Below are 144179 nucleotides of genomic sequence, written 5' to 3'. Positions count from 1 at the left end.
GATTTGAAGGGAGAGGAACTAGACTTCACCTCTTGACAGGGAAATGGCAAGACCACGATGTAAAAGAACATGGCGGGTGGCAATATCATTGTGGCCCTCTATGGAAAATACAGCTTGCCACTTCCCAACCCTACCCCCATCCTAACAAAGTAAACCTGGCCCGGATGTGCCCGAGGAGCGCTGAGGTAACTGTGGTGGCCCCCTTAGCCCGCACGCTTATGCTCTTCCCTCTTCCCCATTTTCACTTTATTTTCCTACTCCCCTCTCTTCCTCTCCCCTATCAGTTGGCTAAACTCACAAGGACTCCCACTGAACCTTTCTTAGTCCCCTCCTCCCCAACTCTCCCCACATACCTTCAGGCTCTTTGTCCTCTGAGTGACAGATTATTGGAACACCTAGGGCCAAATCAGGTCAGGCCCAGAAGGATCTTGGCTAATCCCACGTGCACTTTACAGATGAGGAAGTTGAGGCCTAGAGAGGAAAGGGACTTTCCCAAGGTCCTACTTCAAGTAAGTAGCAGAGTTCTGGCTAGCGCAGCACAAAATACAGCCTCCAATGGGTCTTAAAGAATGTCAACACTTGCTTTCCACTTTGGACTTCCTGAAACTAAAGCCACTCGTTTCTGTTTCACGTTCATTGCCTCACCATCACAATGTCCTTTTGGCCTCTTGGTTCAGGAGCGAAATCAATGCTGGCAGGCTTCTGTGCCCAGAGAGGCCTGTCCCAGCCCTGCCCTGGGTCTCAGCCTTCAGAGATGGATGGGGGGAGGGGGGAACACAGATACGGCAAGTTGGGATCCATATAACCAGCCCCCCTCCAACCACCTCCTTGTACCCCAGACACAAGTAGCTTCCTTTGATCCCAAAGTCCAAGAATTCTCTGAATTCAAGAATCAACTAGCAGCCAGTTTTGAAATTTTCTGGGCATCCAGCATTTAACTTAGGGTGGTGATGACTGAAGTCAGGCTGAGGATAAATTGGAGGTGATGTAAAACAAGAAGACACAACTCTTAAGGCCAGGTCCAAGAGACAACAACTCTGTTACATTAAAGTCTATTTCCTCTGTTCACTTCAAACAAGTGGACTATGGGGCCCAGAGTAGGGATCCCAGGCTGGACTGTCAGACATCCCATAGCATCAGCAGCTGGATCTCCTATTTTTTTGGCCGTGCCTCAAGGCATGTGGGATCCTAGTTCCCCAGCCAGGGACTGAACACTTGCCCCCTGCAGTGGAAGCACAGAGTCCCAACCACTGGACCGCCAGGGAATTCCCAGCAGCTTGATCTTGAGGGAAGAGCAAGGGCTGGAGAAAAAGCAGGCGGCTGGCACATTGCTCTGGGATCTGAACAGTAATGATGTGGAGAACAGCCTGCTGAGAAGCCTCTCAGAACTCTTTGTAATCCACCAGCCCAGTGCTTTCGGCCACAGAGAGCAGTTCTGCAAGTCGGTGATAAGCTGAGAGTGGGACACAGGTGTGCTGTCAGGGAAGTCACCTTAGGCCAACAGTGAGAGTCCCCAAGGCTGTCTGAGTGCCCGGGACAGAGGGAGAAGTGGCATCTGTGGAGGACTCTGTTGAGAAGAAGGAATTGAAGTAATTCTTTTCAATTGGTACAGCCTGTAACCTCCTTTAGGGGAGTGGCCATGTCTTATTGTTTCTGAGTTCCCAGGTGCAGCACACATATTAGAGGCTCCATAAATGTTTGTTATAAAGACCTACAGTCACCAGTCCATCCATCATTCTCCTGCATCCAGGCACAACGGTGACCTTCCACGGTCCCTGCTCCCCTCCTTCCAGCAGCCCTCTGCCAGCTCTAAGTGATGGGAGGCCCAGGACATGGAGAGAGACCATTAATAATGTTCAGTCCCTTCTTGCTCGTAATGCCAGGTCCTCCCCAGGGGCCCTCTATTGGGAGTGGTAGAAACAAGTCACAAAGGGTCCCATGCCTTTCTTTCTTGCTGGGGTCCCTTTCTCCAGCCAAACGAACGCAGGAGCCATTGCTTTTCCTTCATACTTCATACTCCCCTGCTGGAGGGAGGAAAAAGAAAAGGAACCATCATCAGTTAACAGTGTTATTTCCTAGCCTGTGGTTGGCCAGAGCCCATGCCTGGCCCTTGCCCACACAGTCTGCTGCTGTGACTGCATCAGCTTGAGTAGAAATTTTATGAGCAGCTGCCACACTGGGCACAGGGCCAAGAAATTAGCAGCCCACCCCGTGTTTCTCTCCAAGTTCTGCAATCTTTTTCACTGCATCTTATTTGGGGCTGCCGCATATGACAATGTTTGTATCGACTGAGTCCTTCCTCTCAGACAGCTGCTGTTCTAAGACCTCTATAGGGATTATTGTGTTTAGTTCTTTCTCCACAGCTCTATGAAGTAGGCAATGTTATTCCCATTTTACAGATGAAGAAGCTGAGGCACACATGAGTTCACATAACTTACCCAAGATCCCCAGGGGTGGAGCCAGGATTAAATCCCAAGGGGTCTGACACCGAAGTCCACACTCCTGACCCCACCATGGGCTGACTCCACGGAGTGCATGGCCTTAGAAGGTATCAGACCCTGCGCTATGGAGAGTGGCCAGCCTACAGCCAGCAGTCAATAAACTCCATGGCTTAGAGACATGTGTGGTACTTAGGACGGTGGGTACTGCACCAGGTGCCAGCCTCCCCCGGCTGTGAGGGCCACTCCACCTCCCTCTGCTCCTCTGCCAGGCAGCACCCTTCACTCAGGTTCGAGTGTCATGGCCACCGGGGAAATGAGTGGTATTTGCAGACGGGGTAGCTTGCTCCTTCTTCTGGAAAAACAACCCAAAGTCCTGTCCTGCTGTCATCTGTCTCATCTGCAACCACTTTAAAATCTGTCATCTGCGCTTTCAGGCTGTGACACCTCAGAGACCCAAGGGATGACTTTCCAGACCCCAGCAAGAAACCCCGGTCTAACACCCGCCTGGCGAGAGAGGATGGAAATGGCTCCTGGGAAACCCACCTGGCCACACGCTCTCTAGGACTTGCTAGATAACAAATGTCCACCGTGTGCCATCCTAACTGGCCATGCAGTGCTCGCCACCAACTTGCCTCTACTTACCCACCCACTCTTGCTCCTTCTTCCCTCTTCCCTTTGTCCCCGCCCCATGGGCTGTCTCCATCTCCACTGAAAGGCTCTGTCTCACTGGGACCTTCCACATCTGCTCTCACCCCTTCCCCCAGCTTCGCTCCCTTCTGACTTTTACTCAGATCTGAGGATGCCTCCTTCCACCGGCCCACGCTGAGGACCTGCAGGCCAAGGGGACAACGGAACCTCCTGCCTACAAGTCAGGGCTGCCGCGCTCTCTCTGGGGATGACGCTGCCTCCCTCATCACCTCCCTGGGGCACAAAAGCTGAGTCTTTTTGCGTTAATTCCCTGGGTTGCTTTCCGCGGCATGCTAATTTATGCAAACTGAACGCAAATGAGTAGAGAAAGCTATGTGACCCTGGATTTACTGGAAATCAGCAGCTCCCCTGACGGGAAGACAGGGAAATTCTGGAATCTACTTCCCAAGAGAAATTTAAAAATAGAGTGGCCTCCAGTTGGGGCTTGGGGAGGGATGTGGCTGGAAGTCATTCGGAGAAAGAAACACAGTCTGGGTTCCCTGTCATTAGTAAGTGATCCAGCAAAAGTCAGAGGAAGAGAAAGCATCTGGCCGCCAAGCCTTCCCCCCTTCTCCTCTCCTGGCCCTGAGCTCTGGTTCAGCCCCATGCCCTGCCAAAACCTCCCAACGGGGTACACAGTGGAGGGCAGAGCACCCAGGGCATTACTGCATCTCTGAAACAAGGCATTATTTATGTCCTACTCTCCATGACAACACTCTGCTATTCTCCTCTCTTCTTGCATCTCCTACATCGACCCCCTTCTACTTGTCCTCATTGGGTACGGCTGGTCAAGTGAACAGAATGTTCTGCAACCTGGCCAGACTGGTCAGGCAGCAGTCTGGATGTTCCAATAAAGAAGACCTCAGAGGATAGCTCTGGGGAAGGTCAACTCAGGCACAAAGCCTTAGGCACCTCATTTGCAGGAGGACCATTCCAAGAAAGGACAGGAGAGGAGAAGGTGTCCCCAGAAGCAACAGCTTCCGTTCTTCTGCCCCTAGGCTGGGAGGTGCTGAGTAACTCCAAAAGGTAGAAACTGAAGTTTTCTTAAAGATTTCAAGAGAAGAAACTGTTTTTTCCAAAATCTTTCCAACAGACTACTAAGCGTCATCGGAATGTTTTTACTTATATTAACAAAATTACTTGGTGCTGCCATGGAAGTCATTTTCTTCTGGTTCTTTCCTCCAGGTAACTAGAGTACAGATGCTTCTGGTTTTTAAGGTAATACTCCAGCAAATCCTTAACACATGTCATGAAAAGACCTTAAGACAAACTCCCCCAAGATTCAGGGACTGCCTCACTGCTTCGCTGAAAGGAGATGATTCAAACTGAACCCTCCACTCCAGGGGACAGGAGCTGTGTTCTCATCTGTGTTCCCCTAACTCGGTAGAAACTTTGTTGAAGGCCAAAACTTTCAACTAGTCAGTATTTGGGGCTACTCAGAGGAAAGAAAATATGCTCTTCCATATATTTAAAAGGGAAGGGCACACTGTGTATCAAGCATGTTATATATATTATATCTTTTAAGTCTTACAACTATCCCAATAGATGTGAATCATTCCCATTGTACAGATGAAGAAACTAAGGCTATGAGTTAAAGGCATTTGCCCAAGGTCACAGAGCTGATGAATGGGTCTGGCAGAACCTTCTACTGCTCATTAGTATCCATTTTCTCCTTTTCTTTCTAGGCACATCTTAAACTGTATTTCCTGGTCCTCTTGCTATTAGGCTGACCGCATTACTGAATTCTGCCAGTGAAATAGGGACAGAAGTGATTTTGCCACTTCCGGTCCTAGTGCATAAAAACTTTGGTCCATCATGCCCTTTCCCATCACTATCTGGATGACCCAGGGCACCAGGAAGCCATAAAGATGGGAGGAGCTTGCTCCCTGAGTGACTACATGGAACAGAGCACCCTTCACCTTGTCCTCTGCTCCCTGCTCTGGACTGTGACTTGGATGAGGTAAACCTTCACCGTGTTAATCCACTAAGAGTTTAGTTTGTCCTGACAGCATGGTGAAGGCAGGATCTAAAACCAAATCCATCAGACTCTAAAGACCATCCTCTCTCATTAAGACATATTGCCACAAATACGGCAGAAATATAAAAGCCATCTATAAAATATTATTTAATCCCACAGTTCACCTCTCTCCCACCATGCCTCTCCCACAAAAAAGAATTAGATTCCTAAAGATTTTAGAGGAAACTGGGTAAACAAAAACATAAAATCAAGCAAGCAATCGACAAATATTTGTTGACTGCACACTTCCTGCCAAGCATAGACAAATCTGCTTTTGTTGTCACCTTGAGGTCATGAACTCTGCCCTTTGCTCTCCCGGATGGGAGGGAAGCAGAGGACAAGGTGGGAGGCAAGCCTATACCTGTTCTTTTCAGCAATGAGATTCTCCTTGGTTCTCCCAGTGTGTTAATGAGCTACCTGGGGAGTGTCTGATTTTATGTTTGAGAAGAACAGACTTTCGATCTGAAAAACATTTTTTAAATTTAAAATACATTGGGACTTCCCTGATGGTCCAGTGGTTAAGACTCCACACTTCCACTGCAGGGGGTGCGGGTTTGATCCCTGGTCAGGGAACTAAGATCCCACATGCGTGAACACAATAAAAACACTGAGCATTAAAAAAAAGGAATGTAACTACATATTCAAAGGAGATTTTTTAATTCTTTTAAAAATAAAATAAAATACATTATTTTCCTGAAATTTTACAGATGGGCAGATTGAGACTCAGAGAAGCTTAGAAACAGCCCCAGACCACAGTGACAGAAGTTAAATTTGAACTCAGCTTTGTCTGATTCCAAAGTCCTTGCTCATTGCACTATGCCAGTGTTTCTTAAACTGGGCTGCTCTTCAGAATCACCAGGGGAATAGTTAAAACACAGATTCCTGGGCTTGGCGCCAAACTTCCAAATCACTGACCTTGGGCACGTCTCACCAATCTCTCTTCGCACACACCCCAGGCCTGAGTGAAGACCAGCCAAGTTTGGGATCCACTTCTCTGCATCTCACAGTGGGAAAGCTAAGAGGGTACATGGATGCCAAGGGAGTGGAGGGGAAGAGAACAGAAGGGGGCCTTCTATGGCCTTGTCCAGGGCTGGCCCTGCTCACAGTTGAGATCCTGGCCATGAGACCCAGAGGGCAATTAACGAAAGCAAGAAAAGGCCTTTTGACTCAGCTGTTTTCCTTACATCTCTGCTGTGCGAAGAGGGTATCATGCCTGTGGAATTCTGCTGCATCCACAGGCATCTCCAGACCTATTTCTTAAATTTGCCAGGAATGAAGAAAGAAGAGTCTGCCAAGGTTCAGAATATGCTAGTCATTTTCCTGATTCAGTAAAACCGCCTTGATTTAGTGTTCATTGCTTCCAAGCCTGTGCTCTCTGAGAGGTGGCTGGGATGAAACTGACTGCCACACTATCTTGGAAGCCAATTCATGAAGAATGGAGACAAAACCGGCAGGAGGGTACTGCTTAGCCGTGAGGAACTGAATGGTTACTTGAAGAAACATTTTAGCATATCTGTATATATCAAGAGGCACTACAGGAGCTCTGCTGGGGAACAGTAATGACTGCTGCCATTAACTGAGAGCTTAGTTTGTACATAGGTTGACCCTATAATTTATCATCCAAACTGAGCAATTGTGAAAGTGAAAGTTGGGAGAGCTATTAGTAATTTCACCAGGACAAGGGTAAACCAGAATATCCCAAGCAAACTGGGATGTATGATCACTCTATCCAAAACTCTGAGCCAAATGGGTTTCAAATTCACACTTTTAAAAGATTTTACAGGTAATACTGTACTTGCGTGTGTACCACACACACATACAAATACCCTAGAGGGATCCAGGGCAGCACCTCATGATCAAACATTATATTTCTGCAGCAAATATATGAATATTCACAAGAGGGATAAACAGACACTTCAGGTCAAATTTTGCCAGCCAATGATTTCTGAAAAATACTTGTTTTCAGAAAATTTTTTTTCAAATTGTGGCAAGGGCTTGTGGACCTGTACCAAGAGCTTTAAGTACTTTCCATAGTGTGGCAGAGATGCTAGCTGTGCCACTTTAAAGCTCCTCCCCTTCTTTGATAGTAGGTAAGTGCGCCCATGGTCGTCTGGAATAAAGACTACACTTCCCAGTGTTCCTTGAAGCTAGGTGTGGTCATGTGACTGAGCTGTGGCCAATGAGATTTGTAAGTGGAAAGATGTGATCAGGACAACCCACAAGTACAGGTACAGAAGTACCTGTTGTTGACAGAGGGCATCCATTCTGATTAATTGAAATCCATGTTGTAAATACTTGGAAAATTACTTCTGGTGTGCAAAAACTTCTAGGAAGTCTCTTTAGAGAGATGGGTATCCTCTTCTTCCCCCCCTCCCCCACTCCTTCCTCCTGGCTGGAGCGTGGACATGATGGTTGGACCTTGAGCATCCACATCACTTTGACCACAAAGCTGAGGGCCACAGCTTCTGATGAACCAGAAAGCTGGTAGGGTCTTGGGTCTGGATAACTCCCCTGGATGGCCTACCTCTGGACTTTTTATGTGAGAAAATAAAACCGTTTTGATTTACGGCACAATTCATTTGTATTTTCTGTTACTCACAAAGGAACCTGTATTCTAGGATTTGCTCTTGGCCACGCCTCAAACTCTCAGATGGTGATCATGTTTATTTCTCATTCAAAGGCCTGCAAGTGGGCTGCGGTGGCTCTGCTTCAGACCGTGGGTCGTGTTCACATCTGCTCCACGCGTCTCTGAATTCTGAGACTAGTGGACGCTCAGGACGTGTTCTGTGTGTCAGGGTGAAGCTCAACCACACGAGCACATTTACAGCTTCTGCTAATGTTATGCTCCATTCCTTTGGCCAAAACAAGTCACAGGACAGCCCAACATCAAGGGGAGGGGATGAGGATAAAGGGAACACCTGCAGGTGATCATCTACAGAACTGATACACGTGTGATCCCGTCCTACTGCCGCACCTGCACCAGGGGCTTCCAGGCATCACCCCTAGCACTGCCGCGAGCCAGCCACTTCTCCTAATCACTTCCCATCATTCCTGGTATGCTGCCCTTCCTGCCCCTAACCCCCAGAGGGCACTACCAAGGGGAGGGCCACAGGACAAGATGTCCTTCTGTTTGGTGTCCCGTCTCTGTGCTCTCCTCAAGACCACACACCAGGCTACGCCAGCGCACCTCAGAGAGAGGTTACGCGGGGGGCCCTCCTACCTCACATCTGTGTCTGTCTCCCAGGGGCCTCCTTCTTCCGAACCTCCTCCGAGAGTTTCCACCCTGTGTTGTGCTTAGCCCCTGCCCCACAACCACGGACAGCAAGGGGACTTCTGGAAACGTCCTCAGGAAACTAAGGAAGTGCATTTCCCACAAACTTCTCCTCGGGCCTTACTGTGCAACCCCAGGTCCCACCCCCACCAAACAATAGCTGTTTGAGGAAAAGTTTAAGTAAATTAGCCTCAGGCACACCCGAGAGCCTGAAAAACAATATCGAGAGAAGCTGGGGGGAGGGGGTGGATGCTGGGTGTGTTGCCCACTCAGCCAGTAGGGAGCTGGGTTTGAGGGAAGAATGGATGGGCAGATTTTGCCACTAACTGGTGGTGTGACCGCCGGCAACCCCTTTTCCAGGCCTCCATGTCTTTCTTTGTTAAAAGAGAAAGGCATTTAAGGTGTCTTCCAGTTCTGACAGGTTGTGACCCATTCAGGGCCATGGTCTAAGGTCACAAAAACTGTCCCCAGCAGAGGGATCCATCGGCACTGACTACAGTATGATGACACCCCTGGGTGCTGTAGCAGCTCTGGCCTCAGGGCTCACCACTCCCTGCCTTAAGGTCCAGCAACTCTAAACTACCTTTAGTTTCCAGCACACACCTGGTGACTTTTCACCTCCAGGCTCTTGCTCGCGCAGTCCCCTCGCCCTGCGATACCACTGTCTCTTGCTCTCCTGTCCCCCCACCCCACCTTTCCCGGCCAATGCCTCCTCATCCTTTGCAATTCAGCTTCATCCCCACCCAGGTTCAGTGCTCCTCCACATGGCTCCTGTAACCCTTCATCATTGCACTCACCACTATCTGCTTGTGTAACTGTCCTGCCCTACTAGACTCTGAGCTTCTTGAGGGCAGAGACCATGTCATACATTTTCTTTCATGATCGTTATCTTTCATAGCACCTGACACATGACAAATGAGCGATCTATGATTGACGAATGAATGGACGAATGAACGAACGAACTGGGAACGAAAAAAGCTGGAAGGAATGTCATCCACGGATGGTAAAGGCTACCTTCAGCTTCCCACCCCTTCTATTTGCTACACACATCGTATCTGTAGTCCAGGGAAATCACGCTAAATCAACCAGAGGTGGCCTTTAAGCCAGGAAAAAGAGATCGCCAAGGGAAGAAGCACTGTGTCTGACTGGAGGGAAATAAACGCCTTGCCTTAATGATGGTGGGGGAGAGAGTGAGTTTGGGGTGCGAGGTCTGGGAGGGGCAGGACAGTCAGGAAAGGAGTCTTTGAAGAAAGCAGGCCTTTATGGGATCATTGAGAAGGCTGGGTTTGGTGGGCAGATGGAAACTGAGCTGTCACACATCCATGGCTGCACCTGGGCAAGGAGGAGGCTCTGAGGAGGAAAATCTGAGTGTGTGAGAGGTATGTGAGGGCAGAGTGAGAACTTCAGCTGGGTTCCTGAGTCACAGAGGAATCCAGGTGGCAGAAAGAGGGTGGGCTCCCCTTCTCCCCTCTCTCACTCCTCTTTGGCTGTGCAGGGTTGCCTCAGGCCTGGTGATGTGAGCACGGGGGTCAATCCCTCCCGTTTAGCTCCTGGTAAGAGACTTTGCGATGGTCCCTCAGGAGGCTACTTAGTGGGCCTGATAAGCGGCGGGGCGGGGGGCGGGGTTTAAAGAAGATGATTAAAATTGCATAGTGATTAGATATGAATATTCTAGTCAGGAGTTTTATTGATAAGAGAATATTTCTTTTTAGATGATGTGACAACCACCATTGTTGTTTCTCTGCCAAGGTTGAGTGTGCACCGGGAGGAAAGATATTAAATATCTGAAGCGTCTAAATTGTAGTGGATGTAGAAAAGGACATTTGACGTGCCCTAAGCTGACGATCCCCACCCCCGTGGGCCCCCAAGAAGAGGGGACCTCGTCTGTCCCTAAGCGTAAGCATGAATGGAACCGTGAAGCCTCCCGCAAAGAGGTCACTTAGCAGCAATTAAAATACAGGCCATTACCTCAGCACAGTCTCCGTGGCTTCGTCCTCTCCAGAAGCAGGAACAGCCGGCACAAAATTCTCAAGGCTGACTGGACGGTCACCATGACCCAATTTCGCTTCAACGCACATCGCAGGAGGCCGGCGCCGACTGGCGGCACTGCCCACGCACACGGTTTGTGCTGTGTGCGCAGGTGCGAGTGTGCGCATGCGCCGGTGGAGTGTACGCATGCGCTGGTGCGAGTGTGCGCATGCACATCACTAGCTGTTCGAACTCTTGCCGCATGTTTTCCACCATTCCAGACCCAGGTCTCCGCATTCAGGGCTGATGAAAGAGGGCTGTGTAAACTCGTATTCAATTCATTTTAATGGAAGGTCCTGCGGATGACCAGAAATTTTGCCTCAATTCAATAGAACTTGTAAAATGCAAGAACACCTGCTTCTCTCCGCCTAATCAACTCAACCCATCGCCAAGTCACTGGAGATGTAACCTGGGCCCCTCAGGAGCCTCTGCACCTATCAGTGTCTTACCTGGGCGGCAGCCAGGGCTGCAGAAAAGACCCAAGGGAGAAGCAGCTGCAGTTAAGGCCCTGAGATCAAACTCCTCCCCAGTCCAACTTCCTCAGAGATGATGTTCCTTCTAATGTTTGTTGTTTGTTTTAACCATATTCTTCTAATTCCTTGAAGTTGCGAACAGCTAACCACACTGCCAACTTGGCTGACATAAACAGATATTAGTGTTGTAAATAAATTGAACTTACCCAACAGTTAATAAGACTTGCAAAATGATGTGGAGCATATAGTCTTTATTTTGTTTCCTGGTAATTAATCATGGTGGAAATAAATAAGTCCAACCACTGCTTCCAAGGACTACATCTCCCAAGCCACAGGCTTCACAGAGGCTTTTCTGATTCCTGGATATTAGCTGTGCTGTCTGGCTTTGTGTTGGCTGTACAGCCTCCAGCTCCTCTTTCCTATTGGATGAGAATCTCCAAGGATAAGGTCTTGGTAAGTGGCTCCTTTGGAGACTAAACAGGCCAGGTGCTCCTCTCTGCACCCAGCTGTCCATGTCATAGGCCTGAACCCCAGCCTGATTCAATATGATACTGCTGCCAAGACTTGAACAAGTGATGCAAAGCACAGAGGCACTAGAATTCTTTCCCAGTGATGAGGGGTCTGTACCAGGCCATTCTGGCTGAAAAGCATTTATTTCAAAAGCTCCTGCTATTTTCTGCCTATTTCCTCCAGGCACCACCCTATATTTTCCTCCCAATAAATTCCCTTTTTGGTTACAACAACCAGACACTGTTACTTTCTCCTGAAAGCATTCCCCCTGTAACCCACCAAACAGCTGCTCCAAACCTTTCTTGCTAACAGAATCCCAAGTTTTCAATTGTTCATACATCCATCAGGACCAAGTAGATGTATCATGATTGGTCCGTCCCATCCCTTTGTCCAGTGATTGGTTTAAGATTGGACCTGTGACCCAGTTCTGACCAGAGACCCAAAAAGAAGCTACTAGAGCTCTGAGAAAGATTTTCCTCACTGATTGCACCCTTACCGCTTTTCTTCCTACTTGAGAAGCTGCTACATGAGAATGGAAGCTTGGAGCCACTGCAGCCATCTTGCCACCATGAGGGAAGACAGTGGCAGCCGTGAAGAAGGCAGAGAGAGAAGGTGGAAGAGCCTGAGTCCTCGATGATCTCTCAGAGATTCCACACCAATCCTGGGATCACCTCCCTCTGATCTGCAGGTTTGCTGTGATGAATCAGCCCGATCATTTAGTTCTTTATTCCAAGTGATTTGTTATTTGCAGCTGAAACATCCTGATATACTGATTCATTAAATTTCACTGTTTTCCAAAATAATTACTCACACATTCTTGTAGCTAGAAGAGAAGCTGGCAGATCAACTAGCTTTGAGTCACTTTGTGATAGAAGAACCTGAGGCAGATGTAGAGACAGAACCAAAAGAAGAAGCTTGGCCTCCTGGGTCTTGCCCCATAGCAGATTCCCCAACACCCTGAGGAGACTGAGCATCCTGCGCAGGGCAATGGTGAGGAACAAGGGGTCAGAGCCTGGATCCTGGCATCTGAGAGTCATGGGAAAAGGGGCGAAAAAGAAGGGCAGAGTGGACTAAGCTTGAGCAGGGCTGTGGCCAGAGACACCTGAAACACCAGAGCCTGAGGAAGGGAAAGATGTGTGTCCAGCTCTTTCTGTCAGGGTTCATACACACACACGCACATACACTCACAGACACACATACACTCACAGGCACCCATGCACACACACACTCACAGGCACCCATGCATACACATACACACAAACATTCACAGGCACCCGTACACACACACATACTCACAGGCACCCATGCATACACACACACCACACACACCACACACACACACACCACACCCCTTCACCCTGGGCTCCACTTCCCAGCTCCTGGAGCCCAGGGATCTCTTGTTTCTCCACTGGCCTGGCAATGAGGTCCTCTTCCTCTCACGGATGGGTACTCTTTGTGGTTTCTGGTTGGTTTCATGCCCTGTATGTTGCTCTACTTCACAATTTTTCTTACAGCTGTGCTTGAACCAAAGAGAGCTTGAGGAAAGGCTAGAAATTAACTTGTGTACATACTATCTGCAAAGCTGCAAAAGAGTGAACCAAGCCTAGCAGGAATGTCAGCCATGGATAGCAGCCAGCGGGCTGAAATGCCAGTGTGCTGTGATTTCTTCACAGGCTTCCGAAAGACCCCTACACCCCACTCAAAATCATACTTCCTTTGCATGGGAAATCAGTGCTGAAATTCCACAATTAGAGATACAGTGTAAATATTTCTGGGATGCAAAATGCCCCACAGAACTCTTCAAGGTGGATGACTTTTTTTTTTTACGATCCTTTCAAGAGGGCAGACATTGAGAGGCTTATGAGTGGGGTGATGGTTAATTTTATGAGTCAACTTGGCTCAGCCACAGGATGCCCAGATATCTGATCAAACATTATTCCGGGTGTTTCTGTGAGGGTGTTTTTGAATGAGTTTAACATTTTAATTGGTAGACTTTCAGCAAACCAGATTGCCCTTCATAATGTGGGTGGGCCTCATCCAATCAGTTGAAGGCCTGAATAGAGCAAATGACCAGCCTCTCTCAAGTAAGAGAGAATTCTCCAACTGACTGCCTTCGGATTTCATCTGCAACATTGGCTTATCCTGATTCTACAGCAGATGGCCTTCAGACTGGATCTAGCATTGGTGCTCCTGGGTCTTCAGCCTACCAGCTCAGCAGATTTCTGAGTTGCCAGCTTTCATAATTGCATGAGCCAATTCATGTATATATACATACATTCTATATATAAATCTGTTCCTCTGGAGAACCTTGACTGAGTAGACCAGTGTATTGGTGGGTTGAGGGTAGCATCAAAAGATTCCTTTTTTTTTTACCTAGGATAGTCTCTACAATCTGTTCTGCTGACAGAGCATACCCTGGGGAGCAAGAGGGTGGTGGGGACAGTGATGTCCCATCCAAGGGGAAGAGTTGAGAGAGGGAAAGGGCAGGGAGGAGGGTGGTGGGATGCATCAGGCAATAGTGTGGAGGACCTGAACCGTCAGGGTGAGGAGTGTGTAGTTACATTAGTAGTGGCCACTGGGGAGTCACTGGAGGTTCCTGAGGAAGAGAGTGTCATAATCCAGAAGCTAAATCTGGTGGCTCTGTGGAGAGGGATTGAACAGGAGCACTGATGTCAGAAAGCCCAGGGAAAACATAACGAAAGGCTGAACTTGGGCACGAGGAGATGGTAGAAAGTTCACGCAAGGAAGGAACAGAATAGAATCCAGGTGACCAGACCACCAAGGACATGTAGGAGGAATGCTAACTCCAGTAAGGGAACTAGAAAGTGAGGCCAGGGAGCTGGTTTGTGGGGAAGAAATACTGAGTGTACGGTACTTGTAGGCTGTCCAAGTAGAGATATTATTGGAATTATCATTGACTGACACATATTAAGAACATACTCTCTTCTGGGTACCATGTTAAGCCCTTCACACTCTTTATCTCATTTAATCCTCACAGCATCCCGTTGGGTAGATATTATTATCCCCCTTTTACAGATGAGGAAACTGAGACTGTGAGAAGTTAAGTACTTCCCAAGTTCCCACAGCTAGTAAGAGCCCAGGCTCGTTACTCCAAAGCTCCCAACCACCTCTAGGCTCTGGCAATTGGACAAGAGGTTAGAAGCTAGTCCACAGCCACAGAGATGACGGTGGGGAGGGTCTTAGGAATGTCCTGGGACCTCCAGGAAATTTGGAGGAGGAAAGGGAGAGAAGAACTAGTCTTTATCGAATACACGTAGACAAGTCACTTCACTGTCACCATCCATCAGTTAGCCTTTAATCAGACCTCAATTCAGCAGGATTTGAATGGGGTTTGGAGTTGGTATTGATGTCCCACTACAGCTCACTAGCCACAGTGCCGTTACCTGAATGTGAAAGAGATCCCTTGCTCCTTCCACTTTCCAACTCAAATTCCCAACTTCTTTTTCTTTTCTAATCAATACTTCTTTTCTGGTTGTGAGTGATGGGCAGAACTTTGAAGCAAAATCTGGACAGCAGATGCAGAGGTGGAGCCAGGGTCGGGGGAGCAATTTTGGCAGTCACTGTACTTTTCAGTTATTCCTCTGGAGCTTCAGAGGTAGTCTGGGATGGAGAGGCATTGAAGAGACAAGAGGGTAGACAGGATGGCCAGAGGAAGACGGGAGATGCTGGAGACAGAGAAACAGGGAAGGAAGGCTCGAGGGAGCTGGGGCCAAGGAAGCATTTACCCTTTCTCCGTCCTCACTTTTATCCCCCAGTATCCCCACACTGGGCTTCTTGACTCCCTTTTCGTCTTCTAAAAGAAAAAAAACTCAAGAAAACAAACTGAAATCAAGTTGATCTCCTCCTCTTCCAAGCCAGTTCTATGGCAGCAGCTGTCAGTGGTACCTTCTCTTGGTCCCCCGGGCACTATCTTCCATGCTTCCTCCATCCCCATCCCACATCTCTTCAGGAGGCAAGTTCAGCGCAATTAACCTCAAAAACTTCTCCTTCATCAGGCCTTTTCTGTGACCCCATGAGAAAGGGGGTGAGCCTCAGGAGCCTGGAGGGAAGCTCTGACTCATCCACCCCCCGCCAATCAGAGTCTGATGAGGAGAGGGGGGGATGGGTGGGAGGTCACACACCTTCAGTCATTCCCCCTTCAAGTCTATCTTCCTCACCCAGGCCTGTGCTCCCAGGGCCCAGCACATTCTGGGTTCCTGACTAGTGTTTACAGAATGAATAAATATAAATGAAGGAACATGAAACAAAAGGTGCCGGGCTTCCCTGGTGGCGCAGTGGTTGAGAGTCCTCCTGCTGATGCAGGGGACGCGGGTTCGTGCCCCTGTCTGGGAACATCCCACATGCCACGGAGCGTTTGGGCCCGTGAGCCATGGCCGCTGAGCCTGCGCGTCAGGAGCCTGTGCTCCACAGCGGGAGAGGCCACAGCAATGAGAGGCCCGCGTACCGCGGAAAAAAAAAAAAAAAAGAAATGCACATTCTTGAGCCTCACCCCAGACATACTGATTCAGAAACTCCGGGTGGGGCCCAGTGACTAGTACTTTAATAAGTTCTCTGGTGATGCTAATACATACTAAATGCAGTGTACTAAGTGTTTTACATGAATACCTCCTTTAATTCCACAAAGCCTAAGGAATTGGGAGCTGAGATGTCTGACTTACAGATGAGAAACAGGGGTTTGGAGAAGTTAGTGACTCGCCCCAGGTCTTCACCTGGCAAGTGAACTCTGGGTCTGTGGGATTCCTTGCATTATTGCCTCCCCCTCACTACTGCAGTGCCTCTCAGAAGTGGGATGTGTTTGTTCCCAGAGGGCTTCCCTCAGGCAGACGTGGGAGGCAGAAGTAAATGGTGAAGATGGAGCATTCCCCTGGGCTGGTGAACAGATTAGCCAGCTGTTCCTATGTGGTTTGCAAGACCAACTGGACTGTTATCTTTTATGAAAATAGGGAAATATTTAGCCCTGGGGCTATCCCACTATTAAGCTGGCACTAAGAAGGCATTCCTAGTGGTTTGCGATGCACCCAGAACACCTGCCATCTGCCAAGCATGAGTCTCAGCGGCACTGAGACCTGTTGGGGTGACTGAGGATTATGGCACCATCAATGACACATTGAGCTCCTACCGCTTGCAGGAACTGTTCTAGAGGCTTTGCAATTTATCTTCCACCAGGTATTATTATGCCCCTTTAACAGATGAGAAAACTGAGGCCCCAAGAAGCTCAGGGACGAAAGCTCATAAGCAAGGGAAGCAGGGCTCTGGCCTGCCCAGCTCTAATGATCATTCCTTCCAATATGCTACGCTCTGAGAACCCAGTTCTCAGAGCCAGGCAAATCTGGTTCCGGCCTCGGCAGGCAGGCCCACTTTCTCTCTCGGCTCCCTGCCCCCAGAAGACAGCTACCTGAAACCCACCAGTACAGGTGGGTAGAGCGCGGGATACCTGAGCCAGAGGAGCCCCAGAGGCACCTGTCAGCGGCCACACGATGGCGCTGTGGTTCAGGAGACTCCGGGTCCTGCCTGACACCGTCTCCGAGGACCGAGGGTCAGGACCCGGGACCCTTGCGGGACGGGACCCACCAGGATAAGAGAGCTGCCTCGCGAAGGACTCGACCCCGAGGGGGTTAGAAAGACGCTGTTGAGGACGCTCTCCCACGCCCACCCAACCGGAATCCCTCTCCCCTCCATCCTCCTTCCCGGCTGTGACACGGAGGCCGCATCAGGGAGCGCAGGATCCAGAGACAAGCCTGGGACTTCTCAGCGACACGCAGGCAGCCCCCAGGAGAGCTGCTTCTCCCTCCCGGCCCTCCCTTCCTCTTTCCCCCTCAGCTCCTCCCCTGCCCAGCCAGCCAGTCCCAGCCCACTGCTCTCTCACTTTATAATTTTTTTATAATTGAAATACAGTTGATTTAAAATATCGTGTTTGTTTCAGGTGTACAGCAAAGTGATTCATATATATATATTGAATTATTACAAGATATTGAATATATAATTTAAAAGCATGCTCACAAGTTGAGGATTTTAAATATGGCAAAACTAAACATCAAAAATGATCTCTCGACTGTTAAGGCATGCTCCTACTTTAAAACTCAGCCGTTGAATTTCCCTCTCTATATCAAAAATAAGTAACAAAAATAGGAGTCAGAGTCTTGCGCCTTCTGTCACCTCTCATTCCCAGAGTCCTTTCCCATCTCTTAAGAAAAACACGCTTGGGGGAGTGGAATTTTGAGTTCAAATCCTGGGTCTACCATTAAAAATCATGTGACACCAAGCGAATCCTTTAATCTCCTTGAGCCTCACTTTTCTCATCAATGAAATGAGAATAATACTAGTAACCACCTTACGGGTTGTTGGAAAAACTAAATATATATAAACCATTTAGAATAGCGCTCTGACACATAGGAAGCGCTCAATAAATGTTACCATTACTATTTCTTTTCCTCTGATACACTGTGCACATCAGTCATTTGGCATTGAATGCAGACAGCCTCGTGCTTTTGGTTGACTCTTCATATAGGATGTCCCAAGGCCAGAGGGCTGTCTTATATATCTCTGTGTGCTCCAAAGCGCCCAGCACAGGCCCTCTCCTGGTGCATGATAATTAGAGTGGGTCACAGTGGTCACCGCAAACCACAGCCTCCAGCTACAATTCTGCATCCACGTTGTCTTCTCCAGGTGGTGGGTTCGTACACGGATCTGCTGATGCAATTGCTGAGCGCTCCCCTTCTCTGCTGTGGGATGCATGGTGCCCAGTTTTGAGTGATGAGAGCCTTTTACTCTCCTCTAGGCAGGAAGCCCCTCCTGCTTCCTGGGGCTGGGGGGATGTCTAGAGCGGGTGAGCGGTAGTGCCAAACTTGTTTAGTTTCCACTTAGGATTGGAGATACTGTGTGCTCCATATAAAGGCCTGCTTGGGCAGAGAGGAAGAAGCTGCCTCTAGACCCTTAGCCAGATTAAGACAGTGTGGAACACTTACCTCTGCTGGGCATGACCACACAGGTTAACAAGTCAGGTTGTAGATGTTTGTTTCTGGAGTTCTTTGTGGCTTCCGTTTATATTTTTCCTGACTTCTCCATCTCTAGGAGTCATGGTCAGGTCTTTCTTTAACATCTATCTCTGTCTTACACTAACCAGTGCTTGGCAAAAGCCCTTGCTAGCAATGCATGATCACTCCATGTGTATTGACTAACTTTTTGACAAATTGGCTCTGGAAGGGCTCAACCCAACTGGATCTCGAGCAGATCTTTTTTTTTTTTTGCGGTACAAGGGCCTCTCACCGTTGTGGCCTCTCCTGTTGCAGAACAGAGGCTCCGGATGCGCAGGCTCAGCGGCCATGGCTCACAGGCCCAGCCGCTCCGTGGCATGTGGGATCCTCCCGGACCGGGGCACGAACCCATGTCCCCTGCATCGGCAGGCGGACTCTCAACCACTGCGCCACCAGGGAAGCCCTTGAGCAGACCTTTTTAAAAGCTGCGATCCAACTGATTAGATTCCATTAGTGGACCCTGCTGAAGCTATTCACAGATCACTCAGCTGTCAATAAAATCTAACGGCATATGCAAATGAGGTGTTGGAGGTGTGAGCGCGACCTGGGGTGGAAATGGCTTCTAGTTCATCTAGGAAGTCTTCCTGGTTATTGGGGTAGGGGATAAAGCTGTAAGTAAAATGGACGCAGTTTGACAAAGTGAGAGGAGAGTGTGGTTTGAGGCCATAGCCCACCCTTTCCTGGTTCAGGTCCTCACTTGAGTCATTCCAGAGTTCCCCTGCCAGCCCCTGGGAACGTTCCAGTGTATGACATCTCTCAGGAAGCTAGCTGAGTTTCCTGGAAAACATCATCCACAGAGAGCCAATCCACCACCTCCACCCCCTAAATCTTTCTTAGAAATCCTGTCAGCAGCTAGAAATGAATGGAATAGAGGTGGAGGATTAAGCGATAGCCAAATAGTGGGTTTGGGGTGCCGTGCTTACTAGTTTCTTGTCAGGGCCCCTCGATGGCATCTACTCTCTGGGGCAGGACACATTCAAATGAGAAATGTGAGTGGAGCCCAGGGGAAGGATGTCTGAGGGGCTCTTGGACGCTCTGAGCTTCTCGCTCAGCTGGTGGAGTGGGGCTGTCACAGCCAGGAGCTCTCTGAAATCCTCGCCTTCCTGTTTCCCTCTTGGGACTTTGAGAGGGAAATCTAAACCGTGTGTCTCTGATGCATTTACTGTGAACTCATCAAGTTGGTGCTTGGCAAGAGTGCTTGGATGTCTCAGAAAGGGCTTTTGGTTTGGTTTCATTTGTTTTCTGTGGTGCTTTTCCTTTGAAATAGGAAGTCTGTTTTTGCCAAGAGTACAATGAAACACTAGATTTGAGGTTGGATCAGAGCACAAGAAGAAATTAAGATTTTATCCTTTGTGCTTCCCAATTTTTAACTGTGCAAAACAAGTAATAGGTAACGTTTAATTTTGCAAATTGGGTCCTATTATTATCCTCATTTTACGAATGAGAAAACTAAACCCAGAGAAGTTAAGTAAATTGCCCAGTCCACATAGCTAGCGAGGAGTAGCCTTATATACCTGCTGAGTGCCAAGGCCCCACAGAATTTTGGGAGGCTTAAAAAAATGCTTCAGTTTTTTTTCATCAGAAGAAAAACATTAATTTTAGGTCTGAAGATGTTTTAATATATGATATTAATATATTTGACTTATACCAACACGGCTGTAAAAGTTTGAATTATTTTAGAAGCTGGCACTGTGTTAGGTACCAGGCAGAATTAGAGCATAACGGTGGCAGTTACTTGGTGCCACTGCCCTCGTGTAGGCTGACCATTGAGTGCAAAGTGACTCAGACACCACGTTATCCCCTCCCTGGGGGAGCCAGGCCCACATCCTAACTCAGAGCAGCCTGGGCTTGGCACAGTGTTACAAGGTTTGGACTAGGTAGGTTACAAGAGGCTTCATGGAGTTGGGAGTTGAGAAGAAAGAGGGTTAAACGTGAAAGGAGGGAGACCGGAAAGGGGAGGCATTTTGAGGAATGGGGAATTCACTGGTATGGGGGAGACAGAGGCAGCTGATATAGATGTTGTGTCAGTTATCAGTTAAAACTCTGTTCCAACGTGACTTTTGAATTTTTTTCTTGTACATTTCACATCAAGGACCCACGTTTGGGCTTCCCTGGTGTTGCAGTGGTTGAGAGTCCGCCTGCCGATGCAGGGGACACGGGTTTCGTGCCCCGATCTGGGAAGATCCCACATGCCGTGGAGCGGCTGGGCCCGTGAGCCATGGCCGCTGAGCCTGCGCGTCTGGAGCCTGTGCTCTGCAACGGGAGAGGCCACAGCAGTGAGAGGCCCTTGTACCGCAAAAAAAAAAAAAAAAGATCCACGTTTAACTGTGACATTCCATCACAGTTAATATTTAAGACCAAATTGTTACTTAAACTCACAATGATTATCTTTTATAATAGAAGAGTAAATAAGACTTGTTTTTGTTCGCAGTTCTTTTCCGTAGATACTAGTGAATTCTTTAGCATTTCATTCTTCAGCATTCCACCAATAGTTCGCAAATTGTCCAAAAGGTCATAAGAAACCATCTCACTTCCTTATTTTTTGCATCAAAATGACATACTAAATATTGCAGCATGTTGTCCATGGAGCAGACTGGTGGCTTACAAACAGGGCTCCCCAGAGCTAAGGCTTGGTAAGGATGCCTCAGGAAAAAGGGAACGGCCAGGGCCTGGGTGCTCGGGGTCCTTCTCCTGCTTTAACTGAGCAAGATATATATAGATATATAGAGATAGATAGATAGATATGTACGTATATACGTATATATATACATATATATATCATTTTATTTTTTATTGCACTTCACTTTATTGTGCTTCACAGATGTTGTGTTTTTTGCAAACTGAAGGTTTGTGGCAACCCGGCATCAAGCAAGTCTATTGGTGCCATTTTTCCAATAGCATTTGCTCGCTTCATGTCTCTGTGTCACATTTTGGTAATTCTTGTAGTATTTCAAACTTTTTTGTTATTATTATGCTATGGTGATCTGTGATCAGTGATCTTTGATGTTACTATTGTAATTATCTTGGCACATTTTAGTGATAAAATATTTTTAATAAATTTTTATTCTCTCTGTCTGTCTGTCTCTGTCTCTGTCTCTGTCTCTCTCTCTCTCTCTCTCTATATATATATATATATATATTTTTTTTTTTTTTTTCGGTACACGGGCCTTTCACTGTTGTGACCTCTCCCGTTGCGGAGCACAGGCTCCGGACACGCAGGCTCAGCGGCCATGGCTCACGGGCCCAGCCGCTCCGTGGCATGTGGGATCTTCCCGGACCAGGGCTCGAACCCGTGTTCCCTGCATTGGCAGGCGGATTCTTTAACCACTGCGCCACCAGGGAAGCCCCTTATATATTTTTAATACATTTTTTTAAACATAATGCTTTGGCTTAATAGACTGCAGTACAGTGTAAACATAACTTTTATATACACTGGGGACCCCCCAAAATTGTGAGACTCGATTTATTGCAATATTCACCTTATTGTGGTGATCTGGAACCGAGCCCACAATACCCGAGGTATATATAATATATGTAGAGCCTCTATGAAATATTGCATTTTTGAAAAAGGATTTCTCGGGGGCTTCCATGGTGGCACAGTGGTTAAGAATCCGCCTGCCAATGCAGGGGACACGGGTTCGAGCCCTGGTCCAGGAAGATCCCACATGCTGTGGAGCAACTAAGCCCGTGCGCCACAACTTCTGAAGCCCGAGCTCCTAGACCCCGTGCTCCGCAACAAGAGAAGCCACCACAATGAGAAGCCTGCGCACCACACCAAAGAATAGCCCCCGCTCGCCTCAACTAGAGAAAGCCTGCGAGCAGCAGCGAAGACTCAATGCAGCCAAAAATTTAAAAAAAATTTTTAAAGAAAGGATTTCTCTGGACTTCCCTGGCAGTCCAGTGGTTAAGACTTTGCCTTCCAATGCAGGGGGGGGGGTGGGTTTGATCCCTGGTCGGGGAGCTAAGATCCCACATGCCTCATGGCCAAAAAACCAAAACATAAAGCAGAAGTAATATTGTAACAAATTCAATAAAGACTATAAAAATGGTCCACATCAAAAAAAGAGGGGGGGCAGGGATTTCTCTGAAAAAAACATGTTTGAAAATCACTGCTGTAAAAACTTCAAGAAAGGTAAACGAGAACTCCAGGAACAAGTTTATTTATTTATACTCTGCGTATTCCAAGAGCAACCTAAAGTGACTTACAAGACTAGATATGACACAACAAGCGTTTTTTGCTTGTTTGTTTGTTTTGTTTAAGTAAAGAAGGAACAGGAAAGAGGGAAAAATAGTGGTCGGAAAAGTCAGATGTTGCCATGGTAAGGTTTAGGCACCAGTGTCTGGGCTGAGGGGCTGCTGACGGGTTGGGAAGCAGAGGCTGCAGCTGGTGGGCGTGGTGCCCCAGAAGGGTCATGTAGACACAGCCATTCTCCACCTGTAAGAGGAGATGACACCTTGGGCAGGGCCCCGAGCTCCTTATGGATGCTCCTAGAAAATTCGTTAGAGTTCTTTAAAGGAACTTTACGACCTAGGACAAGCACATCCTCCTCCCTCCTGGTAACCAGCCTTATCCTCCCCTTCCCTGGCAACCCACAGACCAGGGTGAAGGCAGGGCTCTGCCTGCCCACCTGGGTGTCTTCAGTCCTCTTCCACAACCCCCCCCCTCACACTACTATACACATGCCAGCCACCTCCCAAAAAATTATCGGAGAGGGACAAAACCCAGAACGTCATACCCAAGGATCTCTGCTAAATAAGAATAGCAGGGGCTTCCCTGGTGAACCAGTGGGTAAGACTCCACGCTCCCAATGCAAGGGACCGGGGTTCGATCTCTGGTCGGGGAACTTGATCCCACATGCATGCCGCAACAAAGATCCCGACGCAGTGCAGCCAAAATAAATAAATAAATATTAAAAAAAAAAAAAAAGAATAACAAACACTTCGGTGTGTTGATTCCATGCCAGACACTGTTCTGACCCCTTGGTATGTGTTAACTCCTCTGAGTCTCACAACAACACTGATTATCTCCATCTGACAGATCAAGAAACAGGGATGCAGCGAGGTGAAGGTCGCTTTCCCAAGGGGATGTGAATGGAGACAGTGGTGACCTTTGAACCCGGTTTGGCCCTATGCTCGTAACTACTCACCATGCAACCTCTCAGTCTGCCAACCCGTCCCAGCCAGCTGGCTTGGGGGTAGAAAGCAAGTGATGCTCTCTGTCCCTGAGGCTGCAGTTCCGAGGTTTACCCTCAAGTGGACCTCTCAGCCTCATTCTGTTCTATCCTGTTTGGTGGCCACAGATGGCACTTTGCCCTCTGTCCAGCCGTTCACTGGTGCTGTAGATTCCAAGGAAAACCCAAGGTTTGAGGGAGTGAGGGAGCTCAGGGCAGGCCTTCCTCACAGTGGAAGGCTAAATATGAAAGACAGTATCGTGGTTGGTCCGCGGTTCCATCCTATTGACAATAATAATTGTGACAGATGCCACTGACAGCAGATGCTGCTCCAAACATTTTATATGCATTCTGTCATTTAATCCTCAAAGCAACTGAGCTAGTAGGTGTTACTGTTTCACTGTGGGATGCGGGGATGGGGGTGGAAATTAAAGCCTAGAGAGGTTAAGTAACTCCCTAGAGGACACAGCTAATCCCCCTCTGCTTCCCCCTACCCTCTAGGGGTAGGGGTGCAGCACCTCTGCTATCTCCATGGTCACCACCCCGTGCCCTTGTGCTTCCTAAACCCATTTGCACAGAAGTTCCTTCATGATTTCTCAGGATCTTTCTTTGCTTCTCTTCCTGCCTCAGACTGTCAGTTCCTCAAAAACCAGGGCTGTATTTACCAGTTCTCTTTATGGCCTTTTCTCTCCAATGCCAAGGGCCCCACGTGAAGCTTTTCATAAGGTGGACCCTAGTGAGACGCTCCAGCTTCATGGCTACCACTGCATTAGCAGCTGGCACCGCTGGTAGAAATGCACAAATTAGGAAACAGCCAAAAATCTGGTCATCACTCCAAAGAACTCTTCACTTGCATAGATATGCATAAAGCATGTGTCTGTCTAAACCTTTCAGAAAAATGCCTACCCATGAGTGTCTAAGACCCAACCATGTAAATCATGATGCAAATGAGGCAGCAGCCACGGGGCTGGTTGCCAGTCCACAGAGCCAATTGCCTCCGCTCATACCCAGAGATACCAGAATACTGGCAGGAAAACCCCACTCCTGCAAGCTCATCCCTGCCCTGATGACTCAGAGATAACCATGCAGCAGTTTACTTGGCAGCCTCTCAAAGCAGCCTCTTAGCTTCCCTGCCAATCCTCCTGCATCCCCACCCCGACCTGGCACAGGCGGGGAGAGTTGGTCACAGAAGAGCTGTTTCTGGCTGTCCTTGCAGGTCAGCAACAGTGACTGCCCACGCTTGCTCAGGAAAACACATTCATGTAACACTGAGTAATCCCTGGGCAAGCAGGGGCAATAGAAGGAAACAGGTGTGAGCCTGGCTTAGGTTTGGGGAAAGCATCATTAACTTGAACAGTGCACAGATTTTGTGACAACGTAGTGATGGGACCAGAGTTTACTTTTGTACAGTGAGGAAACTAATTTCTTAGCCAACGAATCCAATTCTTCGTTCATTTATTCAATGCATAGTTAAGAACACACTCGAGGAGGGTTAGAAAACGCCCTACAAATGGCCAAGAAAAAAAAATGGATAAGAGAATCCGTCATAGCACCCTGGCCTATGGGTGAGAATCAGGCATTTTCAAGCTGTTTCGAAGGCCTCACGTGTAGCAGGAAAACAGACCTGTGACTCTTAGTGCTTCCCTCTTTGCTGCAACAGATTCACAGGACCCTCTTTTTTAGCCCTCTGTCACTCCAGTCCGTGATAATACATATCCTTGAAAGAAATAAAAGTCCTTGTGCTTTACAATATTTAAATAATTTATGTTTAATTTTATTTATTTTTTAGGATGTATCTTTTTAAAATATTTACTTATTTATAATATTTATATTTACTTATTTATATATCTTTGGCTGCGTCGGGTCTTAGTTGCAGCACACGGGAAATTTTGTTACAGCGTGTGGACGTCTCTCTAGTTGTGGCGTGCAGGCTCCAGAGCACGTGGGCTCTGTAGTTGCAACACGCGGTCTCACTAGTTGTGGCCTGCGGGCTTAGTTGCCCCGCGGCACGTGGGATCTTTAGTTCCCCAATCAGGGATCGAACCTGCATCCCCTGAATTGGAAGGCAGGTTCTCAACCACTGGACCACCAGGGAAGTCCCAATAATTTATTTTTAATTCTGATTGCTCTCTGTACCTATGAGATGACCCCAAAGAATGACTTTTTAAAAATCGCTTTGGCTTTGGAATGTACTAAGTCTTTGCCACTCAAAGTTTGGTCCACAGACTAGCAGCATTGGCATCACATGGGAGCTTGTTAGAAATGCAGACTTTCATCGTCCAGATATCCTGGGTCAGGGTCTGCGGTTCAGCAAGATCCTCTGATGCTTCCAATACAAATTAAAGTTTGAGAAGCACCTTGTTGGATATTATCTTCATGGGCAGTGACTTTCCTTGCAGAATTTTGCTTTGCTCCCAAGGATGCTAACAGGGGCTGGTCTTCTCTGAGCATATGCCTTGTTCTGGGGACAGCCAGGCCTGGGCATAGTTGAGGGTGGGAAGAGCAGAGAGAGAACAACCCAAGGACTGCAAGGACAGATCACGTAGGGAGTGTGTGCATGTCATGACCTTGGCAACTGGCCTCTAGATCAAGAGGGGCAATGAGGGGGAAGAAGCCCAGAAAGCAGGCTCTCCCGGGAGGGCAGCAGTGGGGTGAGAGGAAGCACCTGTCTTGATGCAGGTGGTAGGAAGGAAGAGAGAAGCCCTTCAGGCTCAGCACAGTGACCCACGGGGTCTCTATTTCAGCCCAGCCCACAGGGTAGGTTGCCTAGGGGCCGAAGAATGGTCAAAGGCAAGGAGCCAGGCTGAGAACTGGACCCAGACCTAATCCAGATGTCCTGGCCTGACTTGTGCTGAGAATATGAGAGAAACAGGTTGTGATTCCTGGGCAAAGAGGTAAAAGCTGGCCTTGCCTCCAGCTGACAGACCAGAGGAAGCCAGTGGGAGGGGGCGGGGGGTGTAGATGGCACTGACTTAGCGTCAAGCGCTGCATGGGAAAACTTGTGTAATTTTCTCTGGAAAAATCCTGAGCCCACAGGATGAGCACAGGCAGGAGCCACCCCACTTTATACCCTTAAGAGATTGTTCTAGTATTTCTTTCCTCCTCAGTGCTTCCTAGACAGAAGTCAGACCCCAGACTGCAGGGACATATACTGAGCCCTTCGAGTTACCTATTGAATAAAGTCTTTCTTGACCTTAAGGAATGGAGGAAGCCCTCCCAAATCCCTTCACAATCTCTTCCCTCTCCACCCTTTTATATCCTCAGTGTAGCTGAGAGGTTTCAATGATCATGTGACAAGCTCTCAGCTACTTTTGTGGTAAATTTTGCTTACAGGCTAGCACTTCCTTTGGAATGTAGCATCTACTGTAAGTTGATAGCTGAGTCAAAACTTTAACATTATATCTTGTGGTATGTGAAACAGAAAAAAAACAAAACTGGGAAAACCCTAACTGTTTACCAATATTGGTTCAGTGCACTGTAGAATACATGCAGTGGTTAAAAAGAACAAGGCCTGTTTCGATGTGTGAACATGAGATGGTATCCAAGCTGTATTATGGGGAAAAGCAAGCACCTTGTATTGTCTTAGTTATGTCTAAAAGGAGAGGGAAAGATGCTCACATCTTGTCTTTATGTGCATAGAATATTTCTGGATGTACATACTAGAAACTGGATTGTCCACTACTTCTAAGTTAGGGGCCTTAAAGGTCAGAGTTCAGGGGAAGAGTTAGCTCTTACTGTGTAGGGTGTCTCTGAATTTTTTTTTTTTTTACTGTAAGTATATATTACATTTTTAATTCCCAAAGGATTATAGAGTCATTTAAAATGGTGATTATGAAAATTAATGAAGCAATATGGAAAACTTTATGATGTAACTTTCAATGAAAAAAGCAAGATTCAAACTTATAAAAATTAACTTTATTGAAGTATATACACAAAAACGCACCCATTTTAAGTATACTTTTGGATGAATTTTGACAAATTTATACACCCATGTAATCAAGTTACAGAACATTCCATCGTTCCCCAAAGTTTCTTTGCCCCATCTCATTCAATCTTGACCTGCAATCAGTACTGTCTCTAGAAATTAGATTTGGCTTTTCCAGAGTTTCGTATAAATGGAATCACACAGTGTGTACCCTTTTTGTGTCTGGGCCTTTTGGGCTCAGCATAATGTTTGTATCCATCCTCCTCTTCTTCCTCAGTAAATCCTGGGCGATGTACCTAGCTAAAAGATTACACCTCCCAGCGTTCCTTGCAACTAGATGTGGTCATATGATAAAACGATGGCCAAAGAAACATAACTAGAAGGGTCATGTGGGACTTCTGGAAGGCTCTGTAAAAGTGAGAGGCAGACAACCTTTTTCTTTTCTTCCCCTTTCTCTTGCTGATGGCCTAGAATATGGACCCGGTGAATGGGGCTCCAGCAGCCATCTTGGAATGTGAAGTGACCCTCAGGATAACCAGGAAATGAGCCTAGGTCTCTGATGACACAGTGGAGCTGCCATACCAGCTTGACTCCCTTCCTTTCAGACTGCTTTTAAATGAGAAAATATATATATCTTGTTTAAGTGCAAATATTTGGGGTTTTCCAATTATTTGTAGTTGAAACTAATGCTACTTACTCCATAAGCCTTCTAGCACTACCTGATGTTTTTAAATTATGTATATGTTTGATTTAAAAATAAATTTTAATTAAAAAATAAGCTTTTATATCAAAATCTGGCAAAAACAGTTCAAGAAAAACATCACAGACCAATATCGCTCATAAACATAGCCACAAAAATTTTTGACAAAATTTTGGCCAATTGAATCCAGCAATATGTAAAAATAATGCACCATGACCAAATGGGGTTTCCCAGGAATGAATGGTCAACTCAGCATCCAAAAAACAATCAGTGTACTTGACCACATTAACAGAATAAAGGATTGAAAATCAAGTAATCAGCTCAATAGATGCAGAAAAAGCATTTGAAAAAAAACCAATAATCCTTCACGATAAAAATGCCCAGAAAACTAAAAATAGAAGTGAACTTCTTAAACTTGACAAAAGGCAATTCTGAAATAAAACTACAGCTAACAACATACTTTACAGTGAAAGAATGAATGATTTCCCCTGAGAGAGGGAAAAATGAAAAGATAACTGCTCTTAACCCATCTATTAAATACTATGCTGGAGCATTTAGCTAATACATAAAGCAAGAAAATGAAATAAAAGGCACACAGTTTGGGGCTTCCCTGGTGGCGCAGTGGTTGAGAGTCCGCCTGCCGATGCAGGGGACACTGGTTCGTGCCCCGGTCCACGAAGATTCCACATGCTGCAGAGCGGCTGGGCCCGTGAGCCATGGCCGCTGAGCCTGTGTGTCCAGAGCCTGTCATCCGCAACGGGAGAGGCCACAACAATGAGAGGCCCGCGTACCGCAAAAAAAAAAAAAAAAAAAATGCACACAGTTTGGAAAGGAAAAAGTAAAACTTTCTTTACAGGCAGCAAATTGTCTACATAGAAAATTCCAAGAAATCCTTGAAAAAAACAAACAAAAAACACGTAAACTAGAATTAGTAAGTGAATTTAGCAAGGTGAAAGGATACATGATCAACACACAAAAACCAATACACCAGAACAAACAACTGGAAAATTATAATCTTACAAATCCCATTGACAATAACATCAGAAAGCGTCAAATATTTAGGGATAAATTTAATGGAAGATGTGCAAGACGTCTACAGTGAATTTTTATAATACATTGTATAAGCTGAGAGAAATTTAAAATATTTAAATAAAAGACTAGATAATATCACCTGCATGGATTAGAAGATTTAAGACTATCAAATGTCAATTCTCCCCAAATTGATCTATAAATTTAATGCAACCCAATTTGAAGACAACTGTGGTTTCTAGACATTGACAAGATAACTCTAAATTTATATGAAACTTTAAAAATAATACAGTAAATCTAAAATTGAATAAAATAAGATCAATGCTGTAACAGAGGCACATATGAGATTCTACAACAGCACAGAGGAAGGAAGAATAGCTCTGATTAGGTAACCCAGGGGAGGCTCCTCAAAGGAGGTACCATTTGAACGGGGAGTTGAAAGACGACCGAGGACTTACCAGGTGGGCATTGATTTACTTAGGCTTTGCTGATCATAAAAAACTACAACTCATCTCACTTAGTCAGGTAAGGGGGGTGCATGTGGAACTGTCCAGGAGAGAAGTCTCATAGAAATCTTTGGTGATGACTTCCCTGGTGGCGCAGTGGTTAAGAATCCGCCTGCCAATGCAGGGAACACGGGTTCGATCCCTGGTCTGGGAAAATCTCACATGCCGTGGAGCAACTAAGCCCATGAGCCACAAATAGTGAGCCCACGTGCCACAACTACTGAAGCCCACCCGCCCTAGAACCCGCGTGCTGCAACTACTGAAGCATGCACATCTAGAGCCCGTGCTCTGCAACAAGAGAAGCCAACGCCATGAGAAGTCTGCACACCACAAAGAAGGGCAGCCCCTGCTCGTCACAACTAGAGAAACACTGTGCGCAGCAAAAGAGACCCAACACAGCCAAAAAAAGAAAAAAAGAAAAAGAAAAGAAATCTTTGGTGAGACCTCATGGTTTCTGGGCTCGGAGGGAAGTTCTGGATCTGAGGTTCCTTCCTGACCTTAGCAGCCAGAACCCCTAAATATTTAATGTAGTCTTATGTCTGTGTCTATCTTTTCTTGCCTCCTCCTACCTTTTGCTTTATTCTCTGTACTTTCAGGTATGAAACTAGAAGGATAGGTTAGAAACAGATGGTGAAAGGCCTTGTTTGGACACACAGGTTCATTTTTATCATTGTAGCCTCTGAAGATTTTTTTTAACGTCTTTATTGGAGTATAATTGCTTTACAATGTTGTGTTCGTTTCTGCTGTATAACAAAGTGAATCATCTATACATATACATATATCCCCATATCCCCTCCCTCTTGTGTCTCCCTCCCTCCCACCTTCCCTATCCCACCCCTCTAGGTGGTCACAGAGCACCGAGCTGATCTCCCTGTGCTATGCGGCTGCTTCCCACTAGCTATCTATTTTACATTTGGTAGTGTATATATGTCCATGCCACTCTCTCACTTCATCCCAGCTCACCCTTCCCCCTCCCCATGTCCTCAAGTCCATTTTCTACATCTGCGTCTTTACTCCTGTCCTGTCCCTAGGTTCTTCAGAACCATTTTTTTTTTTAGATTCCATATACATGTGTTAGCATACGGTATTTGTTTTTCTCTTTCTGACTTACTTCACTCTGTATGACAGACTCTGGATCCATCCACCTCACTACAAATAACTCAATTTTGTTTCTTTGTAGTCTCTGAAGATTTTTAAGCAAGAGAAAGAAATGATCAGGCTTGGCTTTTAGACAGATAGTTCTGTTGGTGTGGAGAAGCTAGAGACAGGCAGACCAAGGAGGAAGGTATCTGAAGGTCAAAACCAAAGGAACTCAGTGAACACAGAGACTGGGTAGTAGCAAAATACATCCTACCCTGATAAAAAATTTTACATCCCCTTAGGGGGATGAGGGGATCCCCCTCATCCCCCTAAGGGGATGGGAGAGGGAGAGTTAAATCATCTGCATTTTGAAAAAACTCTCCAGTTGATCCTGCTTGAAAACTACTGGTCCAAACAAAGTGACACCCATGGGGGTAGAGAAACAAGAACGGATGGAAGATAGATTTGGAGACCAACTGGACTTGGTGAAAGAAGTCCAGTTAACATTGCAGCCTCCGGCTCAGGAAACTGAGTGGATAATAGTTTCCTTTTCCAGGACTTGGGAAATGAAGAGCCAAGTATGTTGATATATGGGAGTCGAGGGTGAGAGAGGTTGAGCGAAGAATTATATCTACATGTCCCATAGAGAGCTCAAGAATTCAGTCCCACTAAGTGTGCCCAGCAGGCAGAGAGCTGGAGATAGACTGACTCCAGCCAGTCCTTTAGTTGTTCCCCCACAGGGCAGACCCTGCTGGCAAGAAAGGTGTTATCTGGGCATTAATTAGTTGGACAGATGCTGAGTCATAGGGCTCTGAGCAAGCACAAAGCAATTTTCTCCATGGTTTTGGGGGTGATGGTGGTGTTCTTTAGCATGGATTTGTTGGTTGCTAGCCAACTGGCCCTTGGTTTAGAATGCTGGAACAAATTTGACCAACATCTCAATCACGTTCCTGGATGCCACTCTATGGAAGAGCTTTTAATGAAAGGACAATTTAGAGGGATGTGGGCAGGATTAAGGGAACCTTAAGATGCTGAGGCACCCAAAGGACATCAACAATAGAGAGCTGTTACCACATCTAGGCCCGAGAGGGCAGAAGGAAAGGCTGGGACCCAGTGGAGGAGGGGGCTGTCACTCCAGGAGTAGCTATTGTCACAGAGGAATGTGGCACTGCCAGATCTGAGGTTCCAAATCAGGGAGAGACGGTCAAGAAACATCCCAGCCAACCTCTTCCACCTTTCACCCCCCAGTCTCCTACTGGTGCCTCCCATTGGCTAATGTCAATTAGAAACCAGCCAACAGGGGAGCAGGGGCTGGAGTATGTAAGGGTCAGCTTTGTGGACTCGGAGTGAGGCAGAGAGGGGTGAAAAACGGCTCAGGTGTGTGGCAGAAAGCAAGATACACCAACACAACCACGTCCTCCAATGCAGCCTGTGCAAGGCAGTGGCATGGGTAATTCTGTAGAATGGCAGGAAAATCACACCCCAGGATATCAAGATACATGGATCCCTGACAGTCCTGGCCCTGCCACACACCAGCCGTCCTCAAGGGCACGTGGTTGGCATCTGGGGCTTCAACTGCTTCAGCTGTTAAAAGGAGTAGGCTGGACCACATGACCTTCATAGCCTTCCAACATGGGGTCCCTTGGCTCTCTCACCAGCACAGACTGAGCTCCACCACACACTCCCTACTCCCAGGGCTCCGCCCCATGCAGATAGGGTGCCAGGCCTGCAAAGGACAGCCCCGGGGAATCCTGGGACTGGCCAGCATCTGGGACTGCACTTGGTGCTCCTCTCTTCCAGTGAAACCCTGGGACGTGCTGAGTCGACCAGGGGCTTTCTTCCACTGTGATGAGGTACATTCAAAAAGAAAGAAGAGTGTATTCATCTCCAGAGAGCAGCAGCTTAACAGGCTGTGCTGCTGCAGCTCCGGTCCCGGTGCCCCCCACTCAGTTCCTGATAACTGAAGATGAAACTTGAACAGCAAAAGGGAAGTCTCCTGTCTCCTACTGGGTATCAAATCCTGTTTCTAGACAGTTTCAGTTCTTAAAGACACAGGATTCCATATTTTCTCACCAATAAGCTGGAAGGCAAAGAAGCTTCAGTGACCACCAACCACATTGCATGGCCCTGGGGTGAAATGGAAGTACACCACAGAGCTTTTCTGAAATCCTGGTTTGAAAGGGGGTCCAGATATTTCTGAACTGTATTATCATCTTTCTCTTTATTAATGTAAAGAATTAGTCTGGATAAGGGCACAGATTTGCTCAGTCTGCTCTGGGGCCCAGAGTGCCTCTTATGCTTTTACTTTCCTAGCTGTCTACAGGGGTCAGATGACTCAGACATGTGCACAGCATGGTTTTCTTGTGGAGGCGTGAAGACTGTGCACTCCGGCTTCAGGGTTACTCCAAGGGTGGCCTCAGGGAGATGCCCGCTCCTTTGTTGTGCCCAGGAGTGTCCCTGGAAAACAGCCCAAGGTGAAATGTGTCAGGATCTTGCTGCCTTCAAAGCATTTATTTGCAAATACGGGTTCGATCCTGTGCTATTAGTTTTGTGGGCTCTGAAGTTCAATAAAGACGATAGAGGAGGAAAAAAAGAAAGGCAAAGAAGAAAATACGAAAAGGAAAAAATGAAACAGGTGTCAGTAAGCATTTTCAAGCACAAAGGTATTTCAATACAAACTAAATTTTAAAACGCAGTGTGTCTGCTGAAAATGAAGAAAGAGAAATATTTCCACGAAGATTCCGTTTATACCCAAGCAGTTTCCTCACTGAAGTCAGGCACCAGAACTGGTGGCTATAAGGTGCTGCAGAATCTTTCACATCAGGATCCATTCATTTGGATATTCATGTATTTAAATGAGCTATAACAAAGAATGGGATGTATGCTATAACTCACTATACAGTCAAGGGAAGCACAGAGTAAGAGCACACAATCAAATGCGTTGGAGATCCAGACGGCTTCTGGGAAGAAAGACCTTTAGCCTATGACATAAAGGATGCTTGGGAATTGGAGAGAAAATGAGGAAGAGGAACAACAAATACGAGGGCTTGATTCAGGATAACGCAGCCCAGGACAGCGGAACAGGAGAGATGACCCCAGAGACTTTGTCCCTTGGAGATGACACTCAGTGTCAATATACTGTCTCTAGCCACATGGGGTGAACATCTCCCAAACAACAATACTAGGATCATTTGACCCTGATTAAAAATAATTTTTTTAAAAAAAGACAAAATCATGGTTCTCATTGAGATATGAAATGAACATGTGTTAAAATTTTTACTTATTAAAGATTAAATATAAGATCATAAAGATTAAAGATCATTAATCAATGGGGGAGCTGAGCAGTTACAACTAGATCAGAAGAGAATCCAAAGGACAGTCATATTGATAGATTTGGAATATTGAAATGATTGTGCAAATGGAGGCAAACTGGTTTTTGGAGGCAGGGGAAGGGAGGAAGTTGAACCGACAGTCTTTTGACATAATTTGCATGTCTACAGGCAAGAATTGCTTTGCATTGCTATCAATTGGCTACTATTTATAGAATTGTGAAATAGCTCAAAGACACTGAAAAACTGTACTTAGATAACCTGAAGCATGTCTTCTAGACAACGTACAGGCATACTTCATTTTATTGCTCTTTGCTTTATTGGGCTTCACAGATATTTTTTACAAATTGAAGGTTTGTGTCATCCTTGCATTGGGCAAGTCTGTAGGTGCCATTTTTCCAATAGGTTTGCTCACTCTGTATCTGTGTCACATTTTGATGGTAATTCTTGCAATATATCAAAATTTCATTGTTATTATATTTGTTATGGTGATCTGTGATTAGTGATCTTTGATGTTACTATTGTGATTGTTTTGGGGTGCCATGAAATGTGCCCACATAAGATGGCAAACTTCATCAATAAATGTTGTATGTGTTCTGCTGATCCACTGACAAGCCGTTCCTCCATCTCTGTCCCTCTCCTCAGGCCTCCCTATTCCCTGAGACACAACAATATTGAAATTAGGCCAATTAGTAACCCTACAATGGTCTATAAGTGCTCAAGTGAAAGGAAGAGTCACACATCTCTCACTTTAAATCAAAAGCTAGATATGACTAAGCTCGTCAAGGAAGGCAAAAGCCAAGATGGACCAAAAGTTAGACACCATGCACCAACCAGTTAGCCAAGTTGTGGATGCAAAGGAGAAGTTCTTGAAGGAAATTAAAAGTGCTACTTCAGTGGACACACGAATGACAAGAAAGAGAAAGAGCTTTATATCGATATGGAGAAAGTTTTAGTGGTCTGGATAGAGGATCAAACAAGCCACAACATTCCCTTCAGCCAAAGACTAATCCAGAGCAAGGCCCCAACTGTCTTCAATTCTATGAAGGTCAAGAGAGGTGAGGAAGCTGCAGAAGAAAAGTTTGAAGCTGGCAGAGGATGGTTCATGAGATTTCAGGAAATAAGTTGTCTCCATGACATAAAAGTGCAAGGTGAAGCAGCAAGTGCTGATGTAGAAGCTACAGCAAGTTATCCCGAAGATCTAGCTAAGATAATGAAGGTGGCTACACACAAAACAACAGATTTTCAATGTTGGCAAAACAGCCTTCTATTGGAAGAAGATGTCATCTAGGACTTTCATAGCTGGAGAGGAGTAGTCAATGCTTGGCTTCAAAGCTTCAAAGGACAGGCTGACTCTCTTGTTAGGGGCTGATGCAGCTGGTGACTTGAGGTTGAAGCCGATGTTCATTTACCATTCTGAAAATCCTAGAGCCCTTCAGAATTATGTTAAATCTACTCTGCCTATACTCTATAAATAGAACAACAAAGCCTAGGTGACAGCACATCTGTTTACAACACGGTTTACTGAATATTTTAAGCCCACAGTTGAGGCCTACTGCTCAGGAAAAAAAAAAGACTTCTTTCAAAATATTACTGTTCACTGACAATGCACCTGGTCACCCAAGAGCTCTGATGGAGATGTACAATGAGATTAATATTGTTTTCATCCCTGCTAACACAACATCCTTTCTGTAGCGCATGGACCAAGGAGTAATTTCAACTTTCAAGTCTTATCAATATTTAAGAAATACATTTCATGAGGCTATAGCTGCCATAAATAGTGATTCCTCTGATGGATCTGGGGAAAGTGAACTGAAAACCTTCTGGAAAGTGTTCACCATTCTAGATGACATTAACATTCATGATTCATGGAAAGAGTTAAAAATATGAACGGTAACAGGAGTTTGGAAGAGGTTAATTCCAGCCCTCCTGGATGACTTAGAGGGGTTCAAGACTTCAGTGGAGGAAGTAACTGCAGATATGGTAGAAATAGCAAGAGAACTAGAATTAGAAGTGGAGCCTGAAGATGTGACAGAACTGCTGCAATCTCATGATAAAACTTTAACAGATGAGGAGTTGCTTCTTATGGACGAGCAAAGAAAGTGGTTTTTTGAGACAGAATCTACTCCTGGTGAAGATGGTTTGAAGATTGTTGAAATGACAACATAGGATTTGTAATATTAAATAAACAGTTGATAAAGCAGTGATGAAACTGATCAGGACCTTGCAGGGCCTTCTCAGGGACAGACCCCACCCCTCCCCTGTGTCCCTCACCTCTTGTAGGCCTTCCCCGAGTTCCAAAGAACAAATTTAATCAGAGAAGTGAGGAAATGCAGAAACGAAGGAAAGCAGTCAAGTAAGACACAATAATAATAGTTTAGCCATAAAACAAAGTGAAGGACTTTTAGTTCCTCCTCAAGGTCTATAGATAATATCCTGAGCCTATTTTTGAGTTGTTTTGCAGATACTAAAACTCCCACCAGGTGGGAAAAGTTAACTGCATGCTGACCACCAGGAAGACCCCAGGCCACTTAGAACCAAAAGGTTGATAATTGAGATTCCAGACACATCACCCTGTTACCTCACCACCAACCAATCAGAAGGATGTACCCTGTGACCCTCTCCCTCGTCTCGCCTTTAAAATCTCTTCCCTGGAAGCCATTGAGGAGTTTGAGTCTTTTGGCCATGAGCTGCTCATTCTCCTTGCTGGGCCCTGCAGTAAGCTCTGTACTTACCCTCACCGCAGCTGGTGTCAGTAGATTGGCTTTACTGCACATCAGGTGAGCAGACCCAAGTTTGTTTCAGTAGTAGTGACAAGGTTTGAGAGGATTGACTTCGAGTTTGAAAGAAGTTCTACCGTACGTAAAAGTGCTATCGAACATCATTGCACGCCACAAAGAAATTGCTTGTGAAAGAAAGAGTCACATGATGCAACAAACTTCCTTGCTCTCTTAGTTTAAGAACTGCACAGCCACCCCAGCCTTCAGCAACCTCCACCCTGATCAGATCAGTCAGCAGCCATCACCATCCACCAGCAGCAAGATACTCCACTAGCAAAAAGATGATGACTCATTGAAGGCTCAGATGATAGCACTTTTTAGCAACAAGGTACGTTTTAGACATAATGCTGCTGCATACTTAATAGACTACAGTATAGTGTAAACATAATTTCTATATGTGCTGGGAAACCAAATAACTTGTGACTTGCATTATTGCTATGATCATTTTAATGCAGTGGTCTGGAAATGAACCCAGACTATTTCCCAGGTATGCCTGTATATTTTTCCCCTGAATTTTTCCCCTACCACTGTTAAATTTCTTTCTTTTTTCTCTCTAGTTGAGGGTCACTGGTGATTTATGTATCCAACTCCTCTGTGCACAGGTGACAAGTTAAGCAATCCTAAATAAATATTAAAGGTTTAAATAGTAATGAGTGTAGGACAAATAAAATATAACAACTGTATTTACAGCATTTAAATGAAATTGAAGGGCTTCCCTGGTGGCTCAGTGGTTAAGAATCCACCTGCCAATGCAGGGGACACGGGTTCGAGCCCTGGTCCGGGAAGATCCCACATGCCGCGGAGCAACTAAGCCCGTGCGCCACAACTACGGAGCCTGCGCTCTAGAGCCTGTGAGCCACAACTACTGAGCCAACGTGTCACAACTACTGAAGCCCATGCACCTAGAGCCCGTGCTCCGCAACAAGAGAAGCCACCGCAATGAGAAGCCTGCACCCTGCAAGGAAGAGTAGCCCCTGCTCACCGCAACTAGAGAAAGCCCGTGCGCGACAATGAAGACCCAACACAGCCAAAGATAAACAAATAAATAAATTTTTTTAAAAAGGTAACTATCCTTTAAAACAAATAAATAAATGAATAAAATTGAAGATGACATCTGAAGAGATTTGCTCCCTGTGTGTATTTCTGCCGCCCTCCCCCAATCCTCATCAACCAGCCTACTGTTCCTTTCAACAGTATTGTTACCAGGGTTTTATGAAGCAACTTCACTGCTGATTTATGGGAATCCCTAATTTACGACAGGCAAGCTGACCCAGATGTTGAATTACAGGAACAAGAAAAGTAGCTTAGGTTCACACTCTTAAATGCGGAAATAACAATGAGAAATTCATATCACAAATAGAGTCATAGTAAGTTCTTTTTTGGATTGGATTGAGGGTGAGGCCTTAATTGGGATGAAGACTAGAAAAGGGGTAGCCATTCACTCCATCAATCCTTCAAGCAGGAATTTTTAGTGCTAAGCACACGTGCTAGGTACCTAAGCACACGTGTTAGGCAAGTAGGGATATATGGATAAATAAGACACAATTCCCTAGACCCCACTGTATAGCACAGGGAATTCTGCTCAATACTCTGTAATGACCTATATGGGAAAAGAATCTTAAAAAATATAGAGAGAGTGGATGGATATATGTATATGTATCACTGATTCACTTTGCTGTACACCTGAGACTAACACAACATTGTAAATCGACTGTACTCCAATAAAAATTTTAAAAAACAACAAAAAAGCAAACAAACAAAAAACACAATACCTGTCCTGTAATTGCTTACATTCTAAGGAGGGGTATTCCCTGTTCCGACCAGACGGAGAAAATCATTAGATTTCCTCTGCTCCAGGTGAGATAGGTCTGGAGGTAAGTTTTCAGAAATTGTATGACAAGGTGCCCTTTAAGGTGCTGTGGGGTGAGGGGGGGGTCTTTCCCTTACTGGCCCTGCCCCCCTCCCCACACGTGCAATGGGTATTTCACTACTAATTGTTTGAACAATAGCTAATTCGTAAATTCATAATAATAGCTATTAATAATGCATTATTTTATTATTTTAAAAGAAATATTTTATTACTTCATAAGTAAATATGTTGGTATATTACAACAATAAATAAATAATTTATTTTATCATTTATTTTATTAATAAATATATTCGTTTACTGTAATAATTAATGACGATGAATTAAAATAAGTAATTAATTACTAATAAAGTTTCATAATGATCAATCGAAATAATTTACAAATGTGCTGCAACAGCTCAAGAACTACCGCGGGGAACATTCATTGGTTCTTCCCACTCTTTAGCCTCAGGACACCGGCCACTACTTGTGGTTCTTGAACTCTTGCTTTCTCAATTTCAAAAAAGTACTGCCTGGCAAATTGAGCCTTCTGTACGTTTGTGACATTTCACAAGGTACTTTTTGGCCTTGCTGCCAGCCTAGAGGAAGGACTGCGAGGAAGCTTGGTGAACCTGGGATGCTCAGGAAATAGTCCTGCTTTCCAGGTCCCAGCACCATCCAAGAATGAGTTTCTCTGGGATTTAGAAGAGCAGGGGGTGGATTCAGAGCAGAGCACAAGTACCACCCTGTACAAGGTGATGGAGAACTCAAACTGGTTCAAGAAGACTCTTGATTAATGAATGGATAGATAACAGTGGGTTATTAAGGGAAATCAGGGAAGTTCCAAGTACACCTCAGGCCTTTCAGGATGGCGTCTTAGAACGCAAACACTGGACTCTCCCTCACGCTTCCCCTCCGTGTCGTGGTTGGAATTCTGGGCTAGCGGCCTTTGGTCTGACCTGCAATGACATTTCTGATCTTCTTAAGAATACCATACCAGAAAAGGTCATGCTAGAACACCCAAAAGAGCAGGTGAGCTGTCTCTAGGGACAGAGTGTGCCCTGAACACAGCCCCAGACTGGGGCACAAGTTCAAGCACGCCACGCCAAGCGCACCTGCATCTGCTAACTGCAGACTTTCAGTGTGCGTCGTGCCGATGGTGCTGGTGTCCATGGCGACAGTAGTAACCACATGGATCTCCTTTGCCCCAAATATTTGGGGAGGAACCATTTCATCAAGGTGGTCAGTTTCCAAATGGGCAATCCAGGAAATTTCCCTTGACTTCAAGCATAGAGGGGCTTCCAGAGACTAGCCTTGGCTAGCTCCACTCTCACGCCTGCAGACGTGCGGCATTGTTAGGGGAGCTTCCAAATAGCATACCCTCCTGGGGCTTCAGCATAACTTCCCAGGAGCAGGGATGGTTTAGGTTCAGAGCTCAAGGATCCCCATCACCCTCTTCCCTTCCCCCTTCCCACTTCCTTCTCTCCTTCTCCTTCCCTTCCTTCCTCTCTCCTTCCTCCTCTCCACTGTTTCTTCTTTCCACTTCCCTGGCTTTTGGTTACAAGCCTTCCTGCTGTGGCATGGATGACACTGCCAGGACTTCCTGGACATCCAGGAGGGAAGACATTTCAGTGAGATTGGGGCTGCCCCTTTTCTTCTAGCTCCTTCTACGGCAGAACCCACAGCCCTGGTGAGTACACCCGGACTGTGGAAACCCTAGCACTGATGGGAAAGAAGAGAGGGGCTTTTGAGTCTCTCGCTTTCCTGTCCGTTAGAGTCATCATTCTCAACCAAGCTTTGAGGCCAAAACTGGGGCCTGATTCAGTGATGGAAACCCCAGGCTTCAAGGCTGAGGTGGTGCAATACGGGGCAAGATTGCGGACAGGAAGTGGTGTGGCTGCATGGGTGTGAAGGAAGGGCTTCCTCCCTCTCTGACACTTTCTATTCTAAAGGGGCCTTTCTCAGCTTGCCTCCCTTCCTCCCAGCCCGACAAACAGTCACTCTCAGATTTAATTCAGATACCCAGCCCAGTGTCTGGCACACAGCAGCAGTGTGAATACAGCCAATCAAATCTAGTCTCCAGAACTGATCTACTTCCCTTGTAGCTCCGGGAACAAAATAATCATTTCTCCGATTTATACGGAATTTCTACTTTTTCAGAGGGGAGCTGAGACGGCCCTCAATGTTACTGGGATCTGAATAAAGATGTTTTTAGCAACAAGTTTCAGGAACATTTGGTTTTCAGAACTCTGGTCACCTCTCCAGTTATCTTGGAGGGGACTTGTCCCCATCACCATGACTCACTACCCTGGACTACCCTAGTTTTTGTTCCCTAACTCCAAATTTACTGTTGACATCAGAAATGGGAGCCTAGGGCTTCCCTGGTGGTGCAGTGGTTGAGAGTCCGCCTGCCGATGCAGGGGACACGGGTTCGTGCCCCTGTCCAGGAAGATCCCACATGCCGCAGAGCGGCTGGGCCCGTGAGCCGTGGCCGCTGAGCCTGTGCTCCACAACGGGAGCCTGTGCTCCACAACGGGAGAGGCCACAACAGTGAGAGGCCCGCGTACTGCAAAAAAAAAAAAAAAAAAAAATGGGGGCCTAACCCTCCCTAAATGTGAGCTCAACCTCAGTGAACACACAGCTTAGGGAGGAAGCCCCTGTGCCCAGCAGATACTTTGAATAAATTTCTTGATAGCGGATAAGGCAGCTGGCACATTGGAGCCAAGTGGCTGGATCGGGGTATATCTAGGAGACACAACTGAAGGATTTGGAGGAATCAAATATGATGTGTTGGTTTCTGACCAGAGGGATGATGGAGCCCTTTATTAAACAGGGAGAAACAGATTGAGAAGCAGGTTCGAAGGGAAGATGATGAGATCACAAGTATGGTTTTGAACTTGTTGAGTGGGAAACGTTTGTGAGACGGTCTTTCAGAGACACGTGATGGGCAGCTGAATACACAAGTCTGCCCTCTGAAGGGAGAGCAGGGCTCTGGGTACCGATGTGGGAGTTGTCTTATAGGGATAGGTGGTGACTGAGGCCCCAAGAAGAGGAGCCCCTTTATACTGAGAAGCAGGTAGAGAGGGTAGAAGCAACACCAAAGCCAGTGTCACAAGCTGTTAGGAAGTAAAGGAAGATAAAGCCTGAGACATGCCCATTAGATTTAGCAAAAAAGGGCCTCCTGGGGACCTCCAAGGGGACAGTTTCAGTGAGGTGGCGGGAGCAAAAGCTAGGCTGTCTTATGGCAGAGGCTGACAGATGTTCACCTAAGCGCTCTCCTCCAGCTCCTGGGCACGGGGCTGAGTTTCATTTCCCAGCCTTCCTTGTGTCTGGGTGAGGCCACGCGTTTGAGGTCTGGCACGAGGACTGTGCGTGGGAAAGGATGCACTCTCACCTCCAGGACACAGCCCTTCCCCACCATCCTCCAAGGACGCTTCCTCCTAGTCGCCCAGTCAGGGTAGAGGATCTAGGGGGACTCCAAGGCCTCGGGGGCCCATAGCAGCTACATGGAAGGAAACTGGTCCCTGGGTTGTTACATGGTGCCAGGGGGCTCTGGCCAGTGGGGCTGGTGGGCACGGACTCCCTGGGGTCAGCAGCGGAGTGGTTGAGCAGCCAGCTGGACAGCAGTGACCACAGGGGTCGGAGCAGATCAGCAGTAAGACAGTGAGAGGGGTCTGCAAGCCAGAGCCTGGAAGTACTGCAGGGCCAGGTGAGCCCCAGCCAGAGTGTAAAATTCTCCCTTCTGGAAAGCGCTGGAGTCGAAGGCAGCAGCAAAATGCCTGCTGGTACAAGACACATACTTCACGTGTCCATGCTCTCCTCAGCTACATAGGCCCCTGGGGCCCTGGCTCTGAGTCCATCCTTCACAGATGGGCCACTCGCCTGGACTGTGTGGCCCTGGCAGCCTGGTGAGGTGCTGACAGAAGGTCACACCACAGTTAGCCACAGCTGAGCAGGACCCTGGCACGGCGGCAGCCTGAATCTATCAACTACAGTGGATCAGCAGTCAGATCCCCTGGGGTCTGCTTCTGGTTCTGCTTCTAACTCACAGGAGACCGTGAGCAATCCCCTCCCCCTGGCCACACACCTCAACTACAAAGTGAAGGGTGAGGCTGGATGATTTTAAAGTGTCTTGTGCTGGGAATTCCCTGGGAGTCCAGTGGTTAAGACTCCACGCTTTCATTGCCAAGGGCCTGGGTTCAATCCGTGGTCGGAGAACTAAGATGCCACAAGCCGCGTGGCTAGATAATTCCACCATCTCCCTGAAAGAGCTGTATTCGGGAAGCTTTGGCCTGGTCCTGCCAGCAGGCACAGGCCCTGTCTAACAGCAGCCTTCCAGCGCCTCTGACCAGGGAAATCTTGCCACCATCAGCCTGCGTGAGTTAGAAGACAGCAGGCCAGCCTCCAGTAAGCAGGGGAAGAAAGAGAGAAAAAAGGAAAACAAGAGGAGGCTGGTGGGGATTAGCCAGTATGAATCCTGGCATGAGGTCAGCAAGTTCTTCACCCCTGGGAAGAGCTGCTTTCTATTTCTTTTCTTTTTTTTAACCATTTACATTTACAACAAAGCACTTTCCCTGCTGTTCCCATTTCTTTTTCCCTTTATGATAGGCTGGCTCCACTTTCCACAACTCCCTTGTTCCAGGAAGAAAGAGAATTGGGAGGGGATGGGATGCTTTTCTTGCTGGGGCCACTTTCAACTTGGCCTGGTTCTGATTTTCCTGAAAGAATAGAGTTGGATGGGACCTTTAAAAGGAAATAGCTCCCCTCTCCTCATCTACCCAAATATTTGCTTGTTTACATAGGGGACAGATCTCCTCCATTCGGGTGTGATTCAGACTTCTATAAAGTGCATCTGTCCCCTGATCCTGTGACTACCAATGGAATGGGAGGTGACCCGGGAATATACAGAGCACATGGGAAAACCAGCCTGAAGCAGAAAATCTTCCAGGACGGTCCAGCCTGGGTGGAAAAGTTGACCAGGATGGAGGGTCACGCAGCGCATAAGACAAGCACGAGTCATGCCCAGCACACCCCTGCATGACCCAGCTGGGGTGGCAGGGGAGTCCCACCCCAAGGGTGCCTCCTCAACTAGCATGGATGTGACCATGGGGGAGATTACCAGGAGGAGAAGCAAGACCCAGGAGCTGCAAAACCACCTGAGGAGACAGGAGATGACCTCTTCAGGGAGAGGAAAGGTATTGTGTCTCTAAATTCTAAGAACTTGTCGAAAGGAGAGAAGATAACACCTTTATTATCCATGTGCTAGAGGAAATGATTCTGCACAAAAACGGAACCTACTAGCTGCCAAAGTGGATGCGCAGCGATTCCTGAGGATGGCCTCCCTGCCTGGATCCGCTAAAGGCTCTGAGTCAGGGGCCTGTGAGAGCGTCACGCTGAGCCTGGGCTGCTGGGGACACGGCCCGCAGCTCCGAAGAGCTGACCCAGCCACAGGTCCCCCGGTACATGGATGCAGAGGGAAGCCTCTTCCCAGGTGTGAAAAAGACCAACGCTCCTTGCTGGGCAGAGGAGGACCGTCTCTGGGCTTCACCGGGGCAGGCAGCCAGCCACGGGGTCCAGCCGCGGCACCGGTACAAAGTTCACGGGGCAGAGCAGCAGCGGGCATATCTTCTCGTGCTCCTTCAACAACTCGCTCAGGTGCTTCAGCTCCTCCGTCAGCTTCCCGATCTCTCTCCGCAGCACTGTGTTTTCTTGCTCCAGGCACTCATACTCCTGGGAAGACAGAAATCAGTCTTCAGCATGGGTTCTGAAACCACGCGCCCTTCCTCTGTCCTCCGGGCAGATCTAACCCCAGCCACGATGCTCACCTCCTTCCCTGGAATCTTTCTCATTAGCTGCCTCCACCACTCAGATTTGTTTGTTCATTTGCTTCACGTCTCTCCCCTCCCACCAGGATGAGGGCCGGGCTTTGTTTTCTGAATCATCTTTATTATCTTATTTATAATTGACACAAAATAAAATGCACCTAATTTTAGGTGTATAATTTGATGAGTTTTGACAAATGTAAACACCTGTGTTGATCAAGACGCAGAACATTTCCATCATTCTGAGAAGTTCCCTGATCTCCCTCTGCAGTCAGTGACCCTCTCCCCACAGCCACTGATCTGCTTTCTGGTGGTTTCTGCTGGGTTCACTGTTACAGCCCCAGCACCTGGAACAGTGCCGGGAACATAACACATGTTTGTCGAATGCTGAGTAAATGAATGAAAACACCCCTTGCCTTGGCTTTGCTCCAACACTCACCTGTTAAGCTCCCACTATATCGGAGTTTACAGAGGCTTAGAACCGCGGGAGATCAGAGAGCCCTTAGCCCAAACCACACAGTGCAGAAACCTTCCCTATGTAATTCTAGCTCCGACATCCAACTTGTGCTGGACACTCTCTCCTTCCAAAGACAGTTCCTGCTATTTCTGAGCTGCTCTATTAGAAAGCTCCTCTTTGTACTATCCAAAATCATTCTCTCCTTTAAACCCACCCACTGGGCTTGGTTCCACCTATGGAACCACACAGAGTACATGCAATACTTTTTCAACATCACAGTTCTTGAAATGTTAGGAGACGGCCCCATACCACTTCCCCTTAGGTATTCTCTGAGCCCAACTGCTTCAGGTCCTCTGAGTTCCTTGGGTTTCAGGACTTCTGGTTCCAACGCCCTTCGGGAGGCCATTCCCAACACACGTTCCAATTTGCCAGGAGCTCTGAGAAAATGTTCCCAAAACACAATGCACGATTCTGGGGATGGTCCCGCCATTCAGAGGGCAAATGTGTGAGGTAGTCTGCTCCAGGTGGGACCCAAGTGCGCAGCCACCTAGCTCTGGGGATTCTCTCTGAGAATGCAGAGAAGTGCAAGCTTTGTCTGCATCGGCCGCTTCTCTGTGCATACTTGAACTACAACTGATACTTTGGCTTAAGGGTGGGCCTTACATCCGCTTCTACTGAATTTCGCCCTGTTTGCTTGGTCATCTGTCAGCCTAGCAAAATCTTTTTGAATATTGATTGTGTCAGCTCCTGGGTTAGTGATACCACACAGCTCTAAGCTGTCCGCTAACTCGATGAAGTAGGTCTTCCTTTTCTTCACCCAACTCATTAATAAGTCCTACAATACTCGGCCACTTGCAGAGCCCTATGGCATACCAATAGAGACCTTCTTAAGGCTGACGATCTTATTTGCATCTTGTTGAAATGTTGTTTTCAATCATTTCTAGGTTGATTCATATGGTTAGGCTTTGTTGAACCATTCATGCCACGCATTTCCTGAGCTGGGAGCCCAACCTTATTATCTTACCAGTAACTTTTAAGAAATATTACTAAAAAAGTCTGATCTTCTTACAGGCCATGAAGATACATGCAAATTCTCAGCTCTGCCTCTTTACTAAAGCTGTTATCCTCAACTGAGCTGCCTTCCTGCTTTTGTGTGGAAGGTCAAGCCCACCACCTCCAGGAAGGCTTCCCAGATCATAGCACCTAATGGAACCACATCTCTCATTACGTGTTCTATTCAGTCTTGCATCATAGTCAATCTTACTTATATTAAATAAGGTCTCTCTCCAAAGATCAGAAATGTATAGCAACTAGGGGCCTCTGCTACCTTCTCCTGTACCCCTGCCCGACAGGCCCCAATGCCAACATCTACGAGCTCAGTAACTCCACAACCCTCGCCCTTGGTCTCCTTCTCTTGCCCCCTTCCTTCCCTCCCTCCCACTCTAGGCACTTTCCTCCCTCTCAGAACAAGGGCCCCAGAGAGGTTGCACATAGAGGCCATCGGAGCTATCTCTCTGCCTCCTGTCTTTCCCAGGCAGGCTCTCAGGGTGACCCGGAATACTCTCCATGGCAGCGGGCCTCACCCACCCTGCAACAGGCTGAGCTGGGCCACTTTGGCCCCCTAGTACCCTGGCTGCATTACGTCTTCAGCTCTCCTCCAGGCCTACCACCCCCAATGCCCCCGGCTCTCCTCTGGCCTCTGACAGCTCTAGTCCGGGAGTCAGAATTCAGTCTCCCAATGCAGCAAGAGGCCCTCTGTGGGCAGGAAGGGTCTGGCTGGGAGGAGGGGATGGGGACCTAGGCATCGTGGGGAGCGCTGCCTGTAGCAAAGGGCTGAGAGAGACCACAGCTCTGTGTAGTTCGTACATGCGCGCGCACACACACACACACACACACTCTCCACCCTGCAACTGGAAATTCTCTTCACCTCCAAGTAAAATGAAGAATACATTTGAATGGTTCCGATGAGCTAAGATTTTTTTTTTTTTTTTTTTTTTTTTGCGGTATGTGGGCCTCTCCCGTTGTGGAGCACAGGCTCCGGACGCACAGGTTCACCGGCCACGGCTCACGGGCCCAGCCGCTCCGTGGCACGTGGGATCCTCCGGGGCCGGGGCACGAACCCACGTCCCCTGCATCGGCAGGCGGACTCCCAACCACTGCGCCACCAGGGAAGCCCGGCGATGAGCTAATATTTTAACTAGATTCCAAAGAACAGAATTCTTCCTGTAGCAGAATATTCCACATGCTTTTGTATAGTTACTGAATGCTGTGGCAAGATGCTTCTGAGCTTCTGAGCTCTCCCTCTGGAAGCCACAGGGGCCATGCTGCCGAAGTCCACGGCTCTCCCCGAGCCCCAGCTCAGAAAGGCCACAGAGCTGCCTGTCGCGGGCCTCCAGCAGGCCCCTCGGCTGCCTTCTCCACAGGGACTTTCTCTTCTGGGATTTAAGTTTTACTCATAAATCTGCGGAGGGGCTTTTACTGAGCTGAGGGAATAAAAAGAGAAGAAGTCAAAATCTTCTTCAAGCGAGACCAGTTCCACAAAAATAAAAGAGGGAGCTGAGAGGGGAGAAAGAGGAGGTGAGAACACTGAGTGGGTACAAAGGGGAATGATTAAGACCCACTTCAGCCTGAGGAGAGATTACCTGGACTTAATATATGTGAAAAAGAAGCCAAGAACATTACATCCTTTGTTATTTCCAAAGAGATGATCCGTTTAGCTCAAATATCGCTGACTTTCCAATCTCCTATCTCAGGAGGATTTGAGGTCATTGTGCTGCCTTCTCTGGGTATGTGCAGGACACAGTCACAAAGCAGAGACCAGAAATGGGAGGCATTGAAATCACTGCAAATCCCACTTCTGCCTCAGAAATTAAGCTGTCTAGGGCAATAATTCTCAACTGGGCCAATTCTGACAGTCCCCGGGGAACATCTGGAGCGGCTGGCGACAGTTTGGGTTGTCACAGCTGGGAAGGGGGCACTACTGCCCCCACCCCAACGAGGAAATAGCTGACCCCAAATGTCAATAGTGCTGAGGCTGAGAAACCCTGGTCTGAGCTTCTAAAGAGAGGCTGATTGAGGAATGAGGTGCCGTCTGGGGGGGTGATTCAGGGTCTAGGATGCCTTTGAGGCAAAGACTGGTAAAGAAGCTCATGTGGGTACCAGGGACCAGAGATGATAACTAAGGTGGGAAGGAAATGAGGGGAAGGAAGAGGCCATCAGGAGGACACAGACCCCATTTCACAAGCGAGACAACTGAAACTCAGAGGTACGGTGGCTTTTCTGAGGTCATGCAGACTTGGGGCCTAATCCCTGACTTCAAGGTCAACTGCGGCTCTCAGGCAATGACAGCAATTCTGCTTTCGCTTGGCAGCATCTGGGCCCAAATTTCCCCCCATGGTCGTTACCAGCAGTAAAGGGCTACGAGAGCTCAGGATTTTACCGTAAGTCTATCCCCAAGCCTTAAGCTCATATACTTCCCAGCAGAAACATTGTGTCACCAGCAAGGGCTGTACAAATTAGAGTCATCATCAGTTTCTAAACCCAGTGAGGACTGACATGAAGGATCCTCTTAGAGTATGCAATATCTGAAAACACCAGGGCAACACGTACCACAACCATATTGCCCAAGAAAGTTGTCAGTTTGTGACATTTGGGGCTCCTGAGGATGGCATCACTGCCTTCCTTTTCTGACTCAAAGTTCTTTCTCAGTCTTACACCTTTGGGTGCCTGGCTTGAACCAGTGTGACCCACTTCTGAGACACTTTCAACTGGGCTTAGAGACCTGGACTGTTTTCTTGGGTTCCCATTTGTGAATCTGCACCCGGGCCACGTGCCTAATATTCAGAGATGAATACGGGTCAAAGTCTCCATGAGAAGGGTAAGTGCCTTGAAGGGAAAACTCGAAAAGCCACAGTGAACAGTGAGGTGCACAGATACACACTAGGAACTGCTTCTCATCTCTGCGGGGCGACTTTTGGCAGCCACCACCCTGAGGGGGAAACTCAGACATCTCTGAAGAGTGACCCCAGTCTCTCTCTGGCTTGGCCTGCTCAGCTTCTCCTCCCGCCCTGCCCTCCAAGGGGGTTCTGCCCTGATGGATAGTCCCCCGGCTTTGGGGATGGAGAGCTGGGGGAGGAAGAAGGCAGCTGAGAGACTTGTAACAGCTGGGACTGGAGGAGGATTTTCTGGATGTTGGAGGTGAGAGAGGCTCAAGAACTGAGTGGGCAGGAGAGGAAGTGGGAATTTTAAACATGTCTTGCTCTAAATATTCCCCTTCATGGTGTTCAGGAAAGGCAAATAAAGAGCTCGAGTTACTTGGAGATATTTAGCAATGCTAGCCCACAGTATAGGATAGAGGAATTTATGGGATAAGGGCTTTACTCAAAGCCCTTTTTTTTTTTAAACATCTTTATTGGAGTATAATTGCTTTACAATGGTGTGTTAGTTTCTGCTGTATAACAAAGTGAATCAGCTATATGTACACATATATCCCCACATCTCTTCCCTCTTGTGTCTCCCTCCCACTCTCCCTATCCCACCCCTCTAGGCGGACACAAAGCACCGAGCTGATCTCCTTGGGCTGTGCGGCTGCTTCCCACTAGCTACCTATTTTACATTTACTCAAAGCCCTCATGATGGGCTCAGCTCCCCAGGGAGTAGTGGGCAGTCGTGGCTACCAGGTGGCAGTTTTCTGTGCCCTTCGGTGTCTCCCAACGAGCTGGCCTCATTCCAAGTCTGAGGAGAAGGTTTCCATGCACTGTGTCTGGCTCTTACTTTTCCCAACCTAGATGTGTCCTGGGAGCCCCAGGGAGCCTGAGGGGCTTTCATCTGTGACCCAAAGCAGGGCGCTAAGTCCTCTGCCTGCAGCTCACTGGAGCACAGTAACATTATTCATCACCACATTTTTTAACCAGACATCCCACTCTCAATATGTAGATGTTTTTCAAAATTTAAAAACTAGTCACCAAAGTGACTACTGACACCAGTGACCAATGACACTTGTGTGTAGCTAGTGACGGTAAAGGGTGGACTTCTGCTTTGGGGCCTGTGTATGGATGGAACCACTGTCCTGGCCTCCTTGATACTGTGTTTCCCAACAAAACTGGCCTTGCTGAGGTGATCTGCCAGTGGTGTGTGATCCTAATCCATTCCTGTAGCTCCACAGAGAAAGAGGAGAAGGGCGTGTTCTTCTGTGGAGGGACTGGGTGTCAGATTAGTCGGCCCTCTTCTGGAAAGGGCAACTGGCACAGTTATGTTTATGGACAGCAGAACAAGCTAAGAATCCTATGAAGGGCCCTCCACCCACCATTCTAAGAGGGATTAGGCAGGAGTAAATGTGGCAAATCACCCCTAAATTTCCCGGAAATCTAGTTCATTTCATTATCAAATCCAACAATGACAGAAATTGAGAGAGACCCATCTTTTTGTGACACTGTAGTAAAGTATTTATGTTTGTGGTAGGCAGAATAATGCCAGCCCCCATGATGTTTACATGCAATCTCTGGAACCTGTGAATATGTTACCTTACATGGCAAAAGGGGCTTTGCAGATGTGACTAAGTTGAGTATCTTAAAAGAGGGAGGTTATCCCAGATTATGCAGGCAAGCCCAGTGTAATCATGAGAGTGTTAGGGAAAGAGGAAGCAGAGAAGGAGATGTAACAACAGAAACAGTGTCAGAGTGACGCAGGATGAGAAAGACTCAACTGGCCAGTGCTGGCTTTGAAAATGGAAGGGGACCAACAAGCCAAGGAATACAGAAGCCTCTAGAAACTCGAGAAGGCAAGAAACGGATTCCTCTGCAGAACCTCCAGAAGGAATGCAGCCCTGCTGACACCTTGATTTTAGCCCAGTGAGACCCATTTCATATGCCTGGCCTCCAAAGCTGTGAGATAAAATAGATCTGTGTTGTTTTAAGTCACCAAATTTGTCATGATTTGTTACAGCAGCCATAGGAAACGAATATACCTTCCTTGAGACTCATGCCTCCCAAGGACAGGAATGAGATCTTAATCCTCTCCTTGTGACCCAGTGGCAATGCCTTGCCTGCGGTGGCTCTCGATAAATATTTGTTGAACGAATCTACTCGACCTTGCTCCATGAAAGATCTTGTCCAAGTCATTTAGTCACCTCCACACACATAATCACTTGGGAGTTAAAACCAAGTGTTCTCTAGTGTGTTTTGATACTGATGCACCTGGCTGCAACCAGAAGTTCCTCGAGAGGAAGGGTCCTGCTAGCACATGTGTTCTGAACATAGGGCCTTGCACTGACCAAGCCACAAGTCCCCTCTGGGGGTTATTTGGTAGCATGAAGCTAGAACCAGGCTTGCTTCAGGAGCAAGGGGGAGGCAAGAAAGGAGGCAAAGGGCACCCCAATTCCTCTGTGGAAATTTTACAGAACTAATCCCGGCTGGGACAGACCTTCCCTGACCCTGGTCTGAAGATCCTAGTCTCTTTCTACAGCCCAGACTTCCTACTTTCAAGAAAGAACGTAATATTTATAATCTATGGCCCTCTGTGAATTTGTATCAGTGGGTCACCTCTCCCTGGAGCCTGTGCATTCTAAATCTGTTCTCTGCTCAGTGTGAAGGGGTTTTTAGAGACTGTCATTTCCCCCTCATAACACCTCAGAGTCTCCTGTGCTATCAATGCCCCTCAGACTGGCCTTGCTGAGACAATCTATGGCCAGAAAGTGTGGCAGGAGAGAGCTGAACTAAAACCCTTAATATTCACCAACCCTGTGCAAAGACAAGAGCATGGGAATGCCATCAATTCCTTGGACAGATCCTGGGATGCCTTCGACGTCAGTTCCCATGTATTGACTGTGAGATTATGTGGGATTATGCACAGGGATAGAGGAAAATGGAAGAGTTTAGAATAAAGCTCAGGTTCCTGATTTGGGTGATAAGATAGATGGTTAGTTAGCTCCATTAGCTACAATTTGATGACAGTGAGAAGAGCAAGTCTCAGGGTGAACAGACACGCTATCACAGTCATGCTGTAGCTGAGGAGCCTGTGGCGACCCATTTGGAGGTATCTAAGCAGACACTGGAGATGTGGGGTTAGGGCCAGAGGTCTTGGAGCAATCGATGCCTACCTGAGAGTAAGTGATGTTGGGAGCTGACGTTGGCAGAACAGATTAAGTCTTCCAGGGTGAGAAGAAAAAAGGGCAGAGTCTGAAAGCCTGGTCAGCACCAACATTTAAGAAAACAGACAGAGGTAGAAAAGTGAACAAAGAAACTAAGAAAAAAGTGGTGAAGAGGGTCAGGAGAAATAGGAAATTGGTCTCTTAGAAGCTAAAGACCTTGAAAGAAGGTTTCAAGAAGGCGAGGATCAGCGGTGTCAGAGGAGCCAGCAAGGCGAAGGATGAGGGGACTAGAAAGAGGTCCCTGGACCGGGCAGTGCCAGGCACTAGTGGCCTCAGCGGGGCAGCTTCTGTAGGAAGTGTGCATGTGCGTGTGTGCATGTATGTGTGTTGGGGGAGCAGAAACGATACCACAGAGGACTGGGGAATAAACAGGAACTGAGGACATGGAGACAGCAGGTCTCTTTTTAATAAGCAGGGGAATAAAAGAGGGAAAGAAAAGAAATGGGGCGCTAGCTTGAAAGGGAATCAGGATCAAAAGGTGGGTTCTTCATTTTGTAATAAAGGAAACTTGAGTGTGAGATGCAACCAGTGAGGGAGAAATGGAGACACCAGTGAGTGAAGACTCAGAACACTGGGCTGGAAGGACACAGCAGAATTAGACGTGCATGTGGCCGAACTGGTGAGGACCAGGGTGTGACCTTAGGTCCACCACAGTGCAAGGGTGGAGGATGACTCCTTGCCGTGGCCCTTGCATGGCTCTGCCCTAACCACACTCTCACCTCATGGAGTTTGTCAGCCTTCTGGGTCTGCTTCTTCCGGCTTCTCTGAGCAGCAACTCGGTTTTTTTCCCTCCTTCGGACCTTCCTGTCATCATCCTCAGGGCTCTGGGGGGGAAGGTTTGGTCAGGTGTGATGCTGAGGCCCCTCGCCTCACCTTCCCTGCCCTTTCTCTTCACCCAGCATTGCTTATGGAGCGTCACCATTTTCTTTGCAGCCACAGCAGTGCTTGCTGCTACATCAGTGGGGTAACAGTGGCCCCACGTCGAGGAGCACTCACCATGCGCTATGACTGTGCTAGCTGTTAACCCCTGTCGCCACCCTGAGAAATGTGTGGTGGGACCGCCGTCTAAAAGATGAGGAATAAGAAACTCGGAGATGCTGAGGAACTTGCTCCAGGTATCACAGCTAGTAGCGGGGAGAACGGGAAGTGGAACTCAGGTCTGCTGGACTCCAAACCAACGTTCTCAAACCTCTCCCCTGCAGGGCCTGTGCCTGGAAGAGGTGTGGTGTTGGTGCTCGTCTGAGGACGGGAAAGGCAGAAGGCAGCTGCTATCTGGGACTTGCTGTGGGCCAGGGCTTCTGCCACTACACACAAACAGGTACTTTTTTTTTTTTTTTAATTTAGAAGATATCATTTAAAATTTTTAGTTGGTAAAACATCTACATAGTTGAAAAATTAGAAAGAATAAAACATTGAAAAGCAGACCCCTAGTTAACCACTCTGGTTTCTTGTATATAGGAAGCATCATTTCTAAAACAAATTTCTAAAATGTTTGCAAACAGGTACTTTTGAGACTGTGTACAAATCACCATCACGCTGATAACTAACTGCAACCACGTAACTCTCCCAACATACCACGTGATCCTGAACGCCACAACAATAGGTTCCTTTGAACAATGTCTGACTGACGTTTTGTTTCACACACAGGTCAGGGCGAATGAGAAAGCAAATTTATGATGTGTCTTGAAAGCTCTTGGCTGTATATGAGATTTAACCAAACTTGGTCAAATCCTTCAAGAGTTATCCTGAGGACTTCCCTGGTGGTGCAGTGGTTGAGAGTCCGCCTGCCGATGCAGGGGACACGGGTTCGTGCCCCGGTCCCGGAAGATCCCACATGCCGCGGCTGGGCCCGTGAGCCATGGCCGCTGAGCCTGCGTGTCCGGAGCCTGTGCACCGCAATGGGAGAGGCCACAACAGTGAGAGGCCCGCGTACCGCAAAAAAAAAAAAAAAAAAAAAAGATGTAAAGAGGGGAGCAAACTGTTGAGATATTCATGTATTATTAACCATATCTCAATTAGTTCTCATAAATATCATGAGAAGTTGATATTGTTATATTGATTTTACACGTGGGGAAATTGAGGTTCAGAGAGGTTGAGCAAATTGCCCAAGGCTACTCAGCCTGTGTGTGGCAAAGCCCAGGCCTAAACTCAGATGTGTGGCTCTCTAGCGTCACCCGATGACATCCTGTGCCAGGCACCGAATTGAGAAGAAGGGCATAACCGTGAAAAGACTCAGTCCTAAAGCAGCAGAGCGGGAAGTTCTCATACTGCAGTCCCTGCGGGCAACTTTGTGTCAGTTTCCCCAGTACGCGGTTGTAAACGTGGTGGTGGACAGCACACAGGACCGAGCGCCAGCCAAGAGCTTTCCACCAGTTCTGAGGGTGGAGTCCGCCTACTTCTGGCCCCTACCTCGCACCGCTAGGCCATTCGGGAGGCAGCCGGTAGATGTTGGGAGTGCTTGGGCACGAGTTTCCCCTTGTAGCGGAATTTCCCCTCTCCACACCTTGGCCCCCGCTCGGAGCGGCGGGGAAGGACCACGCGCTCCGGCGGTGGGGTGGCAGCCGGCGGCGGCGCATGGATGGCGACGCCCAAGGCAGCGGGGACCCCACGTGCGGGGGAGCGTGGACAGTGCCCAGCCCTCACAGGCGACGGCGCCCTCTGGCCTCTCCCCCTCCCAGGCTCAGGAGCCCAGTCACCATCCCGGACGCCCCGGGCACCGTGCGTGCGCGGGGGCGGCAGGGCAGAGGCGCACGCCAGGGTCCCTGGCCCGCCCCCGCGGCCCCCACACCGCTCGCGTCTAGCTCCCGCAGCGCCCTCCACCCTTGCACTCAGTGGTCGCCACACAGGAACCCCGGCACCCACCTCCTCGCGCCCCCAGGCGCGCCCACCCCCGCATCGCCCGCGGTCCTCCCCGAGCCTCTAGTTCACTACCTGCGGCTGCGCCTGGTTCCCCGGAGCCGTGAAGCTCCTCTGCAGGACGCTGCCAGCGGCCGGGAGCCCTTGCGACATGCCGCGCGCTTCTCCGGCCCGGCCCGGCCCGCCCCGCCGCGCAGCCTAGCAGAGAAGCGGCCGCGCGGCCCGGCGCGCCCTGCACGCGGGGAGCTGCCTACCGGCTCTCTCCAGCCACCGGCATCCCCGCGCCCCAGCACCTGCCGGCCGCCGCCTCTGCCGCGCCCCCTCGGGCTTCCCGCTTTCCCGGCTCCAGCGCCCGCTGCGCAACGCCCGGGTTTCCCCACCCCCCAGTCCAAGCCCGCCGTCCTTCCCGTCCCCAAGTCCGCCCCGCCCCCTCCTCCCACCCCCGCCTCGTTTCCTCCTCTCCCCGCCCTCTCGCCGCACCTCGGGGTCCCAAATACCACCCCTGTGGTGGCTTTCCGCTGGGGCCTCACTCTTCGTGGAAGTCACGTGGTGACTCCGAAACCCGGGAGGGAGCGCGAAGCCCACCCACAAGAAGCGAGGCTGGGCGGGTGGGGGTCGAGGAGGTGCGGCGCAGCTTCTGGGGTCTTTCGGCCGCTCTCGGAGAACTCGGGTTGAGAAACACAAGCGGGTGGTTTGGGGTTGGTGTTTTTTTTTCCCGGTCCCATCACTGCATCTTCCTGCGCATCGGCCCCGCCTTCCCCCAGCGCAGGGGTCACAGTCTCGGGGGATTTTCTCCGCCGCGATCAGTCACGCGCGCGCCACTCTCGCTCCTTCCGCGGCCCCCCGCTGCCCTGCCCGGGAGGCGCTGTCCCCGGGAGGGGACAGCGGCTTTACCGAGTCCCACTGCGCACCCTGAGAGCCACGGGGCACTCCAGGGCCTTTCTGAGGGGAGCACCTACTCCAGTCTTCGCAGGGCTGTGGGAGGGAGCCAGGCGGGGCGGCCCCGAGGGTGAATTCCCTCAGTGGAGGGTGGCGAGGAAGAGATTGTCCTGGAATTTAACAGTGGCTGGGCTTCCCCGAGAGCCAAGCTGGCACGGTGGACGTCGCTGTTTAACAGGTTCGGGGATCTGGACTCTCCGTGCTAACGTTAAATGGACCAGATCCTTTTTCTTTCTCAAGATTAAAGTGGCAGATGCTCTGTCAACAGGTTAAGATGCATGACTTCTTCATGCCAAACAGGATGAGACAGAGGTCCTGAGGCGCGTTCCCTCCACCTGCCTGCCAGTTAAAAGATGCAAAGTCAAGACCATTGTTGTACATGGTCCCAGCAGAGAAAAAACAAGTGGTTATGGGTTTGTGGTCTGCCTTACTGTGAGCACCGGGAAGGAAAGATAACCGCGAACCTGGGTGGGCGGGTGGGAACCAGAACCAGGAGGTCAGACGTGCCTTCCTTCCGAGTGTAGTCGCTTAAGCTTTCAGGCTCCAGGCTCTTGGACAGCAGTGTGGATGGGGGGGGGGGGGGGATGGGGCGGGCACTTCTGACTCCCAGTCTAGTGCACGTGGCTCTCCGCCAGGATTAAGACCCTTGCAAAAGCTTTGAGATGCAGCCTGGCCGAGGGCAGGGAAGCAAGTGGAGAGTCTTGTCTGTGTGTGCAGGGGCTTCGACCAACTGAGAGGAGGGTAGAGGTGCACAGCGGCGGCAGGAGGATGGAGGGCGGGCACAGCCCTTCACAGGGACAGTGCCGCACCCCACACCATTAAGGCTGCACAGCGGAGCCATCTCTACATCTACCTAGATTTCTCTTCTCATCTCCCTTTTATCGTTTTCTTCTCACAGCATAACTCATGATTGTCCTGGGGCTATTATTCTGCCTCCTACACAGGCACACACAATGTGCCTAGCACAGGCTCCATGCACGAGTGATTAGTAAATGTACTGCTGTAGGTCAACTGAGAGCCCTCATTCTTGGAAACTCAGCAGGACTCTAACAAGATAGGAAAACCTCTGGGTCAAGTGGTCTTTAATTTTTAGAAATGCAGTCATTCCCCAAAATGGGGAAGGGACGAGCAAGGTGAAAACGCAAGGACATTTAGGGGCACTCCCACACTGCATTCTGGTTATTGCTCCTTTTGTGTTCTCACTGAACCACACCACATCCTAAGTCCTTTGGGACTATACTTTCCCCAGGGATCCTGGAATCCTACCCCAGCACACAAGAACTCTTCATACAGGCATAGACCTACTTACTACCTCAGTTATTCAAGGGTTTTTTCAAGTGTATTTAAAGGAAGAGTGTTGGTTAACTAGTAAGCATTTAAGGAACAGATTAATTTAACCTGCATATCATTTACATCAAAATGGATGAATGAAATAATTAGATATAGAAAATAAAATCAGGAAGATAAAGCAGAATTAAATCCTTTATCAAAGCCCTGGGGATAAGACAAAGCGGAGAGAATATTCTAAGATGACAGATGATAGGAAAAACCACATTGATAAAGATCTGAACTGTATAACAATGTTAAATTTCTTCAGATGACAGTATAACAAGTAAATTTAAACCAATAGCTGGGGGAAAATATTCACAATAAATATGAAAAAGGGTTAAAATCTCTATTATATATACAGCCCATGAAAAGGAATAAGAAAAATATTGAGACAACCTCCCAAAGGTAAACCGAGCAAGTGACAGGAACTGGCATTTCCCAACAGAGAAAACAATCAAGGAAAATAGATATAGGAAAAATACATATTAAAATAAGAAATTTTTTATACTATTAAATTAGCAACAGAAAAAGTGAGAGTGTGGTGAAATCGGTACTCTCATACTTCACTGGGATCATTGTAAATTAGTACAAACCACTGGGAAGCAATTTGATTGTAATTTTTAAGAACCATGCAAGACATCACTTTTGACTTAGTTTTCCCCAGAAAACTTCTAGAAAGTCAAGTTCATTGAAAGTATTAAAGAGAAAAATACTGTATGAACTAAAAGTTCATAATAATATTTTGAGTGAAAAACTGTTAGCAACATATATGTCCAATTATAGGTGAACAGTTAAATAAAGTATGTTATAACCATGGGATAGAATATTATGCATCTTTAAAATTACAAGCATGTAGACAAATTGGCTACATGGAAGATTTATTTGATATGAGGTAAAGTGAGGGAAAAAAAATCAGGGTACAAAAGGTACAAGTATGACACATATGTAAAAATATATGGGGACTTCCCTGGTGGCGCAGTGGTTAAGAGTCCACCTGCCAACGCAGGGGACACAGGTTCGAGCCCTGCTCCGGGAAGATCCCATGTGCCGCGGAGCAACAAAGCCCGTGAGCCACAACTACTGAAGACTGCACGCCTAGATACCATGCTTCACAACAAGAGAAGCCACCACAATGAGAAGGCTGTGGACTGCAATGAAAAGTAGCCCACGCTCACCACAACTAGAGAAAGCCCGCGAGCAGCAACAAAGACCCAACACAGCCAAAAATAAATAAATAAATTTATTTAAAAAAAATATGTGCATAACACTCCTGTACTGTACACTTAAAATGGCTAAGATGGTACATTTTATGTTGTATATTTTTTACCATGATGAAAAAGTGTATGCATGAGAGAAAAAATTGGAAGGGAATATACCAAAGTTCTAGCTTTTCTTTTGTGGTGGTGGGATTATGAATACTTTCACTTGTCATTTTTTTCTTTTTCTTTTTCTTTTTTTTTTGCAGTATGCGGGCCTCTCACTGCTGTAGCCACTCCTGTTGCGGAGCACAGGCTCCGGACACGGAGGCTCAGCGGCCGTGGCCCATGGGCCCAGCCACTCCATGGCACGTGGGACCCTCCCGGAGTGGGGCACGAACCCGCGTCCCCCGCATCGGCAGGCGGACTGCCAACCACTGCGCCACCAGGGAAGCGCCATTTACTTGTCTTTTTTAAACTTTTTGGAAAATGTTTTATTATGTTAACAACTTAAAATATTTTATATTTACAAGTGATATTATCTCCCCTGGCCCTAAGCTCATTTGTCAACAGCAGAATGCCAAAACCCTCTGAATAAGTGGGAGGCTCTAATAACAGCCTGTTTTCTTGCTTTTCTGTGATATTTTCTGGTTCATTTTATTCGAAGTCAGGAGGAGAAAGAAAAATGAAAAGGAACAAAAGATAAGAACAAACATTTCAAGTGACTCCTTTTCTTCTTTTCTTTTTATTTGTATTTTTTCCTTTGAAATGGTAAGAAAAGTTAAATGATTTGGCAATTTCCTATTACTACCGCAGTGACTCTGGATTACATTTTGGGGAACAAGGGGAGGAGGTGCACGAGATTTATAATTCAGTGATCAAATCCTCTGGTGATTCACTTCACAAGAAAACAGTTCTATATAGAAACAAGCTGCTCAAATGCTAGAAAACCCTGACACTATGTCACCTTTGCTCTTCTCTTTTAGGGAAACTGGACTTCCAGTAACTGTACTTTCACTGATCTTTCTCAGAAGGTGGTCCTGCAGGCTGCTGGTGGGGCTAGAGAAAGGAACATTTAAGGCAGAAACCCGTCTTTACCAGAAAACAGTCGTTATGTCAGGCACTGGGTACAGCAGTGGACAAAACAAAGATCCACACCTTAAGGAGCTCACATTCTAGAGGAGGGAGACAGACAATAAGCAAAACACAGATACTGCAAACTCTGACTGCACCAACAGAAACTCAGAGGCCCTTTTTATCTGGTTAAAGAGAAGCTCAAGAGAAAGTGAAACAGCTCCCATTCCTTGTGGGAGAAGGCTCCAGGCCAGCTGTGTGGCTGACAGGGTCTTGGTGCTCCGGCCGGGTGTCAGGCCTGTGCCTCTGAGGTGGGAGAGCCAAGTTCAGGATATTGGTCCACCAGAGACCTCGCAGCCCCTGTAATATCAAACAGCAAAAGCTCTCTCTCCCAGAGATCTCTATCTCAACGCTAAGACCCAGCTCCACTCAACGACCAGCAAGCTACAGTGCTGGACACCCTATGCCAAACAACTAGCAAGACAGAAGTACAACACCACCCATTAGCAGAGACGCTGTCTAAAATCATAAGAAGGTCACAGACACCCCCAAAGACACCACCGGATGCAGTCCTGCCCACCAGAAAGACAAGATCCAGCTTTATCCAGCAGAACACAGGCACCAGTTCCCTCCACCAGGAAGCCTACACAAGCCACTGAAACAACCTCACCCACTGGGGGCAGACACCAAAAACAACAGGAACTACGAACCTGCAGCCTGTGAAATGGAGACCCCAAACACAGTAAGTTAAGCAAAATGAGAAGACAGAGAAACACAAAGCAGATGAAGGAGCAAGGTAAAAACCCACCAGACCAAACAAATGAAGAGAAAATAGGCAGTCTACCTAAAAAAGGATTCAGAGTAATGACAGTAAAGATGATCCAAAATCTTAGAAATAGAATGGAGAAAATACAAGAAACGTTTAACAAGGATCTAGAAGAACTAAAGAGCAAACAAAAAATGACGAACAGCACCATAAATGAAATTAAAAATTCTCAAGAAGGAATCAATAGCAGAATAACTGAGGCAGAAGAACAGAGAAGTGACCTGGAAGATAAAATAGTGGAAATAATTACCGCAGAGCAGGATAAAGAAAAAAGAATGAAGAGAATTGAGGACAGTCTCAGAGACCTCTGGGACAACATTAAACGCACCAACTTTCGAATTATAGGGGTCCCAGAAGAGGAAGAGAAAAAAAAGGGGCTGAGGAAATATCTGAAGAGATTACAGTTGAAAACTTCCCTAATATGGGAAAGGAAAGAGTCAATCAAGTCCAGGAAGTGCAGAGAGTCCCATACAGGATAGATCCAAGGAGAAACATGCCAAGACACATAATAATTAAACTATAAAAAATTAAATAAAAAGAAAAAATATTAAAAGCAGCAAGGGAAAAGCAACAAATAACATACAAGGGAATCCCCATAAGGTTAAGAGCTGCTCTTTCAGCAGAAACTCTGCAAGCCAGTAGGGAGTGGCAGGACATATTTAAAGTGATGAAAGGGAAAAACCTACAACCAAGACTACTCTACCCAGCAAGGATCTCATTCAGATTCAACAGAGAAAGTAAAACCTTTACAGACAAGGAAAAGCTAAGAGAATTCAGCACCACCAAACAAGCTTTACAACAAATGCTAAAGGAACTTCTCTAGGCAAGAAACACAGGAGAAGGAAAAGACCTACAATAACAAACCCAAAACAACTAAGAAAACGGTAATAGGAACACACATGTGGATAACTACCTTAAATGTAAATGGATTAAATGCTCCCACCAAAAGACATAGACTGGCTGAATGGACACAAAAACAAGATCCGTATATATGCTGTCTACAAGAGACCCACTTCAGACCTAGAGACACATACAGACCAAAAGTGAGGGGATGGAAAAAGATATTCCACACAAATGGAAATCAAAAGAGAGCTGGAGTAGCAATTCTCATATCAGACAAAATAACTTTAAAATAAAGACTATTACAAGAGACAAAGAAGGACACTACATCATGATCAAGGGATCAATCCAAGAAGAAGATATAACAAATGTAAATATTTATGCACCCAACATAGGAACACCTCAATACATAAAGCAAATGCTAACAGCCTTAAAAGGGGAAATTGACATTAACACAGTCATAGTAGGGGACATTGACACCCCATTTTCACCAATGGACAGATCATCCAAAACGAAAATAAATAAGGAAACACAAGCTTTAAATGAGACATTAAATAAGATGGTCTTGTTATTTATAGGACATTCCATCCAAAAACAACAGAATATACTTTCTTCTCAAGTGCTCATGGAACATTCTCCAGGAAAGATCATACCTTGGGTCACAAATCAAGCCTTGGTAGATTTAAGAAAATTGAAATCATATCAAGTATCTTTTCTGACCACAACGCTATGAGACTAGATATCAATTACAGGAAGATATCTGTAAAAAATACAAACACATGGAGGCTACACAATAAACTACTTAATAACCAAGAGATCACTGAAGAAATCAAAGAGGAAATCAAAAAAAACCTAGAAACGAATGACAATGAAAACACGATGACCCAAAACCTATGGGATGCAGCAAAAGCAATTCTAAGAGGAAAGTTTATAGCAATACAATCCTACCTTAAGAAACAAGAAACATCTCAAATAAACAACCTAACCTTACACCTAAAGCAATTAGAGAAAGAAGAACAAAAAAAAAACCCCAACGTTAGCAGAAGGAAAGAAATCATAAAGATCAGATCAGAAATAAATGAAAAAGAAATTAAGGAAACGATAGCAAAGATCAGTAAAACTAAAAGCTGGTTTTTGAGAAGATAAACAAAATTGATAAACCATTAGCCAGACTCATCAAGAAAAAAAGGGAGAAGACTTAAATCAATAGAATTAGAAATGAAAAAGGAGAAGTAACAACTGACACTGCAGAAATTCAAAGGATCATGAGAGATTACTACAAGCAACTCTATGCCAATAAAATGGACAATCTGGAAGAAATGGACAAATTCTTAGAAATGCACAACCTGCCAAGACTGAATCAGGAAGAAATAGAAAATATGAACAGACCAATCACAAGCACTGAAATTGAAACTGTGATTAAAAACCTTCCAACACACAAAAGCCCAGGACCAGATGGCTTCACAGGTGAATTCTATCAAACGTTTAGAGAAGAGCTAACACCTATCCTTCTCAAACTCTTCCAAAATATAGCAGAGGGAGGAACACTCCCAAATTCCTTCTACGAAGCCACCATCACCTTGATACCAAAACCAGACAAGGATGTCACAAAGAAAGAAAACTACAGGCCAATATCACTGATGAACATAGATGCAAAAATCCTCAACAAAATACTAGCAAACAGAATCCAACAGCACATTAAAAGGATCATACACCATGATCAAGTGGGGTTTATTCCAGGAATGCAAGGATTCTTCAATATACGCAAATCTATCAATGTGATAAACCATATTAACAAATTGAAGGAGAAAAACCATATGATCATCTCAATAGATGCAGAGAAAGCTTTCGACAAAATTCAACACCCATTTATGATAAAAACCCTCCAGAAAGTAGGCATAGAGGGAACTTTCCTAAACATAATAAAAGCCATATATGACAAGCCCACAGCAAACATCATCCTCAATGGTGAAAAACTGAAAGCATTTCCACTAAAATCAGGAACAAGACAAGGTTGCCCACTCTCACCACTCTTATTCAACATAGTTTTGGAAGTTTTAGCCACAGCAATCAGAGAAGAAAAGGAAATAAAAGGAATCCAAATCGGAAAAGAAGAAGTAAAGCTGTCACTGTTTGCAGATGACATGATACTATACATAGAGAATCCTAAAGATGCTACCAGAAAACTACTAGAGCTAATCAATGAATTTGGTAAAGTAGCAGGATACAAAATTAATGCACAGAAATCTCTGGCATTCCTATATACTAATGATGAAAAATCTGAAAGTGAAATCAAGAAAACACTCCCATTTACCATTGCAACAAAAAGAATAAAATATCTAGGAATAAACCTACCTAAGGATACGAAAGACCTGTATGCAGAAAATTATAAGACACTGATGAAAGAAATTAAAGATGATACAAATAGATGGAGAGATATACCATGTTCTTGGATGGGAAGAATCAACATTGTGAAAATGACTCTACTACCCAAAGCAATCTACAGATTCAATGCAATCCCTATCAAACTACCACTGGCATTTTTCACAGAACTAGAACAAAAAATTTCGCAATTTGTATGGAAACACAAAAGACCCCGAATAGCCAAAGCAATCTTGAGAACGAAAAAAGGAGCTGGAGGAATAAGGCTCCCTGACTTCAGACTATATTACAAAGCAACAGTCATCAAGACAGTATGGTACTGGCACAAAAACAGAAAGATAGATCAGTGGTACAGGATAGAAAGCCCAGAGATAAACCCACGCACATATGGACACCTTATCTTTGATAAAGGAGGCAGGAATGTACAGTGGAGAAAGGACAGCCTCTTCAATAAATGGTGCTGGGAAAACTGGACAGGTACATGTAAAAGTATGAGATTAGATCACTCCCTAACACCATACACAAAAATAAGCTCAAAATGGATTAAAGACCTAAATGTAAGGCCAGAAACTATCAAACTCTTAGAAGAAAACATAGGAAGAACACTCTATGACATAAATCACAGCAAGATCCTTTCTGACCCACCTCCTAGAGTAATGGAAATAAAAACAAAAATAAACAAAGGGGACCTAATGAAACTTCAAAGCTTTTGCACAGCAAAGGAAACCATAACCAAGACCAAAAGACAACCCTCAGAATGGGAGAAAACATTTGCAAATGAAGCAACTGACAAAGGATTAATCTCCAAAATTTACAAGCAGCTCATGCAGCTCAATAACAAAAAAACAAACAACCCCATCCAAAAATGGGCAGAAGACCTAAATAGACATTTCTCCAAAGAAGATATACAGAATGCCAACAAACACATGAAAGAATGCTCAACATCATTAATCATTAGAGAAATGCAAATCAAAACTACAATGAGATATCATCTCACACCAGTCAGAATGGCCATCATCAAAAAATCTAGAAACAATAAATGCTGGAGAGGGTGTGGAGAAAAGGGGACACTCTTGCACTGCTGGTGGGAATGTGAATTGGTTCAGCCACTGTGGAGAACAGTATGGAGGTTCCTTAAAAAACTACAGATAGAATTACCATATGACCCAGCAATCCCACTACTTGGCATATACCCTGAGAAAACCAAAATTCAAAAAGAGTCATGTACCAAAATGTTCATTGCAGCTCTATTTACAATAGCCAGGACATGGAAACAACCTAAGCGCCCATCATCGGATGAATGGATAAAGAAGATGTGGCACATATACACAATGGAATATTACTCAGCCTTAAAAAGAAATGAAATTGAGCTATTTGTAATGAGATGGATAGACCTAGAGTCTGTCATACAGAGTGAAGTAAGTCAGAAAGAAAAAGACAAATACCGTATGCTAACACATATATATGGAATTTAAGGGAAAAAAATGTCATGAAGAACCTAGGGGTAAGATAGGAATAAAGACGCAGACCTCCTGGAGAACGGACTTGAGGGTATGGGGAGGGGGAGGGGTGAGTTTTGATAGGGCGAGAGAGAGTCATGGACATATACACACTAACAAACGTAGTAAGGTAGATAGCTGGGGGGAAGCAGCCGCAAGGCACAGGGATATTAGCTCGGTGCTTTGTGACAGCCTGGAAGGGTGGGATGGGGAGAGTGGGAGGGAGGGAGACGCAAGAGGGAAGACATATGGGAACATATGTATATGTATAGCTGATTCACTTTGTTATAAAGCAGAAACTAACACACCATTGTAAAGCAATTATACCCCAATAAAGATGTTTAAAGAATAAAAAAATAAAAAAAAAAAAAAATAAAAAAAATAAAAAAAAAAAAAACCCAAACCTTAAAAAATAAAAAAAACTAAAATATGTTGCTTTAAACCATTTTATAATTCATTCTATTCATGGCCTTTCACTCGATTTTGCTGCACTGTAACATCATGGGTTGGGTTAAACAATTTTTTCAAATCATATTTAAAGGGAGATATGAAAGAGCAAAGGGGTTGTGTTGGGGGAAAAAATGGTTTCTGAGAATTCTGAGGCTTTGATCTATGTATTAAATAGTGAAGGGAACCACAGGCTTGTCTGCACATCTTGTAAGCCATTCGAGGAAATCTCTGGAGAGTGTGACACCTTCACAGATAACACGGAGTAAACTTGATCATGGTCCCTTTGATGCCACATCTTGTCTTGTTTCTCCTCAGTTTCCTCCCTCTCTGATCCGACAACAGCTGGGAGGCAGGAAGTGGGGGGTCCAGGGCAGAGCCCCCAGCAGATTAAGTCCTATGTTTCAGGGAGGGCAAGCCTGGGAGTGTTGGAAGTCGGGGGTGGGGTGGCCACAGAATCCATCACCCAGGCAGAGAGAACACAATATTGATTTATGTTTGTTTGGGTTTTTTTTAATTAATTAATTTTATTTATTTTTGGCTGCGTTGGGTCTTCGTTGCTGCGCGTGGGCTTTCTCTAGTTGTGGCGAGCGGGGGCTACTCTTCGTTGCGGTGCCTGCAGGCTTCTCACTGCAGTGGCCTCTCCTGCTGTGGAGCGCAGGCTCTAGGCGCGCGGGCTCAGTAGTTGTGGCACGTGGGCTTCGTTGCTCCGCGGCATATGGGATCTTCCCGGACCAGGGCTCGAACCCGTGTCCCCTGCATTGGCAGGCGGATTCTTAACCACTTTGCCACCAGGGAAGTCCCTTGATTTATGTTTTTGAACTTTGTTCCTTTTGAGTGTGAAAGACAAATGAAGCGAGGATTCGTTTAAGGAGTATTTCTGGAGAAGCAATCATTTGTTAAATCTGAAAAATTCCTTTAAAAGAGGAATTCTTGGATTGGTCTTATAAAAAACAGAAATCGCAGAAAGTACTAAGATTTGCCAGTAAATTACAGGAATTTCTTAGTGCTACATCTTAAGTTTTCGAAACCAGACAAAACAATTTCTTGCAAGCAGCTAATTCCGCATAAGTCTCAGAACACATGAGTTTTAACCTCATCTTCCCTCTGGGAGCCTGGAAACCTAGCAACAGTGCAAGTCCCATCCCCTCACCCCACTGCTGGCCCTTTCCTTCGGCTCCTTTTGGTCACCCCATTGAATTCCCAGCTGCCACTGATGTCTCCCGTGACCAATGGCAGATTGCTTGTGGGCAGGGTCTGTGCCTTGGTTTACACGTGTCTAATACCTCTTAGCACGCTGAGTATTTGTAGAATAAAAGAAGGAGTGATTGTGAAAAATGATTTTGAAATGGTTTGGAATGTGATTGGGAAAGGTGATAGGCTCTGGAGCTGGGAGGTGTGGGATGGCACAGAGGTGTCCTACCCGTTGGTCAAATGTTATTACTCTACCCTGTCATTCCCTAATTTCCACACCCTCACAGGATCAGAGGTGGGCAGCAGACGTGACATATGTAAAGTATGACAAATCAGAGAGAATTCATACCCACACTTATCTGAACCTTCTTCCCACCACATTATTTTCAACAGGGAAGGAAATGAAGCAAGATATGCAGGTCAAAGCCTCCTCTCTTCTTTTTCCCACCTACACTTCTGGTGGAGATGCTCAGGTGTTAAATGGCTCAAAAGAAAAGGAGCTTCAAATGTAGGAACAAAGGAACTCTAACCTGGGAAAAGTCACTGAACCAGCTGGTGCTGCAAAGGGCAGGGATGGGGGGATCCAGGCACTGTTGAGGTGATGCAGGCAGCAAGAGCCCTGAAGGGCGAGGGTAACCACCGGCTGCTTCAAGGAGGAACTAAACCGCAGAAGAGTCTGAAGGAACCAAAAGAATGAAGTGCCCAAGTCAGATACTTATGGACTGGTGAAGGGGATTCCCATCCAGGCGACGCCAGGAGCAGAAATGGACAGAAAGCTCCAGTGCCATTGTGGCGGAAGATGTGGGCCACAGAGCCACATATGCGGGCAACAACGGAGGCCTTAAAACCCATGACTAGGTATGAGCTCAAAGGCGTGGGAGACAGTCTCTGAAATGAAGCTAGTCAAGGTGATAATACAGTCGGCCTGAGCCTTCACAGTCACAGGTGTTGGCTGGAGCAGTAGACCCAGAGGAGTCAGCTTTTCTTACCTGGCTCCCCCAGGCCACCTAGTAGCTAAAGGAAAGGAGGACCAGAGGGCAAATACATCTGCTGGCACCAGGGAGTCCATCTGAGGGGTGTGTATGCCCTCCTCTGCTCTGACATCCTCAGGGCTACAGGGACTAGACTTCAATGGTAGTAGCCAGAAGACTCCAGAGTTCTCATTCAGGGGAGCTTCCCAGTGATTTGCCCTCAGGACTTTAAATCCCCCAGCCACGCACCTACTCCCCACTCCACTCCCCTGCCTCCTGCTAGGAAGACTGTCTTCTAAACTCAATAAAGAATATGAATACCACAGGTCACTAATGCCTGAGATTGTGATATAGGGAAACTGAAAAGTTAGAAATTTGCAATATGAAATCATTCATTCATTCATTCAACTAATATTAGTGGAGGGCCCACGGGGTACAAACAACTTAGAGATACAGCAATGAATTATAGGAGGACTCTTCAACCCTGAAGCTTCAAATGAGTATAGTATTAATTTCCCCAAATCCTTTCATATAAAATCTCCACTAACCTATTAGTGGTTCTCTAGAAAGATTTTTTTTTCTTCATTTTTGTACAGAGAGGCTTGATAATAGAATCTGTTTGCAAAACAAATGGTCAGGGAGCAGGGGGCAGGGGGTAACTCCAAAGAAACCAAAACTAACAGCTAAAAACAGTCTTATCTGAAATATACTGAGATAATGGAACTGAAACAGCTGAAAGAGCCTCTGGGGTACAATTCGTTTCTTAATTCTCAATGACAGGAAGAAGAGAAGATAGTGCCAAAGACAATTCATATTCACTTGCATTTGCGTTATAGTTTTTTAATCATTTAAAAATCAAATCTATTTTCATGCAAGTATTATATGCACATAATTTAAAGAATCAAATCTATAAGGGTTATAACAAAAAATATCAGTCCCTTGGCCCACTTTTCCCACTTAGATTCATCCACAGAGTTAGCTACTTCCATTCTTTTAGCTGTGTTTTTCTGGCATTTACTGAATAATACCCATCTCCGGCTATCTCTTGAGTTGGCTACTTTAGACACTTTGCACTGACGAAGATTTCACTCCCCAACGTTCCCACTTCGTGGCTGATATTCAGATGGTCAGAGTTACAACCATATGAGTTGTTTCAGCACTGAAAAATGAACTTCTGTACTGGTTGGTACAGAAGCTTCCTCAGCATCGTATCCCTGTCACCCTGGCTGCTCCAGTTCCTATCCTGGGAAACCCTGGACTTCCCCAGGACCCAGCAGATAAGCGGGCATTCCAGATCCCCTGCTCCAGTGTTTTGACCACTGTCTGTTCTGAATGTCCAGTACTCATGCTGTACTCATTGTTAATTCCTAATCTTCTTGCCCTCCCAATATAACTGTCTTGATTTTTTATTGAGTTCAGATTTGGAGTATACATTATTATGTCTATATAAATATTATTCACCGTGGAGCCAACTATTACTACATTTCTTTTCTTGTGTAACTTTCTGCTTTTATTGTAGTGAATAATTGCCTGATATTTGATTTGATTTGTTTCTTTGAACATCTGAATACTATAAAATACCTCTTCTGTAAAATTTTCCATGTTGTCAGTTAGATTCTCTCCTCCCAAAAATATCTCTTTTGGAGTCTGACATGTTCATATTCCAACCTGGTCTGACTGGTCTCTTCTCCAGATCTGCTGAACAGTGTCCTGTGGACTTGAGTTGGCTGCTATCTTGTAGCCTCTCTTTCCTAGATCCCATGGGTTTCTTCTTTGGTTTACCCTTTGTAGTGGTGCACATCCTCTACAAGTGTCCCCAAACAGGATGCTTTGGAAGTAATTTTTTTCTTTTCTTTTTTTTAAGATTTTGCATGTCTGGGAATGGCTTTTAGCTAACCTCACACTTAATTGTTTGGCTGGGTATAGAGTCCTAGGTTGCAAATCACTTATACTGAGAATTTCCAGATTGTATTGCTCCAGGGACTTCTAGATTCGGGATTGTTTGGTTTGATGCCATTCCAATTCCCTTTTCTTTATGATCTTTTTCCTCTGGTGGCAGCTTTTAGGAACTTCTCTTTATCTAACATTTCTCAGTTATGTGCCTTGGTGGGTGTGAGTTTTTTGTTTCTTGTCTTTTTTCATTCCTTGTGTTGAATACTCAGCTTTCATCCTCTGGAGTCTTGGTATCTGGGAATGTTTCTTGTATTATTCCTATTTCTTCACTCTCTTTTTGAGATATACTTCACATACCACACAATTCACCCACTTAAACTATACAGTTCAATGGGTTTTAGTATATTCACCAAGCAACCATCACTGCTATAAAACATTTTCATCACCCCTGAGAGAAACCTCATACACATTAGTGGTCACTCCCCATTCCTCCCACCCTCTCCCTTCCTCTGGTCCTAGGCAACCACTAATCTATTTTCTGTTTCTATAGATTTACCTGTTCTGGACATTTCATATAAATGGTGTCATACAAAAGACAGTCTTTTGTGAGTGACTTACCACTTAGCATGTTTTCAAGTTTCATCCACATTGTAACATGTACTGTACTTCTTATTGCCAAATAATATTCCATCAGTTGGATATACCACATATTATTTATCCATTTGTCAGTTGATAAGACATTTGGGTTGCTGCCACAAATGTTCGTGTACAAGTTACTGCACAGACATGCCTTCAGTTCTCTCAGGTTTAGACCTCAGAATTGAATTGCTGGGTCATGTGGTAACTGCGTTCTCTCTTTGATAATTTTGACTCCTCTGTTTTTTCTGCCCTTTCTTTCTGGGAAGGTTATCAATTCAATATTGGCCCTCTAAATTTATTCTCTTTATTCTTATCTTTGCTTTCTAATTTGCCATCTTCTAATCTTTTTGTTTTACCTTGGGGAAATTCTCATGTTATCTTTCAGCTCTCCTACTGAATTTATTTCAACTTTTACACTTCAACTTTTAATTTTTGAGAACTCTTTCTTCTTTACCGGGAGAGCAGTAATTATTCCGAACTCTGTTTTGTATTTATCTGTTTTTTGTGTTTCTGAGGTCCTAATTTCCCTTTGGTTTTTGTGTTGTTTTCAGTTAACCAATATGCATTAAGAAACTATCATGGGCCCTGCAGGCACTATTTTAGGTACCTTGTATTTTAGATACAAAGATTCCTGCCTTTGTGGGACTCAGTCTTTTGGATTCTGCATTTGGAGGCCTCCTTCAAATGTCTGGCGAATTTCCATTTGTGTGTTTATTATTTTTTAAAATAAAACTCACATAAAATAAAATGCAGAAATTAAAGTGTATAGCTCAATGAAATTTTACACGTGTATACAGCAACATGAGCACCACTAAGATCAAGATATAGAACACTGCTGTCGCCCAGAAAGGTTCCCTGTGCCCATTCCCAGTTAATAATTCCTCTTTCCCCACAGGTTACCACCATAGATTTGTTTTGCCTATTCTGTGATTTCGTATACAATACGTACTCTTTCAAGCCAGGTTTCTTTCATTCAATATAACGTTTTTGGGATTCATCCATATTACGTGTCAGTAGTTTCATCTTTTAAAAAAATTCCTGTGTTGTATTTCATTATGTGTACATGCCGTAACTTATTTTTTCATTCGACCATTGATGGATATTTGGGTTGCTTCCTGTTTTTCATTATGTCTGTTTTTTTTTAACTTTTAAAAAATATTTATTTGGCTGCACCAGGTCTTAGTTGCGGCACACAGGATCTTTGTTGCGGCACGTGGGATCTTTTAGTTGTGGCATGTGAACTCTTAGTTGTGGCATGCGATATCTAGCTCCCTGATCAGGGATCAAACCCAAGCCCCCTGCACTGGGAGCGCAGAGTCTTAGCCACTGGACCACCAGGGATGGTCCCTGTCTGTTCATTTTTGAGAGTAAAATACCACCAGTCCCTGTCTGTTCACTTTTGAGAGTAAAATACATACAAAAATGTTTCTGGAAGTTCTAGGTAAGTGAGGCTTAGAGACTAAAGTAGAGCTACTGGATTGGCCAGCTGGAAATGTGGTTTAGGATCTCCAAATATCCCTGTCTATAACTCTTTTCTCTGGGGGTTGTTCAGTTTCTCTAAAGAAGGATCATCTAAGATGTGTGAGCCAGGCTGGAACTTCTGGAACTTCAAGTCTTATCATTCCAGAGCAGAATTTCATTTTGCCCATTTTTTTGTACTGAGTTTCACCCTTCTCTCCAGAGCATCTTTACTTCAGTTTTTCAGAAAACAAATTCCTTTGGCGAAGATTAATTACTGACAGTGAGCGCAGGAGATAAGGACACGATCTCGTTGTCAGGCTCCTCCACCTCATCTCAGCCTTTTGTGGTGTTGTAGTGTCCTCCATTCTTCAACTGTTCAGAGGTTCTGGGGGGAAAACTGGATTTCTCTTATCAGTGCATCTCTCTACAGACACTTAGGATGGATCTTCCTCTGATCTGCTAAATCATTTCTCTTTCCTCCATGTACTTTCCTTCTTCATATGCTAAGGTTTGGGACAACGTATCTCCTGGTTTCATCAAAAGATGAGTGTGTTTCTCTTTCTTTTGCTATTTTGGGGTAAATGCTACAAAAGGAGGAAAATGGATTCAATGGATTTCCACTTCCTTTTCCCTCATTTGCTGAAATTAATGGCTCCTCATCACCAATTCTAAGAAGTACAAAATTCTTAAGAGCTGATCCTGCTTCTTTCTTCAGGTTCACCTGTAGCAAGCCTCTTTAAACAAGACCCACACAGAGACACTTACCTGATGGTCCTCCAGTACACAACGCTCCGTCACAACCACCTGCTTTGTTAAATTCTCTCAGGCTGCCAGGAATCTTCCTCCCTGATTATTCGCCTAAAATATTCAAGGCTGTTCAAATGTCACCTCCTCCACAAAGACTTCCATGACTTCTCACCAAAGTTCCCTCCACACACATTTATAGAGCAGTTGCTGCATTGCAGGATCACTGTTCACATGCCTGTTCTCCTCACTAGAATATGAGATTCTTGAAGACAAGTTTTATCCTACGGGTGTTTTCACTTCCTTTGTCAAACCAAGTAATAATAATGCTTATGGAATGCTTACTATGTATACTCTGCACCAAGTACTAGTCTAAGGACTTTATATTATGAACTCATTTACTTCCCATAATAACACTATAAGGTGGGTTTTATCATCACACCCATGTTACATATGAGAACACTGCGATGCAGAGAGGTTAAGCAACTTGTCCAATTCTATCTAATAACAGGAGAGCAGAAATCTGAATGCAGATGATCTGGCTGAGAGACTATGCTCTGAACCTCTCTGACTTTTGAACTGAGTAGTGACTAACAGGAATCTGCTGAATGGATTAATGAATGAATGAAGGTGTGTAGGGAAAAACCAAGGCTTTCAATAGAAGTCAAACAAGCTCATTCTTAGAGATAGCTACATTCTGAGGCAAATTAAAAGTGTGATGTCATTGGCTTTGTTCTCTACGCAGCCCAAGTCATAAAGACCCAGAGAAAGAGGTCTAGGAAAAGATTTCTCTTATCTAGTGATATGGGCTAAATGTTTGCTTCCCCTCAAAATCCATAGGTTGAAGCCCTAACCCTGCCCCCACCCTGCCCCCAGTGTGGCTGTATTTGGAGATGGGGCCTCTAAGGAAGTAATTAAGGTCAAATGAGGTTATATGGGTGCAACCCTGATCTAATAAGATTAATGTCCTTATAAGAAAAGACACCAACATCCCCCAACCCCCAATGCATGCATGATGGAAGAGAAACCTCACCAGAAGCCGAATTTGCCTTGATCATGGACTTCAAGCCTCCAGAACTGTGAGACATTAAATTTCTGTTGTTTAGGCTACCCAGTCTGTGGTATTTTGTTATAGCAACTCAAACCAACTAATACAGTTTCTAATGTCTGAAGTCTGGAAAACAAAGATACTCCTTCAGTGTTTTCAGAAACCAGCTGCTTTAACAGTGTTCTCTCTCCAGTGGAACTGGATTTAAACTTCCCGTGTTGTGTTTTTTTGTTTGTTTGGCTTTGGTTTTTGTTGAAAGGAAATTTTAAGACTCCATCCAATCCAGCCTTCTTTTTACCATAGGTAGGTCAATATTTGATTTTCTATTCTTTCCTTCAACATTCCCTGCAACTATAAACTTTCTGGACTTTTATCACCTTAGCTAGCTTAGTTCTTGGTCTATGCAGAAACTCAATTTCTCTTCTTAAAAATGTATATTATCAATATTATTACTGCTATCAGCCATGCTTATCTTAGTTAATAATGCTAATATATTTTTTTTCCTAACGGTATTTCATTTGTAACTCTGCTATAACTGTGGAGTGAAAGTTGGGGCTCTCTGAAAGATTTCAAGTTTCAGGGACTTCCCTGGCAGTCCAGTGGTTAAGACTTTGTGCTTCTAATGCAGGGGGTGTGGGTTCGATTCCCACACCCCCCCACACAAAAAAAAGTTTCAGCTGCCTGTCTGAGCACTTTAAAAACAACAAAACTTCTTTTTTTTTTTTTTTTTCCGTACGCAGGCCTCTCACTGTTGTGGCCTCTCCCATTGAGGAGCACAGGCTCTGGATGCGCAGGCTCAGTGGCCATGGCTCATGGGCCCAGCCACTCCATGGCATGTGGGATCTTCCTAGACCGGGGCACGAACCCGCATCCCCTGCATCGGCAGGCGGACTCTCAACCACTGCGCCACCAGGGAAGCCCCCAAAACTTCTTTTTAATTACAAAAATTTCCAGACCCAGGAGTAGAAAGATTAGAGCCTCACACAGATCCAACATTATCAAGATTTTTGTCACACTTGCTTAATCTATTCCTTTTCCTTTTTTTCTTTGCTGACATATTTCAGAACAAATCTAAGACATCAAGTCATTAAACTCTATGTATCTCAATATGAATCTCTTAAAAGGGAGACATTTTCTTATGTAAACACATTGTAATTATCTAATCTAGGAGAATTAACAATAATTCTTTTGTCTGCATGCTTCTGAAGTGAAACTACTCATACAGAATTCTGTACTATGAAAAAGTTAGCAATGCATTTGTATAGCAATATTCTGTAGACTCAAAACGGTTTTAAAGTGAAATTTAGTATGTTCTGAAATGCAAGGTGCTGATCTACCATCTAACTAAAGCTGAGCTCAAGAAGGCCTGAGACAACTCTTAAAAACACACAGGGGCTTCCCTGGTGGCTCAGTGGTTAAGAATCCGGCTGCCAATGCAGGGGACACGGGTTTGAGCCCTGGTCGGGGAAGATCCCACATACCGCGGAGCAACTAAGCCTGTGCGCCACAACTGCTGAGCCTGCGCTCTACAGCCTGCGAGCCACAACTACTGAAGCCCACACGCCTAGAGCCTGTGCTCCACAAGAGAAGCCACCACAATGAGAAGCCCGTGCACCACAACGAAGAGTAGCCCTCACTTGCCGCAACTAGAGAAAGCCCGCACGCAGCAATGAAGACCCAATGCAGCCAAAAATAAATAAGTTAATTAAAAAGAAATACACAGGGCTTCCCTGGTGGCGCAGTGGTTGAGAGTCCGCCTGCCGATGCAGGGGACTCGGGTTCATGCCCCGGTCTGGGAGGATCCCACGTGCCGCGGAGCGGCTGGGCCCGTGAGCCATGGCCGCTGAGCCTGCGCGTCCGGAGCCTGTGCTCCACAACGGGAGAGGCCACAACAGTGAGAGGCCTGTGTACCGCAAAAAAAAAAAAAAAAAAAAAAAAAAAAAAAAAAAAAGAAATACACAGTATAAGCGTGAAGTCTTTGTACATTATTTTAATAAAAAACACACTGCTGTGTACAAATATACAGATCTCAAGTTGTAACATTCAAATACAGAATGCGATAAAGTAGCTTTGTAAGTTCTCTTCACTGAGACAGATTTTCTGTCACATTTAGACTTTTATGATTATTAAGACATAATGAACAAGAGAAGTATGGATTTTCCAGCCTCATGATTAGTAAATTCCTCTGCAAAGGAATGAAGGTATTCAGTCATTAATAGGGAAACAGTTGGCAAATTAGATGACACTGCCTACAATGTATTAATGTAAGAGACACAATAAGAGATAAGAAACTGCAATTAATGTTAGAAGTATAGGCAATATAGCTTTCTCAGACTTCTACCAATGATTATATACTTGATATATAAACATTCTTAAATGTAAAACAGTTCGGTATGATTGCATCTATATTTGTTCCACAATGACAATTTGTTTCATGTATTAATCTGATATATATTTTTGACCTGGAGTCATTTACAAAGAAGTAATGAGAAATCCTGAAAAGAAACTATTAGTTCCAAGTCAAATTATGTTTAAAAGTTAAGAGATCTATGGAAAACAAAAGTGTGGGTAAGAAACATTGGCTACATGCCAATTTTTATTTCTAACAGAAATTTTTACACATAATAATCATCTTCACAAAATAATCATCTTCTTTACCTAACAAAACAAAACCAAAAAATCCTATAATTAATCCCACAAATCCAAATTAGCGGAACTTAGAGTAACAAAGTCAGAGCCAGTCTTGTCACCTGCACGCCAATTTGATAAATCAACCTGCTTTGCAGGGGTGGGGGAGGACTGCATCTGCTCCTGGGCAGAACTGATGATGACTTTCAGTCCTTAAATAATGACAACTGTCACACAGCTCTTTTTTTAAAAGAAAGATGTATATCCAGGAAACCCAATGGAATATGTTACGTCTGAAATTCCATAAAAGCTGTAAGGCAGCCAAGTGTTGATGGTATTCAAGGACAGTAAAAGTTTGCACTCTTAATGACCACTGACAGGCTTTGTGCCAATATTCAAACAATACGCTTTTCACTGACTATCAATGCAAAGGTGAGGAAAGAAATACAATATTACATCATACCCCAGCACAGAGCTACTATATTTGTGTAAAAGAATCACTACTTATCTGTTGTTTTAAATGAAGTCCTGTCCAGGCATTAAGCTGGAATCTAAATGTTGATAGTGCCTAATCTCAACTCCCAAGATAAACAAAAAGAGTTTATGTGTCAAGACTGATCCTCTTTGGCCGCAGTGGATACCATTTTCTCTGGGGGCAGTCTTCAGTTCGCTTTCTTCTCAGTACCAAGTCAGTGTCTTTCCTAGCAGAACTCTCTGCTGGTGTGGTTTCTATTTGTGCTATAAAGCTCTCAGGTTTAACATCTGGTTTCCTACAACAACCGGAAAACACTTCTTGGTGGACTCTCTGGAGCTGGATAACAGGCTGCATCTTTAAAACTTGGGAAAATCCATCTCCTTGTTCAATTAATGCAGGCAAGGACTTAAAAAACAAACAACAGTAATACTTAACATTAATCTCAGGTTGAAACGCAAACACACAGAGATAGACACAACACTTGAGTATTTTAACTCTTCAGATCAAGGCTTTTTCTAAAACCTAATTTTTTAGGTCATAGATATTCAACTTTACCTTAAAATACCAGTTTTAGCTGAGGAATTTTAACAAAAAGCTAAAACTAAAAAGATATGTTCTGTTCCTATAATGCCTGGTAGTAAAATAAAACTCTGGCAAAACAGGAGGTAACAGAATTTCAGAGTTTTAAAATTTAATGTCTGAAATTCCATATTTTAATATAGTAAGTATTTTAGAAATCTTAATTATCAAGAGCAGGGATCAGCACATTTTTTCTGTAAAGGGCCATACAGTAAACATTTTAGGCTCTGAGGGCCTTTACATCTCTGTCGCAATTATTCAACTTTCCTGTTGTAATGTAAAGAAGCCATAGACAGTAAGTACATGGCTGTGTTCCAAAATAGTTTTATTTACAAAAACAGGTGGCAGGCTGGATTTTACCCTGTCCCACCACAGTTTGTCAACTCCTGATTAAGAACATGTTATGAGGGCTTTCCTGGTGGCGCAGTGGTTGAGAGTCCGTCTGCCGATGCAGGCGACACGGGTTCGTGCCCTGGGCCGGGAACATCCCACATGCCACGGAGCGGCTGGGCCCATGAGCCATGGCCACTGAGCCTGCGCGTCCGGAGCCTGTGCTCCGTGACGGGAGAGGCTACAACAGTGAGAGGCCCGCATACCGCAAAAAAAAAAAAAAAAAAAAAAAAGAACATGTTATGAGAGAAGTGTGAGTACCAGAAAATCATGGCATCAGTACAAACCACAAAAGAGTGTTAACAGAAGATGATCAAAACAGAGGAGATTCTGAAGGAGTTTTAAAATAATTTTCCTGTACTAGAAATCTAAATACTTTCTGTTTGGCAAAATAAATGTCAATAATATAAACAATTTTATGATAATAATATTAAAACTCCAAGTTGGATATACAGTTGATGGAAGAAATTTTCACATATTGAGGTATGGGGAAATCACTCTGGCTTATACATGATTTAGCCTGAACTTTATGCTAACTGAAACAGCCTGTCTTGTGGCCTGTCAAACATACATTGTACATCTGCTTTCATCATTAAAGAAAAGAATTTGTTCATCATCCACTTACAAAAAGGGTTAAGCTGCAACCCACTGCAGCCACCCGAGACAGTGAGCCCTCAGGGGAATTCAGGCATTCTGTGCTTTGGATGTATAGGCTTCTAGATAGTTAAGATGCCTATTTAAGGATGAATTTCAATGACCCCAGATTCTTGCATCTTCCCATACACAGAAAAAATCCTAAATTCATTAATTTGAGATGTCTGTTCTTTGTGGTTAGCAGTAATCTTTTACCAAGCTGTAACCTTGACCACACTTTTTCCAGCCAAAAAAATTCATATATCCTCTCTCCTCCCTTACCCCTTCGGAGCAGTCCCAGCAGAGCTACTGAGAAGCTGTTTCCTGGGCTATAGTCCTCAGTTTGGCGCTAATAAAACTCTTCTTCTATTCTTATTGTATATTGTTTATTGATTATTTGCATCAACACAGAATAATATAGTGGCTGAGAGTATAGGCTCTGGAGCTAAACATCTAGGGTTTAAATCCTGGCACAATTACTTATTTGGGCAATCTACTTAGCCCCTCTGTGCCTTGGTTTCCTTATCTGTAAAACAGTAGCAGTACCTACCTCAGAGGGTTAGTGTAAGGATTAAATGAGGAAATATAATACATGTAAAGCAGTCAGATGGTGCCTAATCCATACTAAATGCTGACTAAATGTTAACTGGTATTATTATCCAAAATTGTTTGATGGATTGCTAACTCTCAGAACTCAAAAATATAACCAACCTTTAAAGAAGCCAGGTATAATACTGGCACATAGTAGGTGTCTAATAAATGGCAATTATTCTGAATGTTACCGTCACTTAATAAATTCATTAACGATCTATTTAAAAGACTACTGAGAATTCCCGTTACAACAGACTAAAACACCTAAGAATGCTAAAAGCAAACATCTAGCCACACATGTTATTCACTTATAATTTAGTATGTAGCTTTTACCTTCATGGCTTCACTGATCTCCTTAGCTATTGTTTCTCCTCTGCTTTTCAAATTTTCCATACGAGGGGCTGCAAAGAAACCGTCAAACAGTATTTTAGGCTTTTTATCTAATACGAAGTCATAAAAGACATGCAGATGCTATCTGGACAACAATCTGTTAGAATTATTCACCTTGGCTCAATCTTTCTTAGAATACTTTGTAATCTATTTAAAACAAGTGTCCTATTAAGTTTATCCAGATAAATAAAAAGACCGTGAAAATATTAGAATAGCAGAGAAAAACTTATGGTTATAAGTATAAAATGATAGACAGGGATGTCCCTGGTGGCACAGTGGTTAAGAATGTGCCTGGCACGGGTTTGAGCCCTGGTCTGGGAAGATCCCACATGCCGTGGAGCAACTGAGCCCGTGCCACAACTACTGAGCCTGCGCTCTAGAGCCACGAGCCACAACTACTGAAGCCCATGCATTTAGAGCCCGTGCCCTACAACGAGAAGCCACTGCAATGAGAAGCCTGCACACTGCAACAAAGAGCAGCCCGTGCTCACTGCAACTTCAGAAAGCCTGCGTGCAGCAACGAAGACCCAATGCAGCCAAAAATAAATCAATAAATATTTTTTAATAAAATAAATAAAATGATAGACAGCAAGAACTGTACTGTGAGTAGTCTTAACACTGTGTGTCCCTAAAAAAGAACCTAATGTTTGTTCTGCATATTATCTACCACTATGTTTAACATTTTCAAGCACTATCATCACATTTTAAAATAAATATAGGCTAATATTTGGTATCTGTAGTACTCTGAATTTTATAAAAGTAAAACATATTTGAACTTAGAATATACAGTCACACTACATCAAGGACACCTAGATGGAATTTCTGAAAAAGAAAATGTGGAATAGATCGTCAGTAATATTCATTTTTCTTTCCTTACTTCCTCAATGCTTTTCTTTTTTTAAATTATTTGTTTGTTTATTTATTTACTTATTTATGGCTGCGTTGGGTCTTCGCTGCTGCACGCGGGCTTTCTCTAGCTGCAGCGAGCAGGGGCTACTCTTCATTGAGGTGCGGGGGCTTCTCATTGTGGTTGCTTCCCTTGTTGTGGAGCACGAGATCTAGGCACGTGGGCTTCGGTAGTTGTGGCACGTGGGCTCCGGTAGTTGTGGCACGTGGGCTCAGTAGTTGTGGTACACGGGCTTAGTCGCTCTGCGGCATGTGGGATCTTCCCGGACCCGGGCTCGAACTCGGGCTCAAACCCATGTCCCCTGCATAGGCAGGCGGATTCTTAACCACTGCATCACCAGGGAAGCCCCACTCGATGCTTTTCTGATTCCTAATACATTTTCTTTTCTTCCAATCTGTGTTACAAATGTTCATGCCTACTTCATAACAGAACTGCATATTTAATGATACCTCTGTATAAAAATCCTAATAAAACTCCAAGTGAAACTGGAGATAAGAAAAATCATTCCATTATGAAATCATCTACAAATTAGTTTTTTTTTTGTTTTTTTGGTTTTGTTTTTTTGCAGTACGCGGGCCTCTCACTGTTGTGGCCTCTTCTGTTGCGGAGCACAGGCTCCGGACGCGCAGGCCCAGCAGCCATGGCTCACGGGCCCAGCCGCTCCACGGCATGTGGGATCTTCCCAGACCAGGGCACGAACCCGTGCCCCCTGCATCGGCAGGCGGACTCTCAACCACTGCACCACGAGGGAAGCCCCTACAATTAGTTTTTAGAAGAGTAGTTCTCACTAGAAATTTCTTAAAGTCTAAGCAAGTATTATAACTATGTTAGGAAGGCCACAGTTTTACTGACTTCAACAGATTGGCAAATAAGCCAAGCAAAGAATTTCTTTCATAGCTGCTCTTTTTCTTTTCTGACTTTTCTTGGCTCAAAAAAGTGAGAACACATTTAGAATAAAGAAAATGAATAGCAAAGGCAACTGAGAGATGCCGGAGAGGGTGTGGAGAAAAGTGAACCCTCTTGCACTGTTGGTGGGAATGTAAATTGATACAGCCACTATGGAGAACAGTATGGAGGTTCCTTAAAAAACTAAAAATAGAACTACCATATAACCCAGCAATCCCACTCCTAGGCATAAACCCTGAGAAAACCATAATTCAAAAAGACTCATGCACCCCAATGTTCATAGCAGCACTACTGATAATAGCCAGGTCATGGAAGCAACCTAAATGTCCATCGAAAGATGAATGGATAAAGAAGATGCAGTACACATATACAATGGAATGTTACTCAGCCTTAAAAAGGAACAAAATTGGGTCATTTGTAGAGACGTGGATGGACCTAGAGGCTGTCATACAGAGTGAAGTAAGTCGGAAAGAGAAAAACAAATATCTTTTATTAACGCATATATGTGGAATCTGGTATAGATTATCTTATTTGCAAAGCAGAAACAGAGACACAGATGTAGAGAACAAATATGGATATCAAGGGGGAAGTGGCAAGGTGGGATGAACTGGGAGACTGGGACTGACATACACTATTGATACTATGTATAAAATAGATAACTAATGAGAACCTACTGTATAGCACAGGGAACTCTACTCAATGCTCTGTGGTGACCTAAATGGGAAGGAAATCCAAAACAGAGGAAATACATATATATGTATAGCTGATTCACTTTGCTGTACAGTAAAAACACAACATTGTAAAGGAACTATACTCCAATAAAAATTAATTAAAAAAAAAAGGAACTGAGAGAATGGGCCCTGAAAGGAGAAAGGCGAAGGCAAAGGCAACATGATAGCCTCAGAAAAAGGGTTCTTGACCTTTTTTAGTTCCCAGAGATTTCTTTGGCAATTTGGAGAAGCCTATGGACCCCTTCTCAGAATATTTTTTAATGTATTTATTTTTTTAATTGAGGTATAATGTACATACAGTTAAATGCAGAACTTAAGTTTAACATTCAACCACCTTTGACAAATGTACACCAAAGTCATGGGACATTTCCATCATTCCAGAAAGTTTTTCTTGTGCCCCTTCCCAATCTTCTATACAAGAAGCAACCACTCATCTGATTTCTATCATTATACGTCAGTTTTGCTTACTCTAGAATTTCAGAACAATCTTTTAAAATATAATTTAAAAATAAAATTACTTAAAAATTGTAATAGGTAATACAGGTGCTTCTTTATTAATGATTTAAACAAAAAGATCGAGCGGCAGGTCTAATTACCATAGTAAGAAAATAATGAGTATAAACAATATTGCGAGGTGTCTGCAACAACTGAAACTGAAAATATCTGTGGCTTCCAGTAGCAAAAAAAAAAAGAAAATTACAGGTACTGCTAATACTACCACCATTACCTGCATTCAAAATCGAAGGAAATGCTAAATTTCAGTTTGAGGTTAATAAAAATAACACTAATTTTTTTCCTCTCCAAGTTCACAGCCTCCTATATTCTCAGGACCCTAGCCTTAAAACAGTATGCTAATTTAATTTCAATTCTTTTATGATTTGGGGAGATTCCCCCAAGAGCATTCAGGCAATTATTAAATTTTCCCCTGGGTATGGCAAATAAATGATCGAACCTTCAGTACTCTTGTAGCAATCTGGCTTCCAGCCAGGCCCACATTCTCTCCTCATCAAACTTGCACACCTGTGTGGAGCTGCCCATTCTTCTAACATTTATTATGTACTTTCCATGGACAAATACCAGTAGTTAAGAGTAAGGAAAAATGGTCTCTGCCCCTCAAGGAACTTTCAGTTTAAAAGAGCCACATGGAGGGCTTCCCTGGTGGCGCAGTGGTTGGGGGTCCGCCTGCCGATGCAGCGGGCGCGGGTTCGTGCCCCGGTCCCGGAGGATCCCGCGTGCCGCGGAGCAGCTGGGCCTGTGAGACATAGCCGATGGGCCTGGGCGTCTGAAGCCTGTGCTCCTCAGCGGGAGGTGCTACAACAGTGAGGGGCCCACGTGCCGCAAAAAAAATAATGAGAAAGTGTAAGATCAAATCCAACAGAAAACATATCTCCTACTTTGAAATTCCACCATAATTCAAATTACATTCAGTATATACATCCACTCAAAAAGAATTCAGAGATCACACTGTTGAAAGGCAGTGGGCAATAGAGAATGGATAGGACAAAAACAGAAATATGAGAAACTACAGAGAAGATATGTGGTTGACCTTTGTGGATAGATTCAGAGTAAGAGTAAAGAAAAGCAATCTAAAAATCGAATTAAAAATTTAATATTCATGTAATTTCTTATCACTGTACAAAAATAGTTTTTAATATTTAATGTGGCAATAATAGGAAGTATTTAAAAATCATTTTTATAATAAAAAATGAGATTCCTACATTTCGTGTGCTTCTATTAATTCAGTAACATTTGGTTCTATTAAAAGGACTCTCAAATCTTCTATTACATATTTCCCATTAGCTTTGTTCTACACACAACGCTCTAAGTAATTCATCATCTTTTGAAAAAAGGGAGTATGAAAGTTGTAACTGGATCTAAAACATTTCATAATTAGACTGATAAAATGTAACTGGTTGCAAAGAGTTGTTTCTTTTTAGTTCAATTTACCTTTCCTGCACATGTAAACTAACAGAGATAGAAAGAATATTTGAAGAAATATGATGATGATAGCAGAGGGAGGAACATTCCCAAACTCGTTCTACGAGGCCACCATCACCCTGATACCAAAACCAGACAAAGATGTCACAAAGAAAGAAAACTACAGGCCAATATCACTGATGAACACAGATGCAAAAATCCTCAACAAAATACTAGCAAACAGAATCCAACAGCACATTAAAAGGATCATACACCATGATCAAGTGGGGTTTAACCCAGGAATGCAAGGATTTTTCAACATACACAAATCAATGTGATACACCATATTGAAAGATAAAAACCATATGATCACCTCAAAAGATGCAGAGAAAGCTTTTGACAAAATTCAACACCCATTTATGATAAAAACCCTCCAGAAAGTAGGCATAGAGGGAACTTTCCTCAACATAATAAAGGCCATATATGACAAGCCACAGCAAACATCATCCTCAATGGTGAAAACTGAAAGCATTTCCTCTAAGATCAGGAACAAGACAAGGCTGTCCACTCTCGCCACTATTATTCAACATAGTTTTGGAAGCTTTTAGCCACAGCAATCAGAGAAGAAAAGAGATAAAAGGAATCCAAATCGGAAAAGAAGAAGTAAAGCTGTCAGTGTTTGCAGATGACATGATACCATACATAGAAAATCCTAAAGATGCTACCTACCAGAAAATTACTAGAGCTCATCAATGAATTTGGTAAAGTAGCAGGATACAAAATTAATGCACAGAAATCTCTTGCATTCCTATACACTAATGATGAAAAATGTGAAAGAGAAATTAAGGAAACACTCCCATTTACCACTGCAACTAAAAGAATAAAATACCTAGGAATAAAACCTACCTAAGGAGAGAAAAGACCTGTATGCAGAATAAGCTATAAGGACACTGATGAAGAAATTAAACATGATACAAATAGATGGAGAGATATGGCATGTTCTTGGATTGGAAGAATCAACATTGTGAAAATGACTATACTACCCAAAGCAATCTACAGATTCAATGCAATCCCTATCAAACTGCCACTGGCATTTTCACAGAACTAGAACAAAAAATTTCAGAATTTGTATGGAAACACAAAAGACCCCGAATAGCCAAAGCAATCTTGAGGGAAAAAAACAGAGTTGGAGGAATCAAGCTACCTGACTTCAAACTATACTACAAAGCTATAGTAATCAAGACAGTATGGTACTGGCACAAAAACAGAACTATAGATCAATGGAACAGGATAGAAAGCCCAGAGATAAACCCACACACATATGGTCAGCTTATCTTTTATAAAGGAGGCAAGAATATAGAGTGCAGAAAAGACAGCCTCTTCAATAAGTGGTGCTGGGACAATTGGACGTGTACATGTAAAAGAATGAAATTAGAACACTCCTTAACACCATACACAAAAATAAACTCAAAATGAATTAAAGACCTAAATATAAGGCCAGACACTATCAAACTCTTAGAGCAAAACACAGGCAGAACACTCTATGACATAAATCACAGCAAGATCCTTTTTGACCCACCTCCTAGAGAAATGGAAATAAAAACAAAAATAAACAAATGGGACCTAATGAAACCTAAAAGATTTTGCACAGCAAAGGAAACCATAAATAAGACAAAAAGACAACCCTCAGAATGAGAGAAAATACTTGCAAATGAAGCAAGTGACAAAGGATTAATCTCCAAAATTTACAAGCAGCTCATGAAGCTCAATATCAAAAAAACAAACAACGCAATCCAAAAATGGGCAGAAGACCTAAATAGACATTTCTCCAAAGAAGATATACAGATTGCCAACAAACACATGAAAGAACCCTCAACATCATGAATCACTGAGAAATGCAAATCAAAACTACAATGAGATATTATCTCACACCGGTCAGAATGGCCATCATCAAAAAATCTACAAACAATAAATGCTGGAGAGGGTGTGGAGAAAACAGAACCCTCCCGCACTGTTGGTGGGAATTTAAATTGATATAGCCACTATGGAGAACAGTCTGGAGGGTCCTTAAAAAACTAAAAATAGAACTACCATACGACCCAGCAATCCCACTACTGGGCATATACTCTGAGAAAACCATAATTCAAAAAGAGTCATGTACCACAATGTTCATTGCAGCTCTATTTATAATAGCCAGGACATGGCAGCAACCTAAGTGTCCATCAACAGATGAATGGATAAAGAAGATGTGGCACATATATTACTCAGCCATAAAAAGAAACGAAATTGAGTTATGTATAGTGAGGTGGATGGACTTAGAGTCTGTCACAGAGTGAAGTAAGACAGAAAGAGAAAAACAAATACCATATGCTAACACATACATATGGAATGTAAAAAAAAAAAAAAAGGTCATATAGAACCTAGGGGCAAATGGGAATAAAGACGCAGACCTACTAGAGAATGGACTTGAGGATATGAGAAGGGGGAAGGGTAAGCTGGGACAAAGTGAGAGAGTGGCATGGACATATATACACTACCAAATGTAATATAGATAGCTAGTGGGAAGCAGCCGCATAGCACAGAGAGATCAGCTCGGTGCTTTGTGACCACCTAGAGAGGTGGGATAGGGAGGATGGGAAGGAGGGAGACGCAAGAGGGAAGAGATATGGAGATATATGTATAACTGATTCACTTTGTTATAAAGCAGAAACTAACACACCATTGTAAAGCAATTATACTCCATAAAGATGTTAAAAAAATAAAACAATGGGTCCAACTGCTAAAATGTATTAAAAATGTAACAAATAGGATATTTTCCTGATGTTTCCAGATTTTTGGGACACTTTGACTGAATTATTGTACACATGAAAATATAATGGGCACATTATTTGAAAATGTAACATACTTTTTAAAAATAAGTTTATCCTATGTTTCCCAACTATGCAGACACTCTATCTAGATCCAGGTGGCAGCTGCATGTCTTAATGTGCACGTGTGTTTACCAATTCATCAAGCTGTGCACCGTATATTATAGCTCAGTATATACAAACATACACACAATAATGAACAGAATCTTTTTTTAACATTTACTCTAGAAAGTTCTTACTTTTATGTATAGACTAAGGCAATCATTTCCTTCTTCATTGCTATTGCATGAATCTATCATCCAAGGGATTCTTAACTTTTTTTATAAACATACGCTACTTAAAAAAATGTTTCTTCTATAAACCCACAATGATGGACAGTAGCTGTTTTCCATCTGTTGCACAAGCAAAGACAATGTAAAAAGCACCAAGTAGTCTGGGTTTGTGGGTAAAATGGAGTTTAGGTCCCAGGCTTGGATAACTATGAACAGATTTTCACACATGAATGTTTGGTGGAACATTCTAAAAGTTGTGCTGCACTATAAGACATTTAGTATTCCTGGCTCCTGACTACAAAATGCCAGCTTGTACCCTCCCATTACTGTGGTAACAGAAAACTTCCCCCCACTTTTTCAAAGGGCCGCTAGGGGGCAGTACTGCCTCCAGTGAGAACCATGGTGTTCTTTTTCACCTTTCAGAATTTCCCTGGGAACAAGAACCTCATTCTCTCAATCTCGGACGGTCTAGTGCTGAACACAGTGCCTGACATGTAGAGTAGGTGCTTAATAAGTATGACAGACCAAGGCTATGATAAAGTATTCTATGGAGGCACAAAGGGAGGTGAGGTCAATCCAACAGGGGAATTGAAAGGAGAGTAAAAACTTCATAGATGTTGTAAGAGAGTTGCCTAGCCTAAGAGGATTTGGATGTCTGGGGGTGAGTGGGAATAGGAGGTGGGTGGTAGAGGATGTGCTATACCAAAACAAGGGAATAAATCAAGAAAGAAGAAAACACAGGAACCAGGAAACATGGTCCAAAACAGAGAAGAAGTAAAGGAAATTCCCAGCATGATGAGGAAAGGAAACAGACAGGATGAAAGCTTTGCAGCAGGCCTAGAGAGCAAACAGTCCAGATTATGCTAGGAAGGCAAAAGACTCCCAGAGGAATACCTCCAAGAAAAAAGGAAAGGGTTTTAAAATGGATTTGATGGATAACCATTTGATGGAAGTGTTTACCATACTGAGAGGAATTTTACAGTTCTATTGAAGTGTTTGGGAAAGAATTCGTGAAAGACACAACAGCAAACAAAGCAAACAGAAAAATAAAGCATTCTGAAGGGGGATGAGAAGATGTTCAAGAAAGAAAATATACTCATAGTATGATTACCTGACTCATTTGAAGAACATTTAACATAACAGTATCAATGCTAAATACTAGTGATTATTTCTGACAAAAAAAGCTGATGTGTGTAGATTATTCTTTTGAGAAACCTGGCTATGAAAAGGAGGAGAGTTCAGGGAAAAGAAACACAATGGCAGGAAAGCTTTCCCTACTTGACCCTACGACAGCCCATTTCTGGTATTATGGGCTGTCATACATTGCCAATCAATCTTATGTAATAACTTTAGCAACTCTGTGAGGCAAGCAGATTTCATCAGCCTCCTTTTATATATAGGGAAAAAGAAGCTGTTGAGGGCTGAGAAATGTATCTGAACTGAATGAATAACTGAATAAACACTGAATAGAATTAGAACCCACAGCACATGCTCTTCTGTATTCTATACATAACTTTCCAAAATATCACTTTGCCAGGAATTATACTATACTCAGAAGAATGATCAAAAATTAGCTCCAATATAATGAAAATCTCTTAAAATAAAAATAAATTATGCCTGGTAAAGAATGAAAAGTAGAATAAGTCTAGAGTTAAATTTGTTTCAAATGTTAACATTACAGTACCATTTTCTTTCTTTTTAGTTAAGTGAATTAAATTCCTTTCTTTGAAAACTAAGGATCATCAATAATTTTAGGAATAAAACCAAACACACAAAGATTTTTTTCTTTGGCCGCACCGTGTGGTATGTGGGATCTTCATTTCCCACCCAGGGATCGAACCCACTGCCCCCGCATTGGAAGCGCAGTCTTAACCACTGGACTGCCAGGGAAGTCCCAAAACACACAAAGATTAAAAAAAAACACAAGGGGGAGGGGAACACACAATTAAATATCACTAAACATGAAATGTCTGTAAATGTATCAAAAAAGCTTTTATCAACATTAACATCTGCTTTGGAAATTTCAAAATATATAAACTTTTCAATCCCTCACTTAAGATTCCTTTTAATGAATTTTTCACTTTTTGTAACTAGTAAGAGCATACAGATACTCCTGATATACACGCATTTGACTTAAGAACGTCTCACATGCAGACGGCTAGTCCCTGCCATGCAGGAGATGGGGATGGGCTTCCTCCAGAAGCGTTCCCAATGGCTCTCTCCATAGCCTCGATGGGAACATCTTCATGGGACCACTGTTCATACTCTCACCACAAACAAAGGTGTTTAGGAATCCCTCCTACTTAAACATCATGTAGTAGAACTAACATGCATCTGAAATGTGATTCTCCTAATGTTTTTCATCATAAATGTGTAGTATTGATATTTCAGCTACCCTGTAGGTTACGTAGATCTTTAAAGGGTAGCCTAGAAACTTATTCATTTATAATACCATTTGTAAATTGTTTTTCAGGGGGGAAATACAATTCAAATTCCAAAGCTCAGATTAAATATGAATGTCTGAAATGTAAGTGGGTGACTACCTGTAAATATTCCGGCAGTGGCTTAAGCAAATCATTATTAGGAGAGAAGAGGAACAGCCTCTAAGTCCTCAGCTTGTAGGGTCAGCAAAAGAACTGGAACTATCATAAAGTCTACTACAGAGAAACTTAAAATAGCTCCTTGTCATCACTACATGTTTAGAGAAGGACAGGAAATAATTAAAAGGGAGTCTCATCGATAAACTTCAAATAACTTTTTAAAAATGATGATATGGAAGCAATGATTAGTTTTACTAATGGGATCACAAAACACTGTTAAGTGACAAATGAAAACTCGTCCTATTAGTAGATAGTTAATTAAAAGATTGCTGCAAAGATATTAAAAAGTTTGCTCTTAAAAATGTGGAAGTTACGCACCCTTGAGTACACTGCCTTCCCTAGTCACTTGCTTTCTAAAACATAGGGAAATGAAAAAGTGGAAATGAAAGATTGAGTAATCAACCTTGTTTGGCTTTCAGGTCATTGCACTGACTAAACTAGGAAACATGAAATTCCAAAAGCCTGCACAAATTCAGAAATTCAGCAAAAAAGCATTAACTGAATGCTTCCTTTCTATTTCCACTGTATTTTATGAGCATGTATGAGCAAGCATGCATAACAGAGGATGTCTGGCTTGTACTAGTTTCTAAAGGGGTAACCAAAGGCATGAATAAGAACCATGAATTAAAAAGTACCATCCCTGGTGAAAATGAAACCAAAAACTAAGCAGTGACTTATGACTTTCTGGAAGATAACACTTTGCTACAATTTAAACACATCTGTTTAACACACCTGCTAGGTAGCAGGTATGTAATCCTCTGCAATCACTCCCACATGCACCTCACCAGCTCCTTCAATACTGAAGAGTTGCATCTGTCTTAAGGTACCACATACTTTCAAACTCCTAGCTTGTGTTACCTGGTCTCAGCCAAGTCTCTAACCTTATCCTGTAATGCTCTTTCCCTCTATTTCTTCCACCACAGCTTCAGTGGTCTCTTGTTCTATACTCAACCTCATTCTTAACTTAGGAACCTTGTTCTAGCTCTTCTCTCTAACTGAAAAGTTCTTCCTCTTGATTGTCACGAGGTAAATTCCTTCTTGTTTCTTCCTCAGAAAAGTGTTTCCCATCACCTAAACACACCACCGTAACACTGATTTTACTTATTTATTTTTCTATTTGTTGATACTTTTCTTCTCCCACTAGAACATAAGCTCCACAGAGCAAGGACCCTGTCTGTCTGTGTTGTTCACCATTACATCCTCCACAGTGAGAACAGTCCTGGCATATAGTAGACATTCAATAAATATGCTGAATGGATGGGTGAATAATAATCAGGCAGTAAGTATTGACTGAGCATGATACTCTATCATGCAAACACAAAGTAAAAAGCTCATGAAGCTTTCAGTTTTGTGAGAAACCATAAAGTAACACACAAATACATATCGTAACAAATGATATTAAGGAAATGAACAAGGGTTATGATAGAGAACTAGAGAGAGGCTATTTTAGTCAGGGTAGTTAGGGGAGATCCTCTGAGGAGGTAGCGTTTAAATGCTAAAGAAAAATTGAAAAGATGTCAACCTTAGAAGCCCTGGGGAAAATAAACTCATGCACTTACGGTTAATTAATCTATGACAAAGGAGGCAAGAATGTACAATGGATAAAGGACAGTCTCTTCAACAAGTGGTGCTGGGAAAACTGGACAGCTACATGTAAAAGAATGAAATTAGAACATTCTCTAACACCACACACAAAAGCAAACTCAAAATGGATTAAAGACCTAAATGTAAGACTGGATACTATAAAACTCCTAAAGGAAAACATAGGCAGAACACCCTTTAATAAAAATCACAGCAATGTTTTTTTTGGATTTGTCTCCTAGAGTAATGGAAACAAAAACAAAAATAAACAAATGGGACCTAATTAAACTTAAAAGGCTTTGCACATCAAAGGAAACCATCAACAAAACAAAAATACAGCCTATGGAACGAGGAAATACTTGCAAACTACGTGACTGACAGGGGATTAATTTCCAAATATACACAAACACCTCATACGGCTCAATATCAAAAACAAACAAAAAAACACCCAATCAAAATATGAGCCCAGGGACTTCCCTGGTGGGACAGCGGTTAAGAATCCGCCTGCCAATGCAGGGGACACGGGTTCGAGCCCTGGTCCGGGAAGATCCCACATGCTGCGGAGGAACTAAGCCCGTGCGCCGCAACTACTAAGCCTGCGCTCTAGAGCCCGTGAGCCACAACTACTGAAGCCCGCATGCCTAGAGCCCATGCTCCGCAACAAGGGAAGCCACCGCGATGAGAAGCCCGTGCACTGCAACAAAGAGTAGCACCCGCTCGCCGCAACTAGAGAAAGCCAGCGAGCAGCAACGAAGACCCAATGCAGCCCAAAATAAATAAACGTATTAAAAAAAAAAAATGAGCAGAATACCTAAACAGACATTTCTCCAAAGATGGCATACAGATGGCCAACAGGCACATGAAAAGATGCTCAACATCACTAATTATTTAAGAAATGCAAATCAAAACAATAATGAGGTATCACCTCACACCAGTCAGAATGGCCATCATCAGAAAGTCTACAAATAATAAATGCTGGAGAGGGTGTGGAGAAAAGGGAACCCTCCTACACTGCTGGTGGGAATGTAAATTGGTGAAGCCACTATGGAGAACAGTATGGAGATTTCTTAAACAACTAAAAATAGAGCTACCAGCAATTCCACTCCTGGGCATTTATTTGGAGAAAACTATAATTTGAAAAGACACATGCACCTCAATGTCCATAGCAGCACTATTTATAATAGCCAAGACATGAAAACAACCTAAGTGTCTACTGACAGATAAATGGATAAAGAAGCTGTGGTATATATACACAATGGAATACTACTCAACCATAAAAAGAATGAAATAATGCCATTTGCAGCAACATGGATGGACCTAGAGATTATCATGCTAAGTGAAGTCAGACAGAGAAAGACAAGTATATGATATTGCTTATATGTGGAATCTAAAAACAATGATACAAATGAATTTCTTTACAAAACAGAAATAGACTCACAGACATAGAAAACGAACTTATGGTTACCAAAGGGGAAAGGATAGGAGGAATAAATCAGGAGTTTGGGATTAAAATATACACACTACTATATATAAAATACATAACCAATAAGGACCTACTGCACAGGGAACTCTACTCATTATCTTATAATAACCTACAATGGAAAAGAACCTAAAAAGGGATATATATATATAGAGAGAGAGAGAGACCACTATGCTATACGCCTGAAACTAACACAACATTGTAAATCAACTATATTTCAATAACAATTTAAAAAAAAAAGAAGCATTGGGAAGAAGCATATGTGAAAGTGAGGTACTTTCAAAGAACTGAAAGATGGGGTCTAGGGCTACAGCAAAAAGTACCTGAAATGAATTTAGAGGTCATGTAAAGGAATGCTGACAAGTTTGAAGTCTATTATATTTAAAATTGGAAGATTTTAGGATTTTAAGCAAAGGAATTAAAGTTGATTTGTGTTTTTAAGAGTATCCTAGATTTTTATTCAAGTTGGTCTTGGAAGTTCATAAACTCCCCACCTTTGTCCAAAACACCATCGGATAAATATAGAAAATTAAAAAAAACAAATCCCAAAGCATATGTAAAGTAAACATTTCTTTGAACCAGAAAAAAGCAGACGAGAAAAAGCTGTAAGTCAGGCTGAAGTTGCAGATCCACTGGTAGGCAGATGGTAGGTAGGCAGTAAGTAACCAGGAATTTGCTTCCCACAAGATAAAAGGGGATCAAAGGGCTCCGGAGGGGCAGGAAATGGGGAGAGTCGAGCTCATAATCAAACCAAGGGCTGAAATGGAGTTTTCCTACCCTGAAAAGGAGGCTGGAAAAAAAAACCTGACATTAACCACTGAGAGGAGCTGCAGCATACTTAAAGCTACACTAGAAGTTGATGGGAAGCAGAAAATACCTCAAAGCCCAGGCCTAGATTAAGCTGCCTGCTGACTTAGTGACTAGATCCACTATCTCCAATATTGCAGTGGAACAGGGGCCCCACAGTGTCAATTTAAGATATGGTTCTAGCCTGGGACTGTTCAGGGGCCAGACGGAAGGAAACCACAAAACTACTAGACAGGAAGAGGGGAAAGCAGCAATAAGAAAATAAGCACATGAAAAACTTAGTCAAGAAGCACTTGCTAAGCAAAATTCTTAAATACATGAAGAAATTACAACCATGAAAGACAGCCACTATAACCAATGTCAAGGAGAGGAACTTGCTGCAGATGGAATAAAAATAGAGCAATCTGAAAATGATTTTTAAAGGTTTAGGATCCTCCAATAGCTAAAGGAAATCATAACAGACATTACAGAAAAGAAATACGCTATGAAATAAAAACAAGAATACTACAAAAATAGAAAAAATGATAAAGAAGCAAAGTTGAATGATTAAGCTAAAGATTTTCTAGAAGATGGGAGTCCTCAGATTGAAAGTACACACAGAGATCTGAGTGGAAGATGAGAACAAAAAGGAAGCAAGCAAAACAAACAAAAAATCCACCCAAACCAAAAAAATATGTGTATGATCTATTTAAATAAAATTGTGTGTATATGTACAAAAACATAAAGAAATTACCAATAAGCAGCACAGAGCTGAACTATATGTTACATAGTTGAGTGAAAAAAAATAACGGAATATAATATATTGTATAATACTTATATATAAAAAATAAATAACTCAAAACTCCCTGTGCCTATCTGCCCACATACAAATGCACTGATATAAAGTTCTAAAATTAGACATATCAAACAGTTACAGTAGTTACCTATTTGAAGGTGTGTGGCATCAGATAGACTTGGGAAGACAAGTATGGTGGACTTTCATTTTCTACTATATATACACCACTGATTATTTAAAAGTTTATACTAAGCTTACACTTATTAAGAGAACAAAACAAAAACTAATTATAAAAATATAAAACAGTTTAAAATAATAATATTAGATCTATGGCAGTTGAATTGGAGGATTCTCCCATATATTTAGGTTAGAAGAGTCAGGTGTAGATAATCTGAATACATAAATCAATTTTCTGTAAAATAAATTATGCTCCCCAAATGTCTAGTACATATGTATTTCTATATGATTATATGAGAAGAGAAAAATGGATAAATGGATTCATACCAGATTAATGTTGGACATCTGAAGGAGCAGTAGATGGGAAAGGAGAAAGGAAGCCAAAAACAAAAAATAAAATGCTATCCTTATTTTTTAATTTAAAAAGAACATGTATAATTATGTACTTATTTCATAAATAGTTCCTGAGCATATTATGTCAGATAATGATCTTAGAGCTACGGGATACAAAAGTGGACAAAACAAAGTCCTTGGGGGGGGGGGAAGGGATGAAGACAATAAAATGAACAGAAATTACATAATGTCAGTAAGGAGTGGGGGAAATAAAGCAGGTTAAAGTGATAGAGTATGACCAAGTGGGTCAGTAGGGGATTTGACACAGATTGTCAGGGAAGACCTCTCTGATGAGGTAACACTTTGAACAGACAGCTGAATGAAGTTTCAGATAGGAACGGGAGAGCAGCAAGTGTGAAAGCCTCAGGGCCACTGTGTGTTTGGCACATTCTTGGTGAAACAGAAAGAATGCTAGTGTAGCTGGAGCTCAGTAAACAAAGGTGAGAGTGGTAAGAAACCGGGGTCAGAGATGGAATAAGAGGAGCACTCAGGGACCAGGTCAGAGAGACCAAGGGAAGTATGATGGGGAGCCACTAGAGACTTTTAAGCAGGGGGTGACATAATCTGATTATGCTTTAAAAAGAATCCGCTGTGTGGCAAACTGAAATGGAAGGAGACCAGTGAGGAGACTACTGTAGCAGTCCCACTAGGAGAATACAGTGACAAGGACAACAGCAGTAGAGATGGATTTGGTAGGAAGTAGTTGGATTCAGAATATATTTTCAAGGTAAAGGAAGCAAGATCTTCAGGTAGATTGCAGGTGAAGCCTCAAGCAATATATTATAACACTTGGTCACTGGTTATAAACATGTTAATAGTGATTATCTCTTGAGTACATGATCTTGTGTGATTTACATTTGTTTTTTATGCTTTTAACACTTTTGGAATGTGAATGCATTTATATATAATCAAGAAAAAGCAATAAAGTTGCTTTCAACGTTTAAAAAAAAAAGTGCACCTCAAGCACCATGCTACGTAAATAAAAATAAACATCTAGCCATATTATGGTAAAACTGCAGAACATTAAGAATACAAAAAGAATTCTGAAAAATCAGGAGAGAAAAAATAGATTATCTATAAAAAATGGCAATTAGGGCTTCCCTGGTGGCACAGTGGTTGAGAGTCCGCCTGCCGATGCAGGGGACATGGGTTCGTGTCCCGGTCCAGGAAGATCCCACATGCCGCGGAGCCGCTAGGCCCGTGAGCCATGGCCGCTGGGCCTGCGCGTCCGGAGCTTGTGCTCCGCAACGGGAGAGGCCACAGCAGTGAGAGGCCTGCGTATCACACAAAACAAAACAAAACAAAACAAAACTACAATGAGGTATCACCTCACACCGGTTGTAATGACCATCATCAAAAAATCTACAATAAATGCTGGAGAGGGTATGGAGAAAAGGGAACCCTTTTGCACTGTTGGTGGGAATGTAAATTGATACAGCCACTATGGAGAACAGTACGGAGGTTCCTTAAAAAACTAAAAATAGAACTACCATACGATCCAGCAATCCCACTACTAGGCATATACCCTGAGAAAACCATAATTCAAAAGGACACATAGGGCTTCCCTGGTGGCACAGGATTAAGAATCTACCTGCCAATGCAGGGGACACGGGTTTGAGCCCTGGTCCAAGACACGGAACAACTAAGCCCATGCACCATAAATACTGAGCCTGCACTCTAGAGTCCCTGATCCACAGCTACTGAAGACTGTGTGCCTAGAGCCCGTGCTCCACAACAAGAGGCTACTGCAATGACAAGTCCACACACCACAACAAAGAGTAGCCCTTGTTCACTGCAACTAGAGGAAGCCTGCATGCAGCAACGAAGACCCAACTTAGCCAAAAAAAAAAATTTAAGAAAAAAAAGGACACATGTACCCCAATGTTCATTGCAGCACTATTTACAATAGACAGGACACGGAAACAACCTAAATGTCCAACAACAGGTGAATGGATAAGGAAGATGTGGTACATATGTACAATGGAATATTACTCAGCCATAAAAAGGAACAAAATTGGGTCATTTGCAGAGATGTGGATGGACCTACAATCTGTCATACAGAGTGGAATAAGCCAGAAAGAAAAAAACAAGTATCACGTATTAATGCATATATGTAGAATCTAGAAAAATGGTACAGATGAACCTATTTGTAGGGCAGGAATAGAGACACAGACGTAGAGAACGGACATGGGGACACAGCGGGGGAAGGAGAGGGTGGGACGAATTGGGAGATTAGGTTTGACATAAATACACTACCATGTGTAAATACACTACCTGCTGTATAGCACCAGGAGCTCAGCTCTGTGTTCTGTGATTACCTAGATGGCGGAGGGCGGGGGGGAAGTAGGGGGAGGGAGGTCCAAGAGGGTGGGGATATAGGTAGACATATAGCTGATTCACTTCACTGTACAGCAGAAACTAGCATAACATTGTAAAGCAATTTTACTCCAATTAAAAAAAAAAAAGACAGAAAATAACAAGAGCTGATGAGGATGTGGAGGAACTAGAACTCTCGAACACTGCTGGTGGAAATGTGAAATGGGGCAGCCACTTTGGAAAACAGTTCAACAGTTCCTCTAAACATAGAGTTCCCATATGATCCAGCAATCCCATTCCTAGCTATATATACTCAAGAGAACTGTAAACATATGTCCAAACAATAACTTGTACACAAATGTTCATAGCAGAATTATTCATAACAACCAAAAGCAGAAACAACTCAATAGCTATATATTGATAAATGGATAAATAAAATGTGATATGTCCATAAAATAGAATATTTGGCAAAAAAAAGAAATGAAATACTGATACATGCTACAACATGGACCTCGAAAACATGCTAATCCAAAGAAGCCATTCTTAAAGGATGACATATTACATGATTTAATTTATAAGAAATGTCTAGAATAGTCAAATCTATAGAGATAGAAAGCAGATTAATGGTTGCCTAGGGCCAAGGGAGAGGGATGAGAGATTAGGGGGAGAATGTGGGGTTTCTTTTTGAAGTGATGAAAATGTTTAAAAATTAATTATAGTGATGGCTGCATAAAACCCTGTGAATATCGAGTTGCACACTTTAAATGGGTGAACGGGATAGTATATGAATTGTACCTCAATAAAGCCACTAGAAAAAAATAAGTGTCAAAGATAATGATGTAATATATTCCATATGGTAAGTGAAAGTAAATAAAACAAAATTCAAGAGCATGAAATAAAATCTAAGAGTCTACCGCCCACAGACTTTTACTCAAAGTACCTAAGGAACCCATCAACAGAGTAGTAAACCTAGAAGGAAGCCATGACAGAGAGTTTGGAACATTTTGCTATAAATTTAATTAACCACTGAGTGCAAAAAAGTAGCAACTATTGAAGTGTTTTTTAACAAGAGAAGAACTAAAGTTCTAGACACAAACAAGAAGGAAAATTGGGGGAGGGGTGTGCTTATTCAGTGGGTAATGTGTAATAAAGTCCTTTTCTTGCCCAGGAGGGGACTTGAAATACTGAATAACTCCCGACTGTGTTAGATAACTTTAAAATTATAGTATGCTAAAATTTTACAGGTAACACTAAAGGAAAAGAAGCATAGCATATAGCTTCCAAACCAGAAAAAAGGAAAATAAGAGAATAAAGAAAAATCTATCAACATGATAGATGGCAAAAAAGAGGGAAAATAGTAAAACTCCTATATTTGGAAACAAAAAAATATTCAGAGCTGAATTGTGAAAGTTCTACATGTCATGTCTCGAGGATATGGCTAAAGCAGGACTTAGAGATAAATCTAAATGCATCCTTAAACATATTTATTAAAAAATAAGACTGAAGTAAACTTAAGTGTTTAACTCAAGAAGCTAAAAATAACAGAGAAAACTCAAGAAAGCAGGAAGACCACACTAAAGATAAGATCAGAACTCAAGGAACCAGAAAAGTAAAAAAACAATAGAGAAACTCAGCAAAACTAAAAGCTGACTCTCTGCAAAGACCAATAAAAACAAAGAAATCTAGAGCAAGATATCAAGAAAAAAGAGAAAGCAAAAACAAACAACATTAAGAAATAAGCATATGTGGAACAAATTTTTTTAATTACAAGCAACTACTACAAAGTTTCATACCAACATATTGAACACATGGATGAAACAGACTATTTTCCAAACAAATACTACCAAATTTATTTCAAGAAAAAATTAAAAACCTGAAGAAATCAATAACCATTAAGTATACTAAATCAGTTAAGTCAAACTTACCCCCATACATACCCCAGGCTCACACAGTTTTATACATGAACGTTATCAACTCTTCAAAGAACAAAAAACCTCCAACATTTAGAAACTGTTTTATGAGGGCAGCATAACCTTGATGACAAAACTGGAAAGGGACAGTATGGTTTGTTTTTTTCATTGAAGTTCACCTGCTTTACTATTATTTTTTTCCTTATTAGAGTATAATTGCTCCACAATGTTGGGCCAGCTTCCACTGTACAATGAAGTGCATCAGCCATATGCATATCTATATCCCCCCTCTTGAACCTCCCACCCACCCCACCCTCCATCCTGCCCATCTAGGTCGTCACAGAGCACCGAGCTGAGCTTCCTGTGCTTTACAGCATGCTCAGGCAGGCCATCTTTTTTACACATGGTAGTGTATACATGTCACTCCCAATCTCCCAACCCGTCCCACCCTCCCCGCCCCTCCCCACCATGTCCACACATCCATTCTCTACGTCTATGTCTCTATTCCTGCCCATTCAGTATGTTTTAAAACACATGTTTATTTTTTGTGTGACTACAGATGCAAATATACTATAGGTTAATATACTAAATAAAACACAGGTATAGAGTATAAGTAAATTTAATTCAAGTGTATAACAGAAAAAATATACTAATGAGTGTGGGGTTTTCTCTATGAATGCAAAGATAACCATCAGAAAAATCTGTCACTGTTAACTCACCATATTAACAGTTAGAGACAAAAAAGCATATGATCTAGGGGCACAAGGGAACTTCATGAGTGATGAAAAATTCTATATCTGAATTGTGGTCACAGTTACATAGTTGTATACATTTGTCAAAACTCAAACTGTATGCATAAAATTGATGTATTTTATTATATGTAAATTATACCTCAATAAAGTTGGTCAAACAAGTATATGATCTCAGTTGATGCAAAAGAAGTGTTCAATAAAATTAAACATTTATTCATAATTTTAAAATATCATGGCCACTGGGCTTCCCTGGTGGCGGAGTGGTTAAGAATCCACCTGCCAATGCAGGGGACATGGGTTCGAGCCCTGGTCTGGGAAGATCCCACATGCCATGGAGCAACTAAGCCCGTGCACCACAACTACTGAGCCTGCACTCTAGAGCCTGTGAGCCACAACCACTGTGCCCGCATGCTGCAACTACTGAAGCCCGCTCACCTAGAGCCCGTGCTCCGCAACAAGAGAAGCCACCGCAATGAGAAGCCCGCGCACTGTAACCAAGAATAGCCCCTGCTCGCCACAATTAGAGAAAGCCCGCGCAGCAACGAAGACCAAACACAGCCAAAAATAAATAAATAAAATAAATTGAAAAATATATATATATCATGGCCACTATCATTACTAGTATTCAACATTACACTGGAGGTTGTTTTTTTTTTCAGTTTTTGGTTTTTTTTCCTTAAAAATTTTTTTGTTGAAGTATAGTTGATTTATAATGCTGTGTTAGTTTCTGGGGTACTGCAAGCTGATTCAGTTATACATACATATATATATTCTTTTTCATATTCTTTTCCATTATGGTTTATTATAGGACATTGAATATAGTTCCCTGTGCTATACATTAGGACCTTGTTATTTATCTGTTTTATATGTAGTAGTTTGCATCTGCTAATCCCAAACTCCTGATTTATCCTTCCCGCACCCCCTAAATATTTATAATGGAGGCTCTAATCAATGTAATAATAAGACAAAAATAGAACATGTATAAAGTTAGGAAAAAGATAAAACCTAGCATTACTTGCAAATGATATGATTATCTACATTTTTTAAAATCTAGTTGAAATTAGATAATCCATTAGAACTAACAAGAGTTCAGCAAATAAAAATCGACGGTATTCCTAAACACCAGGAATATTCATTTACAATGTGCAATCCCAAAATATTACTATTTACAATAGCTACAAAAAGGTATCTAGGAACAAATAAAAGATGTGTAAAACCTATGTGGAGAAATTTATAAAATACTGTTTTTTCCTTAAAACCATCTTTATTACATGTCTTTAAACACTTCTCTACATGCATTACAGAATATCTTATCAGATCCAGTCCCTTAAATAACACTGTTTTCAACATAGCAAGCAGGCAGCACTCTTATAAACATCTTTATTACATGTGTTTATAAAACACTATTGGAGGACATTTTGAAAAACCCAAAATGAGATATAATATGTTCACAAATGGGAAGACATATATTGTAAACGTGGCACTTCTCTCCAAATTTATCTATAAATTAAATGCAATCCCAATCAAATCCCAATAAGATTTTTCAAGCAATTTTACAAGTTGATCCTAAAAATTCCTATGGAAGAGTAAAGGGCCAAAAACAGGCAACAAAATTTGGAAGAAATTGCAAGATATCAAGACTTCTTTTAAACTACAGAAACTTAAAAAGTGTGGTAATGGTGCTGAGACAGCCAAGTCAACGAATAACGTTAAGAGAATCCAGAGGAATTCCCTGGTGGTCCAGTGGTTAAGACTCCACATTTTCACTGGCAAGGGCCAGGGTTCAATTCCTGGTCAGGGAACTAAGATCCCACAAGACGCGGGCCCAGAAACAAAAAAAGAAAAAGAGAGACAGAGCCCGGAAACAGACCCCCAAATACATGGAAACTTAGTATATTAGAGAGTGACATTACAAAGCAGTGGAAAAGAGATGGACTATTCAATAAATGATGCTAAGACAACTAGCTACCAGTACAGTAGAAATTAGATCCCTTCCTTATAAATTTTTTTAAAAAATTCGGTTGTATTCAAGACCTAAACATGATAAGTCTATAAATAAAATAACAAAGGATCTTTATGTCATTTAGATAGACACTTAAAGGCACTGAAAGAGCATTTATAATGGAAAAACTCTGGTAAATCCGACTACATTAAAACTTATGTAAACATATATGTCATTATAAAGTTAGAAGACAAGCCAAAAATTTAGAGCAAATATTTACAGTGCTCATAACCTAAATACCCATAATGTGTGTGTGCATGTACATTCATGTGCCTGTGTATATGACTCTTAGAAATGAATAAGGAAAATTCAAATAACCCAACCAAAAAACGGGCAAAGAATATAAATAGGGAATTCAAGGATGCTCAACCTCACTTTAAATACTATCGCATGTCGATCAAATTGGCGGAAAAAAAAAAAAATACAGAAAGCCTGACAGTAAGAATTGTTGGCAAAATGTAGAGAAGCAAGAACTTTCAAACATTGCTGGTGGGATGGTAAACTGATACGACTCTTTTGGAGGGGTAGTAAAGCTCATATGTAATAAAGCTGAACAGAGACAAGCCCTGTGGACCTAGAAATTTTGCTTTCAGAAATCTACCCCACAAAATATGTGACATATTTACACTTTACAAGGACACAGGTATAAAAATATTCATTGTAATATTGTTTATAACAGCCAAAAAAAAAAAAAAAGAAACTAAGTGTCCCTCAGTAGAGGAATGGATTTACAGAGGTGTATTCATACTCAGGAATATTATTTAGATACTAAATGAATAGAGAGATATGTGTGTATAAAATACTGAGGGGGGAAAATAAGTTGCAGAATGATATGACTGGTATGATACAATTTATGTAAAATTTTAAAACAAATGCCATACATTGTTTATAGATACATTGATAAAGTATCAATAAAAGCATAAAAACATGGATAGGAACGGTCCACTAACCTTGAGGATGGTGGTTACTTCTGAAGTAAGAGGGAGTGGAATGGGATGGTGAAGGGTACAAAGAAAGTTTCAACTGTATCCATACCTTTTAATTCCTAAGAAGGTCTGACCCAAGTTTGGCAAATTTGAATAGCCCTTAAAAATAAGTGGTAAATACAAAGATGTTCATTATGTTATGCTCCATGTTTTCTATATGTTTGAAATATTTCAAGAATTTTTTAAAAAATCAACTCTGCTTGAGGTGTATGCAGAGGACTGGAAGAGAATAAGAGTGAAACAGAAGACCTTCAGGAAAGCACGTCTACAAATCCTGGCTAGAGTGATGGTGACCTAGATTAGAGGTGACAATAGAGAGGTGAAGAGAAGTGGATGAATGTGAGATTATATTTCAAAGGAATAATTCGTAGGACTTATTGATGGATTGTAGATGAAGAGTTCAGGAGAGGAAAGAATCAAAGTTGACTTCTCACTAAAGCAGTATGTAGGTGAAGGTGCTGTTTACTCGGATGGGGAAAACCGGGAAAGGAATCAGTTGGAGAGCATGAAAGAATCCTGTTTTATGTTTATCTCTTATTTCTACTCAGACATAAGCTCTACGGGGAGAATCTTTTTTATCTCCATATCCCCCAGAGTTCCTAACATAACTATGTCAAATAATTGTTATATACATTGCTTAAGTAACAGGTTTTGAAAACCAGACAACCTTCTTTAAAAGTGTCAGCTTTCAGGGCTTCCCTGGTGGCGCAGTGGTTGAGAGTCCGCCTGCCGATGCAGGGTACATGGGTTCGTGCCCCGGTCCGAGAAGATCCCACATGCTGCGGAGCGGCTGGGCCCATAAGCCATGGCCGCTGAGCCTGTGCGTCTGGAGCCTGTGCGTCCGGAGCCTGTGCTCCGCAACAGAAGAGGCCACAACAGTGAGAGGCCCGCGTACCGCAAAAAAAAAAAAAGTGTCAGCTTTCAAATAAGCCTGATATCACTTAATATTCTAATAACAAACAAAATTCCAAAAAGTTCTCTAAAAAGTTTTCCCATGTAACTTATTCAGATTTTTAACTTCTACACAAATTTATGCTTTCCACTTTTCTCCTAAGCCATTTTAATTAATTTCATATGATTTTATCAGTTGAATGTATTATAAGCTATGTAGTATTATTAGGTGTACCACTGTAAAAGAGACAGGATTTATTTTATTTTATTTTTTAATAAATTCATTTATTTATTTTTGGCCGCATTGGGTCTTCGTTGTTGTGTGTGGGCTCCTCATTGTGGTGACTTCTCTTGCTGTGGAGCACAGGCTTCAGTAGTTGTGGCATGTGGGCTCAGCAGTTGTGGCACACGGGCTTAGTTGCTCCGCGGCATGTGGGATCTTCCCGGACCAGGGCTCGAACCCATGTCCCCTGCATTGGTAGGCGGATTCTTAACCACTGCACCACCAGGGAAGCCCAGGGATAGGATTTATAATAGGGTTATTATTACATAGCATCTCCTTATAAACTACTACTTATATATTTTAGTTACAGTTTACAGACCCCCTTATCTCATGTGATTCATAACAACCTCAATGAGTAGGCAGGACATTTCTGTAACATTTAGTGACAGAGCTGGAATTCACACCTAAAGCATCAGGCTATGTAGACTTCATCATAAAGAAACTGAGGCTTGAAGTCAAGTGACTTGCCCAAGGACATCCAGCTAATAAAACAATAAGTTAATTTTGCTGTGCTTAAAGAGCTGCTGGTATTCTAAGCTTATAAACATTATGAAAATGTATAATGACAAAAATCTCAAAATTTATCCAAAAGATAGATTCTAATTATTTGCTTAACTGCGAAGTCAGAATCACATGACAAAGAAGATTTTTCCACTAATACTACATAACTGGAATGGTAGGAAGAAAATCACGTAGACTGTCAAAGGATCATTTAAATAAACCTGTTTTCCCTCCTAAGATAAAAAGGTTAACCAAGTTTCTTTGGAGAATTAACTATAGTTAAAAAGTAATACTTGAGTATATTGTGACAACACATTTTTCAATTATTATTTTTTTGTTGTTCAAAACCAAAACAAGTATATGTCAACCACTGCATTTTGGCAACTAATCCTTTTTAGTAAACCATGACAATTAAGTGTTAGGTCCTAGGTCAATTTTTATTATCAAATACAGTGAGTGCTGTGATTTTAACCAATTTCAGAGTATCTTTACTTCCCCCTCTCAGTTTATCTCATTGGCTTGGGACACTTACGAAGGGCAAGGGGACATGTTAGAAAGTAAATCAGAATTCAACAAGGGTGAGGTACTCAAAGCCATATGTATAGAAATCCCATACAAATAAATCAAGGTCTTAACTGTTTTACTGATATTTCAGAAATGGTACTTTTGAGCACCAAAGGCAAATTTCAGAAGGTCTCAAGAAAACTGCTAGAAATTTTTAAATGTGAGAATAGTCATTTAAAAATACATATGATCCACATTTTTAGCAAAGTCAGTTCTATTGCTGGATTTACAAAATTGGTATAAATTTTATTTCTTTGTGATTTAGAGGATGCACCTAAGTGGAAACAGAATTGAGTTCAAAGGCATAACAAGTGTATGTATCTCTTCTTAAGTTCAACATTATATTTTTGTTGGATTTTATTCTGTAAATGATGAGAAACCAGTGATGGTTATCACACTAAGGAGAGACACCATGAGTGTTTTAACAGTATAACTTTGGCTGTAATGCAAAGAATGGATGGTTTAATAGCATTAGAGATGGGAGGGTATTATAACAGAAGTTAGAGATTGACAAGGTGTTATAATAGTCTAGGTCAGGAGAGTGCTTAATAAAAGTCCAGATTCCTGGGTCCTAGCCCTGGAGATTCTGAGTCGGAAGGTTTAGAGCAAGTTCTTATAATCCTAAGTGAAAAAAAGAGTTAAACACTGATGACTGGTAGTGAGTTAGAGCATCAAAGGGAAGATACCCTGATGCTGAAACCTTTAAAAGAGTATCAGGAACTCCTGAAAATTACAAGCTCACGCTTAACTTTTACCATAAACACTGACTCACCTGGATCAGGGTCATGTTTTAGGTCCAATGAATGTACAACAGGGTGGTATTGCTTCTAAACATAAAATAAATTAAAATAGATTTAATTTAACAACTTAGTGCCTCATACAAACATTTTCTTCAGTTTATATAAGCAAATATATTATTAGTCAGTAGTACCGTTCTTTTGCCAAAAAAACAAAAACAAACAAAAAAACCCAAAATTAGATCCTGAAAATCTGTAGGGAAGGGAGGAGAAAAGAAAAGATCAAACTAAGACTGAATTATACCTTTTATAGTATTGCCACCTACTGCATACACTAAGATATAGCACCATAAAAAAGCATAAGAGGGAATTCCCTGGTGGTCCAGTGGTTAGGACTCCACGCTTTTGTTGCTGAGGGTCAGGGTTCAATCCCTGGTCAAGGAACTAAGGTGCAGCCAAAAAAAAAAAAAAAAAAAAAAAAAAAAACCAGGAAAAGCATAAGAAAAGCAATCAAGCAAATTAGAGGCATAGAGATGGAATCTTGTGTTTATACAGTACAAGGTAGTTTTCAAATTATGAATGGACTGGTTTTCAAAAGTTCATTTTAAGAAAAGTGTTTAGAACTCAGAACTCATATTCCCACAGAAACTGTTTTAAAAAGTGGCCAGAAAGAAAAACGTGGCCAGGCCACTATCACATCAGCACACTAATGCCTACCTACGTATCCTGTGATACACTGGGACTGCAATAGCAGAACTATAAGAACGGGATCCAAAATTCAGGCAAAAAGAAAGAGAAGAATGTCTCTCCTTTCTCTTGCCCAAAGTAGCAGAAGCCAAAAAGTTTTTGTTGTTGTTGTTTGTTTGTTTTTTAAAAAAAGCTGTCTTTAGTATCCTCACCCCATCCATTTTGCATCAATTTTAAACTTCCACAGCAGTACCCCACCTAGGCCGGCCAACTTCCTTTCTTTTATGCAATACTGATTACTAGGTTTGGGTGGGGGAGGAAGGGTAGTAATAGAGAGGGAGGTGCTGGAAAATAAATACATTTTTAATGTTTTTCCCAAGGAAACTTTAAAAGTGGATGAGGCAAAGGGTGTGGGGTATTTCTTGGAGGATTGACCTCTATGGAAGAAAAAAATGAAAAATTTTGCTTATAATTATTTTTTTCTCACAGAATGATAACTAAAATGTTTTAAAGAAAGTACCTGTCTTCACTCTCTAAAACAATTCCTGAAAGGAAAGCAACTAGAAAATTTATATGTGAAAGTATGCTAATTTCAAAAACTAATGACAAAAAGTAAAGCACAATCAAAAGCAACATGTATGTCTCACTCCACAGGCAATGCCATTCCCAGCAAACCTACTTCCACCTCATCATGATTTTTGGAACAAAACAAATTATACACAATTCATAAAGCAAATTTTGTTGTTACAAAACAGGTAGCCAATCTTCATCATCAGTTTAACTAACGGGTCTTCCAAAATACATAAACATATACCAAACACAAATGACGGATAGAAGGAAAAGGCTTAAAAAATACATTTCTTTTTCCCTCCTGGTCTCAGAATTAAGTCACTGTCAGTCTTCTATCTTCAAATTCTATTTTATTTTATCATCAGCTGTATTCAAAACCTAGTGTGACTTAGAAGGAGACAAACAGTAGTAACTGAGGCAGGAAAGACAAAGAAAACAAAATGTCACTTACCTGCACTTGGATCTCATACTTTAATTTTTTTACTGTAGTAAAATAGACATTACATAAAATTTACTATTTTAAAGGTAAATCATCTTACCAGAATTTCTTGTTTTGCTTTTATGATTTTGATGACACATTCAAGGATCTTTCTGGGATACTGCTTACGTTTTGTGGCTATATCGACTATGATTTCATCAAACTGGTCTTCAAGGACTTTGATATCAGAATCTATTTCGAGGGAAAAATAATATCAAAAAATTCCTTAAAACACATTTTTTAATATTCTATATGAAAATGTAACATAATAAACTAAATTTAGAAAACACAAAATTTAAGGAAAACAAATACGGCAAGTTAATGGATGCTCCACTTTGGTAACTGATTCATTTATTCATTGAACAGTCGATTACTTACTGAGCCCCTATGGAAAGCCGAGCCTAAATCAGAGAAATACAAAGATGAACATAACATAATCCCTGTTCTCTAAGAGCTCACGGTTCACTGGAAGAAACAGACATACAACTGCAAAACAACTGAATAAATACAGTAGAGGTATGAACAAAATGCTATCTGGACAAAGAACAGTGGAACACTAACTCTGCCTTGGGAATTTAAGACTTTAAAGAGAAAATAACATTTGATTTGGAACTTGAAATGTAAGTGTAAATCCACTGCATAAAAGAAGGTAGGGAAAAAAATAATAGGGAGATGCATTTGAGGCAGAGAAAACAGTATCTGCAAGATCAAAGAGTCTTTAGGAAACAGAAAAAGATCTAAATGGCTGCAGGTTAAAGTATAAGGAAAAAAGGATGATAATATATAGAAGAGCCACACTGTAAAGAACATTTAACATCAGGGATGCTAATAAGTTTTGACTTTGTCATGTGGTGAACCAAAGCCGTGACAATAGCAGTGAGTGGAATAGCTAGATTTGAAACAGGTACAACTGGATAAGTGGTAGGAAAACATAAAAGATATGGTGACTTTAGAGTTTCTTTGATTTGGCTAAAGCTATCTTATCAGTTGCTTTCCTATGTTTTAAAGTACAGTTGACCCTTGCACAACGTGGAGGTTAGGGACACCAACCATCCTTGCCGTCAAAAATCCAAGCATAACTTTATAGTTTGCCCTCTGTGGAAACTTTAGAGTTTCCACATCTGTGGATTCAACCAGCTACAAATGGTGTCGTACTGTATTTGGTGAAAAAAATCCCTGTATGAGTGGACTCTTGCAGTTCAAACCTGAGTTGTTCAAGAGTCAAATGTACTGATTCTCAAACTCTGAAAGAATGAATAATCACCTGGGGAACTTGTCAGAAGTGCAGACATTTTTTTTTACTTTTTGAAAAACAGCTTTATTGAGGTATATCTGTCATACAGTGAGCTGCACATATTTAAAGTATACGATTTGATAAGTTTTGACATATGTGTATACCCTTGAAACCACCACTACAGTCAAGATAATGAACACAACCATCACCCCTAAGTTTCCTAATGCTCCCTTGTAATCTCTCCCTCCTGCTCCTCCCAAACTGCTCTCTATCCCCAGGCAATCGCCGATCAAATTTTTGTCACTATATTCTAGTTTTCATTTCCTAGAATTTTACATAAATGAAATCATACAGTACATACTCTTTGGTAAGGAGAAGTGCAGAAATTTTGATTCCTAGTAGAGTTCTCTGGAATGGGGCCCAGAAATTAAGCACCCCAGATGAAATGAATGCAGGGGATACATCAACTTTATTTTGAAAATCACTTTAAAAAGTAGCAAATATTAAGTAGCTAAAAATACTGAAGAGCTAGGTCCTCAGCTTAACTGGTCTTACGTCATTTGTGTTCTGCTATGTCAAAGTCTATCATAGAAATAGATCTATTTATTTTATTGAGTAGAGCTTCATTAGGGAGAAGTCTGAAACATGTTACATATTTTGAGAACATTTTGAGACACTGCTGACATACATCAGCATAAACATATATATCATAAAGATTAATGAGGTATATATCATGTATGGCCTTGCATTCATGAAAAAAATATTCACCAAGTCCAATTAAATTACTTCTTCTGAGAATATTATAAAATATAGTCATTTCTTACTTTGAATATTCATTTAAATGAGCAGTCTTCCCTATATTTTAATTTATTATTTAAAAAGTTCAATCACTAGCCTGAAAGGAATATTGTTAACTATTTCACAATCAGTTTAAAAAAACAAGTCTCCCAGCTAAATCTTCCATGTAGAAGAGAAAATGGTTTCTTAGCGCCACCTAATGATAAAGCTACAAAACTGAAATGTATAAATTTGAGCAGGGAAGAATTTGTCATTAATCTAACAAATATGTACTGCGTGCCAAGCCAAGTATTGAAAACATAGTGATGAGAAAAAAATATATAATCCCTGCTCTCAAGGAACTTTATCTTTTAATTCTTAAATGTGTCAGGTCCAGCCTTCTGAATTCAATTCCTTTCAGGGTAGAGGGGCAGGGAGGAAGTTGGTTTCATTTGCACATTCATTCATTCACTCATTTGCACAATGATTTCAATGAACAAAACAGACAAAAAAACCTCTGCCCTTGTGAAGCTTACTTATTGATTCTATGTATCAGATCAGACACAGATCCTATTAATTCTACCTGTTAACATCTCTTGAACCCATCCTCTTCTCTCCTTTCTTAGGGTAAGTCTTCACCACCTTTTGGTGTATTACTGCAATAACGTCCTAAGGTCTTAGAGGTTCTCCCTGGAATTTCTCCCTTCTCCAATCTGTCCCCCACACAGCCAGCAGTTAGCTTTCTAAAACACAAGCCTTTTCTTGTAATAGTAGTGCACCCTTATCTGCGGTTTCACCTTCTGCAGTTTCAGTTACCCATGGTCAACCATGGTCTGAAAATATTACATGGAAAATTTATAAGTTTTAAATTGTGCACCATTCTGAGTGGCATGATGAAATCTCGCAACATCCTGCTCTGTGCCACCCAGGACATGAATCATCCCTCTGTCCAGTGTATCCTGCCCATTAGTCACTTGGTAGCCATTGCTGCAGTATCGTGGTGCTTGTTTTCAAGTAACCCTTATTTTACTGATACTTAATAATGGGCCCAAAGCACAAGAGTAGTGATGCTGCCAATTCAAATATGGCAAAGAGAAGCTGTGCTTCCGTTAAATGAAAAGGTGAAAGTTCACAACTTAATAAAGGAAAAAAATTGTATGCTGAAGTTGCTAAGATTGACAGTAAGAATAAATCTTCTATCCATGAAATTGTGAAGAAGGAAAAAGAAATCTGTACTAGCTTTGTTGTCGTACCTCAAACTGCAAAAGTTACAGCCATATTGCATGATACGTCCTTAGTTAAGATGGAAAAGGCATTAAATTTGTACAATAAGATATTCTGAGAATGAGGGAGAGAGATCATATTCCCATAACTTTCATTATAGTGTATTATTATAATTGTTCTATTTTATTACTAGTTATAGCTGTTAATCTCTTGCTGAGCCTGATTTCTAAATTAAACTCTATCATAGATATATATAGGATGGATAAACAACAAGGTCCTACTGTATAGCACTGGGAACTATATTCAATATCCTGTGACAAACCATCATGGAAAAGAATATGAAAAAGAATATACATATATGTATAACTGAGTCACTTTAGTGTACAGAAAAAATTAACACAACACTGTAAATCAACTATACTTCAATAAAATTTTTTAAAAAATAGTAGATATAGGGTTTGGTAGTATCTGAGATTTCAGGCATCCACTGGGCGTCCTGGAACCCATCCCCCTCAGATAAGAAGGGACAACTGTAATTTTACTTTAAAAACCTTCACCAGCTTCCTATTACCTACAGGATAAAGTGCAGATTCCTCAGCATATCCTACAGGGTTTTTTGTGATCTGGTCCCAACTTATCTTTCTGGCCACATCTGTCATTAGTATTCCCAATTCACTGCTGACATTTTGCAAACATATCATTCCTTTGTGCCTTTGCATATGCTTTTCTCTTTGCTTCAAATGTCCTTCCTACCTCCTTTCTGTCTAGCACACGCTTACTTATTAAATGCATTTCCTTTAACAACAACCTACTCTGTTACGTCTTCTACTTCCTGAAGAGTAATAGTGATTCTTTGTCTATTTCCTTCCCTTAATGATGAGTTCCTAAATGGTAAGAACCATATCTTTTCATCTATTTCCTGGAATTTGGCAGTGTCTGGCATTTATCAAGTGCCCATGAAAGAAGTTAAAAATGTAGTATTCTCAACTATTTCCCCTCAGAGTTATAAGGGGGAAAAGGGATAGAGGATATCTACACTTCAGAGCCATCTACCCAGGCTGCCAACCTATCAGAAAATACATGGTAATCTATAAACTGATGAATCATATTGCTGAAGGCAGTCTGGACCAATCAATAAAGCGATTCCAAAGTGAACTTCAAAGAACAAGAGTCAGTTGAACACACAGTAGAAGCTGTGTAGTTTGAAAATACTCCAAGGGGATTATGATACACTGCCCCTCCCCCACTAATTGGCAATCACTCTGATAATATTTGGAAAATCTGATGTTATTTTTTCCATTTTAACATATAAACCGGAAAGTGAACTTTGGTGACTTTGAAGAGATAACTGTAATAATGCCGAGGATTAAACAGTGAAGTCTTCTGGGCAAAGAATTATCTTAATGTTGACGAGAAAAATTATAGCCACAGAGAATTACTTGATGGGCTTGGAATAAGCTCAAGGGTATCCTGATGGGCTTGGAATAAGCTCAAGGGTATAAGTGGTTAAGCTGAACAGCTAGCAGTGATATCACTCTATGCTGGTCAAATCTCCATACTATCACCATGGGGACCAACAAGACACTCCAGTCCTCTTATGGGGCAGCCCTTCTCCTGGACATTGCTGGAGAGTTCTGCCTCTCTTCCCACACTGATCACTCTTTTTCTACTACATTTTTTCCTTCCTACACTGACCATTTTCTTTCTATTAAAACTTTTTCTTTAGATATGTCAACAACATTAGTTAGGGTACAATCTAGTCTGCTCTACACCAGGAAAACACTCTGTTTTATCAAGGAGGTTTCTACAAATACTGACCTCATCTTTTACATGGTACTTTTATAGTTTAACTTCACATTTCTAAGAGTACTTCACTATCTACTCAAAGGATCACTTGTAAAAATACAACTTGATTTATAAAGTATTAAGCATAGGGATTCTCTGGACCTGTTTCTTCATCTGGGGATAGTTCTACAGTATTTTCCAATAAGCTATTGACAAGGGTACTTTTGAAGTTTAATCAGATGAAAGTCTTATTGGGAAGGCCAGATAGTATATATCAATATAAAAGATCACAGTAACCACTACGTTGTTTGCCTCAGCTTACGACCTCAATAGTCTTCTAGATTACTTTTCTCTTTTTTCCAGCAAAGGAACTCTTCCACTAAAGGAATTTTAAAAGAAGTGACACTGAAAATGGGGATTAAGAATTAGCACTCAAAATAAAACTAGAGGGAATTCCCTGGGGGTCCAGTGGTTAGGACTCTGCACAAGTTTGATCCCTGGTTGGGGAACTAAGACCCTGCAAGCCTCGCAGCATGACCAAAAATAAAATAAAATTAAATTAAATTAATAAATAAAACTAGCCACAAAAATAACTCAGAAATGAATGACAGAGGGACAAAGTGAAATCACATACCCATAAAGTAATTGTCTGAAGCTTCCTGCCATGCTTGCCCATTAATGCTGACATTCTCTTGCACAGCTGATTCAAAAGTCTGCAATAAAGTCACAATAGTCAAGTCACTGAAAGTAACTTTAAATACTGAATTCAAACATTTTGGCAAAATAACAATTTCAGATTTGTGATAGAGAATATTTAAAAAAGTAGCAGGGGCTTCCCTGGTGACGCAGTGGTTAAGAATCCACCTGCCTTCCTTAAAAAACTACAAATAGAATTACCATATGACCCAGCAATCCCACTACTTGGCATATACCCTGAGAAAACCAAAATTCAAAGAGAGTCATGTACCAAAATGTTCATTGCAGCTCTATTTACAATAGCCAGGACATGGAAACAACCTAAGCGCCCATCATCGGATGAATGGATAAAGAAGATGTGGCACATATACACAATGGAATATTACTCAGCCTTAAAAAGAAATGAAATTGAGCTATTTGTAATGAGATGGATAGACCTAGAATCTGTCATACAGAGTGAAGTAAGTCAGAAAGAAAAAGACAAATACCGTATGCTAACACATATATATGGAATTTAAGGGAAAAAAATGTCATGAAGAACCTAGGGGTAAGATAGGAATAAAGACGCAGACCTACTGGAGAACGGACTTAAGGATATGGGGAGGGGGAAGGGTGAGTTTTGACAGGGCGAGAGAGAGTCATGGACATATACACACTAACAAACGTAGTAAGGTAGATAGCTGGGGGGAAGCAGCCGCAAGGCACAGGGATATTAGCTCGGTGCTTTGTGACAGCCTGGAAGGGTGGGATGGGGAGAGTGGGAGGGAGGGAGACGCAAGAGGGAAGACATATGGGAACATATGTATATGTATAGCTGATTCACTTTGTTGTAAAGCAGAAACTAACACACCATTGTAAAGCAATTATACCCCAATAAAGATGTTTAAAAAAAAAAAAAAAAAAAAAAAAAAAAAAGGAATCCACCTGCCAATGCAGGGGACAAGGGTTCAAGCCCTGGTCCAGGAAGATCCCACATGCCTTGGAGCAACTAAGCCCCCACGCCACAACTACTGAGCCTGCACTCTAGAGTCCGTGTGCCACAACTACTGAAGCCTGCTCACCTAGAGCCCGTGCTCCGCAACAAGAGAAGCCACCGCAATGAAAAGCCTGCACACTGCAACGAAGAGCAGCCCCCGCTCGCCACAACTAGAGAAAACCCGCACGCAGCAACAAAGACCCAACACAGCCAAAAATAAATAAATAAAATTTTTTAAAAAAAAGAATGCATATATAACTGAACCACTACTGTACAGTAGAAATTAACACATTGTAAATCAACTATACTTCAATAAAATAAATTTAAAAATAACTATCACAAAAAAGAATGTGATACTATATTATGTGGTTTTAGATAAAGAGATGTCAACATAATTAAAGCCTCTGCCTTTTATCTGTTCTCTTAATTAAAGTAAAACACAAGTTAATTCCCTTGGTAGTTTAAGTCTTCACACCTTTTATCTTCTAATCCACTTTCTCATCCATTAAATAAGGTATAATAGGTTAAGCCAAGTTCCTCTTTTTTGTAAGATAATTAAATGTTCTAAGCAGCTTAGCACTTCCTAGAAAGGGGTAAATTCTAAGATCATTACACAACAAAGCAGTCTTCTCCCAAGAAACTACTAAAAATGTACTCAGGTATGTCTCTATTCTTCCCTTGCTTGCAAGGAGAGAATGATATAAGAGCCAGTGTACACAACACTGGAATACAGAATCACAACCCAGGGAGTGTTCCTTCATTCTCCATCCATTTACCCTTTATTTTGGTTGCACTGTGGTCATTCACACTCAAAACTGTACTGCATTATAAGCATTTTAACTTTTTTTCCTGAATATAAATAGATTGTGTGCTTCCTTTTGACAGGCACAAATCCCTCAATTTGTTGTGTCTTTCCCAAAAAACTATCTTCTTCAGGGCTTTGCAAAATATTTAAGAAAGGAAGGGGAAATGTATTATAAGGGCCAGTGTGTGATCTTACTGAAGTTTATAAAAGCAAGACAGCTTCCTTATCTACTTTAGACTTGTAGGGAAAAAGTTCTCGCTCTCTTTACAAGATGTTCTAAAACAAACAAAAGGAAAGACCAAAAGCTAGCCTGGTGACTGACTGACTGACTTCCAGGATTACCCTCTCCTGGAGAATTTCTCATAGTCTCTGTCTGCACCGCCCAATAGGGGAGCAACCAGCCACTTTATGTTTGCTGAGGCCTTTAAAATGTGGCTAGTAGGAAAGGAGATGAGCTGTAAGTTTAAGACAGATTTGAAAAGCTTAGTATGAACAAAAGAATGTAAACTATCTCGTTCATTTTTTAATTATTACAAGTTAAAACGATATCTTGGACATGGTTAAATAAATGTTATTAAAATTAATTTCACCTATTTTTTCTTACTTTTAATTTCAAGTTACATACATGGCTCGCCTTGTATTTTTCTGTCGGACAGCACTGGTCTAAGTAATTAACAATACCCAGCTGCCTCTAGCCTCTACTTTGTTCCCTCCCGTGTCCCGGGCTGCTTCTAACCAAGCGGGGGGCACCGTTAACTCTGCCGAAGCCTGGCGTGCGCTCTTTCTGACCACTGAGACCTGGGGTGTGGAGAGAGGGGGTGATGAAACAAGACTGGGCCCGTACCCACTGCGCATCTCGCAGCACGGGCTCCCGAATCTCCTCTGGCAGCGCGTCCCCCAGCTTTTGCACGAAGCGGCCGCACAGTTCTAGCATTTCCGTCACGGCCCGCTTCGAGGTGCAACGCACCCGGAAGTCTTTTCGGGAAGTGGCAAGAACCGGGGCCCCATCGTCTGTCCCGGCCACTCTCTCCACGTCCCGCGGAGCAGAAAGGGCCACCGACGCAAGAGCCCCCTCCATTTTCCCAACTTGAATTGTGGGCGGGAACTCTGGGAGCGGAAGAGCGGGTTCCCCTGGAGGAAAGAGCATACGTCCGGCCGGAAACTCGGCCTGCAGCAGCAGCGTTCCGCCTGAGGCTCCGCGGGCAAGTCGAGGGATTCAGTGGCTGCGGCGATGGGGGCGGTGGGCGTAGGGCTGGTGGACTGTCACTGCCACCTCTCCGACCCGGACTTTGACCGCGTATGTGAGGGCGAGGTCGGGCCCGTGGGAGCAGGGAGGCCCCCATTCTTTCCCTTCAGGCTATCCTTGTTCTCCTCCCTTAGGGCGGAGCCCCAAATCCTCCCAGGCCCCCGTCTGTGGTCCTGTGCGACTTGCTCCTTACACTTTATTTAATCTCACTCACACTGATTTTTCTTTCTCATCCCGAATATCCATATCCTCTATCTCCACTTGGCTTTTATTTGCTGTTACTGGCTACTGGAGTCCTTCCCCCTATCCCGCCTTGGCCCGGCTATCCTACCAGCCTCTCAGCTCCGGGCAGAGAATCCACTTTCCCCAGGACGCCGTCCGCGAAACTCGGGCTCACTCCCGCACGCCGCGTGCTCCAGTTCTACGGGGGAGCGAAGCAAACAAAAACCAGCGCGCGCACACACACGTAATTTCAAAGTGTTTTACCCGCTACATTGGAAACTAGAGGCTAATAAAAAAGAAGAGCGGGGTCTATTTTAGGGGAAAAACCTCTCAAGAGGTGAAGCTTAAATTGGTGCTGGAAAGACAAAGCGGTGAGTGCATGGTGCTGAGGAAAGCAGGCGGGTTGCAGGCCTCCAGGCAAGACAGAATTTGGACGTTCAAGCTACCGGAAGGCTGGGTGGAGCCTGATGAGCTAAAAAGACGCGTAAAACAAGACCGAAGAGGTTTGCTGAGGTTTAGTGAGTCAGGAGTTCGCATTTCATTAGAAGCACAATGGGGATCCAGTAAAGGGCTTTGCTTTTTAAGGAGAGAGACAAGATCTGATAATCCATTTAAAAACCATTTTGCTGATGTGCGGCTAATGGACAGAGAACAAGAATGGAAGCTAGAAGACCAGCTTAGAAGCTTTTGTAGTATTTAGACTAAAGATAGTGGTTGCAGGGGAGTTTGAGAGAAGCAGATGGATTCAAGGTATATTTTAGAGATAGAATCTGTAGAACATGCTGAGAGGAATTGAGGAAAGAGAGAGAAAGGGAGAACTTGAGGATGCTGTAGAGAGGTGGTGGTGGAGATGAGGGAAAACTGAGGTTGGAGAGGGCAGGCAGAAAGAATAGGTTTGTTGAGAAAATGGTTATGTTCCGCACATGTTGAAACCTAATATCCATCCAAGTGGAGATTTCATATGGTCATTTAAAAATGTGAATCTTGGGGCTACTCTGGTGGCGCAGTGGTTGAGAGTCTGCCTGCCGATGCAGCGGACGCGGGTCCGTGCCCTGGTCCGGGAAGATCCCACGTGCCACGGAGCAGCTGGGCCCGTGAGCCATGGCCACTGAGCCTGCGCGTCCGGAGCCTGTGCCCCGCAATGGGAGAGGCCACAACAGTGAGAGGCCCGCGTACCACTAAAATAAATAAATAAATAAAGTAAAATGTGAATCTTGGGCTCAGGAGAGAGTTATAGGCTGGAGATAAAAACTGGGGACTCATTAGCATAATGAGCATAGTAATAAGAGTACTTAAGGTGAGTCAGAGAGAGAAGCATAGGGTTCTGAAATCAGATAGAGAGAGCCAGTCAAGGAGACTGAAAAGTAGCAGCCAGCTAGAGAGGAGTCTTTGCAGAAGCCAAGAGTGGAAAATATCTCAAAAAGGAAGGAGTGGACAAGTGAGGAGTTTCTAATGCTGCTGAGGGGTAGAGTAGGAGGACAGAGAAGTGTCCTTTATATTTGACAATAACAGTTTCTGTTTTAGTAGAGTGGGAACAGAAGCCACATTTTACTGAGAGAGTAGATGGGAGGTAGGGTCAGCATAGGCTCTTCACATTCCACCACCTTGTTCCTTGCCATCACTGTCATTCTTTATGGTGCCTCAATTACATTGATATACACAGCCAAAGGACACTTACTTATCCATCTAAAATGATTGTGATTACTTATGTTTATTTTAGGATCTGGATGATGTGTTGGAGAAAGCCAAGAAAGTAAGCCAATACCTATAATTGCCCTTTTTTTAGTTGTTTTTATTTTCCTCCTAATTTTGACCTAAAACAGCTTGAAATTTAGTTATACTATGTTGTTGTTACTTCAATAATAATAAGTTAATAATAAACAGCATTTATTGTTTACTGTGTGCCGGTCACTGAGCTAAGCCCATCCTGTACATTATCTCATTTAATGTTTGACAGCAAGCTTCTGAGGAAGCTACTATTTTATAGCCAACCATTACCCATTTTATAGATGAGGAAACTAAGGCCTAGAGATTAACTTGTCCAAAGACACACCACTAGTGAGTGATGTAGACAAGATAGTCTGAATCCAAAACACATTCCCACAGCCACATGCTTACCAGCAATATGGAACAAATTGGTCCATCTTTCAGTTCTTGAATTAACATTATTCTGGAGATCTTGGAGAAATTATAAAAGTTTTCTGAAACAGTTTGATTTGTGTAGGAAAAAAATTATTAATCTTTGGAAGTGTTTATGAAGCTAGCGTTTTGTGGTCTTCCCCAAAAGTGGTATTCAGAAATGGTTGCCATTTTTACATACAGCCATCTTTCACTGTGGCAGCTTAATTAGGAGTATGGGGTTTGGAGTTACACAGGGCTAGTGATGTTGGGCAAGTTATCTGACTCCAACCAAAACTCTGTCTCTTGACCCATACAGTGGATTACAGCAATGCCTATGTCACAGGAGTATGTAGATTAAATGGGGGGTAATATTTATATTCACCAAACGTAATACCTGAAGCATAGTAACTACTCAGTGATAGCTATTATGATTATATTGATGGAGTGTGAGTGAGCAAGGATAACTAAAAGCACAGAAAACTTTAAATTTTTATTTAATTATATTGGATGTATATTGTTTGAGACTAACTATTCTCTTCATTATTGTTGCAGGCCAATGTTATGGCTCTTGTGGTGGTTGCTGAACATTCAGGAGAATTTGAAAAGATTATGCAGCTTTCAGAAAGGTGTTACTTCTCATTAAGATTTAGAAAGAGTTGCTAATAAGGATGCAGTTATGATTTCACATTTATAATATCAAAGATCATCAATTTTTAAAGAGAATGAGAAGAAAAACAATCACATTAACATAGCCCTAAAAAAATTCTTTCCTACTTGTTCTTCAGAGTAACTTTGTCTCCTAGTCTAATATTCTGCTTTCTTAATTCGTTCTACATTTTTAGGTATAATGGATTTGTTCTGCCATGCTTGGGTGTTCACCCAGTTCAGGGAGTTTCACCAAAAGACCAAAGAAGTGTCACGTTAAAGGTAACAGTCTTATAAAACAAGAACCATAAAAAATCATAACATCTTTTGACTCAGTGCTCCTCCTCTTTCAAATTAATATTATAGGGCAATAATCCAAAAGAAATAAATTCTATCTTCTTTCACAAAGATGTTTGTTACAGCAGTTACTTGAAATAGAGAAAAAGTGGAAAGAGCCTAGAGGTTAGGAGATAAATAGCTAGTTAACTTATACAGTGTTAAATATAATGCTACAATGTTAAATATAACTATAGAAAGTGTGGACTATAAGGTTTATGTAGCAACATGGAAAATGTTTACAGTATAGTGTAGGGAGACAAGCAGGATACCAAATGGTTTATTCACTGTGACATCCATGTAAAAATATATTCTATAAGGAAAAGACTAGAGAGAAAAGTACAGAAATTATACTCGTTGTGATGGTCTAGTAGAGTTATAAGCACCTTGTTTTCATATTTTTTATCATGTTATCATATTGCTTTGGCAATAAAAGTGATAAGATATCCAGAAAAATTAAGATACAAATTCATAGATGTGGTGCTATAAGGGAACAGATGAGTTCAAGTACATAGTGTCTTCTTTGAACATTGAACTATCCCTATAGGAGTGCTCTTGATCTATTAAACTGCATTACTTTTATACCCACTCTAAAAAAATTCCTACCCACAAGATCTCACTGACTCACAGTAGTCAATATGTCTTATGTTTCAGACTTTTCTCCTGACTCGGCATCAGGGAGACGCACAGTGTCCTGAGTGCTTTATTACATAATGAGATTGAAAGCCCCATGTTGAAGAAGTAAAGACTTTTTGTTATCTATGAATAAATTAAGATATGAAGACTATCATTTTTTATAATAATAAATCTGTATTCTTACATTGGGGTACCCGAGGTAGTTTTACTTATTTTGGAAATTACTTTTAATTCACTTCAGTAAAAATAAATACTTATCCTGTAGATTTCCAGAGTTGTTGATATGATAAAATTAGCTAAATTGCCAGAGAGTTGCAATTCCCAAAATGTTGGGGATGATAGCAGGACAGTATTTCTTTCATTTATGTAGAGATTTATAGTAATAGTCCTTCATTTCAGTAGTCAGTCAACAAGTGTTTAGTGAGCATGTACTATATTTCAAACACTGTTCTAAGCACTATAGAGTAAAATCCCACTCACAGAAGCCAGATTCTGGATTGGGGAAGACAGTCAACAATTAGATACGTGAACTAAGTGCTTTAAAGGCAATGAAACAAGATTGTGTGATGGGGATTGTGGATGCTGGTTTTTAGATTGTATAGTCAGGGAAGGCCTCTCTGAGGAGGTGATGTTTGAACTGCAACCTGAATGCAGTTGGCCATGCAAAGAGAGAGGACAGAGTGTTGAACACAAAGGAAACAATGAAGCACAAAGGTCCTAAGGTAGTTACAAGTTTGATGTGGTCAAGAAATAGAAAGAGGGCTGATGTGACTAGATGGAAGAGGAAGGAATAGTGAGGTCAGAGGGATTGGGCAGGGATCCCCCGTCACCTCGTTCAAGGCCTTGTTGGATAGTAGTTTACATCAGTGGGGGATTTAAAGTAAGGAGTGACAAGATGTGATTTCTGTTTTGAAAAGATACCCTTGGCAATGGTGTGAGGAATCAATTTTGAAGAGGGCAAAAAAGGAAGAAGGGAGAATAGTTAAAAGACTGTTGGCAGTAGTCCATGTGAGAAACGATGGTGGATTGGACCAGAGTGGTAGCAGTGGAGATGGAGAGGAGTGAGTGGATTTGGCATGTTTTTGGCATGAATGTAGAACTGATAGGACTATTTAACTTACAAAACTAAATAAAATATCAACAATATACAGGTAAGTCTAGATTCTCAAAGCAGACAGGAACTCAGCAAATCTCAAGATAGCCCACTGGAAAAGACCAGAGTTAAGCAGTTTTGTTCCTAACGTGCTTGTAGTCCCCACAATAGCTTAGCTTTCCCATTGTGGTTAGATTACAAGCTCCTACCATGTGGTACAAAGGTAGGTATGTACAATATGTAAGTATTCATTAAATTACCTTGGTTTATAAAATGAAAATTGCCTAGCATCATACAAATCTTTCAGCATATTCAATAAATATTATTACCAGGCAGAATTTAAGCCCCTGGGATACCCTGGGGAATCACAATTCACTGTCTACAAGCTACTGCCCCCTCCAGGCAGGGCACGTGCTGTCCATTTGGCTCCTGTCCCTACTTAACCCTCTTCACTCATTTCGGTTACACGCCTGACCCCTGTTCTAAAGGTTCTGAAGACTAAACATTTTCTTTAATAAAAAAATCAATTCTAATTATTTTAAATCATTCAGAATAAAGCTCTCCTCTCTCCCCTTTGCCCTTCTTTCTTCCATCCTTTCCTTCCCTCTCCTTTCTTCTTTCAATAGCATAGTGGAAACAGCATGGGCTTTGAAGTCAGAGAGACTTGGCCTACTGGCTTCTGTGATCTGTGGCACTTAACTTTGCCAAGTCTCAATTTCCTCATTTGTAAATCGTGAATAATTAATTAGTTGTAGTATGCCCAGTCATAGGGTATAGAGGTATAGGATATTTTAAAACCCCACAATAGAACCATTAGCTGTTAAAGAACTTGAGACTTCATGGAGGAAGTGGGAATAGAACTGAAGTCAGTTTTAGACCTATGAATGTCCTTATAAATATTTTTACATCTATTAAAATGATAAAGACCACACATACATTTATACATACTGAATCTGTGATATGAATTATATTAATTTCTATTTACTATACCTGACTTGCCAGAAACTTCCAAAATATTTCATGAGGAATGGGAATAGTCTCATTGTAAATGTATTTTGCTTCTTTTTATAGATAATACATATTCCAAGAAGCATATTTTCCCTGTATCTGGTCTTCATCCAAATGTGTAATTTCTTTCTGACTGAAGACTTTCTAAGTGTCAAACATTTCCTGAGTAATCTCTCCAACTTCTCCAGTCCCTTTGAGGTCCCACAGACACACAGTAGTTTGGATGTTTGATATGGAAAATCTTTGTCTGACACTTTGACCTACTCAGCTATTGCCAGACATCTTCTCTGGTATTTAGGGTTGTATACTCTTAGCTCCACATGACAATATTAATTCTTCATTGAGTCTACTGGAATGTCTGAGGCCTTGATTTACCCTTCCTCATCTTCTTTTCTCTCTCTTGAGGTATAATTATAAAATCTCCTCTTCTTCCTCTACCATATGGGTTACCTCCCTTCTCTTTTTTTTTCTTTTTTTTTTTTTTTACGATACGTGGGCCTCTCACTGTTGTGGCCTTTCCCCCTGCGGAGCACAGGCTCCAGACGCGCAGACTCAGCGGCCATGGCTCACGGGCCCAGCCGCTCCGTGGCATGTGGGATCCTCCCAGACCGGGGCACGAACCCGTGTCCCCTGCATCGACAGGCGGACTCTCAACCACTGCGCCACCAGGGAAGCCCTACCTCCCTTTTCTTAATTCTCCCTTGTTCTGATTTTCCTCACTAGAAGTACCTTGAATTTACATATTCTGAGACTAAAATCCTCAAAGTAGTTTAAAATGTCTAGAAGCAAATTTTCCATGTATTTGTCTTTCCCTTGTCTTAAAGGGATCCCTCACAGGGGGAATTCTCTTTAAGTGGAAATAGTAATATCATGGAAACTAACAGTACACAGTTACTTCAATAGTTGGCAAACAACATATTTGTGATATTTAGTATGTATATTGTTGAACCTTTAGGACAAAAATAGGCTACACAGGACTATAAAGACAAAAGAAATTAGTGAAAATAGTGCAAAGGATGTATGGGATTATCACTATTAAAAATTCACAAGACATCAGTACCCTAAGAGGAGAACATAGCAGTGCACTCCCCAAAACTCACAAAGGTGACCACTTGGTGGCTTTCTTCTCTCTTGCTCAGCTATTCCAGGAAATCCAGTTCACTCCTCCTAAATGCCAGGAAATGCCTCCTGAACAGAAGGAAGGGTTTAAGTGGGAATCTTAGTAAGAAGTCATGTTCTTGGGACTTCCCTAGTGGTCCAGTGGCTAAGACTCTGAGCTCCCAATACAGGGGGCCCAGGTTCAATCCCTGGTCAAGGAACTAGATCCCACATGCCACAACTAAGAGTTCGCCTGCCGCAACTAAAGATTCCACATGGCACAACTAAAAGATCCTGCATGCCCCAATGAAGATCCCGCACACAGCAGCGAAGATCCTATATGCTGCAACTATGACCCAGCACAGCCAAATAATAAATAAATACTATTTAAAAAAGGAAGTCATGTTCTTGTAACATAAATGGATGTGGGATGTTTGTACTCAAATTTCCAGACAGAAGTACTCACCATTATAGAAGGATTACATTCTTAGTTCCTCAACTGGTTAAAAGGTATTGACTATGTAAAGGACCCAGTATAGCATAGTGCCTGGCATATAATGGGTGTTTATACAAAACCTATAAAATTCCCTTCTCCTCTTTTAATAAATTTACTTTTTTCTCATCCCAGGATTTGGATGTAGCTTTGCCCATTATCGAGAATTATAAGGATCGATTGTTGGCAATTGGAGAGGTAAATACCCACTAGCTGATCAAATGATTTCTAATCCAGACTTTCATGTGATAGATGAAAATAGTCCTTAATTCAGTATTGGTGATTATAACAGACTTGGATAATTATGTTCGCCCTGTTCAGCTGAATAATACCTTGTCAGTACTTCCTCAATAATCAAAAGTGCTTAGGGATAAAACAATAGAAGTCTCCCCATGGGCTTATGTTAATGAAAGAAAACTATTACCATTTCAATGTACTTTCCTCTTTTTTTCCTTTTGCTTACATAGGGTTATCTCTCTGGTTAGTTAAAATAGCATATACAAGCATACTTTAAATAGGTTAGAGTTTATAATTAAAGAACATTTTTTATTAAATAATTTACAGCTGTGAAACATCTTATCACTTGGTAATTCCACTTATAATTAAAGATAAAAGATAAGAATAGCACTTACATTCAGAATCTAGGTTATCACGATGCATGCCAGAATAGAATCGAGGGAAGCAGGCATTTATACTTCACTGTCCAGTGTGGTTACCACATGCAGCTGTTGAGCACTTGAAATGTGACTGGCCCAAATTGAGATGTGCTATCAGGATAAAATGCACTGAGGATTTCAAAGTCTCAATACCTCAAAAAAGGAATGTAAAATAACTCAATAATTTTTTTTTATTGATTACGTGTTGACATAATAATATGACTATATGATAATATTGATAATGTTTTAGATATAGTGGATTAAATATATCATTAAAATTAATTTCACCTGTTTCTTGTTAGTGTTTTTAATGTAGCTACTGGAAACTGTAAGGTTGTGTATGTGGCTTATGTGTGTGGCTCCCATTATATTTCTCTTGGACTGTACTGCACCATAATATGTCTTCGGGGATTCATTAAACCATAAACATGTAATTCTGTTTTATTTTTCCATTATAGGTTGGACTAGATTTCTCCCCCAGAATTGCTGGCACTGATGAACAGAAGGAAGAGCAAAGACAAGTCCTAATCAGACAGGTCCAATTAGCCAAAAGACTAAATTTGCCTTTGTAGGTTAATTATCATCTTTCTATATTAATAGTTACAGAGCAAATTAAGTAATGATTCTCCTGAAATTCAGCTCTACTTTTCTTTTTCTCTGAATTGCTTTAATATAACAAAAATAATAATTTCATATTAAGTACTCAAAAGGAATTTTTTTGTTGTTTACCAGAAATGTTCACTCACGTTCAGCTGGAAGACCCACCATCAGCCTCTTAAATGAGCAAGGTATTTAGGTTCCTGAGAAAAATGTGCCTAATGTTTAAGTTTGACAATTCCAGTCCATATTCCCAATAGAATAAGCCATGCTTTACTTGATTTCTTAAAGGGAAGGGAATGGGTCAAGGGTAGAGATGGAAATCAACTAAGATGGTTTTGCAAGTCAGCCTACTATTTACAAGGTTTTCAGTGTGATTATGATGTTTATCAGGCCAGGATAAAGCAGATGAAAAATTGGATCAAGTAATTTTAATGCCTTAATTTGAAAATTAGCAGCTCCAACATTTTAGTCAGCGTATGTGAGGGAGGAAGAAACAAAGCAAAGAAGGGTGATCACATTGAGTTACTGTTTTGCATGTTTTATGGCTGCTGCTTTAGAAAATGGTATTATACAGATTGTGGCCATCTTATATAAAATGTACTGTCATCTTCACCAGTTGTTCCTAAAGAAAAAATACTTCTCATAAGATTACTTTTCAAATTTTTAAAGTGCTGTCCACGGTAAGAAATATACTTTATTTTGAAACTCGATATATACACATACATACTGTTTTTGGCACTGACTTTATTTCAAAACTCAGTATATACATATACAGAAAACTGACAAAAGTTCAAGAAGCAGTACATCTATATGTATGTGTGTATAGATATGTGTATGTGCGTGTGTTTATGCACACAAATATATAAGCACACACTGGCCAGTCGTGACCCACTAATTTGATTTCATAATTCACAGTAGTAACTCACTAAATGTCACACCTACCAACAGTATCAAATAGTGAAGTGAACATAATTGCCTACAATTAGAAAGCACTGTATTTCTCAGTGATGAGTACTGAGTCCCCCTGGATTCACCGAGAACATGATTTTTGTGCAGGCTGAGCAGCCATCCTTTAAGAACTGGAGATGGTTTTTGTGAAACTAACTCTGAGTGTTGAATTTGTGAGTCATTTATTTCCTCATTTCTTCTTTCACTAGCATCCTTCTTAAGGACAATTTGCTTAAAAACCTATTAGGAACAATAATTTGACAGTTCAGAAACTTTTGGAGAAGGTTTGATGGTATAGGAAGTTTAAATAATTGCTTTAATTGTATTTATTAATTTTATTCTGAAGATTTGGAGAAGGTTTGATGGTATAGGAAGTTTAAATAATTGCTCAATTATATTTATTAATTTTATTCTGAAGATTAAGAATTTACTATATTTTTATTCTACTGGTTGAACACTATATGTTTATCTACTCTTTAGAAATCATAGAACCTTATAGTGACCGACATTTACTTAAAAATCTGTGTTGTTCAATTTGATTAGTGGTAAAACCTCTTATTAAGGAAATAAAATGGAACTGTGATTTATCTTTAATTTTTGAGAGGTGCTGACAAAGTGTTGCTGCATGCATTTGATGGTCGGCCATCTGTAGCCATGGAAGGAGTAAAAGCTGGGTACTTCTTCTCAATTCCTCCTTCTATCATAAGAAGTGGACAGGTAAATTCTTTCATTAAACCTCATTTTATACTTTGTGAAATATACTTTGAAATATGAACTTTTATTATATACTTGTGATACTATTCTGGTTTCATTGCAAAAATTAATCTTAGGTCCCTACCTCATATAAAGAGTAACTCAAAAGTGGATCAAAGACCTAAGTGTAAGAGCTAAAATTATAAAACTCCTAGAAGAAAACAGATCTAAATCTTTGTGACCTTGGATCAGGCAGTGGTTTCTTACCTATGACACCAAAGGCACAAGCAACCAAAGAAAAAATAGATAAATTGGCTATCATCAAAATAAACTTCCACTCACAAAAAAAATAAACTTCCACTAACAAAAAATTGGGCAGCTCATACTCAAAAGACCTGAACTTCTGATAGCTTTCAGAAAAAGGATATTAAAGGCAGTGTGAGGGAGGAGGCTGCAGGGTATGTGAGCAGCTTGTTCTCAGTTCTCGAATTGATTGACGTCAAGGTGAAGTTTTGAGCATCATCAATCTTCTGGTTTCAGCTGGTCTGGGGTCTACATGCTTGAGGTCAGCAGTTTCCATCTGGTTGGGGTCTGCTTCCTGTAAGAACAGCTTAGGAGTGTGTGTCAGGCCTCTATCTATAACTTTCAGGGAACTGGGAATTTGGTGACTCTGCTATGTGGCGAATTCATAGTCTAAGTTGTTACCAGTTTTCGGACCCAACAGCTATTCATTGCTCCTACATCTTCACATTTCCTAATCACTAATTCTTGAACCGGCCTTTTGAGGCCCAGGGGAGGCCTGGGAGACTTGAAGCAAAAGCAATTTACTTCAAAATACAGGGACACTGGGCCTTATATACGGTTTCAGGTGGAAAGTTCTAGAAATGTCAATTAGGTCATGTTAATTGATAGTCCATGATTACTTTTATTTTTCCTACTTTTATCATTTGTGGAGAAATTTCTTATTTATTTATTTATTTATTTTATTTATTTATCTTTGGGTGTTGGGTCTTCGTTGCTGTGTGCGGGCTTTCTCTAGTTGAGGGGAGCAGGGGCTACTCTTCATTGTGGTGCATAGACTTCTCATTGGGTGGCTTCTCTTGTTGCAGAGCACGGGCTCTAGGTACACGGGCTTCAGTAGTTGTGGCAGGTGGGCTCAGTAGTTGTGGCTCATGGGCTTAGTTGCTCCATGTCATGTGGGATCTTCCCAGCCCAGGGCTCAAACCCGTGTCCCCTGCAATGGCAAGTGGATTCTTAACCACTATGCCACCAGGGAAATCACTCTTCCTTGGATCTTTCAGTAGGCATATGATATCAGATATTTGGGTTCTTGCTGGATGTTACCTCGTTTTTTGCTCTTGGTTACTACTCTTTGGGTTCCTAAAGGCTTCGGATAATTTTTGGCAAAGAATGTTTCTTCTTAAATCTAACCATTCGGGCTTCCCTGGTGGCGCAGTGGTTGAGAGTCCACCTGCTGATGCAGAGGACGTGGGTTCGTGCCCCGGTCCAGGAGGATCCCACATGCCGTGGAGCGGCTGGGCCCGTGAGCCATGGCCGCTGAGCCTGTGCGTCCGGAGCCTGTGTTCCGCAAGGGGAGAGGCCACAACAGTGAGAGGCCCGCGTACCGCAAAAAAAAACAAAAAAAAACCAAACAAACAAAAAACTAACCATTAATGTAGAATGATGAGAACATAGTGAACATTTATTAATTGAATATTAAAGTATGAATTTTAGATTTTTGCAGAGTAGTATGCATTGACATGTGGGTTTAATGCTACTTATTTAATCTTTACTTCTCATGTTTTAAACTTACTAGCTTTCTCTTTTCTCTAAGAAGCAGAAACTTGTTAAACAGTTGCCTTTAACTTCGATTTGCTTGGAAACAGATTCACCTGCGCTAGGGCCAGAAAAAAAGGTAAATGATTTTCTAATTTCTACATTATTTAGATTGTGTCTTTTATTTGAACTATTTTCAGTTTAGCTGTGTTTCTCATTCCAGTGTAAATATAATGGGATCCTACTTTAATGCTAGTTTGAAAGGTTATATTGACTTAATTTCAAGTCTTTTGTAAATATGGCTGTTGTGCTACACAGAATATTATTTGATATGGGTCATGTCCTAATTTATGTAATATTGAAATCCAGACCAGTATAGTAAAAAGCTTAGTGTCTAGAGGCAGAAAGGGCTGGATTCAAATCCTGTCTCTGATACCCACTAGCTGTATAACTTTGGGCAAGTTCCTTAATCTCTCTGAAACTGTTTCTACATTTATAAAATGTGGGTAAAATAATAGTAAAATACTTTGAAGTATTACAGTGGGGATTAAATGAAGTAATGTATATGAAAGTGCCTAGGGCTTCCCTGGTGGCGCAGTGGTTGAGAGTCCGCCTGCCGATGCAGGGGACACGGGTTCGTGCCCCGGTCCGGGAAGATCCCACATGCCGCGGAGCGGCTGGGCCTGTGAGCCATGGCTGCTGAGCCTGCATGTCCGGAGCCTGTGCTCCGCAACGGAAGAGGCCGCAACAGTGAGAGGCCCGCATACCGCAAAAAAAAAAGAAAAGAATATAGAAGAGGAATGAGAAAATAGAGGATTATAACCACATTTATTTTCTTGTTTGACTGTAGGACAGAATGGTACAAAATTGCCTTCCTGGTTAGTATGAAATAGGATGAAAATGACCTAGCTTTTTCACCCTAAACAGAAATGAATTTCAAATGCTCTTATAACTCAGTTTTATGTTTGTATTTAGATGATTTGATAAAAATTGTGGGTTTCTGGCATAGTGCCTTGAACATCGTAGGTACTCAAAAACATTTATTGAATAAATGAATTTTAAAACTGAGGAATTCCCTGGCGGTCCAGTGATTAGAAATCTGCACTTCCACTGCAGGGGGCACGGGTTCAATCCCTGGTCGGGGAACTAAGATCCTGCATGCCGCACAGTGCAGCCAAAAAATAAAAATAAAAAAAATAAAACTGAATATGCTTTTTGTTAAGTAAAATGTGTTTGTTCTAGAAAAATAGAAAACAGAAAATCATAAGAAAATAGAACCATCTACCACTGAAAGTTTACCACTATAGTATAGTGGTTAAAAGCATAAACTCTGATGACAGCTTGCACAGGTTTAAACCTCAACTGGGCTACTTACTCGCTGTTTAGGATCCCTTCTTATCTGTAAAAAAGGGATGCTAATAATAATAGTACCTATCTCACAGAGTTATTTTGAGGATTAAATGAGAAATTCCGTGAAAACCTTAGAACAAAACCTTGCCTACAACAAGCACTAAATAAATGAAAGTTCTTATGTCCTTCCACACTTCTTTATGTCCATATATGTACACATAATATTTTTTTCATAAAAATAGGATTAGCCTCAACACATCATTTCATAACTTGCTTTTTTTTTTTTTTTTTTTTTTTTGGCGGTACATGGGCCTCTCACAGTTGTGGCCTCTCCCGTTGCGGAGCACAGGCTCTGGACGCGCAGGCTCAGCAGCCATGGCTCACGGGCCCAGCCGCTCCGCGGCATGTGGGATCCTCCCAGACCGGGGCACGAACCCGTGTCCCCTGCATCGGCAGGCGGACTCTCAACCACTGCGCCACCAGGGAAGTCCCCATAACTTGCTTTTATGTGGTGAACACATGTAAATATCAGTAAATATACTTTTCCTCATCATGTTTAATAAGTATATAAATTTCAGTGTGAATGTGCCCCAGTATATTTAACTTGATACTGTCTTTTAGGTTATTTGTTTCCAACACAGTACAGTTGACCCTTGAACAAGAAGTGCTTAGGGGTACCAACACCCTCCCCAACCCCCCAGCCCCGCCCCATACCATGGAAAATACATGTCTGTCCACCCTCCTGCAGTTTTGCATCTGTGGATTCAGCCCTCATTTTCGTGGTTCTGCATTCACAGATTCAACCACGCTTGGATTGTGTAGTACTGTAGTATTTATTGAAAAAAAAAAATCCATGTATAAGTGGACCCACACAGTTCAAAACCATGTTTTTCAGGGGTCAACTGTATTATAAACAATATGATGAATGTCCTTGAACCTAAATCTTGATGTGCATTTTTCATTGTTTTCTTAGGCTACGTTATCAAGGTTATTTTTTAACCTTGTTATCTTATTCCTCTGAACATTATCATCCTGAGTCGGTAACTTAATAGTAACAACAATAATATATTTCATCAAATCTAAATGCCACTGATTGTAGATGTACCACTGTTTTGTGACCATTAAGGAAAAAAACACTACAATTATACTTTCACATGCCACTGAATGTCATTAAAATATATGTCAATTTCAGAGATGTTAAGACAGGGGAGAAATGCATCTTAGAATCAGTGAAATATGACTACATAATCTGTGTAGTCTTCCAGACACCATGGCATTACTGAGTCAAACTGTAACGTAGCCTGTGAGTTGAAATGGCCAAGCTACAGAGCTTGACCTTTGCAAGCACTCACTTGAGGAACAAAGGACAGTTAATAATTCATCAGTGAGGCAGGTCACCAAGTGTCCACTTTGTACAGACTGCTTCATATGCTAGGTGCTGGGACCTCGACTGGTAATACCCCAGGGCTCTTTTCAGGAGCAGGATAGACTTACAGTTAATGTTGTAGCCTTAGCTTTCAAGCTGAAGTTCAGGGCCTTTTCCTCAACTTCACCTCACCCCCATTAAAAAAAAAAAAATAGAGCTCATCAGTTGTTTTTACCAACTCATTTTCATCTCTTTTATCTTCAGTCTTCAAGGATTGCTTCCCTTGAGTGTCATGTTTGATTAATGTCTGCTTTGTCTGTCTCAGGTACGGAATGAGCCCCAAAACATTTCCATTTCAGCAGAATATATTGCCCAGGTGAAAGGGATCTCAGTGGAGGAAGTTATAGAAGTGACAACACAGAACGCATTGAAACTGTTTCCCAAACTTCAGTACCTGCTCCCGAAATAGCTTCAAAACAAAATCAAGTGCAGAGGGCACTGTTTGAGAAAAATAAATGTTCTGATGAAGAGTCTGAACTGAAGAGGCCATTGTATTGGGATTATAATTTTAGAGAAATATTTTTCTTAGAAGTAAAACTGGGCTTAGATCCTAAAACCCTGGTTCTAATTCTACCTTGCACTGCTTTTCAATTAACGGAGTCCTAGCAGGAGATTGGGAAATACCACTGCTTCTTACTTTGCCGTGTTAAATAGAACCACCAAATGAACTGAAACCATTTCTTCTGGCAAGGGTGGCTCCCACAGGTAAGAAATAAGTGCTACTGTGATGGCATGGAATAGGCTAAAGTTTGATCCTTTACCACCTGTTTGACTTCCCACAGGATTTATCCAGTGAAAGGCGAGTGTCTAGTTTTTTATACTATCAGAAATCTTATCTTTTCTGGGTTTACAAAATTGAACTTTTAGTACTTTGAATTATCTCTCATTTTAAGAGAAAAATGTACAAGGTTTTTATATAGATCTTAGATTTTGACTTATAAGCCCATGGTTCGTGCAATCACCGTTAAATACCAAGCACCACAGTTTAATTAATAAATTGGTTTTAAGTTCCAGTCTGAATTTTGTCATATGTTTAAAATGTACATAGCTCTATTAAAAATGTATCTGACTTTTTTGCATGCAATAATATTTTATATTTTTCAGTTTTAAAAATCTCTGGTATGAAAGGGTCCAGTGGATGGTGGTGATAGTAGCACAACAATATGAATGTGCTTGAAGCCACTAAACTATACCCTGAAAAATTCTTGAGATGGTAAATTTTATGTTATGTGTACTTTACCACAATTTTTTAGAAAAACATCTTAGGTGTAGGTTACAAGGTATTGAGATCCATACCAAAACATGAGTATTTAATTTTGTTAAATTACATAAGCAGCAAATACTGGAAAAAGTACCTGTCAGAGAAATAAGTTAACTTCCTAAAAAGCCAAGTGATTTTACATAATCTTCAATACTTTGAAATGAATTCATTTGTAGAAGAATCAAAACTAGTTCTAGGGCAGATTGTCCAAATCAAACTAGACTATCTAAGAAGCAGAATAGAACGCTTTATGAGATACTTAACCACTTATCAGCATCATGACAGATGAAATGCCCACATTTAATGGGAGGTTATATTAAAACTAGACTTCTGATCTCTCTTTCAACTCTATATTTCTTTTGCCTGTTTTCTACCTCCTTCAGCTCCCATTCCCTTTCTCAGACTCTCACCTTTGAATCCTTTAAGATCCAACTTAAATGACTTCACCCTATGCGATCACCCCAGCCAGACATGACCCTTGCCCTCTAAATTGCATAGCCATTTTCTTCACTTACTCATCAGTTTCTTTCATTTTACACAAATAGTTATTGCTCCTCCTCTAGGTTACCCATTAATCTAGGTCTGTAGGCTACAGAGAGGAATAAGATATGGTTCTTGCCTTCAGTTCATACTTTACTAAAGAAGATAGACAAGTGGACAAATTTCAAAGCAATGTGAGAAGTACTATAATAAAGGAAGAATGAAGTACTATAAAACCCGTCTGATGACATTATAACACTTAACTCCTTCTTACTAGGGTTACTTTATGTTTTTCACCTCCAGAGATTGCAAACCTTTTGAGGACAAATACTTTTTTTGTTTTTGCATCATAGAAAAAGACATCTACATGTCTTGCAACAAGGTTTGCAATATCATATGCTCTCATGTATCTTTTACATAATGGAGAAGGTCTCTGAGGAGGGGCCAGGATGGCAGAGTAGGAAGACCCTGAGCTCACCTCCTCTCGTGGGCACACAAAATTACAACTATTTACAGAGTAACTGTTGATGAGAAAGACCAGAAGACAAGCAGAAAAGAACTTCTGCAACTAAAGAAGGAACAGCAATGAGACAGGTAGGAAGGGCGGAGACATGGTATAGTCAAGACCCATATGCCCAGGTAGGTGACTCTTGAACGGAAGGATGATTACAACTGCAGAGGCTTTTCTCAAGGAGTAAGGAGCCTGAGCCCCACATCAAGCTCCCCAGGTCCGGGTGTCCTACACCAAGAAGATGAGCCCCCAGAATGTTTGGCTTTGAAGGCCACGGGGGCTTACTTTCTGGAGACCCAGAGGGCTGCGGGAAATAGAGACTCCACCCTTAAAGGGCGCACACAAAATCTCACACATGCCAGGACCCAGGGCAGAAGCAGTGATTTGAAAGGAACCTGGGTCAGACACACCTGCTGATCTTGGAGAGCCTCCCCAAGAGGCAGGAGGCACCTGGAGCTCACTCTGGGGACATAAATAATTGCAGCAGAAAATTTTGTGGAGCTGCTTCTACCACATGGACACTGGTTCTGGCAAGTGCCATTTTGGAATCCTCCTTCAAGTTTATTAGTGCTGGGACCTGGCCCTGCCCACAAGCCTGTCAGCACCAGTACTGGACACCTCAGCCCAAACCAGCTGGGGGAAGATACTGCCCCACCCACCAGCTGGCCTGCTGTCTTCAGACACATTGAGCCCACAGTCACCCTGGGACATGGCCCTGCCCACCAGTGCTAGACCCTGGACCAGCCTCATCCACCAGTGGACATGCATCAGCCCCATGATCACCTAGGCTGCATCCTGGGCCCCGTCCACCAGCAGACCATCTTACCAGCCCTGGGGCCCCCAGGGCCTGCAGCCAGAGATCCTGGGGCATAGCTCTGCCCAGCAGCAGACCAGCACTAGCCCCAAGACCCGGCTTCCCCCTCAAGCATGCAGACACCAAGCCCAGGACAACTGCAGCCCCTTAGCCCAACCTATGTCAGGACCCAGCCCACCCACCAGCAGGCCAACACCAGCTCTGTGACACCTTGGGCCCCTCATCCAGCAGCCCCAGGATCCAGCTTACCCACCAGCAGGCTGACACCAGCTCAGAGAAACCTTGGACTCCTCAGCCAACTGTTCCAGGATCTAGCCCATCTCACCAGCAAGTCAGGACCAGCTTTGGGACACCCCAGACCCCACAACCAGCCATGTCAAGAACCAGCCCACCCACCAGGAGGCTGACACTAGATCTGGGAACCTCAGCCCCATGACCACCAATCCCAGAACCTAGCTCCACCCACCAGTGGGCCAGCACTAGCCCTGTGACACCTGGGACTCGACAGCAAGCACTTCATGACCTGGCCCTGCTAACCAGCACCTGGCAACCAACCAAACTGGGGGCCAGCCACACTACCAGACTTCCCACAGTACTCAGCCTGCCACAACAGGAGGACCCACACAGCCCACATAGGGGGCACCCCTAGAGCATATAGCTCTGGTGACCAGAGGGGAGTGTGCTGCTGAGATGCATAGGATGTCTCCTATGAAAGGCCAATTCTCCAAAGTCAGGAAGTGTAACCAATCTAGCACATACACAGAAATAAAAACAGCAAATTAGGCAAGATGAGGTAACACAGGAATATGTTCCAAACAAAGTAGCAAAATAAAACCCCAGAAGAACTAAGTGAAGTGGAGATAGGCAATATATCTGATAAAACGTTCAAGTTAATGATCGTAAAGATGTTCAAAGAACTCAGGAGGAGATTGTATGAACAGAATGAGAAGTTAGAAGTTTTTAACAAAGAGTTAGAAAATGAAGAACCAAACAGAGATGAAGCATACAATAGCTAAAATGAAAAGTGCACTAGAAGGAATCAACAGAAGATTAAATGATATGGAGGAGTGAGTCAGCACACTGGAAAACAGAGTGGAAATCACTGATGCTGAACAGAAAAAAGAATAAAGAGAAATGAGGACAGTTTAAAGAGACCTCTGGGACAACATCAGGCATACTAACATTCACATTATAGGGGTCCCAGAAGGAGAAGGGAGAGAACAAGAGCAAAGATCATATTTGAAGACAGAATAGCTAAAAAATTCCCTAACTTGAGAAAGGAAACAGTCATCCAGGTTCAGGAAGCACAGAGTCTCAAACAGGATCAACCCAAAGAGGACCACACTAAGACACATTGTAATTAAAATGACAAAAATTAAAGATAAAAAGAATATTAAAAGCATCAAGGGAGGGACTTCCCTGGCAGTCCAGTGCTTAAGACTCCATGCTTCCACTGCAGGGGGCATGGGTTCAATCCCTGGTCAGGGATCTGATCCCTCATGCCGTGTGACGCATCTAAAAAAATAGAAGGAAGGGAAGGAGGGAGGGAAGGAGGAAGGAAGGAATCAGTGTTTAAAAAAAAAAGGCATCGACGGAAAATCTACACACTAAAGTTACATACTACAAGGGAACTCCCATAAAGCTATCAGCTGACTTTTCAGCAGAAACTCTGCAGGCCAGGACAGAATGGCATGATATATTCAAAACAATGAAAGGGAAAAACCTATAACCAAGAATACTCTACCTGGCAAGGCTTTCATTCAGATTTGATAGATCAAGTTTTGCAGACAAGCAAAAGCTGAAAGAGTTCAGCACCACCAAACCAGCTTTACAAGAAATGCTACAGGGACTTCTCTAAATGAAAAAGAAAAGGCCACAGCTAGAAACATGAAAGTTACAAAAGGAAAAAGCTCATTGGTAAAGGCAAATACACAGTAAAGGTAGTAAATCAAGCATGTATGAAAGGAGGTTAAAAGACAAAAGTAGTAAACTCATCTATATCCTCAATATTTAAGGGGTATACAAAACAAAAAAATAACATGTCAAAAATAGTAAACATTGGGGGGAGTGGAGTAAAAATGAAGAGTTGTTAAAATGCAGTTGAACTTAAGAAATCAGCAACTTAAAACAGTCACATGTAGAGTCACATGTACATAAACCTCTTGGTATCCACAAACGAAAAATCTATAATATACAAACAAAAAAGAGAAAGGAATCCAAATATAACACTAAAGATAGTCATCAAGTCACAAAGGAAGACAGTACTGTATGATTTCACTTATATGTGGAATCTTAAAAAAAATGAACAAACATAAAAGAGAAACAATTATAGATACAGAGAACAAACAAGTGTTAGCCTGAGGGGAGGGGGTTGGGGGAGGAAAAAAATAAGTTAGGGGGACTAAGAGGTGAAAACTTCCAATTGCAGAGTAAATGAGTCACAGGTATGAGTTGAACAGTGGGGGGAATATAGTCAGTAACTATGTAGTATCTTTGTTTTGTGGCATATCATAACTAGACACCATGGTGATCAGTTTGAAATGTATAGACATCACTGTGATGTGCAACATAACAGGAACTAACATAGTGCTGTAGGTCAATTATACTTCAAAAACAAACTCATAAAAAAAGGAACAGTATTTGTGGTTGCAAGAGCTGGGTGTGTGAGGAGGGGGAAGTGGATGAAGGCAGTCAAACAGTAAAAACTTCCAATTATAAGGTAAATAAGTACTGGAGATGTGATGTACAATGTGATAAATATAATGAACACTGTTGTATGTTATACATGTTAGGTTTTTTTTGTTTTGTTTTAACATCTTTATTGGAGTATAATTGCTTTGCAATGACGTGTTAGTTTCTGCTGTATAACAAATTGAATCAGCTATATGCATACCTATATCCCCATATCTCCTCCCTCTTGCGTCTCCCTCCCACCCTCCCTATCCCACCCCTCCAGGTGGTCACAAAGCACCGAGCTGATCTCCTCCCTGTGCAATGCAGTTGCTTCCCACTAGCTATCTATTTTACATTTGGTAGTGTATATATATCAATGCTACTCTCTCACTTCATCCCAGCTTACCCTTCCCCCTCCCCGTGTCCTCAAGTCCATTCTCTATGTCTGCGTCTTTATTCCTGTCCTGCCCCTAGGTTCACCAGAACCATTTTTTTTTTTAGATTCCACATATATGTGTTAGCATACAGTATTTGTTTTTCTCTTTCTGACTTACTTCACTCTGTATGACAGAATCTAGGTCCATCCACCTCACTACAAATAACTCAATTTCGTTTCTTTTTATGGTTGAGTAATATTCCATCGTATATATGTGCCACATCTTCTTTACCCATTGATCTGTTGATGGACACTGAGGTTGCTTCCATGTCCTGGCTATTGTAAATAGAGCTGCAGTGAACATTGTGGTAACATGACTCTTTTTGAATTATGGTTTTCTCAGGGTATATGCCCAGTAGTGGGATTACTAGGTCGTATAGTACTTCTATTTTTAGTTTTTTAAGGAACCTCCATACTGTTCTCCATAGTGGCTGTATCAATTTACATTCCCACCAACAGTGCAAGAGGGTTCCCTTTTCTCCACACCCTCTCCAGCATTTATTGTTTGTAGATTTTTTGATGATGGCCATTCTGACCTGCGTGAGGTGATACCTCATTGTAGTTCTGATTTACATTTCTCTAATGATTAGTGATGTTGAGCGTCCTTTCATGTGTTTGTTGGCAAACTGTATATCTTCTTTGGAGAAATGTCTATTTAGGTCTTCTGCCCATTTTTTAGGTTTTTTTTTTTTTTTTTTTTTTTTTTTTTTTGCAGTATGCGGGTCTCTCACTGTTCTGGCTTTCCCGTTGCGGAGCACAGGCTCCGGACGCGCAGGCTCAGCAGCCATGGCTCACGGGCCCAGCCGCTCCGCAGCATGTGGGATCTTCCCAGACTGGGGCATGAACCCATGTCCCCTGCATCGGCAGGCAGACTCTCAACCACTGCGCCACCAGGGAAGCCCAAGTTTTTTGATATTGAGCTGCATGAGCTGCTTGTATATTTTGGAGATTAATCCTTTCTCAGTTGCTTCGTTTGCAAATACTTTCTCCCATTCTGAGGGTTGTCTTTTCTTCTTGTTTATGGTTTCCCTTAGGTCCCATTTGTTTATTTTTGTTTTTATTTCCATTTCTCTAGAGGTGGGTCAAAAACAATCTTGCTGTGATTTAGGTCATAGAGTGTTCTGCCTGTGTTTCAGTCTAAGAGTTTTACACTGTCTGGCTTTACATTTAGGTCTTTAATCCATTTTGACTTTATTTTTGTGTATGGTGTTAGAAAGTGTTCTAATTTCATTCTTCTACATGTAGCTGTCCAGTTTTCCCAGCACGAGTTAATGGAGAGGCTGTCTCTTCTCCATTGTATACTCTTGCCTCCTTTGTCAAAGATAAGGTGACCATATGTGCATGGGTTTATCTCTGGGCTTTCTATCCTGTTCCCTTCACCTATATTTCTGTTTTTGTGCCAGTACCATATTGTCTTGATTACTGTAGCTTTCTAATATAGTCTGAAGTCCAGGAGCCTGATTCCTCCAGCTCCGTTTTACTTTCTCAAGATTGCTTTGGCTACAAGTTGTGAAATATTTTCTTCTAGTTCTGTGGAAAATGCCATTGGTAGTTTGATAGGGATTGCACTGAATCTGTAGATTGCTTTGTGTAGTATAGTCATTTCACAGTGTTGATTCCTCCAATCCAAGAACATGATATATCTCTCCATTTGTTTGTGTTATCTTTGATTTCTTTCATCGGTGTCTTATAGTTTTCTGCTTACAGGTTTTTTGTCTCCTTAGATAGGTTTATTCCTAGGTATTTTATTCTTTTTGTTGCAATGGTAAATGGGAGTGTTTCCTTAATTTCTCTTTCACATTTTTCATCATTAGTGTATAGGAATACAAGAGATTTCTGTACACTAATTTTGTATCCTGCTACTCTACCAAATGCATTGATTAGCTCTAGTAGTTTTCTGGTAGCATCTTTAGGATTCTCTATGTATAGTATCATGTCATCTACAAAGGGTGGCAGTTTTACTTCTTCTTTTCTGATTTGGATTCCTTTTATTTGTTTTTCTTCTCTGATTGCTGTGGCTAAAACTTCCAAAACTATGTTGAATAATAGTGGTGAGAGTGGGCAACCTTGTCTTGTACCTGATCTTAGAGGAAGTCATTTCATTTCTTCACCATTGAGAACGATGTTGGCTGTGGCTTTGTTGTATATGACCTTTATTATGTTGAGGTAGGTTCCCTCTATGCCTACTTTCTGGAGAGTTTTTATCATAAGTGGGTGTTGAATTTTGTCAAAAAGTTTTTCTGCATCTATTGAGATGACCATATGGTTTTTATCCTTCAAATTGTTAATATGGTGTATCACATTGATTGATTTGCATATATTGAAGAATCCTTGCATCCCTGGGATAAACCCCACTTGATCATGGTATATGATCCTTTTAATGTGCTGTTGGATTCTGTTTGCTAGTGTTTTGTTGAGGATTTTTGCATCTATGTTCATCAGTGATATTGGCTTGTAGTTTTCTTTTTTGTGACACCTTTGTCTGGTTTTGGTATCAGGGTGATGGTGGCCTCGTAGAATGAGTTTGGGAGTGTTCCTCCCTCTGCTATATTTTGGAAGAGTTTGAGAAGGATAGGTGTTAGCTCTTCTCTAAACGTTTGGTAGAATTCACTTGTGAAGCCATCTGGTCATGGGGTTTTGTTGGAAGATTTTTAATCACAGTTTCAATTTCAGTGCTTGTGACTGGTCTGTTTATATTTTCTATCTCTTTCAAGTTCAGTCTCAGAAGGTTGTACTTTTCTAGGAATTTGTCCATTTCTTCCAGGTTGTCCATTTTACTGGCATAGAGTTGCTTGTAGTAATCTCTCATGATCCTTTGTATTTCTGCAGTGTCAGTTGTTACTTCTCCTTTTCATTTCTAATTCTGTTGACTTGAGTCTTCTCCCTTTTTTTCTTGATGAGTCTGGCTAATGGGCTATCAATTTTGTTTATCTTCTCAAAGAGCCAGCTTTAAGTTTTATTGATCTTTGATATTGTTTCCTTCATTTCTTTTTCATTTATTTCTGATCTGATCTTTATGATTTCTTTCCTTCTGCTAACTTTGGGGGTTTTTTGTTCTTTCTCTAATTGCTTTAGGTGTAAGGTTAGCTTGTTTATTTGAGATGTTTCTTGTTTCTTAACGTAGGTTTCTATTGCTATAAACTTCCCTCTTAGAACTGTTTTTGCTGCATCCCATAAGTTTTGGGTCGTCGTGCTTTCGTTGTCATTTGTTTCTAGGTATTTTTTGATTTCCTCTTTGATTTCTTCAGTGATCTCTTGGTTATTTAGTAGTGTATTGTTTAGCCTCCATGTGTTTGTATTTTTACAGTTTTTCCTGTAATTGATATCTAGTCTCATAGTGTTGTGGTCGGAAAAGATACTTGATACGATTTCAGTTTTCTGATTTACCAAGGCTTGATTTGTGACCCAAGATTTGGTCTAGCCTGGAGAATGTTCCATGAGCACTAGAGGAGAAAGTGTATTCTGTTGTGTTTGAATGGAATGTCCTATAAATATCAATTAAGTCCCTCTTGTCTAATGTGTCTTTTAAAGCTTGTGTTTCCTTATTTATTTTCATTTTGAATGATCTGTTCATTGGTGAAAGTGTGGTGTTAAAGTCCCCTACTATGATTGTGTTACTGTGATTTCCCCTTTTATGGCTGTTAGCATTTGTCTTATGTATTGGGATGCTCCTATGTTGGGTGTATAAATATTTACAATTGTTATATCTTCTTCTTGGATTGATTCCTTGATCATTATGCAGTGTCCTTCTTTGTCTCTTGTAATAGTCTTTATTTTAAAGTCATTTTGTCTGATATGAGAATTGCTACTCCAGCTTTCTTTTGATTTCCATTTGCATGGAATGTCTTTTTCCATCCCCTCACTTTTAGTCTGTATGTGTCCCTAGGTCTGAAGTGGGTCTCTTATAGATAGCATATATATGGGTCTTGTTTTTGTGTCCATTCAGCCAGTCTGTCTTTTGGTAGGAGCATTTAATCCGTTTACATTTAAGGTAATTATTGATATGTATGTACCTATTACCATTGTCTTAATTGTTTTGGGTTTGTTATTGTAGGTCTTTTCCTTCTCCTGTGTTTCCTGCCTAGAGAAGTTCCTTTAGCATTTTCTGTAAAGCTGCTTTGGTGGTGCTGAATTCTCTTAACTTTTGCTTCTCTGTAAAGGTTTTAATTTCTCTGCTGAATCTGAATGAGATCCTTGCTGGGTAGAGTAATCTTGGTTGTAGGTTTTTCCCTTTCATCACTTTAAATATGTCCTGCCACTCCCTACTGGCTTGCAGAGTTTCTGCTGAAAGATCAGCTGTTAACCTTATGGGGATTCCCTTGTACGTTATTTGTTGCTTTTCCCTTGCTGCTTTTAATATTTTTTCTTTCAATTTAATTTTTCTTGGTTTGATTAATATGTGTCTTCTTGTGTTTTTCCTAAGGTTTATCCTGTATGGGACTCTCTGTGCTTCCTGGACCCGGGTGACTATTTCCTTTCCCATGTTAGGGAAGTTTTCAACTACAATCTCTTCAAATATTTTCTCAGACCCTTTCTTTTTCTCTTCTTCTTCTGGGACCCCTATAATTCGAATGTTGGTGCATTTAATGTTGTCCCAGAGTTCTCTGAGACTATCCTCACTTCTTTTCATTCTTTTTTCTTTATTCTGCTCACTGACAGTTATTTCCACCATTTTATATTCCAGGTCACTTATCTGTTCTTCTGCCTCAGTTATTCTGCTATTGATTTCTTCTTGAGTATTTTTTTTTTTTTTTTTTTTTTTTTTTTTTGCGGCACGCGGGCCTCTCACTGCTGTGGCCTCTCCCGCTGCGGAGCACAGGCTCCAGACACGCAGCCTCAGAGGCCATGGCTCACGGGCCCAGCCGCTCCGCGGCATGTGGGATCCTCCCGGACCGGGGCACGAACCCGTGTCCCCTGCATCGGCAGGCGGACTCTCAACCACTGCGCCACCAGGGAAGCCCTTGAGTATTTTTAATTTCAGTTATTGTGTTGTTCATCACTGTTTGTTTGCTCTTTATTTCTTATAGATCCTTGTTAAATGTTTCTTGTATTTTCTCCATTCTGTTTCCAAAATTTTGGATCATCTTTACTCTGAATCCTTTTTTAGGTAGTTTGCCTATTTCGTCTTCATTTATTTGGTCTTGTAGGTTTTTACCTTGTTCCTTCGTCTGTAACATATTTTTTTGTCGTTTTTTGTTTTTTTTGGTTTTTTGTTTTGATGGGTGGTGCTGTATTCCTGTCTTACTGGTTGTTTGGTCTGAGGCCTCCGGAACTGGAGTTTGCAGCCACTTGGATAGAGCCGGGTCTTGGTGCTGAGATGAGGACCTCTGGGAGGCCTCACTCTGATTAATATTCCCTGGGGTCTGAGGTTCTCTGTTAGTCCAGCAGTTTGGACTCGGAGCTCCCACTGCAGGAGCTCAGGTCTGACCTCCAGCCTGGGAATCAAGATCCTGCAACCTGCGTGGAGCGGCAGAAAAAAAGGAGCAGTACAATATCAAAGAATTGAAAAACAAAATAAAATTGGAAAGATCAAAAATATATTAGGAAAAATATAATTGAAACAACTACAACAAGGTAAAATAAAACCACAACAGATAAAAGAAAAATGAGGGGAGGGGGAGACAGGGGGAACAAGCCAAAAGGAGAGAACAATAACAAAGTGTAAAGAATAAAATAAAATTAGAAAAATAAAAGACTAGGAAAAATAAAAATATAAATGAATCAACAACAATGAATCAACAAGGTAAAACAGAACCCCAATCTAAAAGAGGAAAAAAATAAAAACCCTTGGCTTTGGGGGTGGAGTTTAGGGGTGGGGGTGGAACTTAGGCAGGGGCAAGGTTTAGGGTTGGGTGGAACTTAGGCGAGTGGGGGGCGGGACCTAGGTTCCGGACCCACGCAGCAGGAAAAGACCTTGGGGGCGGGGCCTGGGCGGGGCCTAGGCAGTGCCTCTGCTTAGCACCTGGGCTGAAGGGCAGAGGCAGCACGTACAAAGGCGGGCCTCGGGAGTGTGGAGTTGCGGTGTTTGGAGGTAGGGCCCTGGGTGAGGGTGTGTGGGTGTGTTTTAGGCCCAGTGCAGTTGGAGGGGGTCTCAGAGGGGGTCTCCGAGTGTAGAGGTAGGGCCCTGGGTGTGGGTGTAGGGGCGGGGCTCGGGCTCTGGGCGGCAGGAGGGAGGCTCCGAGGACAGAGAATTAGGCCCGGGAGCCCAACAGACTCCCTGGTGCCTAAGTGGACAGGGAAAGCGTTGGCCGCGTTCCCTTCCATTCCTCCGTGCCCCCCCACCATGGTCTCCCCCAGGGTCTCCCCCATCCCCTTTGGACCCCTAACCGTGGGTGGATCCTGCTGGGTGTGAGAACACCTCTCCTTCCCCAGCCACCCCTCAGGGGTGCTGGTCCTGGAGGTCCGGCCTTTACTTTTGCTCCCCCTTCCCTCCCTCCCACTCCCTCAGGACCCGCATGGCTGGAGGGGGCCTAGGTGGGCAGAGGATCAGGCCAGGGATCTCAGCAGGTTCCTCGGGGCCCAAGTGGGCACAGGAAACTTGTCGGTGCTCCCATTTGATCCTCTGCCCTCCCAATGGTTCTCCAATTTCCCCCTTCTAGCGTGGGATCCCTTCCCCTCCCCCAGCCACCCCTCAGGGACGCCAGCCCCGTCCTGCCTCCACTTCTCCTCCACCTTCACTCCCCACCATGCCCCACATTCTACCCAGTCGCTGGGGGTTCCTCCCATCCCCTTAGGTGTCCACGGTCCCCCTCCGGTGCCTGGTAGGTGCCCT

The 144179-nt window shown here is 42.6% G+C and overlaps 3 protein-coding genes across 5 annotated transcripts; 1 reads left to right on the top strand and 2 right to left on the bottom strand.

Moving 5' to 3' along the window:
* Window positions 1-44091: 44091 nt before the first annotated feature.
* Window positions 44092-55494, bottom strand: BATF3 (basic leucine zipper ATF-like transcription factor 3). Its single transcript, XM_032613017.1, has 3 exons — window positions 55206-55494; window positions 52994-53098; window positions 44092-44578 (listed from the first exon to the last, which is right to left on the bottom strand). The coding sequence occupies exons 1-3, from the start codon at window positions 55281-55283 to the stop codon at window positions 44393-44395; spliced, it is 369 nt and encodes a 122-aa protein (XP_032468908.1). The 5' UTR covers window positions 55284-55494; the 3' UTR covers window positions 44092-44392.
* Window positions 55495-75584: 20090 nt separating this feature from the next.
* Window positions 75585-115994, bottom strand: NSL1 (NSL1 component of MIS12 kinetochore complex). Its single transcript, XM_032639963.1, has 6 exons — window positions 115730-115994; window positions 113043-113121; window positions 107450-107580; window positions 105689-105743; window positions 79242-79309; window positions 75585-77120 (listed from the first exon to the last, which is right to left on the bottom strand). Exons 1-6 carry the CDS (start codon window positions 115961-115963, stop codon window positions 76842-76844), a joined length of 846 nt encoding a protein of 281 aa, XP_032495854.1. The 5' UTR covers window positions 115964-115994; the 3' UTR covers window positions 75585-76841.
* A 19-nt stretch (window positions 115995-116013) lies between these two features.
* On the top strand, window positions 116014-132305 carry TATDN3 (TatD DNase domain containing 3). Of its 3 annotated transcripts, none has more exons than XM_032639978.1 (10): window positions 116014-116182; window positions 118074-118106; window positions 119027-119100; window positions 119317-119401; window positions 123919-123981; window positions 124898-125007; window positions 125172-125227; window positions 126592-126704; window positions 128515-128595; window positions 131498-132305. In XM_032639978.1, the coding sequence occupies exons 1-10, from the start codon at window positions 116117-116119 to the stop codon at window positions 131639-131641; spliced, it is 825 nt and encodes a 274-aa protein (XP_032495869.1). In that variant the 5' UTR covers window positions 116014-116116; the 3' UTR covers window positions 131642-132305. The 3 variants fall into 3 exon arrangements, with proteins under 3 accessions (XP_032495869.1, XP_032495879.1, XP_032495889.1); XM_032639988.1 differs by having other exon boundaries at window positions 116015-116182; window positions 128518-128595; window positions 131498-132245; XM_032639998.1 differs by lacking the exon at window positions 116014-116182 and adding an exon at window positions 116227-116724.
* The last annotated feature ends 11874 nt before the right edge of the window (window positions 132306-144179 follow it).

Source organism: Phocoena sinus, chromosome 1 (genome assembly GCF_008692025.1).
Source record: "Phocoena sinus isolate mPhoSin1 chromosome 1, mPhoSin1.pri, whole genome shotgun sequence".
Classification (NCBI taxonomy): Eukaryota; Metazoa; Chordata; class Mammalia; order Artiodactyla; family Phocoenidae; genus Phocoena; species Phocoena sinus.
The sequence above is the reverse complement of the archived record's forward strand: the minus strand, read 5'-3'. Positions and strand labels throughout refer to the sequence as shown.

What these genes read in the sequence shown, in the direction of transcription:
- BATF3 (XM_032613017.1), bottom strand. Translation starts at nt 55,283, where the DNA reads ATGTCGCAAGGGCTCCCGGCCGCTGGCAGCGTCCTGCAGAGGAGCTTC. An exon ending in GGAACCAGGCGCAGCCGCAG is followed by an intron (nt 53,099 to 55,205) that starts GTAGTGAACTAG and finishes CTTCCCCCCCAG; the next exon opens with AGCCCTGAGGATGATGACAG. An exon ending in AGGCTGACAAACTCCATGAG is followed by an intron (nt 44,579 to 52,993) that starts GTGAGAGTGTGG and finishes CTGTCTTCCCAG; the next exon opens with GAGTATGAGTGCCTGGAGCA.
- NSL1 (XM_032639963.1), bottom strand. Translation starts at nt 115,963, where the DNA reads ATGGAGGGGGCTCTTGCGTCGGTGGCCCTTTCTGCTCCGCGGGACGTG. An exon ending in TGCTGCGAGATGCGCAGTGG is followed by an intron (nt 113,122 to 115,729) that starts GTACGGGCCCAG and finishes ACTTTATTGCAG; the next exon opens with ACTTTTGAATCAGCTGTGCA. An exon ending in AAGCAAAACAAGAAATTCTG is followed by an intron (nt 105,744 to 107,449) that starts GTAAGATGATTT and finishes TTTTATGTTTAG; the next exon opens with AAGCAATACCACCCTGTTGT.
- TATDN3 (XM_032639978.1), top strand. Translation starts at nt 116,117, where the DNA reads ATGGGGGCGGTGGGCGTAGGGCTGGTGGACTGTCACTGCCACCTCTCC. An exon ending in AAAGAAGTGTCACGTTAAAG is followed by an intron (nt 119,402 to 123,918) that starts GTAACAGTCTTA and finishes TTCTCATCCCAG; the next exon opens with GATTTGGATGTAGCTTTGCC. An exon ending in CGCTAGGGCCAGAAAAAAAG is followed by an intron (nt 128,596 to 131,497) that starts GTAAATGATTTT and finishes TGTCTGTCTCAG; the next exon opens with GTACGGAATGAGCCCCAAAA.